The sequence below is a fragment of the Oncorhynchus keta genome, chromosome 35 (genome assembly GCF_023373465.1).
Source record: "Oncorhynchus keta strain PuntledgeMale-10-30-2019 chromosome 35, Oket_V2, whole genome shotgun sequence".
In the NCBI taxonomy this organism is placed as follows: Eukaryota; Metazoa; Chordata; class Actinopteri; order Salmoniformes; family Salmonidae; genus Oncorhynchus; species Oncorhynchus keta.
The window spans coordinates 59,258,515-59,388,391 of record NC_068455.1 but is presented as its reverse complement, the minus strand read 5'-3'; the positions used below and the strand labels follow the sequence as shown (position 1 = coordinate 59,388,391).

The following is a 129,877-nucleotide window of genomic DNA, read 5'->3' as shown; positions in this document are numbered from 1 at the left end:
TAGCCACTCTCAAATTTATAGGCAGGGCTATGGATGCAAGGACTGACCATCCATGAAATCAAAATTATAGTCTTAACCATATTGAGGCTATATAGTGTTTGTTTACGTTTACAAACATTGGAGTGAAGCAAGCCCCCTATTCTGGGTTCTGGTGGGGTACTACATTTGAACTAAGCTCATGAAGTATTTATAAGTTATATTCTTCAAGAATCAATAGGTTTATTTCATTAATTCAGAAGTCCAAAAATGGATGAAGCAACTGCAGATTGCCCCATATTGTATTTTGTTAATGTCTAGTCCTGATATGTCTATTTACAATCTGAATGCATTTATACACTCAAAAGAAACAAAATATCTGCGCAATATACAATTAAATAACAAGAACACTATCACATTTTACAGGACCACTGTAGGAGACAGACAGCTTTGGGAAACTACAAATCACACAGTTAAACAGCTGCCCTACTCACCTTACAATAAAACCTTATTTTTGTGTACATAGGACAAGTTAAAGCACTTTCAAGGGATAGTGTGACACTTTTTTTTGTTTTTACCCAGAGTCCAATGAACTCATGGATACCATTGTTATGTCTCTGCTTGCAGTTTGAAGGAAGTGGAAGGCAGTTTCTGGAGCCAATACTAACTAGTGTTAGCGCAATACCTGGAAGTCTACAGGAACAGCTAGCGTGCTAGTTGTTCCTGAAGACTTCCAGTAGAAAAAAAAGGGATTAATTTCCAAAATGTCACAGTATTCCTTTATTAAGGTGTGGAAAATAAGACACCCTATGCCCATGCATGAATTGCAGCATTATTTCATAAAGTGACAGCAATATCCATGGTTTCATCACAAAGTTAGCCACATTTGGAATGTTAAAGGTCAGTGCTGATGATCACCTTAGATGGGGAAACCACATAAATATCAAAATTGTATATTCGTTTTTTCACCCCTTATCCTTTCAGATATAGATAGAAAAGGTTTAATATGCCGGTGTCCCAACTTCAATCATTCTAACTGTAGACACAAATTGATGTGGATATGTCTGCTTGTTGTCACATTACATTAAGCGAGCTAAAGCTGGTTGACTCATCAGCACTGTGTGAGCTAACGCTAACTCTTCGACATCCACTGTATACATCTCTCTTGGCAACTGTGTGGTCTGGAATGATGTGTTAGCTCAATGTGACGCCCTAACCTGCTTTTAAAGGCTTAATGTGTGACTTTGCTCATGCAGGTATGTCATTTGACAGAAATAGCTCAAACATTACTCACACTTGAAAAATAAAAGTGTTTTTTCCCCCTTCAACATTTAGCTCTAGTCATCCCGATCTCATTTTAAAACACCAGCCATAACAAAGCGAGTGACTAACCAGGTTGTTGGATGGCTCATTTTGCCTGAGTGAGACAGTGTTGCAATGATCAAGAGGGAGTGTGTGGGAGTTCTAGATGACAAAGCTGGCAGTTTCTAAAGATGGTTGTCACACACTGGAGTAATGGAGGCCCTGCAGGTAGTGGTGCCCTGAGGCGATGCACTGGAGCAGCCAACTCTAGGCAGGGTGGGCATTGAAACGCCCTGACAACAATGTGCCAATGTGCATGATGGGGCTTCTCTCAGCAAGGAGAGGGCACACAGACAGGCACAACACACATTTTCAATAGTTATGCCAAAGATTGAGTAGGGGGGTTGAAGGATACTCAATAACACAACATGTCAATTGACTATCCTGTAGAAGCTCCAAACATATCAGTCAAACTCATTCCTATCCAGACCTGGGTAGAATATGTATTCAACATAATCATAGTTGCGCTTGATTTAGCTAATCAGGCACAACAGTACTAACAGAATAGTCATGCAGGACAAGATAAGCTGGTCTGTCCCCTTACTGCATGGGCTAGATCAGTGGTTCATGTCTCCTCTTATAGCTTCAGCCCACTCTCTTATCTTAATAGAGATCACACTGTAGGACTACACCTTGACAGTGTGCTGACCCCCCGGGGTGGCCTCTGCTTATTGGCCCACCACAACTCTCCCTCCATCCATAACGTCATCTGATGCCGGCCTCACTGGGGCCCTTGGAGCCATTTAGGTGCCGCGGTCGCTTGTTTCCTTAAAGAATAAGCGGAAACTGCAAGGTAGGTCACAATGGATAAAGAACCCGTCAACAAATGTAGAAGAGCGACGTGGATGGAATTGTCTAAAGTCGAGCGAGACGCCACTCGACACGACGCGATTAGCCACTCAACTTGGGTGATTTACAAAAATAATTTGCATAACTGCCCACGGATTCTCCAACTCAATTCCCTGTGCATAAACAAATCAAATTGAATATAAATAAGGCCATAAAAAGCAACAACCCGAGCGGTTCCGCGTGTTGTTTCCCTGGGACTTTGCCCTTGTGAGGAAGCACGACACATGTAATTGAATGTAATAAATAACAGTGGAGAGACGTAACTCTACAGTATATCTAGGACATTCGTGGAGGTTGATGTTGGGTTTGGGTGATTGATGCTAATGTTAATCCTAACGGGCGGCTGCTTTATTTGCTTCTTTAATCAAGGACAGTATCATCGAAGCCATTGCACTGACGTATAGGGATCCGAATGAATAGACGTAATGTAATAATCACAACATTGTTCAATAACCAGTGGCTCGCACAAGGGTGGGAACGAGGCGTATGGCTCATCCATGCGTGGGTGACAAACAAGCAGGAAAAAAGATCTGACAAGACATTTCACATTGTTTTTCCACCTCCCCATGAGAGATAATGACAGACCCGTCATCCACCGAGCAGAAAGTTACACTTTTCACATCACCAGGTGACAACCTGGTGGGCTCGCTCGGTGCACTCTGATTGGTTCCCTCTCTCAGGGATTGCTGACAGAAGTCAGGTAGCATAAAGAAGAGAGAACTGAATGAAGTGCAGGACATAGACACAGCCATTGGCCATCAGTGGCCAGGGCACCTGGCTGGTAAAGTAATTAACCCCGCTGAGTGGTTGGCGTGGAAACCGCTGACTCCAAGTGTCCCACCCCCTCCCCGATCCCCCTAGTTCCCTTGGCGATGATGGGGTGTCAATTCCCCCCACATCCAGCTGCCTCCTGCCTCCTCAAATCACACCTATTAGAGCCAGCAGGCCCCGTGGTGACCCGGCTGGGCCACTGCGTCTGTCTGTCCAGGGTAGTGTGTGTGTGTGTGTGTGTGTGTATGTGTGTCCGTCCAGGGTAGGAGGAGAGGGGGGCAGGTAGCTTGGCTGAAGCATTTGGAGCACAGCATCTCACCACCACTCCCTGTGAGAATGTGATTAGATTGCAGTGCTGCCAAAATCACCACACTGGATCTCACACACTCACTGAGAGGCACATATAATAAAGGCACAGCTGTGCACACACACACACACACACACAGTGTTAACAAATACTATTCTAAACAAAACTGCATTACTATTCTAAACAAATTCATACTAACATAAGGGTGGGTTATGGGTCGTGGATGTCTGTCAGAGATGTGGGGCTGAGATGAGTTTTGGCAGGGGCTGCACAGTGGTGACCATGACCTAATTCTACCTGCCGTGGCAGAGAGACCCACTCACAAGGGGCAACAGCAAGCTAAGCCTGGCAGCACCCTGCTCTGTGACAACTACTTAACAACCAAAAATAGCACATACATACATACATACATACATACATACATACATACATACATACATACATACATACATACATACATACATACATACATACATACATACATACATACATACATACATACATACATACATACATACATACATACATACATACATACATACATACATACATACATACATACATACATACATACATACACACAGTTGAAGTCGTAAGTTAGGTTGGAGTCATTAAAACTGTTTTTTCAACCACTCCACAAATTTCTTGTTAACAAACTATAGTTTTGGCAAGTTGGTTAGGACATCTACTTTGTGCATGACACAGGTAATTTTTCCAACAACTGTTTACAGACAGATTATTTCACTGTATCACAATTCCAGTGGGTCAGAAGTTTACATGCATGAAGTTGACTGTGCCTTTAAACAGCTTGGAAAATCACAGAAAATGATGTCATGGCTTTAGAAGCTTCTGATAGGCTAATTGACATCACTTGAGTCAATTGGAGGGGTACCTGTGAACGTATTTCAAGGCCTACTTTCAAATCATGGGAAAATCTAAATAAATCAGCCAAGACCTCAGAAAACAAATTGTAGACCTCCACAAGTATGGGTCATCCTTGGGAGCAATTTCCAAATGCCTGAAGGTACCACACGTTCATCTGTACAAGCAATAGTATGCAAGTATAAACACCATGGGACCACGAAGCCGTCACACCGCTCAGGAAGGAGACGTGTTCTATCTCCAGGAGATGAACATACTTTGGTGCGAAAAGTGCAAATCAATCTGACAACAACAGCAATAGACCCTGTGAAGATGCTGGAGAAAACAGGTACAAAAGTATCTACATTCACAGTAAAAACGAGTCCTATATCGACATAACCTGAAAAGCCGCTCAGCAAGGAAGAAGCCACTGCTCCAAAACCCTCATAAGAAAAGACAGACAACGGTTTGCAATTGCACATGGCGACAAAGATGGTACTTTTTGGAGAAACTGTTTGGCCATAATGACCATCGTTATGTTTGGAGGAAAAAGGGGAAAGCTTGCAAGCCGAAGAACACCATCCCAACCGTGACGCAAGGGGGTGGCAGCATCATGTTGTGGGGCTGCTTTGCTGTAGGAGGGACTGGTGCACTTCACAAAATAGATGACATCATGAGGAAGGAAAATTGTGTGGATACATTGAAGCAACATCTCAAGACATCATTCAGGAAGTTAAAGCTTGGTCGCAAATGGGTCTTCGAAGTGGACAATGACCCCAAGTATACTTCCAAAGTTGTGGCAAAATGGCTTAAGGGCAACAAAGTCAAGGTATTGGAGTGGCGATCACAAAGCTGTGACCTCAACCCTATTGAAAATTGTGGGCAGAACAGAAAAAGTGTGTGCGAGCAAAGAGGCCTACAATACTGACTCAGTTACACCAGCTCCCAAGTAAAACAATTTAAAGGCAATGCTACCAAATACTAGTTGAGTGTATGTAAACTTATGACCCACTGGGAATGTGATGAAAGAAATAAAGCTGAAATAAATAATTCTCTCTACTATTATTCTATAATAATAATAATAATATAATAATATATGCCATTTAGCAGACGCTTTTATCCAAAGCGACTTACAGTCATGTGTGCATACATTCTACGTATGGGTGGTCCCGGGGATCGAACCCACTACCCTGGCGTTACAAGCGCCATGCTCTACCAACTGAGCTACATCTCACATTCTTATATATATGGGGAGAACAAGTATTTGAAACCCTGCCGATTTTGCAGGTTTTCCTACTTACAAAGCATGTAGAGGTCTGTAATTTTTTATCATAGGTACACTACAACTGTGAGAGACGGAATCTAAAACAAAAATCCAGAATATCATATTGTATGATTTTTTAGTAATTAATTTGCATTTTATTGCATGAAAAAAGTATTTGATACATCAGAAAACCAGAACTTAATATTTGGTACAGAAACCTTTGTTTGCGATTACAGTGATCATACGTTTCCTGTAGTTCTTGACCACGCTTGCACACACTGCAGCAGGGATTTTGGCCCACTCCTCCATACAGACCTTCTCCAGATCCTTCAGGTTTCGGGGCTGTCGCTGGACAATACGGACTTTCAGCTCCCTCCAAAGACTTTCTATTGCGTTGAGATCTCGAGACTGGCTAGGCCACTCCAGGACCTTGAAATGCTTCTTACAAAGCCACTCCTTTGCCCGGGCGGTGTGCTTGGGATCATTGTCATGCTGAAAGACCCAGCCACGTTTCATCTTCAATGCCCTCGCTGATGGAAGGAGGTTTTAACTCAAAATCTCACGATACATGGCCCCATTCATTCTTTCCTTTACACGGATCAGTCGTCCTGGTCCCTTTACAGAAAAACAGCCCCAAAGCATGATGTTTCCACCCCCATGCTTCACAGTAGGTATGGTGTTCTTTGGACGCAACTCAGCATTCTTTGTCCTCCAAACACGACGAGTTGAGTTTTTACCAAAAAGTTATATTTTGGTTTCATCTGACCATATGACATTCTCCCAATCTTCTTCTGGATCATCCAAATGCTCTCTAGCAAACTTCAGACAGGCCTGGACATGTACTGGATTAAGCAGGGGGACACGTCTGGCACTGCAGGATTTGAGTCCCTGGCGGCATAGTGTGTTACTGATGGTAGGCTTTGTTACTTTGGTCCCAGCTCTCTGCAGGTCATTCACTACGTCCCCCCGTTTGGTTCTGGGATTTTTGCTCACCGTTCTTGTGATCATTTTGAACCCACGGGGTGAGATCTTGCGTGGAGCCCCAGATCAAGGGAGATTATCAGTGGTCTTGTATGTCTTCCATTTCCAAATAATTGCTCCCACAGTTGATTTCTTCAAACCAAGCTGCTTACCTATTGCAGATTCAGTCTTCCCAGCCTGGTACAGGTCTACAATTTTGTTTCTGGTGTCCTTTGACAGCTCTTTGGTCTTGGCCATAATAGAGTTTGGAGTGTAACTGTTTGAGGTTGTGGACAAGTGTCTTTTATACTGATAACAAGTTCAAACAGGTGCCATTAATACAGGTAACGAGTGGAGGACAGAGGAGCCTCTTAAAGAAGAAGTTACAGGTCTGTGAGAGCCAGAAATCATGCTTGTTTGTAGGTGACCAAATACTTATTTTCCACCATAATTTGCAAATAAATTCATTAAAAATCCTACAATGTGGGAGAACTTGCACAATTGGTGGCTGACTAAATACTTTTGCCCCACTGTGTGTATAATATATATATATATGAATATGAGAGAGAGAGAGAGAGAACGAGAGAGAATGAGAGAGAACGAGAGAAGGAGAACGAGAGAGAGAACGAGAGAGAGAGTCCCAGGTAATCCTGTCATAGATGAGCAAAAGTAACCCTAGATGTCAATCAATCTGTGAGATAAGATTGTCTTTAATAATTATATATTTTTTATATTTTTGTTTTTTATTCTTCTAAATCATGGATAGTTAAGCCTGCTTCTGGAGAGCTATTGGGTGTGCAGACTTTTGCACCAGTCATGCTCTAACACATTTGGTTCAACTGCAGGACATTGATTCACTGATGTGTTAGAGCAGGGCTGGAGCAAAAGCCTCCACACCCAATAGCTCGCCAGGAAATGTTGGCCACCTCTGCTTAAGATATTGGAATGTCACGTCTGATACAAAGGAATTGGATAATAAAGTCAAGCCATATCTAATGAGTCTTAATGCAATTTGTTGTACAGACCTGAAGAGTTAAACAATGAGCATAGCTACTTTCCTTTGCAAATGAGAATAGAAATTCCTCTAAGAGAATATAAAGTATACTGGTAGTGAGACGCGGGAGGATTCTGACTTCCCACAGTGCAAGCGGCAGGCTGTGACAGACCATCAGGGATCGGTGCAGGGGGGGGGGGCAGAAAAGGGAATTGTCAACTTCAATCCATGTCACAACTTGAGCAACCCAGCGAGAGCAGCTGAAATTGCTCACTTCTTCAATGCCCAGGGCTCTCTGAGCGGCAGTCAGTTTTGGTTGACTAGTACAGGGCAGGTCACACATTGTAAACTAGGTTACAGTCTCACTTCTACAAAACGACAACTACCAGCTCCACGCCACTGCTCAGAAAATAACACATTTGTAGTTCTACTGTTTACCCCTTTGAGTAGTTAAATTTCAAATAGACATTAAAGTCAAATTAGGCAAGATACCGGAGGATGAGGAACCCCCTTATCGTGGTGAATTGGCACGCAGGTTAGGCATTTCGCTAAAGCCCAAGGCACCACGTCGTTTCACAATTTCATTAGCAGCAAATCCCATCTGCTTTATAAAGTCATCAGATTCCTCGAAACGCCTCGCCAATATGCCAAATAAGCTGGCTGGCAGCGGGCCTACTCTGTCTGTGTGAGTGTGTGTGAGCGTACTGCGAACACACCACGGCTTCCCGGGATTCTATATTTTTTTTCCTTCCTCCTATTTTGTGTCAAAGAGTAAAAATAGCAAGCAGCCTTCTGCAGAATAAGCACTTCATGGATTCTGGCTTTGATGCCGTTTGCTTGGAGAGGCCAGCTGCCACCTGAATGTGGGAAAAACTGAATCTGAATACCTTAGCAGGGCCTGGACTTTGGCTGTAAGTGTGTGTGTGTCTGTGTGTGTGTGTGTCAGAATTTTGGGGCAAGTACATGAAACCTTGTGTCACAAAATTAGTCAATGTGTTTATTTACAAAAGTGTAGTAAGACTGTGTGTGGTTATGCAGCTGGTAAACAAAGCTTTATAAGAGTAGACAACCATGACAATCAGTTGGTTGTGAAAACAAGGACATTGACATTCCTCAGGCAGCAGTGAGGCCCATATTGATTATACGTCTGTGCTCCTATGCAACAAGTTAGACATGTGACACTGCAAGATATGACATTCAAAAGGATTTGAAAATGTAAAATGAAATATTCCAGTGTATATAAGGCACATGCAGTCACAAGCCAACATCTACTTTTCCATTAGAAACAGAATAAGAAAACGGCTCCATAATTGATTAGTGACTGTAACTATAATCTATATACATAAAGCTACGATAATACAAATACATTAAACTCTCGAACAATGTTCTTCACAGATTTCCATGCAAATCTAATACATTCATCACACTAACTCACAATGGCTCCTGTATGTGGGCAGCAGAAAAAAATAAAACAGCTCTCATTTAACTAGCAACCCTTAGGAATAAACAGGAAGCAAACAGCTGGGATTATCCTACCATGGAGGCAGTTTGCGGGGGACTTTGCCATCTTTGCTATTTTCTTTGCTAAATTACTCCTGTAGGACATTAGACTTGCAAGTGGATTGATTTCAAGATTGTCTGCTCTTTTCAGAGCAACAACACTATCTAGATGCAAAGTACACTTCAGGCACTGACTGTCAATGGGAGGCTGAGAAAGTGTTCTCTCTATCCATTCTATAGACTCACGCAAAGATTGGCTGGGAGCACAAAATGGGGGGGTAGTTGGTCTACATCATCAAACATCACTTTTCAATGATTGTTGCTATGGCAACTGTCACTCTGTCCTGATTGACAGTGCAGGTCCCACCCATCTGTGCCACCCCAGTCTGGAGTCTTGAATATGGAAGCTGGCTTAGAGGCATCTTCTGTGTTAGGGAGTCCTGTAGGCTCCACTGCTTGATCATGGCAGGTCAAATTACCCACCTCAAGGGTGTCATCTATGGTAGCTTGCCTTACAGGCAGCTGTGGGAGGTTACCCAAGTCTGACTCCGCCTCTAAGGGTGGGGCGTCAAGCGCCAGGGCCGCCTCCTCTCCCTCCTCCACTGTGGAGCCCAGCTCCTCGTCCACTTTCACCTCATGCCCCTCCTCCTCCACGGGACTCTGCCCCTCTTCCAGCTCCGCGGCAGCCTGCTCCTCCGACAGCGTCACAATCTCCACTCCCCGCCTGTCACTCAGGCAGATGCAGTTAGCCTCCGCCCCGTCACTGGGCTCGGGCGCGCCCTCCCCGCCGACGCCATCTGCGCCAAAGTCACCGCCAGCTGTGGCCCGTTCCCACGACGATGCTCCCATTCTGTCGTCTAGTCACATTGGGAGAGAGGAGAAGAGTTCATTGTGAGAGGGTAGTTATAATGAAGCTGTAACACCCTCTTAACTCTACCTAGTGGTAAACTGTCCTCCCGGAGAGCTTCTGCGTGTCCAGGCTTTTCCTCCTAATCTGCTATAACACAGCTGGTTCAGCTAATCAAGGTTTTGATAAGCAGCTGAAGCATAGTAGAGTTTTAAATCAGGTGTGTTAGAGCAGGACTGGAACAAAAGTTCCCCAAAGCCCATTGGTAAACTAGGTTGAGCTTTTCCTTCCACATATACAGTACCTTAACAGTATCAGGGCCAGTTTCATAATGCGCCTCAGAGTAAGAGTACTGATCTAGGATCAGTTTAGCATTTCAGATCATAATGAACAAGCGCATATGGACAGAGGGGGCTGATCCTAGATCAGCAGTTCAAAAACACCAACGTGTTCGGTGCTAGGGGACGCAGTCTGCTGATATTTGCATGTTGCAGTAATGCTTGATAGTGGTGACCCAACCAAGTGGGTCCTTAATCCACATGCTATATCCAACCAGCCTGGGTGTATGTGGAGCTGTGTAAATGGATAATGCATGAGCGTAAGCTATGTAAAATCAACCAAGTTACGTGAGTGAATATGCAGTGTGAACGTTACGGACATTGAAAACAACTCCACACCACATTACTCTGAGCACCTGTAAAGAGTGGATTGTTCAATCCTCCATTTCATATTGACAGAGAATTAAGATGTCATTACAGGATTAAATAACTAGCCACCCCTACTACTCTTTGGAGTTGTGGGCTGTGTCAATCGACAAAAGTTATTTCAATAACTTGTGACTCAAGCACTTCCACGGCAAAGGGCCAAAAATAGCGACGCCCCTAAGTTCTGCTTCCTCTCCAAAATATTTCTCCCATTCCGCGGATTACTGACCCATATTTGTGAATGTTCAGTCAAAAAGGTTAAAGACAGACCACAGAGAACACTTGCCCCCACAAAAGAGAGGAAAAGAAAATTAATGCCAGCATCCATATTTATAGGGCCCCCCCCTTCCAAAAACACACCAACTTTTTGAATGTCAGCGGGCGAGAATTGTGCTCACATTTCCAAAATGCCATGGCATTTGAGGAGCATCAGGTACTGAGCCATCAGCACCAATGAGAGGCCAGCGTTGGAGGAGAGGCGGGAAAGGGGACTGGGCGCAAAATGAAGGGTGTGTGGGGAGAGGGGATGGAGCTAATTACAGCGTTTTAGTCGCTGCCCGAGGGTGACGTTTAACGAACGGCGAAGCCCAGTTACACACAATTACACACTCACCTTTAGGTGGCTGCGTTGCTGCGTGCGTGTGGGGCTGAGGTGGGCACGGCATGATGCTGGGCGATAGGAGCTCGGGTCGCTGGCTCTCGCTCAGCATAATGTTGTCTCGTCCCCCTGTTAACCCAACAAACCCACAGGGGAACAAGAGTTACCTTCTGGGGAAGTTTTCCCCCACCCAGTCAGAAAATAAAAAACACCCAACAGACACAGATGCTAAAAACATGAGGGTGGTTTTCAAAAAAGGTGCGTGTGTAAGCAGGTAAGGACTGCGCGTGCTCCTTCACACAGATAAAGTCATATTCATCCAAATGCACACACACACACACACACACACACACACACAAAACTGTGCTCACAGGAAGTGGCTGCAGTTCCCTGTCATCAGTCTTCATTAGTGATGGCTGCACGCCTCCTGGGCTGACGCCATATGCTACTCACAGGGGACCGTGCACCGTATACCAGACATCACACACATACCCACGCAAGCACAAACACCCTCGACACAAACTAGGGTCACTCAAGTGTGAATTACGAACTAAAACATTAAAACATAAACAAAAGCAGAAGAATGCTAAACGTGGATGTCAGCATGTGAAACATGTTGACTGTCAAGCATGAATGGCACAAGCACTTGTGTTATGAACCCAGGGCACTGCTCATCTTTTCTATAGCACACCAGGGGTTGGGGTCAATTCCTCTTCACGTCAATCTATGGCACTGGATGCACACCGTACTTTGATTGTCCTGTGAAGTTCCCCCTTTTACTTTCCTCGAAAGCTGTTTATGAAAAAAAGGACTCTGCAACTTAGTTTCTGTACACCTCATTTCACACATTAGCATATTCGTCTTAAATAAATGCCCGTTGGGATACATGCAATGGCAAGGCTAAGTAATACTTCAAACTTTCATCTAGGCGCTAGCCCTCATACAGGCTGAGAGCCTTGCTCGTTCGGAGTTGAGAGGGCCTTTGGTGACTTGAGTTTCTCAGGCTGCTTTTTAAAGCCAGTATTAAAGTGGTGATTATGTATGCAGAGCAGGGCCTGGGCTGAACGCAGCAGGTTTCAGCCCACGCCGTGCTCAGGAGGAGGTATGGAGGAGTGGGTTTATACCCTCCTGACAGCTGCCCATCCATCCGTCCATTCCTCCTCTCACAGACGTGCGCGCACACACACATTAACTGCACACACACTAAGAGACAGACATCCCAACTCACACGCACATATGCATGCATGAATGCATTCATCCCGAAGCCTATTTCTGCCAAAACATATCCTACATACATGCTAAAACAAAGATAGTAGAGGTACCAAAGGAAGTACTACCTCCACGAATAGAACTACTGCTTCTACCTTTACACTGACACCCAAACGATAACACCCCATACTGTAGGCCTATCTCCCTCATCCAAAACAGACTTCGGACATCTCTCTGGTACCCAGCTTCTCTAGTCCCTACACCAGTCTCGGGGGGGGGGTAACCCATCTCTTATTTTGACAACGAGGCAGGTCTGTCACACCCAATACACCGCCTTTGTGAGATGCCAGCCCGCGCCCTCGCGGATGTTGATCCGCGGAGAGGTGGCAACAACGACAGGGAAGAGTTTGGGAGAGAAAATAGAGAAATCTTTGTTTAAAAATACCTGGGTAATGACATGTCTATCTATCAGGGCATTGCACAATGCATCTTCTTCTCCAGTGTAGTAGGCTACTGTATATGAGAGTCTCACCCCGTTTGATATTGAGTGTGGCTGATGCGCCCAGACAGGCTTTCAGTCTGCGTGTATTCCAGCGCTCATTGAACAGGGTATCGCTCCCAGGGGGGGTTTGGGTTGTCGAGTAAATCACAAGTCTATTTGAGTGAGTCGCTTTTGTTTTTTTACTCTCCCTTTTAACTTGTCGTTCGGGAACAGCAACGCATGGCGTGTCCAATGTTTTGACTCGGGGGCCTGCCCCCAAATCGGCCCCTCTTTTTTTTTTCGCCCCGTCGTGACTGTCCATCTTGACAAGGCCACTCTCTCTCTCAATCTCCATCTCGCCCTCTCCCTCTGCCCTACGCCGATTGTGGTGGACAGAGTCATGAGGCACTTTGGGCCTCGTCTACAAATCCCCTAATAACAGCACATTCCCCTAAATGTGTTTGTAATGTGGGCAATCATTTTCAGTAATGGATGCTTGTCAGTTTTATGGCGGGAGAATGACAGTCTCATGACAGGCAAGCTTCATCGAGCTACATCTCGCCACCTAAATCCCACCAAAGCACTTTAAACACAGCACAACACCCCCCTCTGGTGCACACTGGAGAAACTCTTCTATAATCTCAACGTCTGACTGGCATGTCTGTGCATTGTACATTTGCTGTTCTTTCCATTAGATTGAGGGAAGCTGTTAAACTAGTTCAGACATTTACTAAATCATACGCTTAAAAAGTTAGACTATTTCAGTATTTGAAAGCAGTAGGAATTGCCCATTTCGCAGGACTCTTATGTGACAGCATCAATCTCCCCAAATTACATGTCACTCATTAACCAGTAGTTTTGGAACACATATATTTGTCATGTTTCACTGCATGGACAAGTGGGTAACCTGTACAAGTGTGAGGTGTGAAATGGAAATGCGTTTTTTTTGCATATCCCAACTCCCCCCGAAACAGAGAGTGGGGTCACGGCCAGGGATCAGCCATTATTTACGGCGACCCTGGTTAAGTGCAGTGTGACAGATTTCTCACCTTGTCGGCACGAGGATTAGAATTATATAAATATAAAATGCAACATGTAAAGTGTTGGTCCCATGTTTCATGAGCTGATAAGATCCCAGAAATGTTCCATACGGACAAAAGCTTATTTCTCGCAAATGTGGTGCACAAATTTGTTTAACGCTGTTAGTCAGAATTTCTCCTTTGCCAAGATAATCCAGCCACCAGACAGGTGTTGCATATCAAGAAGCTGATTAAACAGCATGATCATTACACAGGTGCACCTTGTGCTGGGGACAAAAGGCCACTCTAAAAATGTGCAGTTGTGTCACACAACACAATGCCACTGATGTCTCAAGTATTGAGGGATCGGGCAATCGGCATGTTGCCAGAGAATTTTATGTTAATTACCATAAGCTGCCGCCAACACCGTTTAAGAGAATTTGGCAGTACGTCCAAACAGCCTCACAACCAGACCATGCCATCCCAGGACCTCCACATCCGGCTTCTTCACCTGAGGGATCTTCTGAGACCAAACACCCGGACAGCTGATGAAACTGTGGGTTTGCATAACCAAATAGTTTCTGCACAAACTGTCATTAGCACTATCAGGGAAGCGCATCAGCATGCTCGTCGTCCTTACCAGGGTCTTGACCCGACTGCAGTTTAGCGTCGTAACAAACTTCAGTAGGCAAATGCTCACCTTCGATGGCCACTGGCGCGCCGGAGAAGTGTGCTCTTCACGGATGAATTCCGGTTTCAACTGTATCGGGCAGATGGCAGACAGCATGTATGGCGTCGTGTGGTCGAGTGGTTCCATGTCAACATTGAGAACAGCGTTGCCCCATGGTGGCAGTGGGGTTATGGTATGGGCAGGCATAACCTACAGACAATGAACACTATTGCATTTTATCAATGGCAATTTGAGTGCACAGAGATATCGTGCCGAGATCCTGAGGCCCATTGTTATGCCATGTTATGCGATCCGCTGCCATCACCTCATGTCTCAGCATGATAATGCATGGCCCCATGTCACAAGGATCTGTACACAATTCCTGGATGCTGAAAATGTCCCAGTTCTTCCATAGCCTGCATACTCACCAGACAGGTTACCTATTGAGCTAGTTTGGGATGCTCTGGATCGTCGTGTACGACAGCGTGTTAACAGTTCTCGCCAATATCCAGCAACTTCGCATAGCCGTTGATGAGGAGTGGGACAACATTCCACAGGCCACAATCAACAGTCTGATCAACTATGCGAAGGAGATGTGTCGCGCTGCATGAGGCAAATGGTGGTCACACCAGATACTGACTGGTTTCTGATCCACGCACCTGCCTTTTTTTTTTAGGCATCTGTGACCAACAGATGGATATCTGTATTCCCAGTCATGTGAAATCCATAGCTTGGGCCTAATGAACTCATTTCAATTCACTGATTTCCTTGGATTTTACTGAGTTACAGTTCATGTATGAAATTGTTGCATGTTGCTTTTATATTGGTGTTCAGTGTAGCAACCTTTCGGTTACTGGCCCAACGCTCTAACCGCTAGGTAACCTACCTGTAGTTGTACCGACATTCAAATATATACAAAAGACGGACTCACCTTTTATACTGATAAACAGAGCAGTAAGTAGTCTCTCAGGAGAGACTTAACACAAATGTTATGAATCGAGTAACCAAACTGAGTAGGTGGCCATTGTGCAAGTGTGATTTAGCTCTGGGTTCCAACGTTAAGCCGTAAGTGACTACGTACAGCAGGTGAGAAGATCCCAACAGGTGACATGAATGCACAAGGAGTGGCCTTGGGCTAGAATGGAGGTAGCATTAGGGCGATGGATATGAGATGGCAGTTTTTGGGAGGATGCCAAGGTGGCATGACAATGGAAAGCATGGGCTAAGAAGGGCGGTATATACAGAACACATACTCCCTATTCCCAGAGAAACGTGGTAGGTCAGGCCTGTAGGCAGCCGCAGCCAGGGAGGAGATACCCAGTTAATAACACAGCATTTCATTGGACTGTCCACCACCAATTGGTCAGTTCATTGGTAAATTGAAGTGTCAATAACGAAATTCTCAGTAGGTAAAGCTGGGTAACATTTCATCATACAGTCCCATTGGAGCTAGCATTAACCAGATATTTGCAAATAAATGTTGGTGGACAGTGTGTTTGCTAATGGTGTGGTGCTTTGTTCCCTGTAGTGTTATTTAGCTGCAAGATCTAGTATTATCCACCCAACTAAAACCCCACTGTCTAGGATTTACACTCATGTCAATGCGTTTGAACAACGTTACTGTAACTAACCTGGAAGACTCCACAAGCCGGACACCTCTAATGTCTTCAACTTCCTCTCCAGCTCAGCAACTCTATTCCCCAGAATCCTGTGTGGAGAAGGTAAACTGGAGGGTGAGTCACAAGGTCCCTTATGGCCCAGCGGCCAGACTGTAAACTAAGTGTGTCTCCACTGTTTGACTAGTAGGAGTGGAGAACATGGTGTGGCGAGGTTTATGAACTTAATATGGGTAAAGGTCAATGGAGACAAAGCACACCAAGACGTAAATAAAGGATATGAAAGAATAAGAAAGGGAATGTGTGGACTGTGTGTGTGTGTAGGCCTGTGTGTACTGTAGAAATGTGTGTGCCAGTGCATATACCGGTTGGTGTGTCTCTGGTGCTGAATGACCAGGTTCTTCTCATGGATGGTCTCCAGCAGGGCCGTGGCTAGGGACTTTAGGTCAGAGATGGACTGGGGCGTGGCCGGGAGACTGCAGCCCTGCTCCTCAGACAACAACTCCTGCACTGCAGAGACAGACAGAGACAGAGCGAGAATATAATCAGGAAAAGGGGTAAAGAAGGGGGCATAAAGGGGGAAGAGGAGTAAGTCGTTGAGAAGGAAAACATAAAAAATACAGGGAGGGAGAGAAGGGAATAGAGAGAGTACGAGGGGGAGAAGAAAGGGGAGGACATAAGTGAAACAGAGTGAGGAGGGAGATGAAAACAGATAGCAAGACAGACAAAAATAGGAGAGAAACAGTATATAGACAGGAGCGACACACAGGGTAGATGAGGGATAAAGAAAGAAAGAAAAAGCGAGAGAGAGAGTGAGTGAAAGAGTGACAGAGCAATAGAAACAGCAGTCTGTACAATAGGTTACCTCCCTGCTTCCTCTAGCTTGAACTGCTGCCCTACTGTGCTGGCTCTGCCGAGAACTGTCAATCAAGACCTAAGCTTTGCATCTCTGCCAGAACTCTGAATACAAATTAGGGCGAGTCTCAGGTGTTTCAAAAGTTAGGCACTGGAGACTAACATAACTCTAATGAAGAAATAATGTCTACTTCAGACAGAATGGGCATTACAGGTACTTATTTTTTTATCTAGAACTGGAACCCTGGTGGTGTAGAATAAATATGATAGGCTTTTACAAGAGCCGAAAATAGTTTCTACACATCTGGGTGCTACCGTAGCTTGATTTCTTCAAGTAAATAATGTAATGCAACTCACACTGCCACGCTGCAATACAGGTTCTAGAATAGATCCTTCAAATCTCAGGGAAGGTTCAATCATTGCAGTGGGCTTGCACTCACTAGCTAGCTAGTTCACATCTTCTACACTTATGCGTCCCTGGGCTATGCATTACCTAGATTCAATGACAGAGGAGATCACTTAGAAAGTTCCTAACTGCTCTTCTCGGATCAGTTGCTCTGACCAGCATTCTTATCTTACTCACTACGGAGCTGCCAGTCTGAATTGGGACCTGCCATGTGGTAGCTGGACGCATCTGTATGCGATGGTGGTGTACCTTGTCTGGCAGAGAGGACTCCTGTTAGAGCACTGCTGTTGGACTTCCCAGACAATTTAAAGCTCTTCCTCCTCTCCAACGCAGTCTGCAAAAACAAATACACCCACCTTTATCAGCTGTCATCTCTAACCCTCTTTGGGACTGTCAAGAGACACTGGCTAGAATTCAATGTAATTGCAATGCAATGTTGACACAGCGCCTTTGTTTACTGCACGCACACACACACACACCTTATTCTGAAGTATCTAAACGTGAGTCTAACTGATGGTAAAAAAGTTACTCGTTACTGCAATGCGGGTATTGAGCACACTCTCACAGATAGACACCCCTCTACCTTGTATTTCATGATGTTAGACTTCAGCAAGTTCACCTCCTCTTGGACTTGGTTGAACCGCTCATGTAAATACCTGACAGAGGGGGGAAAAAAATAGCTTTAGATTAATCTTTCCGGGCAAAAGAAGAAGAAAAAGCAGCAGCAAACAACAATTCTTCATCTAGAAACACACACAGGACACCCTATGCCTACCTGGAATAGGAAGACATTGAAATAGTGCCAACCTCACAGTGTATGAAAATGTCTCCTTCTATGGTGTACAGGAGTAAAAATAAATTGTGCGTGCATAGCCTAATATACATTGGGGGGTATTTAATTGTGTTGAACATTGTGTGGCATGTCGTTTTTTTACCTACCTTAATTGAATGCACTGACTGTAAGTTACTCTTAATAGGAGCTTCTGCTAAATTACTCAACTGTAAATGTAATACTAGCAGAGAAGAGTCCACCCCTCACCTGTTCTCCATACAGAGGGCATCCACGTCGATGATCCGGGTCTCGTGGCCACCCAGGATATGGTTGAGCTCCAGGTTGAGGCGCTCAGCCTTCTCGCTGAACACGCCACGCTCTGCCTTGACGTCGTCCAGCTCATCAGTCAGTGCCTTAACACTGTTCTCCAGCTCCTCCATCTGAACACACAGAGAGAGACAGTGGGCGAGAGAAACAGCGAGAAAGCGAGCGAGAGAAACAAAGAAAGCGAATAGGACACGGTTGTCTCCTATCTTCCATTTTTTGCACTATTCTGAAAGTGCTGAAGAAGGAGAGGCACTGGGTCGTGTTCATTAGGGCACGATGTACCATAGAAAAAGAGCATTCCCATTGGACAAGATCCCTTCCCACCTGTAGCCCTGCCTTCTCCAGTTGGTGGACCAGGTCTTCTCTCTCATGGGCGGGAAAGTGGCGTGCCCCCACCTCCTCATCCCCCAGCCTCTGTCTAGTGATTGTCATCCTCAGCAGCTGTGGACCAGGGAGAGACGGGTCAAACAGAGGAACAGATTCACTGAGTTAGTATGAGAGATGTAGGTTTGTGTGTGTGTGTGTGTGTGTGTGTGTGTGTGTGTGTGTTTGACGCCCTACCTTGTTATCTCCCTGGGCCTCTGCTAGTCTCTGATTCAGCTCCTTCACCTCCTCGACTAGCTGTTTCCCTCGCTCCCTTGCGTTTCTCAGCAGCTGAGCCAAGTTCACCTGGGGAGAGGTCAGAGAAATATAAGAATGCTTTTATTAATTAATACGAGACATAAATGGCTACTGCTGTACTCAACCCCTCAGACACACAAGGTTGGAGATTGAAAGCGCAGGATCAAATCAAACTGGGAAAGCTTCAGAGAGTGTTGTCCATCATATAAACATTGTGATAAAAGTATAACATGTGTAACAGTTTGAGGGATGTACAGTTGAAGTCAGAAGTTTACATGCACTTAGTTTGGAGTCATTAAAACTCCTTTTTCAACCACTCCACAAATTTCTTGTTAACAAACTATAGTTTTGGCAAGTCAGTTAGGACATCTATTTTGTGCTTGACACAATTGTTTACAGACAGATCATTTCAAATATAATTCACTGTATCACAATTCCAGTGGGTCAGAAGTTGACATACACTAAGTTGACTGTGCCTTTAAACAGCTTGGAAATGTCCGTCTTTAGAAGCTCCTGATAGGCTAATTGACATTATTTGAGTCAATTGGAGGTGTACCTGTGGATGTATTTCAAGGCCTACCTTCAAACTCAGTGCCTCTTTGCTTGACATCATGGGAAAATCAAAAGAAATCAGCCAAGACCTCAGAAAAAAAATTGTAGACCTCCACAAGTCTGGTTCATCCTTGGGAGCAAATTCAAAATGCCTGAAGGTACCACGCTCATCTGTACAAACAATAGTACGCAAGTACACTCAAAAAAATAAAGGGAACACTAAAATAACACATCCTAGATCTGAATGAATGAAATATTCTTATTAAATACTTTTTTCTTTACATAGTTGAATGTGCTGACAACAAAGTCCCACAAAAATGATCAATGGAAATGAAATTTATCAACCCATGGAGGTCTGGATTTGGAGTCACGCTCAAAATTAAAGTGGAAAACCACACTACAGGCTGATCCAACTTTGATGTAATGTCCTTAAAACAAGTCCAAGTGAGGCTCAGTAGTGTGTGTGGCCACATGCCTGTATGACCTCCCTACAATGCCTGGGCATGCTCCTGAAGAGGTGGCGGATGGTCTTCTAAGGGATCTCCTCCCAGACCTGGACTAAAGCATCCGCCAACTCCTGGACAGTCTGTGGTGGATGGAGCGAGACATGATGTCCCAGATGTGCTCAATTGGATTCAGATCTGGGGAACGGGAAGGCCAGTCCATAGCATCAATGCCTTCCTCTTGCAGGAACTGCTGACACACTTCAGCCACATGAGGTCTAGCATTGTCTTGCATTAGGAGGAACCCAGGGCCAACCGCACCAGCATATGGTCTCACAAGGGGTCTGAGGATCTCATCTCAGTGCCTAATGGCAGTCAGGCTACCTCTGGGAAGCACATGGAGGGTTGTGCGGCCCCCCAAAGAAATGCCACCCCACACCATGACTGACCCACTGCCAAATCGGTCATGCTGGAGGATGTTGCAGGCAGCAGAACATTCTCCACGGCGTCTCCAGACTCTGTCACGTGCTCAGTGTGAACCTGCTTTCATCTGTGAAGAGCACAGGGCGCCAGTGGCGAATTTGCCAATCTTGGTGTTCTCTGGCAAATGCCAAATGTCCTGCACGGTGTTGGGCTGTAAGCACAACCCTCACCTGTGGACGTCGGGCCCTCATACCACCCTCATGAAGTCTGTTTCTGACCGTTTGAGCAGACACATGCACATTTGTGGCCTGCTGGAGGTCATTTTGCAGGGCTCCTACGGCTTCCTCCACGTCTCCTGATGTACTGGTCTGTCTCCTGGTAGCGCCTCCATGCTCTGGACACTACGCTGACAGACACAGCAAACCTTCTTGCCACAGCTCACATTGATGTCCCATCCTGGATGAGCTGCACTATCTGAGCCACTTGTGTGGGTTGTAGACTCAGTCTCATGCTACCACTAGAGTGAAAGCACCGCCAGCATTCAAAAGTGACCAAAACATCAGCCAGGAAGCATAGGAACTGAGAAGTGGTCTGTGGTCCCCACCGTAGAACCACTCCTTTATTGGGGGTGTCTTGCTAATTGCCTATAATTTCCACCTGTTGTCTATTCCATTTGCACAACAGCATGTGAAATGTATTGTCAGTGTTGCTTCCTAAGTGGACAGTTTGATTTCACAGAAGTGTGATTGACTTGGAGTTACATTGTGTTGTTTAAGTGTCCCTTTATTTTTTTGAGCAGTGTATAAACACCATGGGACCATGCAGCCGTCATACCGCTCAGGAAGGAGACGCGTTCTGTCTGGTAGAGATGAACGTACTTTGGTGAGAAAAGTGCAAATCAATCCCAGAACAACAGCAAAAGACCTTGAAGATGCTGGAGGAACAGGTACAAAAGTATCTATATCCACAGTAAAACAAGTTCTATATCGACACAACCCGAAAGGCCGCTCAGCAAGGAAGAAGCCACTGCTCCAAAACCGCCATAAAAAAGCCAGACTACAGTTTGCAACTGAACACGGGGACAAAGATCATACATTTTGGAGAAATGTCCTCTGGTCTGATGACACAAAAATGTAACTGTTTGGCCATAATGCCCATCGTTATGTTTGTCGGAAAAAGGGGGAGGATTGCAAGCTGAAGAACACCATCCCAACCGTGAAGCACTGGGGTGGCAGCATCATGTTGTGGGGGTGCTTTGCTGCAGGAGGGCCTGGTGCAAAATAGATGGCATCATGAGGAAGGAAAATTACGTGGATATATTGAAGCAACATCTCAAGACATCAGTCAGGAAGTTAAAGCTTGGTCGCAAATGGGTCTTCCAAATGGACAATGACCACATGCATACTTCCAAAGTTGTGGCAAAATGGCTTAAGGACAACAAAGTCAAGGTATTGGAGTGGCCATCACAAAGCCCTGACCTCAATCCTATAGAACACTTGTGGGCAGAACTGAAAAAGCGTGTTCGAGCGAGGAGGCCTACAAACCTGACTCAGTTACACCAGCTCTGTCAGGAGGAATGGGCCAAAATTCACCCAACCCAAAATGTTTGACCCAAGTTAAACAATTTAAAGACAATGCTACCAAATACTAATTGAATGTAATGAAAATATATAAAAGCTCAAATAAATAACTATTATTATTCTAACATTTCACATTCTTAAAATAAAGTGGTGATCCTAACTGACCTAAGACAATACATTTTTACTTGGATTAAATGTCAGGAATTGTGAAAAACTGAGTTTAAATGTATTTGGCTAAGGTGTATGTAAACTTCCGACTTCAACTGTAGCATGGGCATTAGAGACAGCTTAATTTACCTGGTTGCGTTTTTCAGGTGGTAAAGAAGGATCTCCATCCTGAAAGAAATAGAAAATGTACTGTAAGGTGAATCAGAGCATGAAGTGGTCCCATTGCTTTTCCCTCAAAATACTAAGCTATATTTAAACAAACATTCATGGGTCACTGATTTTCCAGGTCCATAAAACACTTTTTAGAAACCATTAAACAAAGTCAAAGTCGTCATTTGCCCAGATTATCACTAAGGCAAATCATTACAGATAAAGATTTCTGAACATAAATAGACATATAGACAGACTTACAATGAGCTCCCTGTACTTTTTCTTGAGTCCTTGGTGGTGTTCTCGCAGCTGGTTGGCCATCAGCTTATACTGGTCTCTCTCCTGTTGACAGGTGTCCAGCTCTTTGGACAGGATCAGGAGGGCCTCCTTCTTGCTGTCTAGTTTACGCTTACACACCAGGAACTAAGAAACAATATAGGGGAGGGTACGGAATGGGAATTAACACCAGTTCCTACTGTGGATGATCAAGTTGCATGTTCGGATGTCAAAGGAAAAAAACTATTGTTATAAAGTGTAAGGACAGGTTAGTATTTCAGAAAGTGTGGGCTTTGCACCAAGTGTTGAATAGCTTTCATTTCATCTGATTCAAAGCTTTGAAAGGTGAAAATAACATGGTGAAAAACTGTCAAGGCCCTTTCATTAAGTTATTTTAACAGGAAAAATAAAATGAGGAAACTAAACAGTTACAACCATGGTACGACTTCCCAATTAACCTCACTTTTGCATACACAGTATACTGACAATTCAAGACCTTGGGACTATAAAAAGGTTATATCTGCGCAAAGCATTGTTCTGAGATAGTCAGCATTAAAGTTCACATCCCAGAACTGTTTTGTAGCGAATTCTTCTTTCACAACACATCAAAGTCCTAACCTTAAAAAAGGTACCCAAAGTGCAGAGCATCAAAATCCTAAAGACATTTGTAAATCGATTTTCCTCTTTTAAAGGGGTGGGGGGTGCAATCGCAGACAGAACCGTATGGCTCTGAAATGGTTCAGCCAAAACGTTTTATCTGGCCCAGAAAGTTACAATTATTTAAATAAATAAAAACTCCAGACATTTAATGAATAAAGACAACACCCTTTCATCTTTCTAATCACATGATCAAATTAATGTTAATCACACATTTGTTAAAGCAATATTTCCCTAAAATTATAAATACACCTTATCATATGGATAACTAGCAACATTGTTCAAGTTTAGCTCTGGATGAGTAAACTGACATAATATCTGGTCCCTGACATCCAAAGTCAGTAAACTACTTGCTAGTTATCAATAAAATGTAAGTTAGTAATTTTAGTGAAATACCTCGTCCATGGAGCTTTTCGTATTGATATAGAACAAGACAAAAAACAGCAATGCCTCTAAGGGCCTTAAACATGCTCTAAAGCACCTGTATTTATTTGTTTGGGTTTTTACTATAAAGAGCTTCTTCTTAAGAAAAGGTGATAAAAAATAAATTCTAAGTAATTACAAAAGAGGACCAGAAACTATGATATTAAAAATAAAGGACTTGAGACTATACTGTTCTATCTGCAAAATGCATGGTTTTGAGATTGAGTATTTTTCTAAGTCCCAGATCCAAGTATATCACCTTACATACAAGTACAGTGCATTTGGAAAATATTCAGACCCCTTGATTTCTTCCCACTTTGTTACATTACAGCTTTATTCAATCTACACACAATACCCCATAACGACAAAGCAAAACCAAACTTTTTAAAAATGTTCTATAAAATAAAAACATTTACATAAGTATTCACACCCTTGACTCAGTACTTTGTTGAAGCACCTTTGGCAGCAAGATTACAGCCTCGAAACATCTTGGATATGACGCTACAAGCTTGGCACACCTGTATTAGGGGAGTTTCTCCCATTCTTCTCTGCAGAGCCTCTCAAGCTCTGTCAGGTTGGATGGGGAGCGTTGCTGCACAGCTATTTCCAGTTCTCTCCAGAGATGTTTGATCGGGTTCAAGTCCGGCCTCTGGCTGGGCCACTCAAGGACATTCAGACACCTGTCCCGAAGCCACTCCTGCGTTGTCTTGGCCATGTGCTTAGGGTCGTTGTCCTGTAGGAAGGTGAACCTTGGCCCCAGTCTGGGGTCCTGAACACTATGGAGCAGGTTTTCATCAAGGATCTCTCTGTACTTTGCTCCGTTCATCTTTCCCTTGATCCTGATTGGTCTCCCAGTCCCTGAAAAACATCCCCACAGCATGATGCTGCACCGTAGGGATGGTGCCAGGTTTCCTCCAGATGTGATGCTTGGCATTCAGGCCAAAGAGTTCAATCTTGGTTTCATCAGACCAGAGAATCTTGTTTCTCATGGTCTAAGAGTCCTTTAGCAAACTCCAAGCGGGCTGCCATGTGCCTTTTACAGAGGAGTGGTTTTCGTCTGGCCACTCTACCATAAAGGCCTGATTGGTGGAGTGCTGCAGAGATGGTTGTCCTTCTGGAAGGTCCCGGACCTGCTGTGTTCGCTCTGTCTAACTCTGAATGCTCGGCTATGAAAAGCCAACTGACATTGCTAACCAGTTCCATCGCTTTACAACCACAGTGATTGTTATCATTTTTCTAGTCACCGTGCTTCTGCATTGCTTGCAGTTTGAGGTCTTAGGCTTGGTTTCTGTATAGCACTGTCACCACGGCGGATGTTAAAAGGGCTTTATAGGCACTGGAGGAACTCTGGAGCTCTGTCAGAGTGACCATCGGGTTCTTGTTCACCTCCCTGACCAATACCCTTCTCTGATTTCTCAGTTTGGCTAGGCAGACAGTTCTAGGAAGAGTCTTGGTGGATTCAAACTTCTTCCATTTAAGAATGATGGAGGCTACTGTATTCTTTGGGACCTTCAACGCTACATAAATGTTTTGGTACCCTTCCCCCGAGCTGTGCCTCGACATAATCCTGTCTTGGTGCGCCATGAACAATTCTTTTGACCTCATGGCTCGTTTTTTTCCCTGACATGCGCTGTCAACTGTGGGGCCTTATATAGACAGGTGTGTGCCTTTCCAAATCATGTCCAATCAATTGAATTTACCACAGGTGGTCTCCAATCAAGTTGTAGAAACATCAAGGATTATCAATGGAAACAGGATGCACATGAGCTCAATTGTGGCTTATAGCAAACTTAAGTAAAATAAGGTATTTCTGATTTTGTGAAATTTCTAGCAACCCGTTTTCACTGTCGTGTTGGGATATTGTGTGTAAATTAATGGGGGAGAAAAATAATTTTATCATTTTTAGAATAAGTCTGTAACGTAACAAAATGTGAAATAGTCACAGGGTCTGAATACTTTCCAAATGCACTGTGTTTTGCAGATAGAACCTTTTAGCACCAAGTAAAAAAGTGTTTGCGGCCTCCCGAGTGGCGCAGCTGTCGAAGGCAATGCATCGCAGTGCTAGAGACATCACTACAGACCCAGGTTCAATCACAGACTGTTGTAGCCGGCCGCAAACGGGAGACCCATGAGGCGGCACACAATTGGTCCAGCGTCGTCCGGGTTAGGGAAGGGACTCCTTGTGGCGGGCCGGGCGCATGCACGCTGACTGCGGTCACCAATTGGACAGTGTTTCCTCTGAGTTAAGAGAGCAGAGTGTCAAGAAGCAGTGCGGCTTGGCAGGGTTGTGTTTCGGAGGACGCATGTCCCTCGACCTTTGCCTCTCCTGAGTCTGTACGGGACAAGACTAACTACCAATTGGATATAACAAAATTGGGGAGAAAACAGGTGCAAAAAATGTATAATCTGGAGTTTGCGCAGATAGAACTTCCTGATTAAATGTTTTTTTATCGTAAATGTACATCTCACATCTCATATACAGTAACACTTGTCAGCTAACAGTAATAGGTAAATCAACTGTAACTTGACTTACAGTATCACCAGTGTGGCTGCTAGTTCAGCACTGATGGAAGAATACACAGTTGGCTATGCACAATATGCATTGTGTGAAGATAAGAAACACTGGAATATTCATGTGGAACCTTCCCCCCCACATACAGGTTGTCATGATAACAGGCACTCAGTTATGCAAAGGATATAGAAGTGATAACCAGTAGTAGCAAAGTGTAATATCCGCAGTAAGGACACGACACAGCCTTCTCAATGAATGGACTAACTGTGTTCCCTCAGCCATCATACTTGGTGTGGTACAAGGGATGACTGTGTGATTGGTACACTTTTTGTGCAAACATTGAGTGTGTGCTCATTCTGAAGCCCAATAACGGGTAGGAGATTACAGGTTATAGCTGATTATTATTAAAAATCGAGCCATTTACAAATTCTAACCCACGGGATAATGACTGCCCCCTCTCATTGAAGCCACAGAAGTAAAAGTCAGACTGCGGTACTGCAGGCATTGTTTGCAGAAAACATGATCCCCCATTATAGTAAATGGAAAAATCACCATCGTTGTGGTCAATCTGTGTAAAGAATATATATATATATATATATATATATATATATATATATATATATATATATATAAATAATTGTTTTCTAATACACCAGATGTATGTCCTTACACCAAAAGAAAATCCTTTTTGTTTTTGTTTAAATCACACACATAAGAAGTTAAGGATACTTGTGTTGGTAATGGCAGCCTGCAGTACCCTGGTCGGCCTTCAACTCGAGTTAAAGGTGCTGCATGGTCAATCTGTTCTCTGCATTTACAGTGATAAGGCCTCTGCAGAAGTCAGGGCATTCATACTGTTCAGCAGAGCTGTTGTGAAGGACATTTTCAAGGAAGTGAGTTTGTGTTTATACAGGACCTCTCGCCCACAACTACTGTCAACCAATCATGGCAATGCAGAGATATATGGAACCCTCTGCACTGTTATAAAAAATTGGGAGGCGCACGGCTATGCGGTACAGAGCTCAATTTGACCTCTGCATGTCTCTGGAGACTCCGCAATTGCATTACACCCTCCATACGGAACGTCCAACCACATTTTCAGATCAATCATAAATGAGCTCTTAGTCAATAAGAGGGGGCAGCACTGAGCTAGCCTGCAATGTCACTTCCTGGAGTAGTCAGAGAGAATAGGCAAAGCTAGAGCGATAACTGAGCCCAAAATCTGTCTCCTCCAGCAGGTGATGTTTACATTTTTTTTTTATTATCATAAATTCACTCACCAAGCAAGTTTTTGTATGAGGTCAATGAGAGAGTGTCGAAATTGGTTAACACATTTTCTTTATAGCTTATTTGCTACATGTGGTTTATTTGATCGAATGGAAGCATCATAATGATTAGGTTGTTACGAGTGTAGTGATAAGTAGGACACGTGACATCCCAGCAACTTTGAAAAAAAAGTTTTATATCGGAGTCGTGCCTGGTTGTCACTTCATACCACAGCCAAAGTTGTATACCCTGCCCATTTCCATTCTTAAAATGTGATTGACACGAACCGCAACACCGCTAACCTTATGCCGAGCCTTGAATTTAGACCAAAAAGCTAATTGTTGTTTTCATTCATTTTTACGATATAGTCCATTTTTACTTTGTGGCTGTAGTAACTCGTGGAAACCGTTGTCCCTATTGTTCACACGTATCTGCCCTCTAATTGTCTGGAATGGTCCCATCTAATCTTGCTTCCTCCCGACTGCATTCCATTTTTGAAGACGTTTCTTTTCATTAAAGTAGCCACTGGAGTATCTGGTCAATATAATGGATAATCTGTGGAGTAGTTCAAACTTCGACTTCATCTTGTCATTGATGCCATGTCTTGTTTTGAGTGGTTTTAAATTGATTTCATATCAATGCTAATGTGTCAAATTCACTAGCTAGCCTAACCATCAACAATGTATTTGAGATACAAGTGGTCATTGTGCAAATGTATTTATGTTTTCAATAAACATTGTAGACCGAATATAGCTTAAATGTTGTCAACATTCTACACAAACCTCATCATTGTTGTTGCTAAACAACCAACCTGTCTATTCATGGTTTGCATGTTTCATCACAATATTGTTTTTAACGTTAATTTTGGACTGATGGGTGAGTAGGTGAACGGATGATCTCCACATGTGTGGTTCCCACCATGAAGCACTGAGGTGGTGGTGTGATGGTGCTTTGCTGGTGACATTGTCAGTGATTTATTTAGAATTCAAGGCACACTTAACCCGCATGGCTACCACAGCATTCTGTAGCAATACACCATAGTGGGACTCAATTGTTTTACAACAGGATAATGACCAAACACACCTCCAGGCTGTGTAAGGGCTATTTGACCAAGAAGGAGAGTGATGGAGTGCTGCATCAGATGACCTGGCCTCCAAAAATCCCCCTTCCCAAACCCAATTGAGATGGTTTGGAATGAGTCAGACCGCAGTGTGGTGGAAAAGCAGCCAAGAAGTGCTCAGCATATGTGGGAACTCCTTCAAGACTGTTGGAAAAGCATTCCAGGTGAAGCTGGTTGAGAGAATGCCAAGAGTGTACAAAGCTATCAAGGCAAAGGGTGGCTACTACAGTTGAGGTCGGAAGTTTACATACACCTTAGCCAAAAACATTTAAACAGTTAAACAGTTAAACAGTTATTCACAATTCCTGACATTTAATCCTCGTAAAAATTTCCTGTCGTAGGTCATTTAGGATCACCACTTTATTTTAAGAATGTGAAATGTCAGAATAATAGTAGAGAGAAAGATTTATTTCAGCTTATTTTTATTTGATCACATTCCCAGTGGGTCAGAAGTTTACATACACTAAATTAGTATTTGGTAGCGTTGCCTTTAAATTGTTTAACTTGGGTCAAACGTGTCGGGTAGCCTTCCACAAGCTTCCCACAAGAAGTTGGGTGAATTTTGGCCCATTCCTCCTGACAGAGCTGGTGTAACGGAGTCAGGTTTGTAGGCCTCCTTGCTCACACACGCTTTTTCAGTTCTTCCCACAAATTTTCTATAGGATTGAGGTAAGGGCTGTGTGATGGCCACTCCAATACCTTGACTTTGTTGTCCTTAAGCAATTTTACCACAACTTTGGAAGCATGCTTGTGGTCATTGTCCATTTGGAAGACCCATTTGCTACCAAGCATGTCAATTAGCCTATCAGAAGCTTCTAAAGCCATGACATCATTTTCTGGAATTTTCCAAACTGTTTAAAGGCACAGTCAATTTAGTGGATGTAAACTTCTGACCCACTGGAATTATGATACAGTGAATTATAAGTGAAATAATCTGTCTGTAAACAATTGTTGAAAAATTACTTGTGACATGCATAAAGTAGATGTCCTAACCGACTTGCCAAAACTATAGTTTGTTAACAAGAAATTTGTGGAGTGGTTGCAAAACAAGTTTTAATGACTCCAATCTAAGTGTATGTAAATTTCCGACTTCAACTGTACATGATTCCATGTGTTATTTCATAGTTTTGATGTCTTCACTATTTTTCTACATTGTAGAAAATAGTAAAAATAAAGAAAAACCCATGAATGAGGCAATTAGAAATGGCAGACGGGCTCGTCGACCAAATCCTGCACCCGCAAACCTATGTGAACTTTCCTCCACATCTAAATGTGATGAGTTCACAGCATAAGATACCCAGCCTAATGTTTGTTATCAGACAAGCAAGACCTGATGAGAAGTTTGATGATATGTGCCCTAGCCTACCACGCAAAGGCACTATGGATATATTTTCCCTGGTTGACACAGGCAAGCTCAGGAAAGTGACATCACAACTTACGCATTCTACCTGCCTTCTCGATCCTATCCCAACCACCTTCAAAACAGATTTGAAATGCATATTTGAAGAAGTGCAAGCTATTGTTAAAATCATTCACAATTCACAGACACTTTCCCCACTGCACTAAAAACTGCTATGGTGACACTCCTTCTGAAGAAAATTAATCTAGATTCTTCAGCTCTCAGCAATTTTAGGCCAATCTCCAACCCTCCATTCTTTATTTAAAAAAAATCTATTTTAAAATGTATTTTTAATTGTACCCCCTTTTTGTGGTATCCAATTGTTAGTAGTTACTATCTTGACTCATCGCTACAACTCCCGTACGGGCTCGGGAGAGACGAAGGTTGAAAGCCATGCGTCCTCGGAAACACAACCCAACCAAGCCGCACTGCTTCTTAACACAGCACGCATCCAACCCGGAAGCCAGCCGCACCAATGTGTCGGAGGAAACACCATGCACCTGGCGACCTTGGTTAGCGTGCACTGCGCCCGGCCCGCCACAGGAGTCACTGGTGCGTGATGAGACAAGGATATCCCTACCGGCCAAACCCTCCCTAACCCGGACGACGCCAGGCCAATTATGCGTCACCCCACAGACGTCCCGGTCGTGGCCGGCTGCGACAGAACCTGGGCGCAAACCCAGAGTCTCTGGTGGCACAGCTAGCGCTGCGATGCAGTGCCCTAGACCACTGCGCCACCGCCGGGAGGCCCAACCCTCCATTCTTAAGCAAAATTATGGAGAAATTGGTTTTCAAACAGCTTAATTACTTTAAGTGCCTACTAACTCAATTCTTTAAAATGTTTTTTATTCCAATCTGGTTTTCGGGCCCACCACAGCACAGAGACAGCCTTAGTTAAAGTGGTAAATGATCTTGGAGCCAACAGAGTCCAAACAGCTCTCTGTCCTTGTACTCTTGGATTTAAGTGCTGCATTCGACCCTATTGACCATGATGTCCTTCTGAACAGACTGGAGAGGTGTGTTGGCCTCTCCAGTCCAGTTCTAAATTGGTTTAGGACCTTTTTAACCGGTCAAGAGTTTGAGTTATGTTCACCAAGGGTGATGACAGAGAAAATAGATATCACATGTGGCTTTCCACAAGGTTCGATTTTCGCTCCGGTACTGTTCAGCACACACACACACACACACACACACACACACACACACACACACACACACACACACACACACACACACACACACACACACACACACACACACACACACACACCTTGGCAGTGTTATCAAAAAGGTCAGCATTGATTTTCACTGCTACGCAAACGATACACAACTTCACATTTCGGTGTCTGAGTATTTTAGCTCCACAGAAATGATTAGACTGTATTAGTTATTTAAATATCATGGCGCACAACTTTGTCTAGCTAAATCAAGACAAGAGCAAGGTACTTATTGTTGGGGCCAAAGCACAGCAAGAATACTGCCACACATTTTAATTCACGGGCAATAAAGATAAAATCACAGGTAAAAAAACCTAGGTGTTATTTCAGATTCTGAACTCAATTTCAAATCACACATTAGGAATGAGACCAAATTAGCTTTTTTACCGCCCGAGGAACATTTCCAATGTGCGGCCGTTTCTCTCTCAGGCTGATATAGAGAGACTCATCCATGATTGTATTACAAGCAGGCTTGACTACTGTAATGCTCTCGTCTGGTCTACCCAAGAAAGCCATTGGTCAACTGCAAAACAAACAGAATGCTGCAGCAGAGGTGTTGACCAAGACCAGACGGAGAGCACACAATTCATCGGTTTTAAGGTCTCTGCACTGGCTGCTGTCGTGGAAATTTCCTTAATTACCAAATGATGAGAGAGCAAATCACACGAGTCAGAGTTATGCTTAATCTTCACCTTTAATAATAATTAAGCATTTGCAATAGCATTTTGACTTTCAACAGTTCAGTATCTCTAACTGAAAAGTTGAGAGTCCCTGAAACAATGGCAAATGGGATCCTTTATAGCAAAGATCCACCCCCTCCTAGACGACATGACAAAACACAGATCTTAGGAACTTACACAGAGAAAAAACCTTACTTCAGAGAGAATATCCCCTAGTCAGACAGAGTGGGCTATAAATTATCGTTCAGTTTGGTCTCCTAAACAAAGCTCTTATCTCGTCCTTGGTACAAAATGGTACCAAGACATTACCCCCACCCTATGATATATATCAAATTGTCACTTAGATAGAAACAATTCTAAATACAACCAATCAGAGGACAAACTCACAGAGAGGAGAGTGACCCTATAGGTCAACAAAGAGGGAGCATAGAATGATTCCAGACACTGTCACCCTTCTTTCCCCGATGAGAAAAGTAGGGAGTCACTGCCACACCAAAAATATATTTTTACACATGATGACCCCTTGACCTCTCCCCTCTCCTGCGGCCAATGGCCACCACTATAGTACAACAAAATACATTCTTATGAGAAATAACTCATAAGCATATCATGAAAATAACACATCTTATCTATGTTACAACTAATTCTGATAATTCCACAACACTGCCTGTCAGTTTTAGAATTCATTTTAAGATTCTATTGGTTTTTAAAATCAATCTATGATTGTGCACACCAATAAATGTCAGACATGCTTTTAAGTTAGTTAGACTACATGACCAAAAGTATATAGACACCTGCTCGTCGATCATCTCATTCCAAAAACATGGGCATTAATATGGAGTTGGTCCCGCCTTTGCTACTATAACAGCCTCCACTCTTCTGGAAAGGCTTTCCACTAGATGTTGGAAGATTGTTGCGGGGACTTGCTTCCATTCAGCCACAAGAGAATTACTGATGTAGGGTGATTAGACCTGGCACGCAGTCACCGTTCCAATTCATCCCAAAGGTGTTTGATGGGGTTGCGTTCAGGACTCTGTGCAGGCCAGTCAAGATCTTCCACACTGATCTCAACAAACCATTTCTCTATGGACCTCGCTTTGTGCACTGGGGGGCAATGACATGCTAAAACAGGAAAAGGCCTTTGTCAATCTGTTGCCACAAAGTTGGAAGCATAGAATTATCTAGAAAGTCATTGTATGCTGTAGCATTAAGATTTCCCTTCACTGGAACTAAGGGGCCAGCCCAAACCATGAAAAACAGCCCCAGACATTTATTCCTCCTCCACCAAACTTCACAGTTGGCACTACGCATTCGGGCAGGTAGCGTTCTCCTTGCATCCGCCAAACCCAGATTCGACCGTCGGACTGCCAGATGGTGTAACATGATTCATCACTCCAGAGAATGCATTTCCACTGCTCCAGAGTCCAATGGCGGTGAGCTTTACACCACCCCAGCCAACGCTTGGAATTGCGCGTGGTGTTCTTAGGCTTGTGTGTGGCTGCTCGGCCATGGAAACCCACTTCATGAAGCTCCCGACTAACAACTATTGTGCTGTAGGTTCATGCTCTACAACATCCGCAGAGTATGACCCTGCCTCACACAGGAAGCGGCGCAGGTCCTAATCCAGGCACTTGTCATCTCCCGCCTGGATTACTGCAACTCGCTGTTGGCTGGGCTCCCTGCCTGTGCCATTAAACCCCTACAACTCATCCAGAACGCCGCAGCCCGTCTGGTGTTCAACCTTCCCAAGTTCTCTCACGTCACCCCGCTCCTCCGCTCTCTCCACTGGCTTCCAGTTGAAGCTCGCATCCGCTACAAGACCATGGTGCTTGCCTACGGAGCTGTGAGGGGAACGGCACCTCAGTACCTCCAGGCTCTGATCAGGCCCTACACCCAAACAAGGGCACTGCGTTCATCCACCTCTGGCCTGCTCGCCTCCCTACCACTGAGGAAGTACAGTTCCCGCTCAGCCCAGTCAAAACTGTTCGCTGCTCTGGCCCCCCAATGGTGGAACAAACTCCCTCACGACGCCAGGACAGCGGAGTCAATCACCACCTTCCGGAGACACCTGAAACCCCACCTCTTTAAGGAATACCTAGGATAGGATAAGTAATCCTTCTCACCCCCCCCCCTAAAAGATTTAGATGCACAATTGTAAAGTGGCTTTTCCACTGGATGTCATAAGGTGAATGCACCAATTTGTAAGTCGCTCTGGATAAGAGCGTCTGCTAAATGACTTAAATGTAAATGTAAATGTGCTGACATTGCTTCCAGAGGCAAATTGGAACTCGTAGTGAGTGTTACAACCGAGGACAGACAATTTTTATCAATTGGCGGTCCCGTTCTGTGAGTTTGTGTGGCCTACCACTTCACAGCTGAGTCGTTGTTGCTTATAGATGTTTCCACTTGACAATAACAGCACTTACAGTTGACTGGGGCAGCTCTAGCACGGCAGAAATTTGACGAACTGACTTATTTGAAAGGGGGCATCTTATGATGGTGCCACATTGAAAGTCACTGAGCTCTTCAGTAAGGCCATTTTACTGCCAATGTTTGTCTATTGAGATTGCAAGGCTGTGTGCTCGATTTTACACACCTGTTGTGGCTGAAATGTCCAAATCCACTAATTTGAAGGAGTTTCCACATATAGGTTATGTACCCAGTAGGCCCCTCAGGTCCTCTGGCACTAACTAGCCTTTTAGCTATCCCATAGCCTAAGACCAAGAGGCATGGAGAGGCAGCCTTTAGTTACTATGCCCCAAGCCCCTGAGAATAGCCTGCCAGAGGACCCGAGGGGGCCCAAAACTGTGTACATTTTAAATGAGATATTAAAACACACCTTTTTAGCTTTGCTTTTCATTAGGGTGCTTTTAAATAATTCAGTTCTTGTTATTTTTTTGTTTTTTACCCTCTCATCTCTGTTGTGTAGTAAATATTTCAGTTTTTATTTTCATTGTTTATATTTGTTTTTTCTTCTGAAGCACATTGTGTTGCATTCCATGTCTGAAACGTGCTGTATAAATAAAGCTTGATTTGATTTGGAGGATTAGTGTTAAAAAAATACGCTGTGATAGGCAATATGCGCACACACAACCATATAATTATTCAAATTGGCTAGATAATAGTAACAAAATACGTATCTCGAAGTAGACATTTAATTTATCTTTCCATATGGCAACCCAATTCTATATGCTAAGCATCACTAATGGCTCACGCAACCGATTGTCACAGTGTTTTTGCAGCGCACTCACCTCGCTCACCAGGCCTTGCCAGTCACTTTCACTCCTTTTCGAAGAATTCATAATTTCGCAGCCTCTTCCAACACGTAAATTTCACGGTTTTCCTGTATTAGTTGGTAAGCTACTGTCTTCAGCAAGGTGACTTATCTTATTTTGACTCCTCCTCCGCTTCGCTGTATCTATGGCCGTTCTATTAAGCTGGCCCGCACTGAACCAGCCTCTGGCTCATCACGTGACCGGGCGAAGTCGGTGAGGGAGGAGCGCCACTCAAATCGAATAGCATTCTGAGCTGCTTGGTTATGTTGTCAACCAGGCAACATGGTCAAGCGTTCAGAAACATATACATATTTTTTCCATAAAATATATGTTCTCGCTTTTGTTTTGAGCTGTCGCACAGAGCGGGATACCTGCCTGAAGTCTGGGAGACAGGCTCATTCCATATCGAATGCAATCAACTTTCAGCCGATGCAAAACACGCTAACACGGGCGTCCGGGCGAGATTAATCGAATCCCCTCTGTTATTACTCATGTCAGCTGTTGCAGGTAGGCGGGGATGTCCGGGTGGGTCGGCAGAGGATGGAAATAATACATTTCTATTTTATCCTTGGCCTATTGTATTGAGAGAGGTGGTCAGTTTATATAAACAGTGAGCAGAGATGGAACATTTTGTCAAAGAGGATATGAGAAAGTCCTTGTAAGATATTTGATTTACCATAGAATTAAAGACACTACAGGGACTTGCTATGGGGTTGTTCTAGCTGACTAAATTCCACTCAATGTTAAGGACGTTTTTGATGAACTCCCAATGTAGTGGAGCTGAGACCAGGCTTTGTGGAATTCAGCTCTGACGACATCGAGTCGCCCAAGATAATACTTAAAAAAAATATTATGAAACGCTAACCTTGTAACTATGTTTGTCCTTTGTAGTTGCATGCCTTTCTTTGTTTGCTGAAATCCACACTTTTTCAATAAATGTTAATCAAATACAACCACCCATTGTTTCTTTATTGGGATTCCATTATCACATGCCCATTTGCGCTGAGTTTCATTTTACAGCAATGAGCAGTCACCGATTGTGATGAAAGTTTATTGAAAAAGTATGGCTTTCAGCAAACAAAGTGAGGCACGCAACTACAGAGGACAAACATAGGTACACGGTTAGCGTTTCATAATTATTATAAAGTATTGTTCTTAGATGAATCGATGTAGTTGGAACTGAATTCCACAAAGCCTGGTCTCTGCTCCACTCTGTTGTAGAGTTCATCAGAAACTTTCTTCATCGTGGAGTTTAGTCTGAACCAGTATCTGGGCAGAGGAGGAGAAAATTAATTTGACGAGTCTCCTCTCTAGCCCAGTTAGAAACCATTAATTCTCACATTAGACCAATTTGAAAGCGTAATGTCAAAATACATTTGTTACTCACTAAATATGGAGTGTCGCTGAGCAACTATCATAATTTACTGCCATCAGCCCGGTATGTACTTGCCAATTTTTTTAACTTTTTTTTTACAAGCAACCCGAAAAATGGTCTCATCTCAAAAGTGCCTTCAGAAACTTTTTACCCCCCCTTGGCTTTTTCCACAATTTGTTGTGTTACAGCCTGAATTAAAATTGGATGAAATTGAGATTGTGTGTAGATCCGTGACAAGCAATAGCCCATAATGTCAAAGTGGAATTATGTTTTTACAAATTAATACAAAATGAAGAGTTGAAATGTCTGGAGTCAAGAAGTATTCAACCATTTTTTTATGGCAAGTCTATCATGGCAATTTCAATCACAGATTCAATCATAAAGACCAGGTTTTCCAATGGTTCGCAAAGGGCACCTATTGGTAGATAGATCGATTTTTTTTTAAAGCAGACATTGAATATCCCTTTGAGCATGGTGAAGTTATTAATTACTCGTTGGATGGTGTCCAGTCACTACAAAGATACAGGCGTCCTTCCGAACTAGGAAGGAAACCTCTCAGGGATTTCACCATGAGGCCAATTAGGATTTTAAAACAGTTACAGAGATTAATGGCTGTGATAGGAGATAACTGATGATAGATCAACAACGTTGTTGTTACTCCACAATACTAACATACATGACTGAGTGAAAAGAAGGAAGCCTGTGCTGAATACAAATATTCCAAAACATGTATAGTGCAAGAAATGTGGCAACGAAATAAAACAAATTGTCCTGAATACAAAGAGTTATGTTTGGGGTATATCCAACACAATACATCACTGAGTACCACTCTTCATATTTTCAAGCATAGTGGTGGCTGCATCATGTTATGGTTATGGAATTGAGCTAAGTACAGGCAAAACCGTCAAGGAAGACTTGGTTCAATCTGCTTTCCAACAGACACTGGGAGACATTCACATTTCAGCAGGACACTTACTCAAAACACTAGGCCAAATATACACTGGAGTTTCTTCCCAAGACGACATTGAATGTTCCTGTGTAACCAAGTTACAGTTTTGACTTAAACCGGCTTGAAAATCTATGGCAAGACTTGAAAATGGTTAGCAATGAAAATGGCTAGCCTAACAATGATCAACAACTACCTTGACAGAGCATAAAGAATGTTTTAAAGAATAATAAGCAAATATTGTACAATTCTATATAAAATATTGTACACCATTCTGTATACATCTGGCCATTCTTTGGACACTGTGCTAACAAACCTCCAAATGAGCTTCAACACCATACAACACTCCTTCCGTGGCCTCCAACTGCTTTTAAATGCGAGTAAAACTAAGGACATGCTCTTCAACCGATCGCTGCTCACACCCTCCCGCCCGACTAGCGCCACTACTCTGGACGGTTCTGACCTAGAATATGTGGACAACTACAAATACCTAGGTGTCTGGTTAGACTGTAAACTCTCCTTCCACACTCACATTAAGCATCTCCAATCCAAAATTACATCTAGAATCGGCTTCCTATTTCGCAACAAAGCCTCCTTCACTCATGCTGCCAAACATACACTCGTAAAACTGACTATTCTACCGATCCTTGACTTCGGGGATGTCATTTACAAAATAGTCCCAAACACTCAGCAAGGGTAGCCTAGTGGGCGGCAGGGTAGCCTAGTGGTTCGAGCGGAAGATTGCAAGTTCAACCCCCGAGCTGACAAGGTACAATCTGTCTTTCTGCCCCTGAACAGGCAGTTAACCCACTGTTCCTAGGCCGTCATTGAAAATAAGAATTTGTTCTTAACTGACTTGCCTTGTTAAATAAAATAAAAATATTTAAAAAACTGGATGAAGTCTATCACAGTGCCATCTGTTTCGTCACCAAAGCCCCATGTACTACCCACCCCTGCGACCTGTATGCTCTCGTTGACTGGCCCTCACTACATATCCGTCGCCAAACCCACTGGCTCCAGGTCATCTATAAGTCTTTGCTAGGTAAAGCTCCGCTTTATCTCAGCTCACTGGTCACCATAGCAACCCCCACCAACACCCACCATGCGCTCCAGTAGGTATATTGCACTGGTCATCTAGAAAGCCAACACTTACTTTGGCCGCCTTTCCTCCCAGTTCTCTGCTGGAACGAATTTAAAAAATCTCTGAAGGTGGAGTCTTATATCTCCCTCTCTAACTTTAAGCATCAGCTGTTAGAGCAGCTTACCGATCGATCACTGTACCTGTACACAGCCAATCTGCAAATAGCACACCCAACTACCTCATCGCCATATTATTACTTATCCCCTTGCTCTTTTGCATCCCAGTATCTCTACTTGCACATCATCATCTGCACATCTATCACTCCAGTGTTAATGCTAAAAAGTAATTATTTCGCCTCTATGGCCTATTTATTACCTACCTCCCTACACTTCTACATTTGCACACACTGTACAAAGATTTCTCTATTTTAATTTTTTATTGTATTATTGACTATGTTTGTTTGTGTAACTCTGTGTTGTTGTTTTTGTTGCACTGCTTTGCTTTATCTTGGCCAGGTTGCAGTTGTAAATGAGAACTTGTTCTCAACTGGCCTACCTGATTAAATTAAGGTGAAATGTTTTATTTATTTTTTAATCCAGGTGTGCAAAGCTCTTAGAGACTTACCCAGAAAGACTAATCCCTGCCAAAGTTGATTCTAACATGTATTGTCTCAGGGGTTTGAATTAATACTTATCTAATCAAGATATATTACTGTTTGATTTTCCATTAAAAAAAGTATTTTGTGTAAATCCATTTTAATTACACGTTATAACACAACAAAATGTGGAAAAAGTCACGAGGTGTGAATCATTTCTGAAAGCAGTATTGTTTTTGATGAATTCTCTTTGATTTTCACCTGTCGGTGAGGTTAAATGTGGAATGCCTGTCATTAGACAGCCAACACTTCCTGTCCCTTCAAAATACGAGTTCAACCTTCGAACCAATAGCTGCCTATACCGTGCCAAGGTGAGATTGCGCAATTTTACTTCAGATTTTATTAAATAAATAAAAACTACACTTTACAGCTGTGTTCGAATACCCATACTAACATACTATTAGTTTATACTAAAATGCTGTAAACGAACAGTATGCTTTCAGTTGAGTGTACAAGCTCGTCACCAAACTACCGGAAGTTGATGCTGTTGCTATGCAACCTCTTGCATTTACATTTACATTTAAGTCATTTAGCAGACGCTCTTATCCAGAGCGACTTTCTTGCTAGCGAGTTAACGTAACAAATGACTAGTTAGACATTTTACGACTTCGGGTGTGTTCTTAAATACAATGTGGAGTGCGCTCCTAAATTCGGAGCATTGTCGGATTGTCTGTTTGTAAATCCAGAGCGTTTCGCTCTCAAAACGCACACTGGACGCTCGGGACGTTTAGGGTTGCTTTGAACATTCTGACCTTACAACTGCAGTCAAGCACCCAAGCTAACGATGGCTAGCTTGCTAGCTCCTTCCAGACACAAATGAGACCACTGACCATTTTACTCGCCATAATAGTACGGTTAGTATGAGTATTCGAACACAGCATTTGTCTGTAAATAAAATAAACTTCTCAACTGCGTTACTCATTCCAGTCAGCAGATGGCGATGTGCGTCTTTCGGGCGATGCTGCTCATGTGACGTAAATTCTAGTGGACGGGACCAGACGCTTCTTCAACAACAACAGCTATCGTTAGTCAACTACCTCGGTAGGTTGATAGCCAACATAGCCGAAACACTCAAGCGCTTTACTGTCGGTTGTTTTGGTGTATATTAATCGCAGTGTTTTATCTACTTGTTACCCCATTTAATGTCATACTTTGTTGTTAGTCAGCTAAGTGGCAGGTTAAGTTAGCACTAATTTAGCTAGCTTTTATCCCCGACCATGAGCTCACTAAACTATTCTCCCCCTGTTTAAAAAAAAAATAAGTCTGCTGGACGGAGAAAGAGGGTCTGTGGCTGAACATTGTCGTGAAAGAAGAGAAGGGACAGGTTGATGTCACAGTGAAAAAATAAGTAGAGGGCGAGGCTGTTACAGTGAAAGAAGAGGAAGACGCGTTCAGAATTAAAGACGAGGAGGATGTTGCCATGAAAGAGGCTACTGCAGTTCATGGAGTGAAGAAGGAAGAGGAGATTACTGTCACATTGACAGAGGAGACCGGATATCTGATTAACACTAGTAAGTAACTTACCGTCGTAATGGGTTTTTACTTTAGATATTCAGAGTTCGCTAGTAAGTAGCTCGGTTTCCATCTAATTGGCAACAGATTTTCATGCGAGTATAAATAAAATCTTCGCATTTTCCAATCAGAGATGTTTCCATCAAATTCACTTGAGGATAAAAGTCGGCGCGTGATGACGTAGTGTACATAAATACCCTTTTACCATCATGTCAATAGAATAAGACCCTCGGTATTTATTGGATAGTAGCATCAAGCTCATCACCTTGCACTTTCACCAACCTGTGAAGTTCATAACTTATTGCATCAGTAGCCTAATAAATTTTATGCTTTCCGTGCTTATAGACAACTGCCATAACTATGCTTTCCCTATGGATAATATCATGCTGTTGAAGATGATGAATTCCCCTCTTTACCGGTTACCCTATTTTGTTTACAGACTTACGAAGACTGAAAGTTGTATTTATTTTTTAATGTATACATTAACTAAGATACTGTCGACACTCAGGGGGAAACAATCTCACCACTGAGGAAGAGGTGGTGGGAAATGTTCAGGAGGAGGCACAAGGACCTGAGCATGAGGAGGCCGGACACCCTAGACAGGGGGAGAGCTCAGTGTGCCACACATTTGACAATTTCTCCCCAATTTCGGGGTATCCAATTGTTAGTAATTACTATCTTGTGTCATCGCTACAACTCCCGCACGGGCTCGGGAGAGACGAAGGTCGAAAGCAATGCGTCCTCCGAAACACAACCCAACCAAGCCGCACTGCTTCTTAACACAGCGTGCATCCAACCCGGAAGCCAGCCGCACCAATATGTCGGAGGAAACACAGTGCACCTGGCGACCTTGGTTAGCGTGCACTGCGCCCGGCCCGCCACAGGAGTTGCTGGTGCGCAATGAGACAAGAATATCCCTACCGGCCTAACCTGGATGATGCTAGGCCAATTGTGCGTCGCCCCACGGACCTCCCAGTCGCGGCCGGCTGTGACAGAGCCTGGGTGCGAGCCCAGAGTCTCTGGTGGAACAGCTAGCGCTGTGATGCAGTGACCACTGCTCCACCCGGGAGGCCCCTTCACTTTTTATGAAGGAGAGTGGGCTGAGGGAGAAACCCAGACAAATCTATAACTGCAGTGAGTCTGGGTTCCATAGCAACCAGAGCAGGCACAAAGTGCTTGCTCACCGAGGTGCAAAACATGCATACCAGCAGGCTATGGGGACCAAGGAGCACATCACAGTGCTGGCCTGCTTCAACGCAGCTGGGGAGGACGTTCCCCCGTTTATCATCTACCCCAAGTGTTTCCCCGGTGGCCACTATACACTGGGAGCCCCCCAAGCCTTGTATGTGCGGTCAAACAGTGGTTACATTGATGGGAACCTGTTCAGGAAGTGGTTTCGGCACTTCATTAAGCATGCAGTGAAGGATCGCCCTCTCCTTCTCATCTTTGATGGGCACAAGAGCCACATGGACCTCGAGGTGCTCGCGGAGGCACTAAGGGAAGGGGTTATACTTCTTTGTCTTCCACCACACTGCACCCATGTCCTGCAGCTGCTGGACGTGACATACTTTGGCCCTTTAAAGGCTGAATTCTCCAAGGTAGCTGGAGACCTTAGCCATTTTAACCACTCCGACATGGTAAACAAATCATAATTTGCCAGAGTATTCTGCTACCCATACCAGCACTGCAAGGGCATGCGCTATGTGGTTGAATGGTTCAAGAAGTGTGGCCTCTTCCCTTTTGACCCTTCAGCCATTGAAGGGTCCCGTTTAATGCCGTCTCGGTCCCTACCAGGTCCCAGCACTGCCTCTCCTGGAACCAGCAGCACTGTGCCTTCCACCAGCACCGGGGAGGAATACACACGCGGGTGAGAAGGAGAGGGCTGAGCCAGAGGAGAAAGAGCGTCGGGCAGTCTTCAGGGCACAGGAGATGGCTGCCATGGATGAGACCATCGACGCCACCGCCTCTGCTGGACCCCCTGTGGAATCACTCCTGACAGCTGCATCACCACTGCCAGTGCCTCCCAGTGTGCAACACCTGTAGGAGCCGCCGGAGTCCCCAGCTGCAGAAGAAGGCCACGGGTTTGCTCTCCCGGCCACAACATCGCCAGCCCCTCAACTCCACGCTGTTGAATATGCTGTTAATACGAGGTGCTACGCTAGACTTTGGTTTTAGCGTTGGCAAACTGGCTTAGTCTCGTAGTGAGGAGCCTATAAAACGTTGCTAGATTCATAAACATATTTTGGGGAATTTTTAAATGTATTGGAATAAATCACCAAACTATTAAACTAGCTAGCCAGTTATGGTTAACTGTAGCTAGCTACCTGACAGGAGTGCTAGCTACATACGTTAGCTTACAAAGTACATTAATAGCTTTAGGTTGGTTGTTTTTAAGCTCAACTTCAAGATTTTCACCAAGGACGCTGCCTCTCCGATCATCACTTTCCCTTGCTTGGTAAGGGACATTTTAAGGTACACTCGGATGTGACAATGTAAAACGTCATTCAAGGGCTTTAGGGTCGAGGGCTGTCTGCTTTGAGTTTGAAACACCCAGGTGTTGGAACCGGTTCAGGGAATAGAACCAAAAACCGGAAAATACCTTTTGGGAACGAAAGTGATATATACTGTTTTGAAACAAAACCGTTATTTTAAAAGCATGAGATATGGTTAATAACGTTCTTTTACATTACAGGCATTTTTTTTCCAGTCCCACAAAAATGCAACAAAGTACATACGCAAGGCTCTCACTCAAACGTATTAGAGTGCCTGCCTGCCTGCCAGCTGAAAATGCCCGTGTGTGTGCGTGGAGACTACCTGCCCCCCTCCAAAGCTTAGTCTACTGGAGCCTACTGATGTTACAAGAGTGATTCATAAATTAGGGAGAGATTTTAATTAGAGAAGAATGGATTAACTTTTTTCATAACTTTTTACCCCTTTTTCTCCCCAATTTCAAGGTATCCAATTGGTATTTACAGTCTTGTCTCATCGCTGCAACTCCCGTGCGGACTCGGGAGAGGCGAAGGTTAAGAACCGTGCGTCCTCCGAAACATGACCCTGCCAAGCCAGAATACCCATGACACACTGCTTGACACACTGCTCGCTTAAACCGCACCAATGTGTCAGGGGAAACACGGTGCAACTGGCGACTGTGTCAGCGTGCTTGCGCCCGGCCCACCACAAAGAATCGCTAGAGCGCTATTGGACAAGGACATCCTGACCGGTCAAACCCTCCCCTAACTCGGACGACGCTTGGCCAATTGTGGGCCGCCTCATGGGTATTCTGGTCTCGCCGTCTGCAACACAGTCTGGGATTGAACCCGGGTCAGTAGGGACGCCTCTAGCACTGTGATTCATGCTTTAGACCTCTGCACCACCCGGAAGGCAATGGATTACATTTTTCAATGCTAGTTATGGATACTGTAGTTATCACTTTTCACATTGGATTTAAAATGTTTTTATTTCAATTCTGCTGCCGCTCTGCACACACAAGCTTGTTAGCCAGCTAGCTTGCTCTGGTCCATCAAAAGCCAACTCTCTCTTAAGTTCAAAGACATACAGTTCCTCATTGAATCCACTCCTCAAATGGTATAATTTTGTGGACCTAATTCAAATAATGCACATCATAACAACAAGATGCCCTGTGCTTCAAGCCAATGCCCCGTGCTTCAAGCCTCGCTTGTCACCTGCAACATTTCTGTCGCATCTCGCGCCCTACACTTGTCTGTCAAATGCATGTAAATAGCTTGCCCGTTCCATAGCAAGCTGCTCTATCCACACTGATTGGTGAAGTAACTTAATGTCTGTTTAAAAAGGAACTATGATATGACACATTGAGATTTGAAAAATCTATTTTGTTTATTGAACTACAGTAAGTGAAGTGGCTTAACATCCGGTAACATATTTACGTAATGGGTCCATGAGCTGTACTATACAGAAATTCATCATTATTCATGTCATTATCTTCATGGTGATGTATCATGAATAGGTACACAAAGGTAGAAAATGTAATATCCTCTTTTGCGTGTTTAGTTATTACTCTACACAAAAGCTATTATTCTAATGAACTCCGCCCCTCATAGATGTCTATGTTTCACAAGTTTGGACATCAAAGTACAGATAACTAGAGTACAGCACAGAAGAAAGAGTAGGTTTGAGTTCAGTAAAGTAGAATAGAGTAAAGTATTGTATTTTTCATTATAGAAAGTATAGTATAGGACAGTAGAGTAGTGTTTGGTAGAGTATCGTTCAGTACAATACAGTACAGTGTACTGAAATCTACTGTACAGGCATACATAATTGGCATACATTTTAAAGTGAGTCTCAGGGCAATTCAGTAACTGTGGAATTGCCCAATAGCAATAAATCACTTCAGGGGTTTGTTGTGTATATGGGCAATATACCACACCCCCTCAGGCCTCATTGCTTAATAATTGTGCTCTGCTGAGCCTAAAAACATGACATTCCAAGAGAGCAAGATTTAGATTTGAAGCTCTACATCATTCTTATACCCACCCCAAAAATGGAGAGAGAAAAAACGCAGCAAGTTTTATATTTAATGATGAAATGTTGTGAAAACTAGTCTTCGGGTTTTGAGCAATCTAGTTTGGATTAAAACCCATGTGAAGACTGTTTTATCATTTATCACTCCGTTTGTCTTTGGCAGGAGAGGGACCTGACTCTCGCCATGACAGCAGGAAGAGTCCTTCAGGGGAACCAGACCCAGAGACACCCAAACCACTGAGACGACACCACTGTTCTCAGTGTGGAAAGAGTTTTGCCAAATTAGGGAGCCTGAAAAACCATGAGAGAACACACACAGGAGAAAAGCCTCACCACTGCGCCCAGTGTGGAAAAAGTTTTATTTGGTTATGTGACCTGAAAAGGCATGAGAGGACACACACAGGAGAAAAACCTTTCCAATGTCCCCAGTGTGGAAAGAGTTTTAACGATGTAGGGTACTTATTAATACATCAAAGAATACACTCTGGAGAGAAGCGTTACTGCTGCTCCAAATGTGGGACAACTTTTACCTTGTTATGGAGCCTGAAAACGCATGAGAGGGCACACACAGGAGAAAAGCCTTTCCAATGTTCCCAACTGTGGAAAGCGTTTTACCCAGGTAGGGGCCCTAAATAAGCACGAGGACACACACAGGAGAGAAACCCTTCCAATGCTCTCTGTTTGGAAAGAGTTTTACTCAGTTAGGGGACCTGTATAGGCATGACGGGGCACACACAGAAGGGGATAAGACCTACCACTGCTCCCTGTGTGGAAATATATTTAGCCGGTTACGGTATCTGAATAAGCATGAAAGGATACATACACAGGAGGAGAAGATATACCACTGCTCTCATTGTGAAAATACATTTTCCCGGTTAGAGGACCTGAAATCACATGAGAGAATAGAAAGGCTGTGTTCAGACTTATGTTTTTGACTTGAGAATGTGTTTTTGTTTATGCCTTATGAAATCAAATTGTATATTTGAAAGCTTGCTTGAAAATAGGCTTATTTTTGTATTATTGTTTTAGACATGATTATATATAAATTCAGATGTATTAGTTTTGTATTATGATATATTGAATACAAGAATAAACCCCTTAGATGTTCATTTGATGATTTTGATATTTTAAAATATAAATTGTTATTTAAGTAACAACTTGCACAGGGCGTGGCTATTCTAAGCCAGGAGGCTGATCGGAACAGGAGCCTATCTCCTATTTCTGTAGGTTGAGGCAGCTTGATGTACAAGTACACCCCCTGGACAGGACGTTAGTTTATACAATTATTATATAGATTAATGGTATTTTGCATTTATTAATTCTAACCTTGAAAACCTCTTGAATTGAAAATATGATTTGGATATTGCTAAATTAATTTGATTGGATAAATTGTTTGGATGTTGAAAAATGTATTTGATAATGATTTGGATATTTCAAAATCTAAATGGTTAAATCAATGAATAGTGTGCATTTATTGAGTTAATTTGTGTATTAGTCGTCAAGCTAAATGTGTATGAAAATGTGATGTTGTTCTGAGAACATTGATAAGTTGTTGAAATGAATGTTCTCATCAGTATTATTATACCATGTCAGAGAAAATTGTCACTCATTTAAAGTCTGCACTAATCAACACATGCTTCTTTTTGTACGTTTTAGTGTGATATTATTCTTTAAATGGGGCAATTTGCAGTAGAAACAATAACAAAGCCTTCTTCCTGCCCATGTTTCAGTGAAAAGCTTTGGGGTGGGTGTGCAAAAATGTAACCACTCTCAAATTCATAGACCGGGACTGACCGTCTATGATATCTAAATGATCGTTTTAACAATATTTTGAGGCTACATGGTTAAGTTTTAAATATTTTGTGTCAATCAATCAATCAAATGTATTTATAAAGCCTTTTTACATCAGCAGATGTCACAAAGTGCTATACAGAAACCCAGCCTAAAACCCCAAACAGCATGCAATGCAGATGTAGAAGCACGGTGGCTAGGAAAAACTCCCTAGAAAGGCAGGAACCTAGGAAGAAACCTAGAGAGAAACCATGCTCTGAGGAGTGGCCAGTCCTCTTCTGGCTGTGCTGGGATGAGATTATAACAGTGCATGGCCATTTAAGGCCAAATTGTTCTTCAAGATGTTCAAACGTTCATAGATGACCAGCAGGGTCAAATAATAATCACAGTGGTTGGATAGGGTGCAACAGGTCAGTACCTCAGGAGTAAATGTCAGTTGGCTTTTCATAGCCGAGCATTCAGAGGTCGAGACATCATGTGCGGTAGAGAGAAAGTCGAAAACAGCAGGTCTGGGACAAGGTAGCACGTCTGGTGAACAGATCCGGGTTCCCGTGCCGTAAGCAGAACAGTTGAAACTGGAGCAGCAGCATGACCAGGGTTGACTGGGTACAGCCAGGAATCATCAGGCCAGTTAGTCCCAAGGGAGGATCCTAGGGCTCAGGTCCTCCGGGAGAGAGAGAGAATTAGAGGGAGCATACTTAAATTCACACAGGACACCAGATATGACAAGAATTATACCAGATATAACAGACTGACCCTAGCCCCCCGGCACATAGACTATTGCAGCATAGATACTTTAATTGAAATAAGTCAATTAAAAAATTAATTTGGCCCTAATCGATGGATTTCACAACTGGGAATACAGATATGCATCTGTTGGTCACAGATACCTTAAAAAAAGGTTGGGGTGTGGATAGGGCTGTGGTGGTCATGACATTTTGTCTGCTGGTGATTGTCAAGCAAATTACTGTCTCACTAATTTACCATTGATTAACATAAACACGTTTAGCATCTCTTGGCTGCCTGCATAGCATACAAGCCATTGATGCAGAACTTAGGAACATCTACTTTTTAAAAAGTTTAATAAAACCATTTCATAAAACCATTTTTTTATTTTGGAAAGGTCTAAAGAAAACGATATGAAGAAAATGTAGTCTATTTCAGAAGAACAGAATAACATACTCCGAGTTGTCCTTATGTTGGGCCCTGATATGGCTAAGCCATATGGCTGTGGGCTACACTAGTTCATTTAGCAGACAAGATTTGCTTGGAATTCTGTGGCGTTATTATTTTATAGTATGAAGAATACAATTGAACATAGCTGAATAAAATACAAATTATATTCTTTCCAAATGATATTCAAGGAAGTGCGCAAATGTTGCTATTCTGTGTTGAGCAGTTAACAAAGAAACAGGTCCTCCTGTATGCTTATTTTAGAGTTATTCATGCAACTTTTGTTGTGATACAAACGTCAGGCTGTAAGTTTTCGATTTTTAATACATTCGAAGGCTGCATAATGCAACTGAAGATTATTTGAAAAAAGTTTAATGAAAGGCATGAGCTCTGATTTATTTCTTGTGCAGTCTGCACACACTTCATCAGTCTCTCATTCATAATTTATCAAGCACTTGATAATATTCTCACCAGCCCTCGAATTTCCTGGCGGCATACCACTTGTGTGGCCGTAATGTCCCCTAAAAAAATCCATGCCTTTTGCGGCCGTTGTGCCCTTGGGATGAATATAATAATTATAATTCCCTTCTCCCAGCTGCCGTGCTCTGAATCACCTCTCACTAACATGGCTCTCTCAGATACAGTGGGGAGAACAAGTATTTGATATGCTGCCGATTTTGCAGGTTTTCCTACTTACAAAACATGTAGAGGTCTAATTTTGATCATAGGTATACTTCAACTGTGAGAGACAGAATCTAAAACAAAAATCCAGAAAATCACATTGTATGATTTTTAAGTAATTCATTTGCATTTTATTGCATGGCATAAGTATTTGATCACCTACCAACCAGTAAGAATTCTGGCTCTCACAGACCTGTTCGTTTTTCTTTAAGAATCCACCCTGTTCTCCACTCATTACCTGTATTAACTGCACCTGTTTGAACTCGTTACCTGTATAAAAGACACCAGTCCACACACTCAATCAAACAGACTCCAACCTCTCCACAATGGCCAAGACCAGAGAGGTTGTAAGGACATCAGGGATAAAATTGTAGACCTGCACAAGGCTGGGATGAGGTACAGGACAATAGGCAAGCAGCTTGGTGAGAAGGCAGCAACTGTTGGCCCAATTATTAGAAAATGGAAGAAGTTCAAGATGACAGTCAATCACCCTCGGTCTGGGGCTCCATGCAAGATCTCACCTCGTGGGGCATCAATGATCATGAGGAAGGTGAGGGATCAGCCCATAACTACACGGCAGGACCTGGTCAATGATATGAAGAGAGCTGGGACCACAGTCTCAAAGAAAACCATTAGTAACACACTACGCCATCAGATTAAAATCTTGCAGCGCATGCAAGGTCCCCCTGCTCAAGCCAGTGCATGTCCAGGCCTGTCTGAAGTTTGCCAATGACCATCTGGATGATCCAGAGGAGGAATGGGAGAAGGTCATGTGGTCTGATGAGACAAAAATAGAGCTTTTTGGTCTTAACACCACTTGCTGTGTTTGGAGGAAGAAGAAGGATGAATTCCACCACAAGAACACCATCCCAACCGTGAAGCATGGAGGTGGAAACATCATTCTTTGGGGATACTTTTCTGCAAAGGGGACAGGATGACTGCACCGTATTGATGGGAGGATGGATGGGGCCATGTATCGCAAGATCTTGGCCAACAACCTCCTACCCTCAGTAAGAGCATTGAAGATGGGTCGTGGCTGGGTCTTCCAGCATGACAACGACCCGAAACACACAGCCAGGGCAACTAAGGAGTGGCTCCGTAAGAAGCATCTCAAGGTCCTGGAGTGGCCTAGCCAGTCTCCAGACCTGAACCCAATAGAACATCTTTGGAGGGAGCAGAAAGTCTGTATTGCCCAGCGACAGCCCCGAAACCGTAAGGATCTGGAAAAGGTCTGTATGGAGGAGTGGGCCAAAATCCCTGCTGCAGTGTGTGCAAACCTGGTCGAGAACTACAGGAAATGTTTGATCTCTGTAATTGCAAACAAAGGTTAATGTACCAAATATTAAGTTCTGGTTTTCTGATGTATCAAATACTTATGTCATGCAATAAAATGCTAATTAATTACTTAAAAATCATACAATGTGATCTTCTGGATTTTTGTTTTAGATTCTGTCTCTCACAGTTGAAGTATACCTATGATCAAAATTAGACCTCTACATGCTTTGTAAGTTGGAAAACCTGCAAAATCGGCAGTGTTTCAAATACTTGTTCTCCCCACTGTATATATAAATTCCTATTAGCCAATGCCCATTACGTGATCGGGTCCTTCTCATAGGCATCTCAGCTAACACGTAGGCTACAAGTGAAGACAGACATTGGGGACACAACTGTGCTCTTCCCTCTAATCAAATTCTGAGGCGTATATTGAAGATGTTAGAACTGTCCACATTTAGCCCACATTTTGTCAGCCAACAAGATGAGTAGGCCTAACGAACAGCAAAAGCACTAGCCTATGTAAATCTACTATCCCCCATAGGACAAAAGTGTACATATTCTATTAGTCAACTTGTCTATCTGTGTAATAAATATCCCAAACATGCTCTTTGACAGTGGGATGCGATAGATCCCAAATGAATACAACCTCTCGCATACATTTTTTTAAGCAATGAGCCTGATGCAACAGATAAACTATTAGGCTATTCCTTCCCATGATAAGCATAGCAATGCTCTGAAGACCACTGAAGGATATTCAGAGACTTGTCCTGAAGCCACTCCTGCGTTGTCTTGGCTGTATGCTTAGGGTCGTTGTCCTGTTGGAAGGTGAACCTTCTGCCCAGTCGAAGATCCTGAGTGCTCTGGAGCAGGTTTTTATCAAGGATCTCTCTGTACTTTGCTCCGTTCATCTTTGCCTAAATCCTGACTGCACTCGGTCTGGTGTTTTAAGAAATAGTTTTCATTAAATAGTTTTTAATCATGTAAACAGCAACATCTTTAACCATTGGAAGTTTTGATAGCTAAGGATTCCGCGACGCAGTTAGCCTTTTCGGCTGGGGCCGCAGGTTTGTGTCCCGGATTCCTGCAAAAAAACACACAATAGTTAGTGGCTAGACATCAAGCTAACAGAGCAAGGTAACGCTAGCAGTGCTAGAGTCGAAACACCAGTGGTATTTGTGTCTAAGTCTGGGCTCAAATACGCTAGGTGTGAGATGATATCAACACAAGAGGAGGAATGTAAGGTGAAACAGATAAACATACATTTGGAACAGACAAAGAATTTATCATCATCAAGCAGCTTAGGGAAGAGATTCTCTGGCTGCTAGCTCAGCTGCGGAAAAAACAAGATGTGCTTTCTAAGTACTTTGATGCAGCCAGCCCAGGCACACATAATTTCAGTTCTGAATGCCTCCGACTGCCAAGGGGTCGATGATTCGGCTGGTATTGACCTGCTCCAATCCAGATGGTAAGCTCAACTCCGCAGCCAGTGGGAAACTGGACACTGGCAAGGCAAAGGAGGTCGGGTGGGTGGCAGTCTGGTCGGCCTCCATACATCCTGGAAGATCAGATCCAGCTTTTAAACAGCTCTGCCCCTCAGGAGGCGGACACACCGGCCCCAGGAGTCAGCTCTGATCCTGGGAGCACACTAACAGCCAGCAGTCATCCAGAGGCACCCTCCAAAGCTCAGCTGGTTGCTGACCAAAGGAAACAAGGTATTGGGCCATCCTCCATCTACCCAAGGATTCTGACGCCATCCACTGCTACTGATACATGTGCAGTAAGTCAGGCTGGCATAAGTCGAAGCTCACCTCCTCACCCCTGCCCAAGACAGGGCTGTTATGTTCCCCCTCTTTCTTCCCCATCGGATTCCATCACCACCACCATCTTCGTGTGCAGCACAATGGTGAGATATTTTGACCTGTCTGCGGCTTGCGGGACTACCAAGGTCCACTGTCACCCAGGCATCCTTGTCCAAGACATCAACTCCCTCCTCAATCAATCAATCAATCAAATGTATTTATAAAGCCCTTTTTACATCAGCCGATGTCACAAGGTGCTATACAGTAACCCAGCCTAAAACTCCAAACAGCAAGCAATGCAGATGTACAGTAGAAGCACGGTGGCTAGGAAAAACTCCCTAGGAAGAAACTTAGAGAGGAACCTGGCTCTGAGGGGTGGCCAATCCTCTTCTGGCTGTGCCAGGTTAAGATTATAACAGTACATGGCCAAGATGTTCAAAAGTTCATAGATGACCAGCAGGGTCAAATAATACAGCAATTGTTGTAGAGGGTGCAACAGGTCAGCACCTCAGGAGTAAATGTCAGTTGGCTTTTCATAGTAGAGCATTCAGAGTTCGAGACAGCAGGTGCGGTAGAGCGATAGAGTCAAAAACATCTGGTCCGGGACAAGGTAGCACATCTGCTGCTCTGGTTGAAACTGGGAGTCGTCAGGCCAGGTAGTCCTGAGGCGTTGTACCGGAGCCTAGGTCCTCCGGGAGGGGAGGGAGAGAGGGAGAATTTAGAGGGAGCATTCTTAAATTCACACAGGACACCGGCTAAGACAGGAGAAATACTCCAGATATAACAGACCCCCGACACATAAACTACTGCAGCATAAATACTGGAGGCTGAAACAGGAGGGGTCGAGTGACACTGTGGCCCCGTCCGACTATGCCACCAGACAGGGTCAACCAGGCAGGAAATAACCCCACCCACTTTTCCACAGCACATCCTCCACACCACTAGAGGGATATCTTCAAACCACCAACTTACTACCCGGAGACAAGGCTGAGTATAGCCCACAAAGATCTCACCCACGGTCCAAACCCGAGGGGACGCCAAACCCAGACAGAAAGATCACGTCAGTGACCCAACCCACTCAAGTGATGCACTCCTCCTAGGGACGGGATGGAAGAGCACCAGTAAGTAAGCCAGTGACTCAGCCGCCGTAATAGGGTTAGAGGCAGAGAATCACAGTGGAGAGAGGGGAACTGGCCAGGCAGAGACAGCAAGGGCGGTTCGTTGCGCCAGTGCTTTTCCGTTCACCTTCACACCCCTGGGCCAGTCTACTCAATCATAGGAGCTACTGAAGAGATGAGTCTTCAATAAAGACTTCAATGTTGAGACAGAGTATGTGTCTCTCACATGGAGCTCTATAGGAGAAAGCCCATCCTCCAGCTGTTTGCTTAGAAATTCTAAGGACAGTAAGGAGGCCTGTGTCTTGCGACCGTAGCGTACGTGTAGGTATGTATGGCAGGGCCAAATTGGAGAGATAGGTAGGATCAAGTCCATTTAATGCTTTGTAGGTTAGCAGTAAAACCTTGAAATCAGCCCTAGCCTTTACAGGGAGCCAGTGTAGAGAGGCTAGCACTGAAGTAATATGATCAAAGTTTTTGGTTCTAGTCAAGATTCTAGCAGCTGTGTTTAGCACTAACTGAAGTTTATTTAGTACTTTATAGGGTAGCCGGAAAGTAGAGCATTGCAGTAGTCTAATCTAGAAGTGACAAAATCATCGGATTCCATTTTCTGTATAATTTTTGGACAGAAAGTTTCTGATTTTTGCAATTTTACGAAGATGCAAAAAAGCTGTCTTTGAAATAGTCTTGATATGTTTGTCAAAAGAGAGATACGGGTCCAGAGTAACGCCGAGGTACTTCACGAATCCCACGCCGAGGTCCTCTTGCCAATAGTTCTAGCCAACTACTCTAATATCTGCACCATTGTCACTTATGTTGGATTTAACAACATTCACTTTCGGCAATCTGAGGAATTGAAGGACTGCAACATTCTCTTGAACACCCTTGTTTGCACAGGAAAGAGAACAGTCATCTCTGGCCCCCTGCAGTGCTATAGAAGGGGTTAGGAACATTGCATCCACCTCGCTGCCCTAAACGAGTTCCTGAAGAAACTCTGCAAAGACAGGAATATCCCTTTTTGTGACAATTTTGACTTGCTATGGGAGCAGAAAAATAGAAATGGAGGGGAGGTTGTTCCTCAGAGTTCACATCACCAAAGGAATTAACATGGTCCACACACACCTGCACAGTTGTGAAGAGGGCATGACAGCACCTCTTCCCCCTTGGGAGACTGAAAATATTTGCCAGCTGCGCCATTGAAAGCATCTTGACTGGCTTCATCACCGCTTAGTATGGCAACTGAAAGGCACCTGACTGCAAGATGCTACAGAGGGTGGTGAGCATGGCCCAGTACATCACTGGGGCCAAGCACCCTTCCATCCAGGACCTCTATACCAAGCAGTGTCAGAGGAAGGCCCAACATTTTTCAAAGACTCCAGCCACCTAAGCCATAGACTGTTTTCTCTGTTACTGTATGGCAAGCGGTCTGGAACCAACGGGACCCTGTTGGGTGCTAGTCTACACCTGTTGTTTACAAATCATGTGACAAATAACATTTAATTTAATTTAATGTAGGCTGGGGGAGTATCGTATACCAGTTGAGGTGAAATGTTACAATTGTGGTGGTGAATATGTGCCCAAATGACTGAAGTGCCCTGTTAGAGTGAAGGAGGAGGCAAGTGTATGTTTTGTATACGGAGGTGGTGAGAAGAGTGGAAGAAGAGAGTAATGTTGAAGAAGCAATGGTAGTTGGATTAGTGACACCAGTAAATGTTCCTAGCCAACAGTATATTGACATGTTGCATGTTTAAAAGATGGACTTTGTATAATTTATTGCATAGGTTATAAACTGCACAGAGCAAAGAAAGAGGAAATCTGAGAAAATATGCATTGCCACTGAACGTTTTTTGGGACTGTTCCATCCTCACAGTAGGGATGTGAATTGGACTATGACTGAAGGAGTGGGATGGATTTTTTTGTATTTGATGTTTTTCCCACAAAGAAAAACTACATTCTCATTCACAACCCATACAGTAGATGGCGACAATACACCTTCTCGGTTGTCGTCTGTCAATAAGCCTCAAAGAAGAAGAACAACAGCTAGTCAGCAACATCGGTAGCTTGCTAACCAACAACCGAAACGTTAAAGGTCTTTAGACTGTTTTGGTGTATATTATTCACTGTGTTTTAAACACACTGCTGTCGTGTCTTTGTGTTACCCCATTTAATTTAATGTTACGTTGTTTCAAGCAGACCCACAGGCTGGTTAAGATAGCAGTAGCACTAATTTAGGCTAGTCGCTAATGTTAGCTAGCTAGCATCTCCGACCATGAGCTCACCCAGCTACTCTCTCCCTGCTAAGAAAGAGGTCTGCTGGACGAAGAAAGAGGGTATGTGGCTAAATATTGTCGTGAAAGAAGAAAGTGAAGAGGAGAACGTCACAGTAAAAAACGAAATAGAAGGTGAGGATGTTACATTGAAAGAAGAAGAGAAAGACGTTTCAGTGAAAGAAGAGGAGGACGCATTCAGAGGGAGAGAGGATGGTGCCGTTTTTGGAGTGAAGGAGGAAGGGGAGATTACTGTCACATTGAATGAGGAAGATGAGACAGGAGATCTGATTAACACCAGTAAGTACTGCCGTAAATTTGTTTTCACTTTGGATATTCGGAGTTCGCTCATCAATACCTCCAGCGGAAGGCCCTGTGATGAGAGGGACAATACCATACACACACACACACACATCTAAAAAATAAAATTATGGAATTACGAAATATTAGGAAGAGCAATGTCGGATTCCGGAGTGTGTGTATGATGGGATGTATAGACATTATGGATAGAATATTTAGTATATCTGAAGGATAGTATATGTACAGCAATAATTAAATAGGCTCGGCCTCGACTATAATACAGCAGTATATACATATGAAGTGGGCAAAACAGTATATAAAAAAATAAAGGAAAACACACACTGCTGCTCATGCTCCCTGATTTTATTTATAGCAACGTTTCAAACCTTAGGTCTTCATCAGGCATCCATTTCCCAGATGGGGTGGAAGGTCCTACATATATACTGTATATACATATAGGGGGCAGTACTCAGTGATATCACTTACTGAAACAGGAGGTAAAAATATATAACATGTGTACACAATATTAACATTCAATGTATCAAAATATACGATCATACACAAGGAATGTGATAAATATTTACAAATATTTATATATATACAGTACCGGTCAAAAGTTAGAACACCTACTCATTCAAGGGTATATATATTTTATAATTGAGATTCTTCAATGTAGCCACCCTTTGCCTTGATAACAACTTCCCACCTCTGGTCATTCTCTCAACCAGCTTCATGAGTTAGTTACCTGGAATGCATTTCAATTAACAGGTGTGCCTTGTTAAGTTAATTTGTTGAATTTCTTTCCTTCTTAATGTGTTTTAGCCAATCAGTTGTGTTGTGACAAGGTAGGGGTGGTAATACAGAAGATAGCCCTAAATCCATATTATGGCAAGAATAGCTCAAATAAGCAAAGAGAAACAAAAGTCCATCATTACTTTAAGACATGAAGGTCAGTCAATATGGAAAACATTTTAAAACTTTGAAAGTTTCTTCAAGTGCAGTCGCAAAAACCATCAAGCGTTATGATGAAACTGGCTCTCATGAGGACCGCCACAGGAAAGGAAGACCCAGAGTTATCTCTGCTGTAGAAGACAAGTTCATTAGAGTTACCAGCCTCAGAAATTGCAGCCCAAATAAATGCAGTCAAGTAACAGACACATCTGTCTGTTCAGAGACTGAGTGAATCAGGCCTTCATGGTCAAATTGCTGTAAAGAAACCACTACTAAAGGACACCAATAAGGAGAAGAGACTTGCTTGGGCCAAGAAATACGAGCAATTGACATTAGACTGTTGTAAATCTGTCCTTTGGTCTGATGAGTCCAAATTTGTGATTTTTGGTTCCAACCGCCATGTCTTTGTGAGACGCAGAGTAGGTGAACGGATGATCTCTGCATGTGTAGTTCCCACTGTGAAGCATGGAGGAGGAGGTGTGATGGTGTGGGGGTGCTTGGCTGGTGATACTGTCTGTGATTTATTTAGAATTCAAGACACACTTAACCAGCATGGCTACCACAGCAACATGATTCCATATGTGTTATTTCATAGTTTCCATGTCTTCACTATTATTTTACAATGTAGAAAATAGTCAGAAATAAAGAAAAACCCTTGTATGAGTAGGTGTGTCCAAACTTTTGACAGGTACCGGTGTCTTGGATAAGTCGAATTACCTTTGGGCAGGGTACGAACAATGGATCCAATTCAGTAAAGTCTTATTTCTGGTCGAAATGCTGTTGACTTACCGCTGCTCTGATATCCCAAAGTTATTGCCATCTGTATGTGAAAAATACATTAAAAAAAATAAACATTTGGAGCTAATAATGTGAGGGGAGAAAAAATAAAGCATGAACAGGGCGACCGGTACCTGCTCCATCTTGAACAGCTCTGAAATGGACATGACTAAAAGAGAGAGAAGATGTGAATAATTTGGACTTCAGCGAGAATCAACTGCCTAACTACACACACTGCTGGTTGTAACAACATTGTAATAACTTACTCAGAGGTGTCGCAGGTCAGGGCAGTGAGACTGTAGAGGAATTCTGACTGAATTGACATTCTCATTGACTTTAGCCCAGATAGCATAACGTGTCAGGTTCAGCTGATGGCGGCTGCTCTCATCTTGGTGTTGTGCTCTACGTTGGCAGGCCAGGGTCAGTGCCGTGTTGTTGCAGTTGGTCTCAATCTGTGTGGTGTTGATGTCTTGAGTCCATGTCCAGCAGCAGCTTGACCGCAGGGACGTGGCCATTCATTGCAGCCAGCCTCAAGAGGAGAGATACCCAGTGTAAACAAACACACAGAGAGGAACAGACAGGGAGAGGGGGAAACGTGGACTGGGAGGATTATACACCGTTAAGAGTGGGATAAATCCTTGTCACTGACAGGGTTGGTCATGGGTTTCAGGGGTTGATAAACAGTCATACCAGGAGTTGATTTCAGTGCCAGCGTTTAGGAGAATGTTGATGCAGCCCCCTGAGGTGGCTAGGCTGAGACGAGTGTAATCTGAAACGTTACTGTGCTCCTCGTTGGCCCTGTGCAGCAGCAACTGCTTTACCACCTGGAAGGAATGGACCACAGGTTAGTGAATCTATAAAACACCTTTGGGTAATTTCCACTAAGGACATATGTTAAATTATTAGATCAATTTAGCCTTCTACAGTAACTGCTCACATACCTCGAAACAAATCCAATTTTATTTGTCACATACTTCGTAAACAACAGGTGTAGATTAACAGTGAAATTCTTAGCTCCTGGTGATGGGGGGGGGATTGATACAGTTACATATCAAGATATTATTTGACGATATATCGTATATTCTTTTGACAAAATCGCATTATTATTATTTTTGTGCTAGTTGGCTGTAACAGCACCAAAACTCCAGTATTTTTCCTTCATAGCTTGTTCCCCATCGAGAGTTTCGAATAGCATACATATCGTATCGGCACCTACAGTATTTATCACGATTATATCATACCGTGAGGTCCCCGGCCCTAATACTTCCCACGATGGCTTCCATTGTGTCTGTGACGCTCTGTGCGGGGAAGGCCAGTATAAGTTCGTCGGCGACGTGGGTGAGGCCTTTGGCCTTCATGCACTCTTTGGTGAATAGCTCCTTGAGGATCATCTTCTCATTCTGTTGGCTGGGCCTTCTCTATGGCTGAGATCCTCTGGCCCGGCTCGTTCCGCCACTTTCACCGGATGCGTCATTCAGACCCATTCAGCAATATGCTTCAAATTCAAGTACTTCCAGCTTCACGTGCCATAGGGAATTTTCCACTGGTTTTAATCTGTATGGTCTTTAGTAATCGGGTTACCCTGTAGGGGGCGTAGCCTCTGAGTAGCTGCTGAGACAGGACAACAGTAGCTACAAGGTTGTACCATACAATTTTAGTAATCCTTACCTGTAACTAGGTATGGGCATTTGACTGTACTATGCCAGTGGTTCCCAAACTTTTTATAGTCCCGTACCCATTCAAACATTCAATCTCCAGCTGCGTACCCCCTCTAGCACCAGGGTCAACGCACTCTCAAATGTTGTTTATTGCCATCATTTGCCATACACACCCTATACAATACATTTATTAAACATAAGAATGAGTGTGAGGTTTGGTCACAACCCGGCTTTTTCTCCCCAATTTCGTGGTATCCAATTGTTTTAGTAGCTACCAATGTGTCGGAGGAAACACCGTGCACCTGGCAACCTTGGTTAGTGCGCACTGCGCCCGGCCCGCCACAGGAGTCGCTGGTACGCGATGAGACAAGGATATCCCTACCGGCCAAACCCTCCCTAACCCGGACGACGCCAATTGTGCGTCGCCCCACGGACCTCCCGGTCGCGGCCGGTTACGACAGAGCCTGGGCGCGAACCCAGAGTCTCTGATGGCACAGCTGCCGCTGCAGTACAGCACCCTTAACCACTGCGCCACCCGGGAGGCCTCAGGGACCTTGCTTTAACAAAGTTAACCATTTTCACTGTAGTGTCCAAAACATCTTTAACTGCCAGGCATTCCCTTGGCAGCACGAGCCTCTCAGTGGATGCTGCAGTTTACCCAAGTAGTGTCGGGAGCAGCTGCTTGCAAGCCCGTTACCACTCTACTATGTCTCCCTGTCATGGCTTTTGTGCCATCAGTACAGATCCCAACACATTGATGTCACAAAGCTGTCCAGTGCTTTAAAAATATCCTCTCCTGTTGTCCTGGTTTCCAGTGGTTTGCAGAAGAGGATGTCTTCCTTAATTGACGCCCCCATAAACGTAACGGATATATACCAGGAGCTGTGCCAGTCCTGCCACTTCTGTTGACTCATCCAGCTGTAACGCATAGAATTCACTGGCTTGTATGCGAAGCAGTAATTGTTTCAAAACATCTCCTGCCATGTCACTGATGCGTTGTGAAACAGTGTTGTTTGATGAAGGCATTGTCTGTATAGTTTTTCAAAATTTTCCCCCAGTATTGTCCCAGCCATATCCGCGGCAGCAGGAAGAATGAAGTCCTCCACAATAGTATTGGGCTTGCCTGTCCTAGCCACCCAGTAGCTCACCATATAAGACGGTTCTAGTCCCTTCTTATTAATGGTATCTGTTGCTTTTACTACTCAAAAGTTATCTTTATTCTCGCTCAAAAAACTCCCAGGGCTTATTTTTCAAATTGGCATGTTTCGTTTCTTAATGTCTGTGCAAGCAAGAGTGAAGGTTTCCCGCAAGAGAGTAACGGTTAATGTGATTGGATGTTAATTATTTGACTCGGCTACCTGTATTTGACATTGTTGTTATTTTGCTGAACACTAGCTGGTTTAATTTTATTTTTGGCAGTGAAACGAGGTTACTCAGGCGAGAGAAAAAACCTCACCCAAATGTATAGCCCCGTTGGAAAATCTAAATGGGACTGTTTGAAAATAAATGTGAATCACATTTTTTTTTGGCATACCCCCGAGGGCATTATACATGTACCCCAGTTTGGGAATACCTGATCTATGCCAACAGTGCACAGCAATGCCTATTTTATCATAACCCTTACAGATAACTATTCCTAACTGCCCCATATACACTGAGTGTACAAAATATTAGGAACACTTTCCTAATATTTCCCTCAGAACAGCCTCAATTCGTCGGGGCATGGACCAGCTTTCCAAAGGTATGTTGACTCCAATGCTTCCCACACTTGTGTCAAGTTGCCTGGACGTCCTTTGGGTGGTGGACCATTCTTGATGCACACGGGAAACTGTTGAGCATGAACAACCCAGCAGCTTTGCAGTTCTTGACACCATCAACCCGGTGAGCCTGGCACCCACTACCATACCCCGTTCAAAGGCACTTAAATATTTTGTATTTTTTTAAATATACAGTGGGGCAAAAAAGTATTTAGTCAGCCACCAATTGTGTAAGTTCTCCCACTTAAAAAGATGAGGCATGTAATTTTCATCATAGGTACACTTCAACTATGACAGACAAAAGGAGAAAAAAAATCCAGAAAATCACATTGTAGGATTTTTAATGAATTTATTTGCAAATTATGGTGGGAAATAAGTATTTGGTCAATAACAAAAGTTTATCTCAATACTTTGTTATATACCCTTTGTTGGCAATGACAGAGGTCAAAAGTTTTCTGTAAGTCTTCACAAGGTTTTCACACACTGTTGCTGGTATTTTGGCCCATTCCTCCATGCAGATCTCTAGAGCAGTGCTGTTTTGGGGCTGTTGCTGGGCAACACGGACTTTCAACTCTCTCCAAATATTTTTTTTATGGGGTTGAGATCTGGAGACTGGCTAGGCCACTCCAGGACCTTGAAATGCTTCTTACGAAGCAACTCCTTCGTTGCCCCGCGGTGTGTTTGGGATCATTGTCATGCTGAAAGACCCAGCCACGTTTCATCTTCAATGCCCTTGCTGATGGAAGGTTTTCACTCAAAATCTCACAATACATGGCCCAATTCATTATTTCCTTTACACGGATCAGTCGTCCTGGTCCCTTTGCAGAAAAACAGCCCCAAAGCATGATGCTTCCACCCCCATGCTTCACAGTGGGTATGGTGTTCTTTGGATGCAACTCAGCATTCTTTGTCCTCCAAACACGACAAGTTGAGTTTTTACCAAAAAGTTATATTTTGGTTTCATCTGACCATATGACATTCTCCCAATCTTCTCCCAATGCTCTCTAGCAAACTTCAGACGGACCTGGACATGTACTGGCTTAAGCAGGGGGACACGTCTGGCACTGCAGGATTTGAGTCCCTGGCGGCATAGTGTGTTACTGATGGTAGGCTTTGTTACTTTGGTCCCAGCTCTCTGCAGGTCATTCACTAGGTCCCCCCGTTTGGTTCTGGGATTTTTGCTCACCGTTCTTGTGATCATTTTGACCCCACGGGGTAAGATCTTGTGTGGAGCCCCAGATTGAGGGAGATTATCAGTGGTCTTGTATGTCTTCCATTTCATAATAATTGCTCCCACAGTTGATTTCTTCAAACCAAGCTGCTTACCTATTGCAGATTCTGTCTTCCCAGCCTGGTGCATGTCTACAATTTCGTTTCTGGTGTCTTTTGACAGCTCTTTGGTCTTGGCCATAGTGGAGTTTGGAGTATGACTGTTTGAGGTTGTGGACAGGGGTCTTTTATACTGATAACAAGTTCAAACAGGTGCCATTAATACAGGTAACGAGTGGAGGACAGAGGAGCCTCTTAAAGAAGAAGTTACAGGTCTGTGAGAGCCAGAAATCTTGCTTGTTTGTAGGTGACCAAATACTTATTTTCCACCATAATTTGCAAATAAATTCATTAAAAATCCTACAATGTGATTTTCTGGTATTTTTTTCTTCTCATTTGTCTGTCATCGTTGAAGTGTACCTATGATGAAAATTACAGGCCTCTCATCTTTTTAAGTGGGAGAACATGCACAATTGGTGGCTGACTAAATACTTATTTGCCCCACTGTATATATTTTTTATTTTAAATATTTTGTGTTGCCCATTCACCTTCTGAATGGTACACACACAATCCATGTCTCAATTGTCTCTAGGCTTAGAAATCTTTATTAAACAGTCTCCTCCCCTTCATCTACACCTATTGAAGTGGATTTAAGGGATCATAGCTTTCACCTGGTCAGTCTATGTCATGGAAGAGCACGTGTTCTATACACTGTTTTGTACACAGTGTATATTCACTCAATAAAAAAGCAAAAGCCATTTAAGATTAATTTTCTGGAAACCGTAATATCAGCTGGTTATATCTTCAAAAAGGCAGTAACCTCAGCGGTGGTGCTTGCTTGTAGAAGCCTGCAATGGAACAGCCTTGTTTTTGTTAATTTAGCAGACAAGGCACTCTTATTTCCAGAGCATTTATCACAGTCAAGCCACACCTATGTTCAGGGATGCAAACTCGTCATCTTTCTGCTAAATGTGCCATTTTGGTTCCAAAATAGGTGACCTACGGCTTTGGATCACTCCTGTCTGTAAGCGAACGAGTGATGCGCGTTTGGAGCAATAAGCGTTTGGAGCAATACTGGCTGTATCCAAGGCTGAGCCTTTTGCTAGTTACAGCATCAGCGCGCGCTCTGGAAAGACTGCGGAGAGTGGAATGGCAGTTTGACAGTTACAGCAGCGCGTCCCCTGAACGATAACAAAGAGGTCCGTGAGAAAGCCTGACCACGGAGATGGGGGTGAGAAGATGATGAAGCGTAATTCAAGAGCTGTGACCAAAAACAACTGGCATTTGGAAAGTTTGAGGTGAGGGAGAAAGTGTGGTGGAACAAGTATTGTTAGCATTGTTAAGTATCTTGCTAGCTGGATCGAATTCTCCGTTAGCTAGCCAGAGAAATGTTGAGCAACATTAGCCAACTTAACTGATCAAATAATTGAGTTCATGTTGTAAAAAGCAGCTGGCTAATAAAGTCAGACAGCTAACGTTAGCATCAGATGAGCTAACGTTTGTAACCTAACCAATTCACTATAGTATTAACTGGTGTACAATACCTTGCCTTTCCTCAAGTTATAACGCATTAGTTGCTTACTGGAGCCTGGTAATCTGTGTGAAATGTTAACTAGCTAGCGAACTAACTACTATCTATGAACTAATGTTTTCCCTCTACAGTATGTGGTTGATTTTCAGAATGAGAGAATTAGGTGAAAATTAGGCATTGCTTTTTAAACAAGTGGATTCAGGGATCAAGTGTAGCTGGAGCTGGGCTTGGCTTAAGCTGGATGCCACTATAGAGGTGAAAGGAACATCACACACTTCCCCTCTTTTTCACTTTTGGATAAAAAGGGGTATGCCAGGTGTTCTCTCTGCCTTAAAGAGATCAATTATGCCAACAAAGGGTATCATGCTCTGCAGGCACATTGTAGAACAGGTGACCACAGGCAGAAAGTATACAATGTAATAATGTGCTGTGTAATCCAAAGATATTGATGTTGTTGTGTTGAACTTGACAGTAACACTTGTGTGTGAGGGGGGATTATATATTTTTTAAACTCTGTGAATGTTATTTTTGCACATGTAGCCTTGTGCACTTGATCGATGTCTACTATAGTGGCCATTAAAATAGAGAAAAGATAGAATGACTGTTTGTTTCATTCTATTTCTACTTTAAGATGTTTTTTTCCCAAGTGCAATATTTAGATGTTTGTGGTCACAAGCATTCTATTATAAAGGCTGTCATAGCTAACTGCAATATTAGTGTATTGTTTTTTTCTCAAGTAATTTGCAGTAAAGTTTAGGCAACAAATAATATTGGGTTGCTTTCTTTACATGTTTTAGCTGTGAGGTAGGTTCACATTAACCACTTTGTATTTTACACACAGAGACTGATCATGTAGATCATATTCTTTGTTGTTTAATTAGTTAAAACTCGCATTTCCTCCTGGAAGGGATTTTTTGCATGTTTCAGTGCAGAAACAAAAGTGTCACCTTTATGGGCCCTCACCAGTTTGCATCCCTGTATGTCATAGTAAAAAGACATGATGTAAGATAACAGAATAAAATATAACCCAATATTTTTCCAAATTAATAAAGTTGCCAGTGCGAAGTCATACGCATCTGGAACAGTTATTCACCAAGAGTGAGGATTTGAAACTGGGCTCAATTTGGCGAGTATACATTTTTTCAGGGTCACAAACTTAAATAGTTTTTCTTTCCGATAAACAGACATTCCATGTTTTAAATAATTCTGATGGTACTTTGGAATTTTCCAAATGGATTAAGAATTCCACATTGAACACTGCATGGTGATAAATTACAGCAACAACATTCAGTTTGGTGAAAAGGCCTCGGCTTAATGGTTCGGATGAAAAATCTGCTCTTTGTCTTTATCAAACTAATGTTTTTGTATATTTTTAGTGTGGAACCTGTCTTTGTTCGCAAAGTAGCCTCAGTTGAAAAAAGACAGGACGCAATTATTCCAAAACTGCAGCCGGTTGTCGGAACACATATTACCCTATTTCAATCAACCAGTCCATTTTGAATTTGTGATAATACTGATGTCATTTGGCAAGAAATGTAGCTTGTGTATCCCATCAGTTAGAACATTTTTATAGGCATTTATTTCTCTATGTCTAACTGGAGCTTGTGTGCGCTCTTAGCAAATGGCAGCTATACAGGACTCATCCAGAGCTCTTTGACTTCTGGCAGAAAGCCATTGTAAAATATCTGAGGGCAAACATTTACACGGAACAAAAATATAAACGCAACATGTAAAGGGTTGGTGCTGTTTCATGAGCTGAAATAAAAGATCCTCAAAATGTTCCATATGCACAAAAAGCTTATTTCTCTCCAATTTTGTGTTTACATGTGTTTACATCCCTGTTGGTGAACATTTCTCCTTTGCCAAGATAATCCATCCACCTGACAGGTGTGGCATATCAAGAAGCTGATTAAACAGCATGATCATTACACAGTTTCAGCATGTTAATGCATGGCCCCATGTTGCAAGGATCTATACACAATTCCTCAAACTGAAAATGTCCCAGTTCTTCCATGGCCTGCTTACTTACCAGACATGACACAAATTGAGCATGTTTGGGATGCTCTGGATTGATGTGTACAACAGAGTGTTCCATTTCCCAGCCATATCCAGTGACTTCACACAGCCATTGAAGAGGAGTGAGACATTTCACAGGCCACAAACAACAGCCTGATCAACTCTATGCCCAGGAGATGTCACCCTGAATGAGGCAAATGGTGGTCACACCAGATAGTTTCTGATCCAGACCCCTACCTAATTTATTTATTTCAATTGACTGATTTCTCAAACTGTAACTCAGTCAAATCTTTGAAATCAAAATTGTTGCATGTTGCGTTTTATATTGTTGTTCAGCATGCATCTAAAACGACTTGATGTTAGGTCTCTTGACTTCCCTCATACTACACCTACTAGAATTAGGCTAACATTTTTCATTTCACTGAGTTTATATGAATATTTCCAGTTATGGTTCTAATTTTCAATAAGTCACAGTCCATAAAACATACAGATCAACAGACAAGTGTGTCAGGTTCTCTGACCTCTCGTACCAAAGCTATACCAATTGCTTTTTCAAAATATCTTCCCTTTGATTTCCTACAAACATTTCTGCTATTAATACTTTAGTTATTAGTTATGTGTACATATCACATTTTCAAGAGAAAGATCACATTTTAAGTTCTACATTATTATAATTTTAATGGCCACCAAGTTAAAACAATTATGGACATTTTGTGTAAACTAATCTAGTACTTCATTAAACCTAATTGGAAGACAGTTTTATAATGTGAAGGTTATGTTCAAGTCTATTTAACTACCACACTGTCTTTTTACAGGAGTGAAACCAGACTCTCACTCTGACTACGGGATGCATCCTTCAGTGGAACCAGGCCCAAAGACGTCCAAACCAGCAAGACCACACCATTGCTCCCAGTGTGGAAAGAGTTTTACTAAGTTACGAAACCTAAAAGAGCATGAGAGGACACACACAGCAGAAAAGCCTTTCCAATGTTTGCAGTGTACAAAGAGTTTCTGCTGGTTAGGGAAGCTAAAAGTACATGAGAGAATACACACAGGAGAAAAGCCTTACCACTGCTCTCAGTGTGGAACAAGTTTTACCCAATTAGGGACCCTAAAAACACATGAGAAAATACACTCTGGAGTGAAGCCTTACAACTGCTCTCAGTGTGGAACTAGTTTTACCCGGTCAAGGGACCTGAAAGAGCATGAAAGAATACACACAGGAGAGAAGCCTTACCACTGCTCACAATGTGGAAAAACTTTTACCTGGTTAGGTAGCTTGAAAACGCATGAGAGGACACACACAGGTGAGAAGCCTTACCACTGTTCCCACTGTGGAAAGAGCTTTCCCCTATTAGGGAATCTGAACAACCACGAGAGAACGCACACGGGAGAGAAGCCTTACCACTGCTCCCATTGTGGAAAGGGTTTTGGACAATTGGGGCATCTAAAAGTGCATGAAAGAACACACACAGGAGAGATGCCTTACCAGTGCTCCCATTGTGAAAAGGGTTTTGGACAATTGGGGCATCTAAAAGTGCATGAAAGAACACACACAGGGGAGAAGCCTTACCAATGCTCCCATTGTGGAAAGGGTTTTACCCAAGTAGGGAGCCTGAAAACACATGAAAGAACACACACAGGAGAGAAGCCTTACCAATGCTCGCATTGCGGAAAGGGTTTTACCCAGTTAGGGAGCCTGAAATCACATCAGAGGATACATACACGGGAGAAGAAGACCCCAGGAAGGGCAGCAGCTAATTTGAATCCATAATAAAAAATATATATATATAATACTCCCAGTGTGGAAATAGTTTTGGACAATTAGAGCCCCTGAAATCACATGAGCTACTAGAGGCTGTGTTCTGAGTTATGTTTTTGACTGAGAAAGTGTTTTTGTTCATGCCACATGAAACTTAATTGTCTGAAAGATGTTTTTTTTCCATCACAAATTTGATTAAAATGTTAAAATGTGTATTTTATTTTGATTATAAACTTTGATTGATTGGATACATGTATAAACCTTTAGATATTGCTTGATATATGATTTTGGTATTTTAAAATGTAAACTATTCAATATATTAATAAAATGTACATTTCTTGACTAACCTTGAAACCTCTTGAATTTAGTTTTATTTGAGTTAATTTGTGTACTCATAAGAGCTTTGTTGTGTATAGAAAAGTAAATATATTGGAAATGTATATAAAATAGTTTGGTTGATTTATGATTGCGGAGAAAGATCTCGAATTATGTAGAAATGCTTATTAATATATGGAAACCAAGCCAGGAGTTTTTGTATGGAGATCAATCAGTTTTGAATCTGTTTAACAAAAATATTAATGGATTATTTTTTCGCATGTGCATTTGATAAAATATAAGTTTTGTAATGCTAAAGTTGTTAGGAGTGTGCTAATGTAAGTAGGACACGTGACATCCCGGCAACTTTATATCGGAGTTTTGCCTGTTGTTCACACACGTGTCTGCCCTCTCATTGGCTACAATTGTCCCACCTGGTTTTGCCTCCTCCCGACTGCCTTCCATTTTTGAAGACATTTATTTTAATTGTTAAAGAGGCCACTTGACTATCTGGACTATATAATGGATAATCTGCGGTTGAGCTAATTAGGACAGCTGACTGGGGCTTGATATATATATATATGTACTGTGTTTTATACCATGTATTGTATCTTGCCTATGCCACTCTGTCATTAATCATCCATATATTTATATGTATGCGTTCTTATTATATTAGTTTTGTGGGTATTAGGTAGTTGTGTGGAATTGTTAGATTACATGTTATATATTGCTGCACTGTCGGAACTAGAAGCACGAGCATTTCGCTACACTGGCAACAACTTTTGCTAACCATGTATATGTGACCAATAAGATTTGATTTGATATAAACGGGAAAACACCACCTTCAGTTTTCTACAGTTTCATTTGGATTTAATTTACCTGCTATTTTATCATTTTTGTACCTTTTGGGATTTTTGCAATTCATATCACTTGGAACCTGTTATACACTGATTTATATATGTACACTATATTACTGACACGGCATGCTGTTTTGAACCCACCGCGTTTCCATCTTGGTACCCCCCCACTATTGTAAAAAAATATATATTTTGGAAGCTATAGAAAGGCATTTATTAATGTCTACATTTATTTTGCCAAGTTTATTACAGACATCTGAATGCAGACGTTTAAATGTCATTGTGAGCTAAGCAAAAAACATCCATTTTATTTCAAGTATAATTTTTACTTGAATACAAAGAATAGTTAAATACATGTAATTTGTCCTTCCAACATTTAAATGAAATACTGAAGAATTCTGTTCTCCAACTGGTTTGACATTGGGAATGTTCTAAAATAGTTATCATTCCGAGTCATGTTCTCAAAATGTTCAAAGAACGTTAAGAAAAAACTTTCTGTACTTCAGCATAATGTTTCCTACAGGTTTCCTCGTGGTTCTATTTAAAGGCATGTTCTCAGAAGGTTCAGAGAACATTAAGAACCAATGTTCTTCTGTGGGAATTTCTGACAAACAATGATTCATTTAAGACTGACTTTGAGTTTCCCTGTGTGAGAATTTCCACGACAGTATTAAAAATAAACAAATTAAGTAATCAGACCCTTTACTCAGTACTTTGTTGAAGCACCATTGGCAGTGATTATAGCCTCGAGTCTTCTTGGGTATGATACAAGCTTGGCACACCTGTATTTGGGGAGTTTTTCCCATTCTTCTCTGCAGATCTTCTCAAGCTATGTCAGATTGGATGGGAAGCTTTGCTGCACAGCTATTCCCAGGTCTCTCCAGAGATGTTCGATCGGGTTCATGTCCAGGCTCTGGCTGGGCCACTCAAGGACATTCAGAGACTTGTTCCAAAGCCACTCCTGCGTCGTCTTGGCTGTGTGCTTAGGGTCGTTGTCCTGTCGGAAGGTGAACCTTGGCCCCAGTCTGAGGTCCGGAGCACTCTGGAGCAGGTTTTCATCAAGGATCTCTCTGTACTTTGCTCTGTTCATCTTTCCCTCGATCCTGACTAGTCTCCCAGTCCCTGCATACTGCTACCACCACCGAGCTGGTGCTAGGTTTCCTCCAGACGTGACCTTTGGCATTCAGGCCAAAGAGTTCAATCTTGTTTTCATCAGACCAGAGAATCTTGTTTAGGTGTCCTTTAGGTGCCTTTTGGCAAATGACTGGCAGGCTATAATATGTATTTTACTGAGGAGTGGCTTCCTTCTGGCCACTCTACCATAAAGGCCTGATTGGTGGAGTGCTGCATAGATGGTTGTCCTTCAGGTTATCTCATTTCCACAGATGAACTCAGGAGCACTGTCAGAGTGACCATCAGGTTCTTGGTCACCTCCCTGACCAAGGCCCTTCTCCCCCGATTGCTCAGTTTGGCCAGGCGGTAAGATTTAGAAAGAGTCTTGGTGGTTCCAAAGTTCTTCCATTTTTTGGTACCCTTCCCCAGATCTGTGCCTCGACATAATCCTGTCTCGGAGCTCTACGGACAATTACTTCAACCTCATTGGCTTGGTTTTTGCTCTGACATGTACTGTCAACGGTGGGACTTTATATAGACAGGTGTGTGCCTTTTCAAGTCATGTCCAATTAATTGAATTTACCACAGGTGGAATCCAATCAAGTTGTAGAAACATCTCAAGGGTGATCAATAGAAACAGGATGCACCTGAGCTCAATTTCGAGTCTCATAGCAAAGGGTCTGAATGCAAACATTTCTAAAAACCTTTTTTTGCTTTGTCATTATGGTCTATAGTGTGTAGATTGTTGAGGGAAAAAACATTTGATTAATTTTAGAATACTTTTCTTTTTAAGTAAAGGAGTCTGAATACTTCACGAATGCACTGCATAGCACAATTATTTTGTGAGAAAACCGTCAGTAGAGTTCAAAATGCAACGGAAACCCATTTAAATTGTATGTTCTATTCAGTACATGGGAATTTAACCACAAAACGTGTCATTACGCACAGCTTTTTATCTACAACAAGTCAATTTGATGGAAACACAATTTGGTGGGAAAATGCTAATATTGTTTTTATGGGGATTTTAGGATATTTGCATGAAAATCTGTAGCTAAATGGATGGAAAACTTGCTTGCTTTGATTTATATTTTTTGATTTAACCTTTATTTTGTTGTCAGGAAAGTCATACTGAAACTAAGTTCTCTTTTAAAGATGAGCTCTGCATAAACACATACAAAATTACAAAACATATTATGGAAAACAGACACATTTATGAACATCTAATTTCAGAGCGCTCTGGAAGTTGTTCCACATAAAGGACGCAAAAACACTAGAAGCAGCTTTACCCAACTCTGTGGAGACCGAAGGGGCATCTGGTGTTATCCAAGCCTGAGACTGGGTTTGGTCATTTGTAGGTCTAAATTGAATTAATGATGATAGATCAATACCTAGGACATTTCTGCATGAGTGCTTTGTAAATAATCACAAGGAATTGCTGCTCCCTCCAAAAAGGCCCAAGCCACTTTTTGATACAAATCATAATGGCGAGTTCTACAAACATTACAAGTGTAGATGCTGCTGCACGCATATAGATAATATCCCCATGATCTAAAATTGACATAAAAGTTGCCTCGACAATTTCCTTCTTATTAACAAAAGTCAGACATGCTTTGCTTCTGTAAAAAGGCCAGCAAAATATTTCAGGCTGCGAAGCTTGGTAAAAAGCTGTGAAATATTTCAAAGGCCATGAAAATATTTCAATGACCTGCAAAATATTTCAATGGACAGCTAAATAGTTGTAAGACCATCAAAATATTTCAGAGGGTCACCGAAGTTTCTATTTTTGAAATTGGCAGATATTTGGCTTTTACTTTATTTGGCACTTGCTATAGTAATTTATTTATTTAACCTATTTAGCATCTTGAGATGAGAACATGTTTTTATTAAATTGATCTCTTTGTGGCAGAATGTTAAAAGTACTTGCTTTGCGTGATGTATTGAAGTCTCTACCTTCTTGCCCTTTGTGCTGCTGTCTGTGCCCAGTAATGTTTGTACCATGTTGTGCTACTGCCATGTTGTCTTGCTACCGTGTTGTTGTCATGTTGTGTTGCTATCATGCTGTGTTGTCATGTGTTGCTGCCTTGCTATGTTGTTGTCTTTGGTCTCTCTTTATGTAGTGACTGTGCCTTTAAACAGCTTGGAAAATTCCATAAAATTATGTCATGGGTTTAGAAGCTTCTGATAGGCTAATTAACATAATTTGAGTCAATTGGAGGTGTACCTGTGGATGTATTTCAAGGCCTACCTTCAAACTCAGTGCCTCTTTGCTTGACATCATGGGAAAATCAAAATAAATCAGCCAAGACTTCAGAAAAAACATTATAGACCTCCACAAGTCTGGTTCATCCTTGGGAGCAATTTTAAAACGCCTGAAGGTACCATGTTCATCTGTACAAACAATAGTAACCAAGCATAAACACTGTGGGACCACGCAGCCGCCATTCCGCTCAAGAAGGAGACGTGTTCTGTCTCCTAGAGATGTACGTACTTTGGTGCGAAAAGTGCAAATCAATCTCAGAACAACAGCAAAGGACCTTGTGAAGATGCTGGAGGAAACAGGTACAAGGTATCTATAATCATAGTAAAACGAGTCCTATGTCGACGTAACGTGAAAGGCCGCTCAGCAAGGAAGAAGCCACTGCTCCAAAACTGATAAAAAAGCCAGACTGCGGTTTGCAACTGCACATGGGGACAAAGATCGTACTTTTTGGAGAAATGTCCTCTGGTCTGATGAAACAAAAATATACCTGTTTGGCCATAATGACCATTGTTATGTTTGGAGGAAACAGGAAGGCTTGCAAGCCGAAGAACACCATCCCAACCGTGAAGCACGGGGGTGGCAGCATCATGTTGTGTGGGTGCTTTGCTGCAGGAGGGACTGGTGCACTTCAGAAAATAGATGGCATAATGAGGCAGTAACATTATGTGGATGTATTGAAGCAACATCTCAAGACATCAGTCAGGAAGTTAAAGCTTGGTCGCAAATGGGTTTTCCAAGTGGACAATGACTCCAAGCATACTTGCAAAATGGCTAAAGGACAACAAAGTCAAGGTATTGGAAGCCCTGACCTCAATCCCATAGAAAATGTTTGGGCAGAACTGAAAAAGTGTGTGCGAGCAAGGAGGCCTACAAACCTGACTCAGTAACACCAGCTAGAAATGTGCCAAAATCCACCCAACTTATTGTGGGAGGCTTGTGGAAGGCTACCCGACACATTTGACCCAAGTTAAAAAATGTAAAGCAATGCTACAAAATACTAATTGATTGTATGTAAACTTCTGACCCTCTGGGAATGTGATGAAAGAAGTAAAAGCTGAAATAAATCCTTCTCTCTACTATTATTCTGACATTTAACATTCTTAAAATAAAGTGGTGATCCTAACTGCCCTATGTCAGCGAATCTTTACTTGGATTAAATGTCAGGAATTGTGAAAAACTGTTTAAATGTATTTGGCTAAAATGTATGTAAACTTCCGACTTGAACTGTATATCATAAGGATGTGGTAGGTTTACAAAAAGCTTGCTTCTGACTAAGAGCTACAACAGTAAGTAAATAGCCATCTTAGACTTAAAGATATCAGGTCATTTCGTCAAACTTGCGACTGAGGCTCTCCGTGCTCATTAGTTGCTTATTCAACATATTTTCTGCTACTTCACTCAATCCCATTTTAAAAGTCTCCCTTCCTAGCAGTGGTGTAAAGTACTTAAGTAAAAATACTTTGAAGTAGTAAAGTAGTTTGGATTATTTGTACTCTACTATTTATATTTTGGACAACTTTTACTTACCATTACATTCCAAAAGAAAATATGTCATTTTTACTCCCATACAATTTCCCTGACACCAAAAGTACTTGTTACATTTGAATGCTCATGCAGGGAAGCAATATGGACCAATTCATGCACCAATCAACATAATACTTTGTAATCCCCACTGCCTCTGATCTGGCAGACTCACTAAACCCAAATACTGCATTTGTAAATCATGTCTGAGTGTTGGAGTGTGCCCCTGTCTGTCCATGAAAAATAAAATAAAAACAAGAAAAGTGAGCCATCTAATTAAGGAATTTGATGTATGGCTTTTACTTTTTACTTTTACTCAGGTATGACAATTGAGTACTTTTTCCAACACTGTACATTTAAAACCAGATACTTTTAGACTTTTACTCAAGTAGAATTTTGCTGGGTGACTTTTACTTTTACTTGAGTCATTTTCTATTAAGGTACCTTAACTTTTACTTAATAATGACAATTGAGTACTTTTTCTACCACTGCTTCCTCTCTGAGACCAACCAGAAATGTTTCATTGGCCACTGCCACATATTCCCAGTTTGACATAAAACAGCCACATATTGGCTCTCATTTCTGCATCACCACATTTGGCGCAAGGAAAAATAACAGGCTAGGTGCGCTTAAATTATACAGAACAAGAATAAATGCAACTTGCAACAATTCCTAAGATTTTACTGAGTTACAGTTCATATAAGGAAATCAGTCAATTTAAATAAATTGATTAGGCCCTAATCTATGGATTTCATGACTGGGAATACAGATATGCATCTGTTGGTCAGAGATACTTTAAAGAAAAAGGTAGGGGCGCGGATCAGAAAACCAGTCAGTATCTGGTGTGACCATTTGCCTCATGCAGCGCAACACTTCTCCTTCGCATAGAGTTGATGGAGTTGATGAGAAACTCATAGAGTTGATGGGAAACTCTGTTCACAACGTTGCCATCAGCAAACCACTCGCCCACACGACACCATACATGTGGTCTGAGGTTGTGAGGCCAGTTGGGACGTACTGCAAAATTCTCTAAAATGATGTTGGAGGCGGCTTATACTAGAGACATTGACATTCAATTATCTGGCAACAGCTCTGGTTTACATTCCTGCAGTCGGCATGCCTCAAAACTTCGGACATCTGTGGCATTGTGTTGTGTGACAAAAACGGCATATTTTAGAGTGGTTTGTTATTGTCCCCAACACAAATGATCATGTTGTTTCATCAGTTTCTTGATATGCCACACCTGTCAGGTGGACATGCTCACTCACAGGGATATGAATACATTTGTGCACAAAATTGGAGAGAAAGAAGGTTGTGTGTTTCAGGGATCTTTTATTTCAGCTCATTAAACATGGGACCAACACTTTACATGTTGCGTTTACATTTTTGTTCAGTGTAGCTCCTTAGCTGATCGAGCTTTAACAAACATGACAAGTCTGCTGCCTCAGTTTGTATAATGGCAATTTGCATATACTCCAGAATGTTATGAAGAGTGATCAGATGAATTGCAATTAATTCCAAAGTCCCTTTTTGCCTTGCAAATGAACTGAATCCCCAAAAAACATTTCCACTGCATTTCAGCCCTGACACAAAAGGACCAGCTGACATCATGTCAGTGATTCTCTCGTTAACACAGGTGTGAGTGTTGGAGATCACTCTGTCATGCTGATTGAGTTTGAATAACAGACTGGAAGCTTCAAAAGGAGGGTGGTGCTTGGAATCATTGTTCTTCCTCTGTCAACCATGGTTACCTGCAAGGAAACACATGCTGTCATCATTGCTTTGCACAAAAAGGGCTTCACAGGCAAGGATATTGCTGCCAGTAAGATTGCACCTAAATCAACCATTTATCGGATCATCAAGAACTTTTTTTTTTTAAGGACAACACCCTGTCGTTCTCAACTAACATCAAGGCGGTGGCCCGTTCCTGTAGGTTCATGCTCTACAACATCCGCAGAGTACGACCCTGCCTCACACAGGAAGCGGCGCAGGTCCTAATCCAGGCACTTGTCATCTCCCGTCTGGATTACTGCAACTCGCTGTTGGCTGGGCTCCCTGCCTGTGCCATTAAACCCCTACAACTCATCCAGAACGCCGCAGCCCGTCTGGTGTTCAACCTTCCCAAGTTCTCTCACGTCACCCCGCTCCTCCGCTCTCTAATATATAATATAATAATATATGCCATTTAGCAGACACTTTTATCCAAAGCGACTTACAGTCATGTGTGCATACATTCTACGTATGGGTGGTCCCGGGAATCGAACCCACTACCCTGGCGTTACAAGCGCCATGCTCTACCAACTGAGCTACAGAAGGACCACATGTTATTACTTGTTACCGGAAGTTGATGCTTGATGCTCCCAAGTTCTCTCACGTCACCCCGCTCCTCCGCTCTCTCCACTGGCTTCCAGTTGAAGCTCGCATCCGCTACAAGACCATGGTGCTTGCCTACGGAGCTGTGAGGGGAACGGCACCTCAGTACCTCCAGGCTCTGATCAGGCCCTACACCCAAACAAGGGCACTGCGTTCATCCACCTCTGGCCTGCTCGCCTCCCTACCACTGAGGAAGTACAGTTCCCGCTCAGCCCAGTCAAAACTGTTCGCTGCTCTGGCTCCCCAATGGTGGAACACACTCCCTCACGACGCCAGGACAGCGGAGTCAATCACCACCTTCCGGAGACACCTGAAACCCCACCTCTTTAAGGAATACCTAGGATAGGATAAAGTAATCCTTCTCACCCCCCTTAAAAGATTTAGATGCACTATTGTAAAGTGGCTGTTCCACTGGATGTCATAAGGTGAATGCACCAATTTGTAAGTCGCTCTGGATAAGAGCGTCTGCTAAATGACGTAAATGTAAATGTAACTTCAAGGAGAGCGTTTCAATTGTTGTGAAGAAGGCTTCAGGGCGCCCAAGAAAGTCCAGCAAGCGCCAGGACCGTCTCCTACAGTTGATTCAGCTGCAGGATCGGGGCACCACCAGTCTAGAGCTTGCTCAGGAATGGCAGCAGGCAGATGTGAGTGCATCTGCACGCACAGTGAGGCGATGACTTTTGGAGGATGGCCTGGTGTCAAGAAGGGCAGCAAAGAAGCCACTTGTCTCCAGGAAAAACATCAGGGACAGACTGATATTCTGCAAAAGGTACAGGGATTGGACTGTTGAGGACTGGGGTAAAGTCATTTTCTCTGATGAATACCCTTTGATTGTTTGGGGCATCCGGAAAAAAAGCTTGTCCGGAGAAGACAAGGTGAGCGCTACCATCAGTCCTGTGTCATGCCAACCGTAACGCATCCTGAGACCGTTCATGTGTGGAGTTGCTTCTCAACCAAGGGAGTGGGCTCACACACAAAAGAACACATCCATGAATATAGAATCGTACCAACACATCATCCGAGAGCAACTTCTCCCAACCATCCAGGAACAGTTTGGTGACAAACAATGCCTTTTCCAGCCTGATGGAGCACCTTGCCATAAGGCGAAAGTGATAACTAAGTGGCTCGGGAACAAAACATCGATATTTTGGGTCCATGGCCAGGAAACGAGTTTCCTGGCCATGAACTTGTTTCATTCATGTCACCGACCAATACTGTTTCATAACATGTGACAGACCAACACCTCACAAGGCTTCTCCTCTCTAAGCTAAGACCTTGAAACTGAGATATCTTTAGTTTGTTCTCAAAACACGGTCTGGGCGTCCTGCCAAATTGCAGCTACTGATAGTAAGGACTTGTAGTCAGCCACTTGTATGAACACAGTAATCGGTTTATAGAACAGCACATGAATAGAACACAGAAATTAGTTATAAGAATAGCACAAACATTAAAATTTCCCTTATAACCACAAGGAGAATAAGGCAAGGAAACAGCCCATGTCAGCCAGGCCCATCTTTTTAAAGAAACAAATTATTTAAATCTCTAGTTGAGTAAAATAAGTAGTTTTGTTCCTGTCTCAAGATAATCCAGAAAATTGCGGTCGGCAAGAAAACACAAACCTTCGAAGAAGGGGCGGTAGCAAGTTCAAACCCCCGAGCTGACAGGGTACAAATCTGTTGTTCTGCCCCTGAACAGGCAGTTAACCCACTGTTCCTAGGCAGTCATTGAAAATAAGAATTTGTTCCTAACTGACTTGCCTAGTTAAATAAAGGTACAATTGTACATCGTTTTGTTGTGATCACAAGAAAATTAAAATATTTCAGGTAAAGTCAGGCAGACATCTGAATGTTCTATCACAAAGTAAGAACAATTCGTTTCTCTGGCTGATATTGCTTCTATTTAGAAGTAAGAGTAAATGAATAGATGACATTCACTGCTATAAATCTGTCTCCAATATAATCGCATAATTTACACAGACCAACCGTGGAACATGGTCTGTTTTGTTAATTAATGAGCTCAGTTTAGTCCAAAGACTTGTGGTAACCAGATGATCGCAATAATTTAGGTAACATAGTAAACGACGTCACCTCCGGTATGTTCAATTGTGAATTGTCTGGGACTCGTTGTTGTTTCCCTCTTTACTACTCAAATATATTTTACTTATGAAGTCAAAAGACGAAATTAACTGCAATATACTGGTCTCAAATATATTAGCATAACTAAGACACACAGAACAATGGCGAACCCACTGTAAAATGAGAGGCTTTTTTCTTGTATTAAAAACGTGTCCATATCCAATAAGCCTCGCTCTGCCCACTTGGGGCGCTGCTTCCGGAGCGCTCTCTGAAATAAGCGCTGGTATCGTCGTAGTCCACTAGAGTTATCTCATCACACCGTCATTTTTATGTGTTTGCATCATATTTCTTTGCATACTTTCCGTTGAAGCATGCATTGATGCATGCTTCAAAATATGTACAAACGGAGTATACATTCGAGAAGTGCCCTCCATGCTCCGTTATGCATTATGTGATTTGGACTCATACTCCGAACCCCCTGGGCAATTTGCGTGCTCTTGAATTTGTTGATAAAATGTGGAAAATGATTGTTTGGTTGCAGGACACGGGACAAAAATATAAATAGTAAAGTAAAGTACAGATACCCCAAAACACTACTTAAGTAGTACTTACTACCTTACTACCCAGGGTCGTTACAGTATTTTTTATTTAAGTACTTTACACCACTGCTAGGGAGACTTTTAAAACGGGATTGAGTGAAGTAGAAGAAATATGCTAAATAAACAACTAATGCGCATATAGCACCTCAGTCACACATTTGATGAAATTACCTTATATATTTCAGTCTCATGTAGCTATTTACTTACTTGTATAACTCTTACTCAGAAGCACGCTTTTTTTGTAAGTGATGAGGCCTAATTGGCCTCTCCAAATGTAGCTGGAATTTAGCCCGAAAGGATTTCAGAAATATGATTGGTTGATGATAGGCATATGACATTGGCATACATCTCATCTTGCGCTGCGCAGAATATCAGAACTCCACAATGATTGGAAATGTTTTTAACATTTAAATTTAGGCTACTACATCTAATTATATAGAGAATATCTTTCCATAAACGGAACGTGCCTGCAAATAGACAGGTTGGAATGTCTGACTGAGATACGGGACAAATCAATTGTTTTCTAAATTTGTGGTGTTTGCATTTGTTGAGAACATGCGGAACATGGTTGTTTGGTTTCGGGACAAAATGCAGTCTTTTCCCGCACACTCCGGGACATGTGGTCGCATGAGTAGGCGAAACATCGCCACCTGCTGGGGGGACACAGCTTTTCCGCCGAGTTGGGCCTCTCTCTCCTCCTCACCAATTCGATACGGAAGTGACTTCTTCGTAGCCGGTTAAGATAATTTACGTAGCAGGTTAGGAGGCAAAGGTTGAGGCTAGGAAAGGGTTAGGGAAAATCACATCCGGTCGTAGCTGTATGAAGTGGCGTAAAACGTGTCCCTTCTTCAAATACAACAACAAGCTAGTAAGTCACTTCGGTAGGTTGCTAGCCAACATCGACGAACCTTTGATTCTCTATACGTTTTCGCTGTGACGTTACATTTATAGCCACTGTGTTTGTTTTAAACACATTTGTTGTATATCTAGTTACCCTCTTTAATTGCACATATACGTTGCTAGTAAGTTAACTGGATAACATAGCACCAGGCTAGTCGCCCATGCTAACATCCCCGACCATGAGTTCACTAAACTACTCCTCCCCTGATAAAGAAGAGGGGGTCTGCTTGACGGAGAAAGACGGTATTTGGTTGAACATTGTCGTAAAAGATGAGAAACAAGAGGAGGATGTCACAGTAAAAAAAGAAGAGGTTGAGGCTGTTGCAGTGAAACAAGAGGAAGAAACGTTCAGAGTGAAAGAGGAGGATGTTACCGTGAAAGAAGAGGAGGAAGAGAAAGAGGATGCAGTTTTTGGAGTGAAGACGGAGGGAGAGATAACTGTCACATCGGAAGAGACAGGAGATCGGATTAACACCAGTAAGTAGTGAAGGGGGTTAGATTAAGTGCACCGCGTGACATGAACGGGCAAAAGCGGCGAACCGGAATCTGCATAGCTCAGTCATTGTGTCAACAAAGCAGCCTGATGCATATTTCAGAAACATGCATATTTTTTTCTCCATAAAATATATGTTCGAGTTTTCGTTGGGAAGGCAGACGCGTTTAAATGTTTTAAAATAATAATCACCTTTGCATGTGAAAACAGAATTCTACTCATTAGGGCAATTTGGATTTAAACTCCCCATCTTGTAATTCTCATAGCAACCACTTTGTCACTAATTTTCCAACACTTTCCCTGGATACTTCTGGTCTTGCACAACAAAAACATCTGTCTCATCTCAACTTTTTAAGTCACTCCAACATAACGATTTGGAGGTACATTGATCTAATATTTTGTCATTTAGAAAAAGTTATATATTCAGGACCAGTCAAGTTTGTACACACCTACTCATTTAAGGGTTTTGCTTAATTTGTACTATTTTCTACATTGTAGAATAATAGTGAAGACATCCAAACTATGAAATAACACCTATGGAATCATGTAGCAATCAAAAAAGTGTTCAACAAATCCAAATATATTTTATATTTGAGATTCTTCAAAGTAGCCAGCCTTTGCCCTGATGACAGCTTTGCACACTATTGACATTCTCTCAACCAGCTTCATGAGGTAGTCACCTGGAATGCTTTTCAATTAACAGTGTGCCTTGTTAAAAGTTAATTTGTGGAATTTCTTTCCTTCTTAATGCGTTTGAGCCAATCAGTTGTGTTGTGACAAGGTAGGTGTGGTCTTTTTACCCTATTTGGTAAAATACCAAGTCCATATTATGGCAAGAACATCACAAATAAGCAAAGAGAAAGAAAAGCCAACATTACTTTAGGACATGAAGGTCAGTCAATCTGGAAAATTTCAAGAACTTTGACAGTTTCTTCAAGTGCAGTCGCAAAAACCAACAAACGCTATGATGAAACTGGCTCTCATGAGGACGGATACAGGAAAGTAAGACCCCAAGTTACCTTTGCTGCAGAGGATAAGTTAATTAGAGTTACCAGCCTCAGAAATTGCAGCCCAAATAAATGCTTCACAGAGTTAACGTTGAGATGTGTGTTACTTTAACTGTTCAGAGGAGACTGCGAGAATCAAATCAAGGTTTATTTGTCACGTGCGCCGAATACAACAGGTGTAGAACTTACAGTGAAATGCTTACTTACAGGCTCTAACCAACAGTGCAATAAAATAAAAAAGGTATTAGGTGAACAAAAGGTAAGTAAAGAAATAAAAACAACAGTGAAAAATAACAGTAGCGAGGCTGTATACAGGCACTGGTTAGTTGGGCTGATTGTGGTAGTATGTACATACGGTTAAAGTGACAATTCATATGTGATAAACAGAGAAGTAGCAGCAGCGTAAAAGAGGGGTTGGGGGGGGACACAATGCAAATAGTCCGGGTAGTCATTGAATTACCTGTTCAGGAGTCTTATGGCTTGGGGGTGAAAACTGTTGAGAAGCCTTTGTCCTAGACTTGGCACTCCGGTACTGCTTGCCATGCGGTAGTAGAGAGAACAGTCTATGACGGGTGGCTGGGTTCTTTGACAATTGTTAGGGCCTTCCTCTGATGCTGTCTGGTACAGAGGTCCTGGATGGCAGGCAGCTTAGCCCCAGTGATGTACTGGGCCGTACGCACTATCCTCTGTAGTGCCTTGCGGTCGGAGGCCGAGCAGTTGCCGTACCAGGCAGTGATGTAACCAGTCAGGGTGCTCTTGATGTTGAAGCTGTAGAACCTTTTGAGGATCTGAGGACCAATGCCAAATCTTTTTAGTCTCCTGAGGGCGAATAGGTTTTGTCGTGCCCTCTTCACGACTGTCCTGGTGTGTTTGGATCATTCTAGTTTGTTGGTGATGTGGACACCAAGGAATTTGAAGCTCTCAACCTGCTCCACTACAGCACTCTTGATGAGAATGGTTGTGTGCTCAGTCCTCCTTTTCCTGTAGTCCACAATCATCTCCTTTGTCTTGGTTACGTTGAGGGATAGGTTGTTATTCTGGCACCACACGGCCAGGTCTCTGACCTCCTCCCTATAGGCTGTCTCGTCGTTAACGGTGATCAGGCCTACCACTGTTGTGTAATCGGCAAACTTAATGATGGTGTTGGATTCGTGCCTGGCCATGCAGTCGTGGGTGAACAAGGGAGTACAGGGACTGAGCATGCACCCCTGAGGGGCTCCAGTGTTGAGGATCAGTGTGGCAGATGTGTTGCTACCTCACCATCAGGAAGTCCAGGATCCAGTTGCAGAGAGAGGTGTTTAGTCCCAGAAGTCTTAGCTTAGTGATGCGCTTTGATGGTACAATGGTGTTGAACGCTGATCTGTAGGTGTTCCTTTTGTCCAGGTGTGAAAGGGCAGCGTGGAGTACAGTTGAGATTGAATCATCTGTGGATCTGTTGGGGCAGTATGCAAATTGGAGTGGGTCTAGGGTTTCTGGGATGATGGAGTTGATGTGAGCCATGACCAGACTTTCAAAGTACTTCATGGCTACGGACGTGAGTGCTACTGGTCTGTAATCATTTTAGCAGGTTGCCTTCGTGTTCTTGGGCACAGGGACTATGGTGGTCTGCTTTAAACATGTTGGTATTACAGACTCAATCAGGGACATGTTGAAAATGTCAGTGAAGACACCTGCCAGTTGGTCAGCACATGCCCGGAACACACATCCTGGTAATGCATCTGGCCCCGCAGCCTTGTGTATGTTGACCTGTTTAAAGTTCTGACTCACATCGGCTACGGAGAGTGTGATCATAGTCGTCCGGAACAGCTGATGCTCTCATGCATGCCTCAGTGTTGCTTGCCTCAAAGCGAGCGTAGAAGTGATTTAACTCATTTGGGAAGCTCGTGTCACTGGGCAGCTCTTGGCTGTGCTTCCCTTTGTAGTCTGTAATAGTTTGCAAGCCCTGCCACAAGACAAGCATCAAAGCCGGTGTAGTACGATTCAATCTTAGCCCTGTATTGATGCTTTGCCTGTTTGATGGTTCGTCGGAAGCCATAGTGGGATTTCTTAAGCTTCCGGGTTGGAATCCCACACCTTGAAAGTGGCAGCTCTATCCTTTAGCTCAGTGTGATTGTTGCCTGTAATCCATGGCTTCTGGTTGGGGTTATGTACGTACAGTCACTGTGGGGACGACGACCTCGATGCACTTATTGATAAAGCTAGTGACTGATGTGGTGTACTCCTCAATGCCATCGGAAGAATCCCAGACCATGTTCCAGTCTGTGATAGCAAAACAGTCCTGTAGTTTAGCATCTGCTTCATCTGACCACTTTTTTTATAGACCGAGTCACTGGTGCTTCCTGCTTTTATTTTTGGAATCGGGAGGATAGAATTGTGGTCGGATTTACCAAATGGAGGGCGAGGTAGAGCTTTGTACGCGTCTCTGTCTGTGGAGTGCAGGTGATCTATAATTTTTTTCCCTCTGGTTGCACATGTAACATGTTGATAAAAAATTAGGTAGAACTGATTTTAGTTTCCCTGCATTAAAATCTCCGGCCACTAGGAGCGCCGCCTCTGGGTGAGCAGTATCCTGTTTGCTTATTTCCTTATACAGCTGACTGAGAGCGGTCTTAGTGCCAGCATCCCTCTGTGGTGGTAAATAAACAGCCACGAAGAGTATAGATGAAAATTCTCTAGGCAAATAGTGTGGTCTGCATTTTATCACAATATACTCTACTTTAGGTGGGCAAAATCTAGAGACTTCCTTAGATTTCATGCACCTGCTGTTGTTTACAAATATGCACAGACCGCCCCCCCCCTCATCTTACTAGAGTGTGCTGTTCTGTCTTGCCGGTGCAGCGTATATCCTGCTAGCTGAATATCCATGTCATCATTCAGCCACGAATCCGTGAAACATAAGATATTACAGTTTTTGATGTCCCGTTGGTAGGATATTCGTGATCCTATCTCGTTTAATTTATTGTCCAATGTTTGCATGTTGGCGAGTAATAATGGCAGCTTTCCCTCTCGCCTTCTGCGGATCCTTATGAGGCAACCCGCTCTGTGTCCTCTATACCTGCGTCTCTTCCTCTTGCAAATAACTGGGATGTTGGCCATGTCGGGTGTTCGGAGAATGTCCTGCTTGTTGAAGAAAAAAATCTTTGTCTAATCCGAGGTGAGTGTTGTTGCTGCCATTTCTTCCGGGGCCATTTTTTCAAATGGCCTTCATGGTCAAATTGCTGCAAAGAAATCACTACTAAAGGACACCCATTATAAGAAGATACTTACTTGGGCCAAGAAACACAAGCAATGGACATTATACCAGTGGAAATGTGTCCTTTAGTCTGAGTCCAAATTTGTCTTGGTGAGACAAAGAGTAGGTGAATGGATGATCTCTGCATGTGTGGTTACCACTGTGAAGCATGGAGGAGGAGGTGTGTTTTTTTTGCTGGTGACACCGTCTGATTTATTTAGATTTCAAAGCACACTTAACCAGCATGGCTATTACAGCATTCTGCCATGATACGCCATCCCACCTGGTTGGCACCACGGTGTGTATATATAATCTAATGAAGTTGGCTCTATAAAATGAATAGATGCCATTCGGGGAGCCTAAAGATAAATAATCCACTTGGTTAGAGACATTAAAAAAAATAAGTTTATTAAGTATTACATGAATGGGGGGAAAAAATATATTGTGTCAAATCGCCAATTGGCAAGCCATCCCTTATGGGATTAACTGACACATAAACAAGCATTACAATAATTCACCAGGGTAGTTAAGTGATGATGATTCTTCCCATTTTCTCTGCATTGTGCATCGCATAAAGAGTAGGGAGGAAAAAATATCAATACATAGTAGTAAATAAGCTTATCAAAACAATAATTATATCCCTAGAGCAGTAAAATAATATACCGTTGAAGTCACAAGTTTACATGCACTTAGGTTGGAGTCATTAAAACTCGTTTTTCAACCACTCCACAAATTTCTTGTTAACTTCTTTCGGATCCGGTCCCACCTCGAAAACATCCGGTGAAATTGCAGAGTGCCAAATTCAAATTAAATTACTATAAATATTTAACTTTCATAAAATCACAAGTGCAATACATCAAAATAAAGATTAACTTGTTGTTAATCCAGCCGCTGTGTCAGATTTCAAAAACGCTTTACGGCGAAAGCAAACCATGCGATTATCTGAGGACAGCGCCCAGCAGACACAACTTTACATAGTTACCAGCCAAGTAGACTAGTCATGAAAGTCAGAAATAGCAATAAAATTAATCACTTACCTTTTATGATCTTCATATGGTTGCACTCACAAGACTCCCAGTTACACAATAAATGTTCATTTTGTTCGGTAAAGTCCCTCTTTATATAAAAAAAACCCCTCAATTTTGTTCAGTAATCCAATGGCTCAAATGCGGTTACAAGAGGCAGACGGAAATTCCAAATAGTATCCGTAAAGTTCGTAGAAACATGTCAAACGATGTTTATAATCATTCCTCAGGTTGTGTTTAGCTAAATAATCGATAATATTTCAACCGGACAATAGCGTCGTCAATATAAAATCAAAACAAGAAAGGCACGCTCTCGGGATTGCGCACTAAACAGGTTGGAGATTTTCCACTGACCTATCAAAATATAAATACTCTAAATAGGTCAGGAGCCAGACAGGTAGCCTAAGAAGGAACAAACATAGGTTTTTTTAGGCTATATTAGTTCAATTATTTCAAGGCTATAGCTTACAAATAAATAAATTGAGAAGCATTTGCGAGTACGAAACACTAGGCTAGCAGGGACATAAAGCGCTCAGCATTTAAACAACATTTCGTTGTATTAAATAGTCTATAAATTGCACATGTAGGCTGTGACTTACTTAATTAAATACAATTTAAATGAAAAATGCCTTATTAGGCACCATCTACAGTGCCTTTTTTAATTATTATTTTTTTGGGTAGAGTCTGTGGCTTCAAGCTCATGCGATGGTGCCTGGCAAGCAGGCCAGCAGTGGAGAATACCCTCTGAGAGCTTGCAGAGCCACTGGGGATGCTTAACACCCTTCGGGCCACTTTTTCCAGGCTGGGCAGGGATCTTTAGTTGTTTTTTATTCATTTTTCTATTGGTAGGCCAAAAGGATTAGTCAAAACAGAAACCTCCTTGAAAGAGGTAATATATGCCAGAAACAATGATAGCCTATTGTATCGATGAGTTGTTCCCAACATTTTTTATTTTTTTGGTTACTGTACCACCAACTGAATTTTGCTCTGTCCCGAGTACCCTGTTGGGCGGCAGGGTAGCCTAGTGGTTAGAGTGTTGGACTAGTAACCAGAAGGTTGCAAGTTCAAACCGCCGAGCTGACATGGTACAAATCTGTCGTTCTGCCCCTGAACAGGCAGTTAACCCACTGTTCCTAGGCCGTCATTGAAAATAAGAATTTGTTCTTAACTGACTTGCCTGGTTAAATAAAGGTTAAAAAAAAAAAAAAAAAAAAGTACACGATCATGCTTTCGGGGTACCTGTCTTTTCAGATTCCACAATAATTCTGTAATTGTGGACACTACATCACCACACTCCCTCTATTGCTCTTACAGTACTCCTCCTCATTTGTAAGTCACCTTGATTTTTCTCTTGCGTGTTTTATCAGTTTCTTTATGAAAATATTTAGCATACTAGATGACAATAGCTAAAGCAAGGGGCTATAACAGCACACAAGTAGACTACAAATGCTGGGCCGGGCATGCCCTGAGTCGCTACTGTGCTAGAAGGCTGACACTCCTGCCTTTGGGAAACTCGCCCCATGCTCCAGTCAAATTGGGCGTGCTCCACTCCTCTCTTCAGCTTCGCTCACATAAGTTGCTATCAGCAGACAGCGTTCCGACTGAGTTTAGCCAGCCAGCCAACTTTCCTCTGGTAAAATTCAAGATTAACTTTAAGCAAAACATTAGGAAATGTAGCTGGCTACTTTCTTTCTATGATAAACATTACAAATATACTACAGGACCAAAAGTATGTGGACACCTGCTCGTCAAACACCCCATTCCAAAATCATGGACATTAATATGTATTTGGTTCCTCCTTTGTTATAACACTCTTTACTCTTCTGGGAAGGCTTTCCACTAGATGTTGGAACATTGCTGCAGGGACTTTCTTCCATTCAGCCACGAGAGCATTAGTGAGGTCGGGCACTGATGTTGGGCGATTAGGCCTTGCTCACAGTCGGCATTCTAATTTATCCCAAAGGTGTTCGATGGGGTTGAGGTCAGGGTTCTGTGCAGGCCAGTCAAGTTCTTCTACACCGATCTCGACAAACCATTTCTGGATCTCACTTTGTGCACGGGGGCATTGGCATGCTGAATCAGGAAAGGGCCTTCCACAAAGTTGGAAGCACAGAAATGTCTAGAATGTCATTGTATGCGGTAGCGTTAAGATTTCCCTTCACTGGAACTAAGGGTCCTAACCCTAACACTAAAAAACATCCCCAGACCATTATTCCTCCTCCACCAAACTTTACATTTGGCACTATGCATTCGGGCAGGTAGCGTCCTCCTGGTATCCGCCAAACAAAGATTTGTACTTTGGACTGCCAGATGGTGAAGCGTGATTGATCACTCCAAAGAATGCCTTTCCACTGCTCCAGAGTCTAATGGCGGCGAGCTTTACACCACTCCAGCCGACACTTAGTTTTGTGCATGGTGATCTTAGGCTTGTGTGCCTCTGCTCATTTCATGAAGCTCCCGACGAACAGTTCTTGTGCTGACGTTGCTTTCAGAAGCAGTTTGGAATTCGGTAGTGAGTGTTGCAACCTAATACTTTTTTACGTGCTATGCAGTTCGGCACTCGGTGGTGCTGTCTTGAGCTTGTGTAGCCTACCACTTTGCTGTTGTTGCTCCTAGACGTTTCCATTTCACAATAACAGCACTTACAGATGACTGGGGCAGCACTGGCAGGGCAGATATTTGACGAACTGACTTGTTGGAAAGGTAGCATCCTATGACTTTTCCACGCTGAAAGTCACAGCTCTTCAGTAAGGCCATTCTATTGCCAATTTTTGTCTATGGCTATTGCATGGCTGTGTGCCTGATTTTTTTCTTTTTTTTATACACCTGTCGGTAATGGGTGTGGCTGAAATTGCTGAATCCACTAATTTGAAGGGGTGTCCACGTACTTTTGTATGTATAGTGTATAATGGCCATGCATTGTTTTTGCACAAAATACTTTGCTTTTTCATTTTAAGCTCATTTACTAATTTATTGTGGCTGCCAGCCAAATAGCATTGTACTTCTGTTGTAATCTGTTTAAAATTAAGCAATTTTCTGCAGAATGTTGCACTAATGTATTTTCTGAAAAGGAAAACTATAGTTGCACATCCCTGATCACTCTATTGAAGCAAAGAAAACACTGTTGACTTTGAATATAAAAACGACACCTGTCAATAGACCGCTGAAATGGTGAAATGAAGAACCTGCTTAACCTTTTTGGGATAGGGGGCAGCATTTTCACTTTTGGATGAATAGCATGCCCAGAGTGAACTGCCTCCTACTCTGTCCCAGATGCTAATATATGCACATTAGTATTGGATAGAAAACACTGACGTTTCTAAAACTGTTTGAATGATGTCTGTGAGTATAACAGAACTCATATGGCAGGTGAAAACCTGAGAAAAATCCAACCACATCTGAGGCTTGTAGTTTTTCAAAGCTTGGCCTACTGAGTACACATTGAGATATGGATGAGGTTGCACTTCCTAGGGCTTCCATTAGATTTCAACCGTCTTTTGAAAGTCGAATGAGGATTCTACTATAAATTAGGGGCTCGTGAGACCTGTTTGAGTCAGTGGTCTGGCAGAGAGCCTTGGTCTCATGACGTGCGCTCCCGACAGAGTTTCCTCTCGTTCCAGTGCCTCTTATGTTAAAAACATCCTAACGATTGATTCCATACATTGTTTGACATGTTTGTAAAGGACTGGGCAGCTTCGTTAAATAGTACCTGCAAAACACCAGTTTCAACATCAACAGTGAAGAGGCGACTCCAGGATGCTGGCCTTCTAGGCAGAGTTCCTCTGTCCAGTGTCTGTTCTTTTGCCCATCTTAATCTTTTATTGGCCAGTCTGAGATATGGCTTTTTCTTTGCAACTCTGCCTAGAAGGCCAGCATCCCAGAGTCACCTCTTCACTGTTGATGTTGAGACTGGTGTTTTGCGGGTAAGATTTAATGAAGCTGCCAGTTGAGGACTTGTGGGGCATCTGTTTCTCAAACTAGACACTCTAATGTACTTGTCCTCTTGCTCAGTTGTGTACTGGGGCCTCCCACTCTTTCTATGGCTTCCATATGTGTTATTTAATAGTTTTGATGTCTTCACTATAATTCTACACTGTACAGTCGCAGCCAAAGGTTTTGAGAACAACACAAATATTAATTTCCACAGTTTGCTGCTTCAGTGTCTTTATATATTTTTGTCAGATGTTATGGAATACTGAAGTATAATTACAAGCATTTCATAAATGTCAAAGGCCTTTATTGACAATTACATGAAGTTGATGCAAAGAGTCCATATTTGCAGTGTTGACCCTTCTTTTTCAAGACCTCTGCAATCCGCCCTGGCATGCTGTCAATCAACTTCTGTGCCACATCCTGACTGATGGCAGCCCATTCTTGCATAATCAATGCTTGGAGTTTGTCAGAATTTTAGTTTTTTTTGTTTGTTCACCCGCCTCTTGAGGATTGACCACGAGTTCTCAATGAGATTAAGGTATGGGGAGTTTCCTGGCCATGGATACATATCGATGTTTTGTTCCCAGAGCCACTTAGTTATCACTTTTGCCTTATGACAAGGTGCTCCATCATGCTGGAAAAGGCATTGTTTGTCACCAAACTGTTCCTGGATGGTTGGGAGAAGTTGCTCTCAGGATTTGTTGGTACCATTCTTTATTCATGGCTGGGTTCTTAGGCAAAATTGTGAGTGCGCCCACTCCCTTGGCTGAGAAGCAACCCCACACATGAATGGTCTCAGGATGCTTGACTGTTTTCATGACATAGGACTGATGGTAGTGCTCACCTTGTCTTCTCCGGACAAGCTTTTTTTCCGGATGCCCCAAACAATCGGAAAGGGGATTCATCAGAGAAAATGACTTTACCCCAGTTCTCAGCAGTCCAATCCCTGTACCTTTTTCAGAATATCATTCTGTCCCTGATGTTTTTCCTGGAGACAAGTGGCTTCTTTGCTGCCCTTCTTGCCACCAGGCCATCATCCAAAAGTCTTCGCCTCACTGTGTGTGCAGATGCACTCACACCTGCCTGCTGCCATTCCTGAGCAAGCTCTGTGCTGGTGGTGCCCTGATCTCGCAGCTGAATCAACTTTAGGAGATGGTCCTAGCACTTGCTGGACTTTCTTGGGTGCCCTGAAGGCTTCTTCACAACAATTGAACCGCTCTCCTTGAAGTTCTTGATGATCCGATAAATGGTTGATTTAGGTGCAATCTTACTGGCAGCAATATCCTTGCCTGTGAAGCCCTTTTTGTGCAAAGCAATGATGACAGCACGTGTTTCCTTGCAACTAACCATGGATGACAGAGGCAGAACAATGATTCCAAGCACCACCCTCCTTTTGAAGTTTCCAGTCTGTTATTCGAACTCAATCAGCATGGCCGAGTGATCTCCAGTCTTGTCCTCGTTAACACTCACACCTGTGTTAACGAGAGAATCACTGACATGATGTCAGCTGGTCCTTTTGTGGCGGGGCTGAAATGCAGTGGAAATGTATTTTTGGGGATTCAGTTCATTTGCATGGAAAAGAGGAACTTTTCAATTAATTGCAATTAATTTGATCACTCTTCATAACATTCTGTAGTATATGCAAATTTGCAATCATACAATTTGAGGCAGCAGACTTTGAAAATGTAGTTGTGTCATTCTCAACTTTTGGCCACGACTATAGAAAAGCGTAAACATGAAAGATAACCTGAATGGGTTGCTGTGTCAACTTTTGACTGGTACTGTATACATATTTTTTCTTTGCTTAATAGGTAGGGCTCAAAACAGGTGGGGCTCTGCCACTGGGTTGATGGGTAAAATATCCCTTTGAGCATGGTGCAGTTATTAATTACTCTTTGGATGGTGTATGAATACAACCAGCCACTACAAAGATACAGGCGCCCTTCCTTACTCAGTTGCCTGAGAGGAAGGAAACCGCTCAAGGATGGATCAACAGCATTGTAGTTACTCCACAATACTAACATAAATGACAGAATGAAAATAAGGAAGCCTGTACACAATAAAAATATTCCAAAACATGCATCCTGTTTGCAATAAGTCACTTAAGTTAGACTGCAAAAAAATGTGGGGAAGAAATGAACTTTTTGCCCATTTTGTCCAGACTACAAAGCGTTATGTTTGAGGCAAATCCAATACACCACATCACTGAGTACACGTCTTCATATTTACAAGCATGGTGGTGACTGCATCATGTTATGGGTATGCTTTTCATTGGCATGGATAAGGGAGTTTTTTTAGGATAAAAAGAAACAGAATAGAGCTAAGCATACGCAAAATCCTAGAGGAAGACTTGGTTCTGTCTGCTTTCCAACAGACACTGAGTAACAAATTCACCTTTTAAGCAGGACGATTACCTAAAACACAAGGCAAAATAAATATACTGGATTTGGGAAAGGGGGATACCTAGTCAGTTGTACAACTGAATGCCTTCAATTTAAATGCGTCTTCCGCATTTAACCCAACCCCTCTGAATCGGAGAGTTGCGAGGAGCTTCCTTAATTGACATCCACGTCTTCGGCGCCCGGGCAGTGGGTTAACTGCCTTGCTCAGGGGCAGAATGACAGATTTTTACCTTGTCAGTTCGGGGATTCGATTGAACAACCTTTTGGTTACTGGCCTAACGCTCTAACCATGAGTTGCTTACCATGACGACATTCAATCTTCCTGATTGGCCTAATTACAGTATTGACTTAAATCGGCTTGAAAATGGCTTTCTAGCAATGATCATCAACCAATTTCAGAGCTTGAAGAATTTTTTTGAAGAATAAATGGCAAATTTTGTACAATCCATGTGTGCAAAACTCTTAGATACTTACTCAAAGATTCACAGCTGCAATCACTGCCAAAGGCGATTCCAACATGTCTTGAATACATGTTGAATACTTATCTAATCTAGTTATATTAGTGATTTATTTTCCATAAAAAATAAATATTACATTTTTCTTCCACTTCGACATGGAGTAATTTATGAATATTGTTGACAAAAAATGACAATGAAGTCCCTTTTTAATTATTCTCTTTGGCAGGAGAGAGGCCAGACTGTCACTCTGACAGCGAAAAGAGTCCTTCGGGGGAACCAGACCCAGAGACGTCCAAATCAGCAGGAAGACACCACTGCTCCCAGTGTGGAAAGAGTTTTACTCTGCTATGGAACCTGAAAATACACAAGAGAATACACTCCGGAGAGAAGCCATACCACTGCTCCCAATGTGGAATGACTTTTACCTGGTTAGGTAGTCTGAAAACGCACGAGAGGGCACACACAGGAGAAAAACCTTTCCAATGTTCCCACTGTGGAAAGAGTTTTACCCAGTTAGGGGACCTGAATAGGCACGAGAGGACGCATAGAGAAGAGAAGCCCTACCAATGCTCCCAGTGTGGAAAAAGTTTTAGGTGGTTAGTGAGCCTGAAAACACATGAGAGAATACACACAGGAGAAAAGCCTTACCACTGTTCCCACTGTGGAAAGAGTTTTAGGGGGTCAGTGAGCCTGAAACAGCATGAGAGAATACACACAGGAGAGAAGCCTTACCACTGTTCCCACTGTGAAAAGAGTTTTAGGTGGTTAGGTACCTTGAAATTGCATGAGAGGACCCACACAGGAGAAAAGCCATACAAATGCTCCCTGTGTGGAAAGAGTTTTACCAAGTTATGGGGCCTGAGTAGGCATAAGAGGACACATACAAGGGGGGATAGCACCTACCACTGCTCCTTGTGTGGAAAGAGATTTACCCAGTTAGTGGCCTTGAAAGAGCATGAAATAATACATACAAATACACAGGAGGGGAAGACATACCACTGTTCTCATTGTGGAAAGACATTTTCCCAGTCAGAGGCCCTGAAATCACATGAGAGAATAGAGAGGTTGTGTTCTGACTTGTGTTTTTGACTGTGGTATTTTTTTTATTCCACATGAAATAGTCATTACTTAGGTTGTTGTTTTTTCCATCTTGAGACGTGATCATGTCTAAAAATCTGATTTAAATATTTTAATGTGTATTTCGTTTTGATTGATTGGATACAAGTATAAATCCTCCAATGCTGTTCATTATGTTATTTGAATAATAATCAAAATGTGAATGATTATATAAGTAAATAGCCTTGCACGAGCCTCGGCTTCTCTGACCCAGAACGGCTCATAGGAGCAGGAGCCTTTCTCCTATTTCTGTAGTGTGAGGCACCTTGACGCAGTCTATTTAATGATTATATAGATTAATGGAATTTTGTATTTCTTGATTCTAACCTCTTGAATTTGAAATATGATTTGGGTGTTAAGTTAATTTGATTGGAAACACTATTACAGTTGCGGCCAAATATATAGGCACCCTTGCACTTTTCTTGAATAATTCCCTATTTCTTCTAAAGTAAGTTGAAATTGAAAGAATATTTTGGTCTCCACATCTATTGGGATTTTCAACATTACGGAACCAATTTTACTTGTGTAAACATACATTTACAATTTTAAATCAGAAAATAAAGCCATGGCATGGACAAAGTTCTTGGCAGCCCGGAGCTATTACTTGGGTGCACTATATATATTTGACAGCAACTGTGTATGATTTGGATATTGCAAAATGTAAATGACTAAATCGTTGAATTGAGTGTGCATTTCTTGATTCTAACCTTGTAGCCTCTTGAATTTAGTCATTTCATTGAGTTAATTGGTCTACCAGTCATCAAGCTGAAGGAATATAAAAATGTGTTACGTTCTGATAACATTGATACGTTGTTGACATGGGAACATTCATGAGGTAGTGAATGTTTTTCATCAGTATCATTACACCATGTCAGAGTACACAGATGCTGATTGTAAAAATATTTTTTATTTTTTATTAATGCAACACTTTTGTGTCAATAGAAATAACATGTGGAAGGCCTGCTCCATAAGTGGACGTTCATTATAAACTGTAGATTACGACATGTATGTATTGTTACATGTAGAAGCATTAGATTTACAGGCTTATTTTTAATCTGTTTATTTGACTGAATAAGAAATTGCCTCTAAATGCGGATGTGTAGTGTACTTTTTAAAATTCTTACTCATTAAGCCTGAATAATCAATCAACACATGCTGATCTTTGTATGTCTCTCTTATTATTATTATTATTATTATTATATTTAAAAAAATACATCAATAAATTATTTCATAAAAATAAATATTCAACACGCACGCCTTCAACATCTTTCATTCTGATTCAGTCAGCCACCTTGGTAACTTGCTAGCCAACATAGCTGAAACATTGGAGCTCTTTAAATGCTTTCTGTGTATATTAGTCCCTGTGTTTTAAACACACTTCTGTCCTATAGCTAATCTCAGCAAAAAAATAAACGTCCTCTCACTGTCAACTTTGTTTATTTTCAGCAAACTTAACGCGTAAATATTTGTATGAACATAAGATTCAACAACTGAGACATAAACTGAACAAGTTCCACAGATGTGACTAATAGAAATGGAATAATGTGTCCCTGAACAAAGGGAGGGGAGGGGAGGGGAGGGGGGGGGGGTCAAAATCAAACGTAACAGTCAGTATGGCCTGTCGGGTTCACCTTGGGGTTACGATAGGAGCTGTACCAAATGTTTGATGTATTATTATAGTTGATTATGCTTATGTTGTATTAATATAAGGGGGTTATAAGACCCCTCCCTCCTTACATGTATAGGGTCCTAGACTACAGATTAACAATATATATATTCATTATGAAGGTTTAATATTGTTCCACAGTTTTTTTCTAGTCTCTGCCTCCTATAAAGAAACGGTCTGAGAAATGTGACTGAGATATCTCTTGCAGAGTTCTATGAGACTAGTCAGACATTCCACTATAAATCAACTTGGGGAGTGGACATTTACTGCTGAGCTTTTAGATAACACTGAAACTCTTATGTAGCTGTGTAGGCATGGGTTTGGTCTCATGAGTAGAAGGTAATGACATAGGCAGTGACATCACTAAGATATGACTGTAGGCATAATAAAACAACTCGGACCCTTTTCTATTTTGCAGAACCTACTCTGAAACATGCGTGCTATGTTCCTGTTGTCAACTTCTGTCTGCAATTGCATGAATAAATGAATGATTGATTTACTTAAAGATATTATCTGAATGCTAATTTCACCAATGAGACTCTGCTGGGAGTTTACTTCATATTTAGATTTTTTTTTTCTGCTTTGCCACTAAAATCATAAAACACTGAGAACTAAAATATTGTATTATTGTTATGCATAGTATTATCCATTTTAATAATAATAACAGGGGAGGTGGGTAGTTAAAAAATGAACCCCAAAAGGTTCTTCAAAAGGTTATTTGAGGATCCATTAAAAGGGGTTCCCCCAAAGTTTCAATTTGAAGAACCCCTAAAGGATACTCCAGGAACCATTTCTTTTAGTGAACTTCCTGATAACAGAATGCAGTGATGTGTACTGAACCTGTCGTCCGTAATAAAGCATAGTGCACTATGATAAACTGTGTCCAATGGCTGGTGCACGATATCTAAGGAAGTCTTGAGGTTTTGCTTGCCTGAGGTAGAGTTGCCTGTTGTAGAGTATCTCATGATAATCTGTAGACCGCACTATCTACCTATAGAGTTTTCATCTGTATTTTTCGTAGCTGTCTACATACCACCACAGACCGATGCTGGCACGAAGAACACACTCAATGAGCTGTATTCCGCCATAAGCAAGCAGGAAAACACTCATCCAGAGGCGGCACTCCTAGTGGCCGGGGACTTAAATCTGTTTTACCAAATTTCTATCAGCATGTTAAATATACAACCAGTGGGGGAAAATTAAGCAGATGCTCTGGGATTCTACCTATGGCATTGAGGAGTACACCACATCAGTCATTGGCTTCATCAATAAATGCATCGAGTAGGTTTTTTTTTTTTTTTTTTTGTAGTGTTAGATGGTACAAGCAATGTATAAGGGAGTTGTACTCCAGTAGGTGGCGGTAATGCAACATATATTGGAAATAAACCGCCGTTAAACCTAATCGAAGAAGAGGTTCTTCAACAAGAGTTAGTGAGCCACCACCGTAGCTTGCTAGCCAACAGCCGAAAGATTCAAGCTCTTTAGACTTCGGTGTATATTCGCCCCTGTGTTTTGAACACACTTTGGTCGTCAAGCTCGTTTACCATTAACATTTCATATTTACGTTGCTAGTAGTTAGCTAGCTGGATAGCTAAAACAGCCTAGCACTAGGCTAGTCGATGATAATAATGTGCTAACTAGCTAGCTAACATCCAACCATGAGCTCATTAAGCTCCTGCCCTGATAAAGAAGAGGGGGTCTGCTGGACGGAGAAAGAGGGTCTTTGGCTGAACATTGTCGTAAAAGAGGAGGAGGAGGATGAGGCTGTCACAGTAAAAAAAGAGGTAGAGGGTGAGGCTGTTGCAATTAAAGGTGAAGGAGCTCAAGTGAAGGAAGAGTTCAGAGTGAAAGATGAGGACGTCGTCACTGTAAAAGAAGAGGGGGAAGAAAAAGTGGAGGGTGCCGTTTTTGGAGTGAAGGAGGAGATAACTGTAACAGTGAAAGAAGAAGAGACTGGAGACCAGATTAACAACGGTGAGTAACGTTATTATCTTAATTAACAAGAGGGGCATAAATTGTCTTCACGTCAGACTGTTACCATGTATATTCAGTTTGAGAGAAGTCGACCAAAAAAGATATCTACACGCCAGAATGTTGAATATAATGACATTAACACCAAATATGTCTAATTGTTCTATCTGTGTTAACACTTTACCGTTGTCTGTGCTGTTGGTGCATTTTGACGGTGGGAAGTGGAGGTAAAATATCCACAGGAAAGTTTTATTTACCTGACTTTTTGCGGTGTCGGTAGGTTCTGTCACGTGTATTTCCAATCCGTTGATGCATTGCATGTGATGCACAATATGTAAACAATAGCTGAATTGAACCTTGAATGTTGTTGACCAAAGCAAGTTCCCGCACAGTCAGCTGGAAATACCTGTGAAACTTGCCAGCTGATTGTGTGGGACAAAGTTAGGTCTGTGTCTGTGGTTAAGCTCCGCCATTGTTTACATATTGTGCGAGTGTTTGTTGTGTGCGAATTGCATCAGTATTAAAAAATACAAAACAGGAAATACAATCGAAATACAGACCAGCGTAGTGAGACTCGGGTTAACACTTCCCTGTCTATATTTTGTCTAAGATTACATCCGACATAAAGACAAAATCAGTGGACAACAGGTAAATTTAATTTTTAAAAAGTTTATTCAACATTCTGATATGTAACGGGATGGTTCAGAAATGCTGAGTATTAATGACAGGAGCCAATACAAGTCTTCCACTCTTGGATTCTAAAAGAGGCTAGGTCACACTGTTGTTGAATCAATGCATGGTTTTAAAGGGGCCTTTTTGATTATGCAGTTTAATGTCTGAAAGAAAGCCACACTGTAAAATGTGTATACCATTAAAGTTGGCAACCAACAAATGTTAACAATTGATTGTTTTGTGCGAAATTACAACTTAAATATCTCACCCTGAGGGGTAGCCCTTCATAGCTCGCCATCATGTATACAGCTAACAGTAAGTACTGTCATTTTAACAGTAGCGTCCCGTCCTAGGTCATTCCATAGCGACAGCTTGTGAGATATCACCCGATCCCGTTGCTGTACGCAACCTGTTTTGGCAGTAAGTGTCCTGCGTTGGATGGTGTCCATAATCGGTAGACAGTTTATCATTGTTTCCATCGCCAAGTAGTGACCAAGAAAGTATTAAATCCACTTTTTGATGCTACCCCCACCCCTTCCAATCTAATTCAAAGATGGATTCCCCCTTATGGATGTTACATGGATTCCCAATTTAGCATTATGGATGTTACATGAAATGGACAAGCTTTTTTGGGGAGACTGAACATATTAGCAGAAGTCTGTGAGGTTGTAAGTCAAAACATGGATAGCCATTTCGAGGGAAAGGCTTGGCTGAACACAAAAAAGATCATTTTGAAAATATTGTAATTTCTATTATTACTTTAGAGATAGTGGGCCACCAACAAAACGTTGTTAACAGTCGACCAAATGCAACCAATAACATTGACTGACGGATTGTCATCCATTAGAGCAAGATTAGATTTGGAACACTTCATAATTTGTTTTTGAAATCTCCCCAAGTTTATTTTTAATTATGAAATGTTGTGAAGACTGGCCTCAGGTTTTTGAGGGATCTTGTCCGGAAGAAAACTCATAGGAAGACACTTATCATGTGGGTGTTTCATTCAGGTCTCTGTTTAACTGAATACTCTGTCTTTGGCAGGAGAGAGACGAGACTCTCCCTCTGACAGCGAGAAGAGTCCTTCAGGTGAACCAGACCCAAAGACGTCCAAACCAGCAGGACCACACCACTGCTCCCAGTGTGGAAAGAGTTTTACCCAGTTAGGGAGCTTGAAAACGCACGAGAGAATACACACAGGAGAAAAGCCCTACCACTGCTCCCAGTGTGAAAAGAGTTTTAGGTGGTTAGGTAGTCTGAAAAAGCATGAGAAGACACACACACGAGAAAAGCCCTACCAATGCTCCCTGTGTGGTCAGAGTTTTACCCAGTTAGGGGCCCTCAATAAGCATGACAGGACACACACGGGAGGTGATAAGACCTACCACTGCTCCATGTGTGGAAAGGTATTTAACCGCTTAAGGCATCTGAATAAGCATGAAAGAATACATACACAGGAGGAGAAGACATACCACTGCTCTCATTGCGGAAAGACATTTTCCCAGTTAGAGGACCTGGAATCGCATGAGAGAATAGAGAGGCTGTGTTCTGACTTATGTTTTTGACTGGGAATTTGTGTTTTTGTTCATGCCACATGAAATCAAATTGTGTCAATTAAGTTTTACTCAAAAATAGGCCTCGAGACAACTATGTCTAAAATCAGGTTAAATATTATAATGTGTATTTCATTTTGATAATGTCATTTAATTTAATTGGATACAAGTAAGTATAAACCCTCCAATGTTGTTCATTATATTATTTGGATATTACAAATGTAAATTATTATGAGTCACTAACATTACATTTACATTTAAGTCATTTAGCAGACGCTCTTATCCAGAGCGACTTACAAATTGGTGCATTTTACAATAGTGCATCTAAATCTTTTAAGGGGGGGTGAGAAGGATTACTTTATCCTATCCTAGGTATTCCTTAAAGAGGTGGGGTTTCAGGTGTCTCCGGAAGGTGGTGATTGACTCCGCTGTCCTGGCGTCGTGAGGGAGTTTGTTCCACCATTGGGGGGCCAGAGCAGCGACCAGTTTTGACTGGGCTGAGCGGGAACTGTACTTCCTCAGTGGTAGGGAGGCGAGCAGGCCAGAGGTGGATGAACGCAGTGCCCTTGTTTGGGTGTAGGGCCTGATCAGAGCCTGGAGGTACTGAGGTGCCGTTCCCCTCACAGCTCCGTAGGCAAGCACCATGGTCTTGTAGCGGATGCGAGCTTCAACTGGAAGCCAGTGGAGAGAGCGGAGGAGCGGGGTGACGTGAGAGAACTTGGGAAGGTTGAACACCAGACGGGCTGCGGCGTTCTGGATGAGTTGTAGGGGTTTAATGGCACAGGCAGGGAGCCCAGCCAACAGCGAGTTGCAGTAATCCAGACGGGAGATGACAAGTGCCTGGATTAGGACCTGCGCCGCTTCCTGTGTGAGGCAGGGTCGTACTCTGCGGATGTTGTAGAGCATGAACCTACAGGAACGGGCCACCGCCTTGATGTTAGTTAAGAACGACAGGGTGTTGTCCAGGATCACGCCAAGGTTCTTAGCGCTCTGGGAGGAGGACACAATGGAGTTGTCAACCGTGATGGCGAGATCATGGAACGGGCAGTCCTTTCCCGGGAGGAAGAGCAGCTCCGTCTTGCCGAGGTTCAGCTTGAGGTGGTGATCCGTCATCCACACTGATATGTCTGCCAGACATGCAGAGATGCGATTCGCCACCTGGTCATCAGAAGGGGGAAAGGAGAAGATTAATTGTGTCGTCTGCATAGCAATGATAGGAGAGACCATGTGAGGTTATGACAGAGCCAAGTGACTTGGTGTATAGCGAGAATAGGAGAGGGCCTAGAACAGAGCCCTGGGGGACACCAGTGGTGAGAGCGTGGTGAGGAGACAGATTCTCGCCACGCCACCTGGTAGGAGCGACCTGACAGGTAGGACGCAATCCAAGCGTGGGCCGCACCGGAGATGCCCAACTCGGAGAGGGTGGAGAGGAGGATCTGATGGTTCACAGTATCGAAGGCAGCCGATAGGTCTAGAAGGATGAGAGCAGAGGAGAGAGAGTTAGCTTTAGCAGTGCGGAGCGCCTCCGTGATACAGAGAAGAGCAGTCTCAGTTGAATGACTAGTCTTGAAACCTGACTGATTTGGATCAAGAAGGTCATTCTGAGAGAGATAGCGGGAGAGCTGGCCAAGGACGGCACGTTCAAGAGTTTTGGAGAGAAAAGAAAGAAGGGATACTGGTCTGTAGTTGTTGACATCGGAGGGATCGAGTGTAGGTTTTTTCAGAAGGGGTGCAACTCTCGCTCTCTTGAAGACGGAAGGGATGTAGCCAGCGGTCAGGGATGAGTTGATGAGCGAGGTGAGGTAAGGGAGAAGGTCTCCGGAAATGGTCTGGAGAAGAGAGGAGGGGATAGGGTCAAGCGGGCAGGTTGTTGGGTGGCCGGCCGTCACAAGACGCGAGATTTCATCTGGAGAGAGAGGGGAGAAAGAGGTCAGAGCACAGGGTAGGGCAGTGTGAGCAGAACCAGCGGTGTCGTTTGACTTAGCAAACGAGGATCGGATGTCGTCGACCTTCTTTTCAAAATGGTTGACGAAGTCATCTGCAGAGAGGGAGGAGGAGGGGGGGGAGGGGGAGGAGGATTCAGGAGGGAGGACAAGGTGGCAAAGAGCTTCCTAGGGTTAGAGGCAGATGCTTGGAATTTAGAGTGGTAGAAAGTGGCTTTAGCAGCAGAGACAGAGGAGGAAAATGTAGAGAGGAGGGAGTGAAAGGATGCCAGGTCCGCAGGGAGGCGAGTTTTCCTCCATTTCCGCTCGGCTGCCCGGAGCCCTGTTCTGTGAGCTCGCAATGAGTCGTCGAGCCACGGAGCGGGAGGGGAGGACCGAGCCGGCCTGGAGGATAGGGGACATAGAGAGTCAAAGGATGCAGAAAGGGAGGAGAGGAGGGTTGAGGAGGCAGAATCAGGAGATAGGTTGGAGAAGGTTTGAGCAGAGGGAAGAGATGATAGGATGGAAGAGGAGAGAGTAGCGGGGAGAGAGAGCGAAGGTTGGGACGGCGCGATACCATCCGAGTAGGGGCAGTGTGGGAAGTGTTGGATGAGAGGGAAAAGGATACAAGGTAGTGGTCGGAGACTTGGAGGGGAGTTGCAATGAGGTTAGTGGAAGAACAGCATCTAGTAAAGATGCGGTCGAGCGTATTGCCTGCCTTGTGAGTAGGGGGAAGGTGAGAGGGTGAGGTCAAAAGAGGAGAGGAGTGGAAAGAAGGAGGCAGAGAGGAATGAGTCAAAGGTAGACGTGGGGAGGTTAAAGTCGCCCAGAACTGTGAGAGGTGAGCCGTCCTCAGGAAAGGAGCTTATCAAGGCATCAAGCTCATTGATGAACTCTCCGAGGGGACCTGGAGGGCGATAAATGATAAGGATGTTAAGCTTGAAAGGGCTGGTAACTGTGACAGTATGAAATTCAAAGGAGGCGATAGACAGATGGGTAAGGGGAGAAAGAGAGAATGACCACTTGGGAGAGATGAGGATCCCGGTGCCACCACCCCGCTGACCAGAAGCTCTCGGGGTGTGCGAGAACACGTGGGCGGACGAAGAGAGAGCAGTAGGAGTAGCAGTGTTATCTGTGGTGATCCATGTTTCCGTCAGTGCCAAGAAGTCGAGGGACTGGAGGGAGGCATAGGCTGAGATGAACTCTGCCTTGTTGGCCGCAGATCGGCAGTTCCAGAGGCTACCGGAGACCTGGAACTCCACGTGGGTCGTGCGCGCTGGGACCACCAGATTAGGTGGCCGCGGCCACGCGGTGTGGAGCGTTTGTATGGTCTGTGCAGAGAGGAGAGAACAGGGATAGACAGACACATAGTTGACAGGCTACAGAAGAGGCTACGCTAATGCAAGGAGATTGGAATGACAAGTGGACTACACGTCTCGAATGTTCAGAAAGTTAAGCTTACGTAGCAAGAATCTTATTGACTAAAATGATTAAAATGATATAGTACTGCTGAAGTAGGCTAGCTGGCAGTGGCTGCGTTGTTGACACTACACTAATCAAGTCGTTCCGTTGAGTGTAATAGTTTCTACAGTGCTGCTATTCGGGGCTAGCTGGCTAGCTAGCAGTGTTGATTACGTTACGTTGCGTTAAAAGAACGACAATAGCTGGCTAGCTAACCCAGAAAATCGCTCTAGACTACACAATTATCTTTGATACACAGACGGCTATGTAGCTAGCTATGTAGCTAGCTACGATCAAACAAATCAAACCGTTGTGCTGTAATGAAATGAAATGAAAATGTGATACTACCTGTGGAGCGAAGCGGAATGCGACCGGGTTGTTGAGTGCGGAAGTTCTATTCAGTAGACGTTGGCTAGCTGTTGGCTAGCTAGCAGTGTCTCCTACGTTAAGGACGACAAATAGCTGGCTAGCTAACCTCGGTAAATTAAGATAATCACTCTAAGACTACACGCTCTAAACTACACAATTATCTTGGATACGAAGACAGCAAAGACAACTATGTAGCTAGCTAACACTACGCTAATCAAGTCGTTCAGTTGAGTGTAATAGTTTCTACAGTGCTGCTATTCGGTAGACGTTTGCTAGCTGGCTAGCTGCTGGGCAGATAGCAGTGTAGACTACGTTAGGACGACGAAATACGAAGTTGCAATAGAAGTGCTGACTGTTTCACTTTGTTGTCCTCTTTCTTTTCCTTTTTCTTCTGTCCTTCTTTTGTCCTTATTTTGTCTTCCTTTCTTCTGTTAACTAGATATTTTTTGTTGTATTATTATTATTGTTATTATGAGTCACTAAGTAAGTAGCCTTTCACGAGCCTTAGCTTGTCTGAGCCAGAATTAATCTCCTATTTTTGTAGCTTGAGGCAGTCAGGGATCCTATGGGAGGGATCCACTGGGAGGAGAAGAGACACAGTCTGGTACCAGTCACCATGACAGCTGTGAGTTGGGAAGGAGTGAGCACTTTGGGGCAGAGGTCAGGTCAGATGAAGTGAGGAAGAACAGATCTCACTAAGGTTCTGTAGCAACCGAGATGCATTGGCTGTTCAGATGTGTAGGAGGAGACTCGGCATAGGAGAAAGGGTTACATATCGGTGCTTGTGTGAATATATCGTCTGCACAGCTGTTTGACCCTTTGGGATGAATACACTTGGTTTAAGCTTTCATAGTGTCTGTTGAGTTCTTACTCTAATAATTAGAACCTAACAATATAGTGCCTTCAGAAATGATTCACGCCTCTTGAAATTTTCCACATTTTATTGTGTTACAGCCTGAATTAGAAATTGATTGATTACATTTCGATTTTGTGTCACTGGCATGCACACAATACCCCATAATGTCAAAGCGGATTTATGTCTTTAGAATTTTTGAACTTATTTACAAATGAAAAGCTGAAATGTCTCGTCAATAAGTATTCAACCCCTTTGTTATGGCAAGCCTAAATAAGATCAGCTTTTCCATAGACTCTCTCTGTGTAAAATAATGTTTAACATGATTTTTGAATGACTTCCTCACCTCTCTACCCCACACGTAGAATTACAATTATCTGTAAGGTCCCTGACTATTGGTAGATGGGTAAAATAAAAAAAGACATCAGACATTGAATATCCCTTTGAGCATGGTGAAGTTATTAATTACACTTTGGATGGTGTATCAATACACCCAGCCAAGACAAAGATGCATGCGTCCTTCCTAACTCAGTTGCCGGAGAGAAAGGAAACCGCTCAGGGATTGGGCCAATGGTGACTTTAAAACAGTTACAGAGTTTAATGGTTGTGATAGGAGAAAACTGAGGATGGATCAACAATGTTGTAGTTACTCCACAATACTAATATAAATGACAGAGTGAAAAGGAAGAAGACAAATATTCCAAAACATGCATCCTGTTTGTAATCAAGGCACTAAAATAACACTGCAAAACATTTTGCAAATCAATTTACTTTTTGTCCTGAATACAAAGTGTTATCTTTGGGGCAAGTCCAATAAAACACATTAGTGAGTACCACTCTCCATATTTTCAAGCATGGTAGTGGCTGCATCATGTTATGGGAATGATTGTAACTGTTAAAGACTGGGGAGTTTTGTGGATAAAAAATAAATGGAATGGAGCTAAGCACAGAAAAGATCCTATAGAAAAATCTGGTTCAATCTGCTTTTCACCCGACACTGAGAGATGAATTCACCTTTCAGCAAGACAATAACCTAAAACACAGGGCCAAATCTGGAGTTGCTTACCAAGAATGCAGTGCATGTCTCTGAGTGGCTGAGTAACAGTGTTGAATCTGCTTGAACATCTATGGCAAGACCTGAAAATGGTTGTCTAGCAATGATCAACAACCAATTTGACAGAGCTTGAAGAATTGTGAAAAGAATAATGGGCAAATGTTGCACAATTCAAGGTATGGAAAGCTCTTAAAAATGTACCCAGAAAGACACAGCTGTAATCACTGCCAAAGGTTCTTCTACGCAGTATTGGCTCAGGTGTGAATACTTATGTAAGGAGATATTCTGTATTTCTTTTTTAATACATTTGCAAAAAATCCTAAACATGTTTTCACTTTATTATTATGGGGTATTGTGTGTAGATGGGTGAGATTTTCTTTTATTTCAACCATTTTGAATTCAGGCTGTAACACAACCAAATGTGAAATAAATCAAGGGGTATGAATACTTTCTGAGGGCACTGTAGAGGAATAGAATTTAGGATTTCTTGATTCCAACCATGAAATGTCTTGAATGTGATTTGATATATGATTTGGATATAGCTAAATTAATTTGATTGGACACACCTACTCATTCAAGAGTTTTTCTTTATGTGTACTATCTTCTACATTGTATCTCAAATTTGGACTCATCAGACCAAAGGACAGATTTCCACCGGTCTAATATCCATTTGCTCGTGTTTTCTGGCCAACGCATGTCTCTTCTTCTTATTGGCGTCCTTTTGTAGTGGTTTCTTTTGCAGCAATTCGACCATGAAGGCCTGATTTACACAGTCTCCTCTGAACAGTTGATGTTGAGATGTGTCTGTTACTTGAACTCTGCGAAGCATTTATTTGGGCTGCAAATTCTGAGGCTGGTATTTCTAACAAACTATCATCTGCAGCAGAGGTAACTCTGGGTCTTATTTTCCTGTGGTGGTCCACATGTGAGCCAGTTTCCTCATAGCTTGGTGGTTTTTGCGACTGCACATAAAGAAACATTCAAACTTCTTGAAATTTTACGGATTGAATAACCTTCATGTTTTAAAGTAATTATGGACTGTTGTTTCTCTTTGCTTATTTGAGCTGTTCTTGCCATAATACAGACATGGTCTTTTACCAAATAGAGCTATCTTCTGTATACCACTCCTACCATGTCACAACTGATTGGCTCAAACACATTAAGAAGGAAAAAATCCACAAATTAACTTTTAACAAGGCACACCTGTTCATTGAAATGCATTCCAGGTGACTACCTCATGAAGCTGGTTGAGAGAATGCCAAGAGTGTGCAAAGCTGTCATCAAGTCAAAGGGTGGCTACTTTGAAGAATCTAAAATGTGTTTAATACTTTTTTGGTTACTACATGAATCCAAATGTGTTATTTCATAGTTTTGATGTCTTTACTATTATTCTACAATGTGTAAAATAGTCAAAATAAAGAAAACCCCTTGAATGAGTAGGTGTGTCCACACTTTTAAATGGTGTTACATGTAGGAGCATTAGAGACCTAGTTGCATATTTATATATCTGTTTATCTGAATAAGAAATTGCCTTAAATGCAGTAGTTCATGTAAAGTTTGTTTTAAAATTCTTACTAATCAATCAACACATGCTTCTCTTTGTACTTCACCATTTAATATTGAAAAATGAACAAATAAAAACATTTACATTCGATTTACCTTTTAGTCATTTAGCAGACACTCTTTTCCAGAGCGATTTATAGTAGGTCACCCGTGGAAATCGAACCCACAACCCTAAATGTTTTGTAAAAAACGTGCTCCTTACCTACTCCAGTCAGCAGAGGGCATGTGTGTTTATATACAGTTGAAGTCAGAAGTTTAAATACACTTAGGTTAGAGTCATTAAAAGTCGTTTTTCAACCACGCCACAAATGTCTTGTTAACAAACTATAGTTTTGGCAAGTCGGTTAGGACATCTACTTTGTACATGACACAAGTCATTTTTCCAACAATTGTTTACAGACAGTTTATTTCACTTATAATTCACTGTATCACAATTCTAGTGGGTCAGAAGTTGACATGCTGTGGTTTACAGCAGGTCAGCCACCAGGGGGAGACTCGTCGAGGCCTGGGGACAGACGGAGTATACATCCCGAGTTGATGGCTCCATCTGCTGGATGTGCCAGGTCTCGACGGGCTCCAGGGCCAGGCCTAATTGGGGCTGATTGGGGATTGGTGAGAAATCAAGGGCTGATTGCTCACCCAGCTGTACAAGTCCCATAAAGCTGCCAGAAGGGCAGCACATGGGGCAGAGACTGGGGCAGGAAATGACTTCCGTGTAGTTGGGGACGGTACCATAGGTAACAGGAGGGAGTCCAGTTTTTGATCCCCACAGGATACAGCAAGACCCGGAGCCCAGTAGACGGTATCCCGGAGAGGGTCTCATGGGGGATACAGTAAGACCCGGAGCCCAGAAGACTGTATCCCAGAGAGGGTCTCTTGGGGGAGACCTATTATTTTCTATTGGACTATTATTTTAATAAACACCTTTAAACAGCTTAGACAATTCCAGAAAATGTCATCGCTTTCGAAGCTTCTGATAAGCTAATTGACATAATTTGAGTGAATTGGAGGTGTACCCGTGGATGTATTTCAAGGCCTACCTTCAAACTCAGTGCCTCTTTGCTTGACATCATGGGAAAATCAAAAGAAATCAGCCAAGACCTCAATTGTAGACCTCAACAAGTCTGGTTCATCCTTGGGGGCAATTTCCAAAAGCCTGAAGGTACCACCTTCATCTGTACAAACAATAGTACGCAAGTATAAACACCATGGGACCACGCAGCTGTCATACCGCTCACGAGGGAGACGCGTTCTGTCTCCTAGAGATGAACGTACTTTGGTGTGAAAAGTGCAAATCAATCCCAGAACAACAGCAAAGGACCTTGTGAAGATGCTGGAGGAAACAGGTACAAAGGTATCTATATCCACAGTAAAACAAGTCCTATATCAACATAACTTGACAGGCTGCTCAGCATGGAAGAAGCCACTGCTCCAAAACCGCCATAAAAAAAGCCAGACTACGGTTTGCAACTGCACATGGGGACAAAGATCGTACATTTTGGAGAAATGTCCTCTGGTCTGATGAAACAAAATAGAACTGTTTGGACATAATGACCATCGTTATGTTTGGAGGAAAAAGGGGAGGCTTGTAAGCCGAAGAACATCATCCCAAACTTGAAGCACAGGTGTGGCATCATCATGTTGTGGGGATGCTTTGCTGCAGGAGGGACTGGTGCACTTCACAAAATAGATGGCATCATCAGGACGAAAAATTATGTGGATATACAGAAGCAAAATCTCAAGACATCAGTCAGGAAGTTAAAGCTTGGTCGCAAATGGGTCTACCAAATGGACAACGATCCCAAGCATACTTCCAAAGTTGTGGCAAAATGGCTTAAGGACAACAAGGTTCAGGTATTGGAGTGGCCATCACAAAGCCCTGACCTCAATCCTATAGAAAACTTGTGGGCATATCTGAAAAAGCGTGTGTGAGCAAGGAGGCCTACAAACCTGACTCAGCTCTGTCAGGAGGAATGGGCCAAAATTCACCTAACTTATTGTGGAAGGCTACCTGAAACATTTGACCCAAGTTAAACAGTTTAAAGGCAATGCTACCAAATACCAATTGAATGTATGTGAACTTCTGATCCACTGGGAATGTGATGGAAGAAATAAAAGTTTAAATCATTCTCTCTTATTATTCTGAAATTTCACATTCTTAAAATAAAGTGTTGATCCTAACTGCCCTGAGAAAGAACATTTTATTAGGATTAAATGTTAGGAATTATGAAAAACTGAGTTTAAATGTCTTTGGCTAAGGTGTATGTAAACTTCTGACTTCAAATGTTTTTATACTGAACAAAAATATAAACGCAACATCCAAAAATGTTAATGATTTTACTGAGTTACAATTCATATAAGGAAATCAGTCAATTAAAATAAATGGGGCCCTAATCTATGGATTTCACATGACTGGGCAGGGGTGCAGCTATTGTTGGAGGCGGCTTATGGTAGAGAAATTAACATCAATTCTCTGGCAACAGCTCTGGTGGACATTCCTGCAGTCAGCATGTCAATTGCACGCTCCCTCAACTTGAAACAACTTTGGCATTGTTTTGAGTGTGAAAATACTGCACAGTTTAAAGTGGCTGTTTATTATCCACATCACAAGGTGCACCTGTGTAATGATTATTCTGTTTAATCAGCTTCTTGATATGCCACACCTGTCAGATGGATGGATTATCTTGGCAAAGGGGAAATGCTACCCAACAATCAATCAATCAAATGTATTTATGAAGCCCTTTTTACATCAGCCGATGTCACAAAGTGCTCTACAGAAACTCAGCCTAAAACCCCAAACATCAAGCAATGCAGATGTAGAAGCATGGTGGCTAGGAAAAACTCCCTAGAAAGGAACCTTGGAAGAAACCTAGAGAGGAACCAGGTTCTGAGGGGTGGCCAGTCCTCTTCTGGCTGTGCCGGGTGGAGATTATAACAGTACATGGCCAAGATGTTCAAACGTTCATAGATGACCAGCAGGGTCAAATAATAATAATCGCAGACTGTAGAGGGTGCAACAGGTCAGCACCTCAGGAGTAAATGTCAGTTGGCTTTCCATAGCTGATCAGTCAGAGTTAGAGACAGGTAGAGAGAGAGTCGACAACAGCAAGTCCGGGACAAGGTAGCACTTCCGGTGAACAGGTCAGGGTTCCGTAGCCGCAGGCAGAACAGTTCAAACTGGAGCAGCAGCACGACCAGGTGGACTGGGGACAGCAAGGAGTCATCAGGCCAGGTAGTCCTGAGGCATTGTCCTAGGGCTCAGGTCCTCCGAGAGAAGAGAGAAAGAGAGAGTTAGAGGGAGCATACTTAAATTCACACAGGACACCAGATAAATCAGGAGAAATAGTCCAGATATAACAGACTGATCATAGCCCCCGACACAAACTATTGCAGCATAAATACTGAAGGCTGAGACGGGATGGGTCGGGAGACACTGGCCCTGTCCGACAATACCCCCAGACTGGGCCAACCAGGCAGGTTATAACCCCACCCACTTTGCCAAACACTAGAGGGATATCTTCAAACCACCACCTTACTACACTGGGACAAGGCCAAATATAGCCCACGAAGATCTCCCCCACGGCACAAACCCGAGGGGGGCGTCAACCCGGACAGGAAGATCAAGTTAGTGACTCAACCCACTCAAGTGACACACCCCTCCTAAGGATGGCATAGAAGAGCACCAGTAAGCCAGTGTCTCAGCCCCTGTAATAGGGTTAGAGGCAGAGAATCCCAGTGTTCACCTTCACACCCCTGGGCCAGACTAAACTCAATCATATAACTTACTGAAGAGATGAGTCTTCAATAAAGACTTAACAGGGACGTAAACAAATGTGTGCACAACATTTGAGAGAAATAAGTTTTTTGTGCATATGAAACATTTCAGGGGTCTTTTATTTTGGCTCCTGAAACATGGGACCAACAGTTTACATGTTGCATTTATATTTTTGAGTATAATTAACGAGACGCTTCTTCAACAACGACAACCCTTCTAGCCATGACTGGCTACCTTTATAGAGCCCCATCGGGGAGGTGTCATAATACCCTTAAAACCTAGCGGTCAAACAGAGAAATTGTTCCAATCGTTTTTCCACCATTCATTTGTCCCATAAGGGATTTTAGAAACACTTTTTTTGTGTAGGCTTACACTGGCGTGACGCTTTGATTCCCATTTAAATCTCTCGGACAAGGTGACTTTAATCAATATTTTCGGCTCTATTTACATTAAAGTATCATGCAAACTACACATCCCTGCAAACTCCTGCATGTCATCTCTAACAGACACCTTTGCTAACAGGTATTGTGTTAATGTAAAACCTGCACAGACAGTTCAGAATTGTCCATTTAAAGAAATGTAGGCAATTTATTAATTACTACATTTAGTTAGTTCATCCCAAGATTTTTACCTTTGCCTCGATTCGGTGGTCTCGGCCAGATCCTTATGGCATTTGTTGTTATTTATTATAGCCACATTAGCAGCGAATTTCATTTTGATGGGGTAAATACTGCAGAATACTTTTAGAAATCACATTGTCCTAGAAAAATTTACACGGTTATCAAAACTTCCGCCAGGGTTAGCCTACATGAAGCACAGTCCTTATTAAGTGTTTCTAAAATCCCATATGAATGGTGGAAAAACGATTGGAACCATTTTCCTGTTTGTATTATGTTTGTATTATGACTCATACTGAGGTAATCTATTATTTAATGAAATTAAGGAAAAAGAAAACGTTTCCCTCAACTGCGTTACCTAATTCAGTCAGCAGTACCAACTCCAGTCGGCAGAAGGCGATATGCGTCTTTCAGCCGACGCTACCAGTGTGACGTACAATCCAGTTAACCGGACGCTTCTTCAACAACAACAGCAGCTAGTCAGCCACCACGGTAGCTTGCTAGCCAACATAGCCGAAGCATTTGATATCTTTAGATCATTTCGTTCTATATTAGCCACTGTGTTTTAAAAACACTTCTTTCGTCGTAAAGTTAGCTAGTTACCCCCTTTCATTTCATATTTACGTTGCTATAGCTAGCTGGGTAGCTAAAACAGCCTAGTCGCTCAGGCTAACTAACTTGCCAACCTCTCTGAGCATGAGTTTACTAAAATACTCTCCATCTGCTAAAGAAGAGGGGGTCTGCTGGACGGAGAAAGAAGCTCTGGGGCTGGACATTGTCGTAAAAGAGGAGGAGGAAGAGGATGTTCCAGTGAAAAAAGAAAATAAAGAAATTCCTGTGAAAGAAGAGGAAGGAGAGTTCAGAGTGAAAGAGGAGGAGGATGTTACTGCGAACGAGGAGGAGAAAGAGAAGGAACAGGATACCGTTTTTGGAGTGAAGGAGGAGGGGGAGATAACTGTCACATTGAAAGAGGAGGATGAGACGGGAGATCTGATTAACACCGGTAAGTACTATATTAAAAACAGGGGCACAAATTCTGCCTGAAGTTGTTGAACTAATGTGTGGTTTTATAGCAGCATTCCACTGACGTTGTAGGCTACACTTGAATATGTTGTTCTGTACTGTATTGTTAAAGCTACACTGTAAGATGTATATGCGGTCAAATAGTGGGCCACCAACAAAATGCATGAATCAAATGCGGGTGGAACGTTCCAACAGAAATCTGTTCCAAAAACTTCTGAAGTTACAAGGATGCCAATAAACAACTCATACAGAGTAGCATGATAAATTCACCTCGCTAACTTGCTGCCGAATAAGCATCAAATCACCACGTAGCTTATTATTGTTTGTCCATAGGAGCCCAGAGCGAGGACAGACATTTTTCGCAAATAATGGTGGTGAGTGAAAAACGTAATTAAATTCCACTCTCCTTACCCGGTAACTTAGTCTGCCGCTTTACAACTTTGTATGCTTTGTTGGCAACCTTGTTATTTACGAAGTTTTGGGACAGATTCCCGTTGGAACGTTCCACAAATTATACCAACCCATCAAATGCATCCAATGATATTGATTTAGCTAAATACTGTTGTCCACAATATCTATTATTTTAGTGCTCTGCTCAGCCTAAAAACGAACCTAATAAACCAGACTCTAATACCAGGTCTTGGTATACACTATACAGTCTGCAACAGCACTGCAAACAATTTATTAGGCAACCTAAAAACATGACTCTCCATGAGAGCAAGATTACATTTGAAGTTCTACATTATTATTATTATTATGGCCATCAAGTTTTTTAAATTGCTGAAATGTTATGAAAACTGACTTCAGGTGATTGAGGGACCTAGTTCTGGATTAAACTTCATAGGAAGACAGTTTTATCATGTGAGGGTTTCATTCAGGTCTCTGTTTAACTAAATACTCTGTTTTTCTTTGGCAAAAGAGAGACCAGACTCTCACTCTGACAGCGGGGAGAGTCCTTCAGGGGAACCAGATGCAGAGACGTCCAAACCAGCGAGACGACACCACTGTTCCCAGTGTGGAAAGAGTTTTACTCAGTTAAGGGGCCTGAAAATGCATAGGAGAATACACACAGGAGATACACCTTACCACTGTATCCACTGTGGAAAGAGTTTTAGGTGGTTAGGAAGCCTAAAGGACCATAAGAGAATACACACGGGAGAGAAGCCTCACCACTGCTCCGAGTGTGGAAAGCGTTTTACCCGATTACTACACCTTACATCACATCAAAGGACACACACAGGAGAAAAGCCTTTCCCATGTTCCCAGTGTGGAAAGGGTTTTACCCAGTTAGGGAGCCTGAAGGAGCATGAGAGAATACACACAGGAGAAAGCCCTTTTCCATGCTCCCAGTGTGGAAAGAGTTTTACCCGTTTAAGGAGCTTGAAGGGGCATGAGAGGACACACACAGGAGAAAGGCCTTTCCAATGTTCCCAGTGTGGAAAGGGTTTTAACCGGATAGGGAGTCTGAAGGAGCATGAGAGGACACACACAGGAGAAAAGCCTTTCCAATGTTCTCAGTGTGGAAATAGATTTACCCGGTTAGGGAACCTGAAAGGGCATGAAAGAATACATACAAAACCACAGGAGGAGGAGGAGGAGAAGAAATACCATTGCTCTCATTGTGGAAAGAAATTTTTCCGATCAGAGGACCTGAAAACACATGAGAGGATAGAGAGGCTGTGTTCTGACTTAAGTTTTTGACTGAGAATGTGTGTTTTTGTTCATGCCACATGAAATCAAATTGTAAATGCAAAAGCTTGCTAAAAAATAGGCCTACATTTGTTTTTCATTTTTAACCTCGAGGCATACAGGATGGTTCTCAATATGCATACGTTCTCTTGAGTACTTTCTTGTGAGGATGAATGTGGAGAAGGCATAAAACATTTGATTTGAGAAGCAATTGCACCCCCCGCACTGTGTTACATCACGCTGCATCTCCCCATTCACTGAGCCTTCTTCCAGCCAGGACAATGGAAACAATAGAGACGAAACAAGATAGACACAAAGCAAATCTTTTACTTCATAATTATCAGCTAGATATATGTGATTCGTAATCTAACTATCCATCTAGCTAGTAAACAGGCAAAAATGATCTAAAACGAATGTTATGCAAGGTAGATGTCAATTCTTCATGGTTTGCTAGCTAGCCAGTTAGTCCTATTGACTTACACTGAACCTTGCTTTTTCTAGGCAGGACAATGGCAAGAGACGAAACAAGATATACACAAAGCAAATGTTTTACTTCATAACTATGAGCTTGCTATATGTGAATCGTAGTAATATAGCTAACCAGATAGTTTAACAAGCAAAAATGACCTAAAACCAATGTGATCAAGGTAGATGTAAATTCTTTGTGGGTAGCTAGCTAACAATTCTTTGTGGCTATCTGGCTAGCTAACAGTAGTAGCTAGCATGTTATCTCTATTGATTTACTATGGGCTTAGGACCTACGAACACTACAGTGGGTATTGTAGGCAGGTAACCATGGCAAAATTAACACTGCATGTATTTATTAACATAGCAAGATAAAATATTGCAGCCAGGCAACATATGAGATGTGAATAGGCAACATTTCATTCCAAAGTTGGAGTATATTTTCTCCTTCTTCAGCTCAAATAATGGTCTCCATTGAGTTCAAGAAAATTTGAGAAACATCTACGGTGTCTTCAGAAAGTATTCCTTTGACTTTTTCCACATTTTCTTGTTACAAAATGAGATTAAAGTGGATTTAGTTGTCAACAATCGACACAAAATAATCAGTCAAAGTGGAAGAACATGTGTTACTTTTTATTAATGGAAAATAAGACACTAATATAGGTTTGTAGGCCTCCTTGCTCGCACAAGCTTTTTCAGTTCTGCCCACAAGTTTTCTATAGGATTGAGGTCAGGGCTTTGTGAAGGCCACTCCAATACCTTGACTTTGTTGTCCTTAAGCCATTTTGTCTTGAGATGTTGCTTCAATATATCCATATAATTGTTCTACCTCATGATGCCATCTATTTTGTGAAGTGCACCAGTCCCTCCTGCAGCAAAGCACCCCCACAACATGATGCTGCCACCCCCGTGCTTCATGGTTGGGATGGTGAAGGTACCTGAGCCTCAAAACATCACTGCTCTAGAGATCTGCATGGAGGAATGGGCCAATATACCAGCAACAGTGTGTGAAAACCTTGTGAAGACTTACAGAAAACGTTTGACCTCTGTCATTGCCAACAAAGGGAATGTAACAAAGTATTGAGATAAACTTTTGTTATAGACCAAATACTTATTTTCCACCATAATTTGCAAATAAATTCATTAAAAATCCTACAATGTGATTTTTTTTTTTTTTTTCTCTTTTTTTCAGTCATAGTTGAAGTGTACCTATGATGAAAATTACAGGCCTCTCTCATCTTTTTAAGTGGGAGAACTTGCACAATTGCTGGCTGACAATACTTTTTTTGCCCCACTGTATGTACAATGGGTCCCTTCTCTGTCTCTTCCACTCTCTTTCCCCACCCCATTCATTGTGTAACAAGCCGTCATATCGGGTTAGTCCATTAGGGACTTTTCATTGCATTTTGTTAGTTATCGATGTATAATCTATCCTGTGTGTTTATGTAATTCTGTGTGATGTTAGTAAATAAATCATTAAGCCAATTTGTGTATCGCTGAATCATCATTTCGACTAGGGTTTGTGCAGATTTGAAGTCAACAACGTTCAGAATGAGACTGAGGTAATAATAATAATGAATGGATGACTGGTATGATAATGATATATTCTTGAGTTAATTTGGGAAATGGTAACTCATTCAACTTTTTCCGTGGTGCCCCAAGATTGCTAATGAGTTAATTATTACACGATTAAAGAAGTGGCTGGAGAGGTGGCCTGGGAGGCAGCTGGAGCGGTGGCCTGAGAGGTGGGCTGGATAGCAGTGGGCACAGTGGCCTGAGAGGTGGCTAAAGAGGTGACCTGGAAGGCAGCTGGCATGGCCAGTGTGTCAGCTAGACCAGGACGATTAGTGACAAGTGAGGGTGCAAAGTCACATTCCTGAAATATATCAGGGTTGTATGCCCAAATGCCGGTGCACCTGAACCCAGCCTGTATATTAGTGGGTGTTGTGGCACCTGGAAGTGCTGTTTTGTCAATGCCTGGAATGTCATATGGTCATGGTCTTCATCCTCATCCGGGCATCACTGGCAGTGTTAACCATTTTCTTCAATGGCCCGTACACACTCCTGTCCAGGGACTGGAGCTTGTGTGAAAAGTGTAGGGGGAAAGAAAGCAAGACTATGCCAGAGCACCTACAGAAATCAATGGCCCTGATAGACCGGTGTGAGCTGTGGTTGTCAAGGAGAAGGATCACCTTCCTTTCCAGGCTGACCTTGGTATGTTTGGGGAAGTGTTCAAGGAAAATTAGGAAGTTATCCTCCTGCATCCAGCCACATCCATTTCCACTTCCAACACATCCAATTGGTCCATCCTGTACAAAGTGATTCTGGTATCTTTTGCATGGGAAAATAAAAGCTGGGGGGGATTTAGTTTCCTATTGCATTTATAGCACATACCACTGACACTAGTGTTTTCTGCTGAGGTGATTGATCCAACCTGTTTGGTGGCACGTTTCGCGACCATTTCTATCAGATGTTTGTATTGTGGTTAATTCCTGTCTCGTCAACATTCCATATGTCAATGCCATTAAATCTGTATTTATTTACTACCTCACCCAGTTTGCTGAAAAACTCAGCTTCATTTGTTCTGTTGAAACGTGTGGCCCGTGACAGACGAGTAGGGTGCCACTTTAGGTAAGACGAGAATCAGTCTGCTCCCACCATAGAGCTCTCATCCCATGACTGAGGATGCTTGCAACCATATTGTTCAGCGAGTTCGTAGGCACATTTTCTGACCTGAACAATATAATAAAATGTTAATTACTTCTCCCAATTAATACTTGACATTAATCATTTACATTAGTACTCCCTCGCTTGACCTTAATTGCCACCATTGTTAACTGCTAACTTTGCCCTGACTTACTCCTCACTAATTCCTATCAAATGCTTATCTCACGAGGTGACAATCCATAATATAGATCAGCTGCTCTCTCGAGAGATACTCTGACAACGTCTGCTCATCCATGAAGACCCCGTTTCCACGACGGTAGCCAACATGAGGAAGCTCTCGACCCCTTCTCCTGTAGCTTCTTTCTCTCTTTGTAGAGTCACATGACATAAGCCATACAACTTCGCAACCGATCTGATTACCTTCCCCCTACTCTGCTATATAAATTGATGCTCTTTTCAAAGTGTGGAGAGATACTCCCCTGTGTCTGTCTTGTCCATGATCTAGACATGCTGAAAGTAAAAGAAAACCAAATTTGAGCTAAATGTTAAAAAAATTGCATTGCTAACTTGCATAAACTATCTCTCCACAAACTGGTTATAAACCTGATATGAGTTTGGTGAATGGAACTACAATGCAGTTGATGTCATCACAAATACAAATATGGTTAAAATAATGTCTTTCTTACCTCAAAATCAGATATCTGTCAATAGAATCTGCAGAGTTTATTACAGGGACTTGCTTTTTCACATGAGGGTTCAGGACTAAACTGAACATGTGCACAGTGAATCACATGATTCTACCTCACTCCTGATTGGAGGCTTTGCAAGTGCTACAACCATCACCGGTCTCCCCCTGCACAATGAGTAACGATAAGTTGGCTGTATACATGGGAATGCCTCGCACCAATGTTCCCTCTAAAATCATTGTGTGCCCGCAGTAGCCCGAGACTGCCACGCAGCGCAGAAATATCAGCCCACAGAGAGAAGCACAAGATTGAATTTCACTCAAATTTCTAGAGCAGTGGTCACCACTACAGCCCGACATCGATGGGGCAGTGCAAGTTCCTCGGTGTCCACATCACTAAGCAATTATCATGGTCCACACACACCAATACCGTCGTGAAGAGGGCACTACAACGCCTCTTTCCCCTCAGGAGGCTGAAAGATTCGGCATGGGCCCTCAGATCCTAAACATTTTATACAGCTGCACCATTGAGACAATCTTGACTGGCTGCATCACCACTTGGTAAGACCACTACTTGGCATCCGACCAGTAGGCGTTACAGAGGGTAGTACGTACGGCCCAGTACACCACTCGGGCCGAGCTCCATGCCATCCAGGACCTCTATACTAAGCGGTGTCAGAAGAAGGCCGAAAGAATTGTCAGACTCCCAACCACCCAAGTCATAGACTGTTCTCTCTTCTACTGCACGGCAAGCGGTACAGATGCACCAAGTCTGGAACCAACAGCACCCTGAACAGCTTCTACCCCCCAAGCCATAAGACTGATAAATAGTTAGTCCGGGTAGCTATTGGTTAACTATTTAACAACTTGCCTTGACCCTTTTCTGCACTCTTGACTCATCACATACGCTGCTGTTACTGTTTATTATCGATCCTGTTACCTAGCCACTTTATCCCTACCTATATGTATATATCAACCTCAATTACCTCGTACCCCTGCACATTGACTCAGTACTGGTACCCTCGTCGATCGCCAAACATTTATGTAAAAAAAATAATAATAATAAAGCCTTGTGTTCCTATTGTAACGACCCTGTGTTTATAAGCTCGGAAATCGACTGCCGCTTGAGCATGCTTTTGCGGCACAGTCGATAGCGCGCCGGACCTCGGGCTCAAAGGTCGAGGGTTCGAGACCTGCTCCCTGCCATTTCATTACACTGTTTTGTTTGATTTGTCTCAGGCTGTTGACAGTAGGTGCACCCGATTCAGCTGCCATGTGCGCGGGGTAGGCGAATTGTTGCCATTTTGAAAAATGTAAGAGTACAGAGTACAAACTCTGCCTTCCCGGCGGGGCCCAGAGAGTAGATCAAGTGCACTATGGTCATACCGCCGGCCAATTGGTTTGGCTCAGATTATCGTGTCTGCATTAAATTAGCAGGCGTTAAAGAAAGTTACAGCAACATTGATACTGTAAGATTCAAAAAGTATAGAACCATCACTAGAAAGAGACTTACAGTGAATACAGCAAAGAGCTGCTGTTTTTATGAGTTGATGTTTACGTTCTTACTCAGCACTGTCAACACTTTGCATTCAACACTTTTATCAACCATAAAATTCCCGTTCCACCTATTTCCACTCAGCGCTACAAACAAGCTGTGCAGAAGTAATGAATGAGTAGGAAGTATATCTATAGACTTGTGTTGTTATTGTTAGTGCCTTGGGTCTTTTTTAATATTTCACTTTCTCTGTTCACAGGAGAAACAACATGAATTTGTGCTTGAGGCGGTGCAACGAGAATAATGCGGTGCAACGAGAGTTTCCCCATCAGCTGGAAGACGGTGTTCCTTTTTGGTTAGTGTCAGTGGAGGACAGGGAGAGAGTGATGTTGAGAGGCGGACCCTCAGTCTGCTGCTCTTTCCCTCAGCTGAGACTGAGCGCTGAGCTGTAGTCACTGAACAGCATCCTCACTTAGGTGTTCCTTTTGTCCAGGTGGAAAGGACAGTGTGGAGTACAATAGAGATTGTGTCATCTGTGGACCTGTTGGGCAAATTGGGGTGGGTCCAGGGTGTCTTGCGTGATGGTGTTGATGTGAGCCATGACCAGCCTTTCAAAGCATTTCATGTCTTCAGATACGGGGCAATATTCATTTAGACAGGTTACCTTGGTGTTCTTTAGTTGAGGGTCTATGGTGGTCTGCTTGAAACATGTAGATATTACAGACTGGCTCAGAGAGAGAGGTTGAAAATGTCAGTGAAAACACTTGCCAGCTAGTCAGCGCATGCTCCGAGTACGCATCCTGGTAATCCTTCTGGCCCTGCGGCCTTGTGAATGTTAACCTGTTTAAAGGTCTTACTCACATCGACTATGGCGAGTGTGATCAGACAGTCGTCCGGAACAGCTGGTCCTCTCATGCTGGTTTTGCTAGCCTCGAAGCGAGCATAGAAGGCATTTAGCTTGTCTGGTAGGTTCACCTCACTCGACAGCTATCGGCTGGGTTTCCCTTTGTAATCCATGATAGTTTGCAAGCCCTACCACTTCTGACGAGCGTCCGTACCGGTGTAGTAGAATTTGAACTTGGTCCTTTAATGTTGCTTTGCCTTTTGATGGATCGTCGGATTAGTGTCCGCCTCCTTGAAACGCTACCTATAATCCATGGCTTCTGGTTTGGATATGTACGTACGGTCACTGTGGGGACGTTGTCGATTCACTTATTAATGAAGCCGGTGACTGATGTGGTAAACTCGTCAATGCCATTGGATGAATTCCTGAACATATTCCAGTCTGTGCTAGTGTAACAGTCCTGTAGTTTAGCATCTGCTTCAGACCACTTCCGTATTGAGCTCATGATTGAGTATGAACTCTATGAACAATAAAGTCATCACTATCATATCAAACTCATTGCTATCATAAGTAAACTGAAACAAATTAACAATAGCCTCATGAGGATTACATTGAAATGTGAAACAAAATCATACAGTATTTTATATGAACTCCCATGATAGATAGGATTTACCATGTAAGATATTTGATTTCTAAAAATCATATGGATATTAAATCTGTCAGTGAAAATATAGCATAACATGTCCTTTAGACGGATCACTGGCTCTACTTACAAAAAGTTTAAAGTACGACAATAGTTCATTGTAAAAAATCTGACCTTTGAATTGCAGCCTTGTTTCTTGGTAAACATATAGACGCATCAGAATAGACAACATAGTCTCCGAGCATTTTGTATTATTCTGTATGTAAATCTGAGACACTCCATTTAGTGTGATATGTTACGTTTCAAATTATCTGTATTAATTTCACACATATGCTGAGCACTTGTTGGCTGCTTTTCCTTCACTCTGCGGTCTGACTCATCCCAAACCATCTCAATTTGGTTGAGGTCAGGGCACTGTGGAGGCCAGGTCATCTGATGCAGCACTCCATCACTCTCCTTCTTGGTAAAATAGCCCTTACACAGCCTGGAGTTGTGTTGGGTCATTGTCCTGTTGAAAAACAAATGATAGTCCCACTAAGCCCAAACCAGATGGGATGGCGTATTGCTGCAGAATGCGGTGGTAGCCATGCTGGTTAAGTGTGCCTTGAATTCTAAATAAATCACAGACAGTGTCACTAGCAAAGCACCCCCACACCATCACACCTCCTCCTCCATGCTTTAAGGTGGGAAATACACATGCAGAGATCATCCGTTCACCCACAATGTGTCTCACAAAGAAACAACAGTTTGACCCCAAAATCTCCAATTTGGACTCCAGACCAAAGGACAAATTTCCACCGATCTAATGTCTATTGCTCGTGTTTCTTGGCACGAGCAAGTCTCTTCTTCTTAATGGTGTCCTTTAGTGTTTTTTTTGCATTAATTCGACCATGAAGCCCTGATTCACACAGTCTCCTCTGAACAGTTGATGTTGAGATGTGTCTGTTACTTGAACTCTGTAAAGCATTTATTTGGGCTGCAATTTCTGAGGCTGGTAACTCTAATGAACTTATCCTCTGCAGCAGAGGTAACTCTGGGTCTTACTTTCCTGTGGTGGTCCACATGTGAGCCAGTTTCATCATAGCGCTTGATGGTTTTTGCGACTGCACTTGAAGAAACTTTCAAAGTTCTTGACATTTTTTGTATTGACTGACCTTCATGTCTTGAAGTAATGATGGACTGTCGTTTCTCTTTGTTTATTTGATCTGTTCTTGCCATAATATGGACTTAGTCTTTTACTTAATAGCGATATCTTCTGTATATCCCCCTACCTTGTCACAACACAAGGCACACCTGTTAATTGAAATGCATTCCAGGTGACTACCTCATGAAGCTGGTTGAGAGAATTCCAAGAGTTTGCAAAGCTCTCATCAAGGCAAAGGGTGGCTTTTTGAAGAATCTCAAATCTCAAATATATTTTGATTTGTTAAACACTTTGTTGTTTACGACATGATTCAATATGTGCTATTCTACCATCAAGAAAAATGAGTAGGTGTTCCTGCTAGTGTATATGTTACGAATGAGCAATTTGTTGTGGCTAGCACTAGGGGTTAAGGTTAGGAGTTAGGTCAAAGCATTATGGTTATGGGAAGGGTTAGCTAAACGAGTTAAGGTTATGGTTAGGGGAAGGGTTAGCTAACACGCTAAGTAGTTGCAAAGTGGCAAAAATGCTAAAGTTGTCCGTGATGAGATTTGAATACGCAACCTTTGGGTTACTAGACATTTGCGTTACACACTTACCCATCCACCCTGACCAATTGCACTCCTATCATTTGTTTTGCCTTAAATAACCTTACATCTTATGTAACCATACCAGTCGTAAAATATTATACTAATTTGAGTACCATGTGATCTCTAGTCTGAGACCAGTCTGGAAGAGATCAGGGAAGGTCATCATCAGTTCAACACCTGTATCCTCAGCACTGCAGAAGGAGAAAGAAACACTAAGCCTCCTTCAATGGTAAGAGAGGGACAACTTTTAGTACTGGGAAAACATGTCTTACTAGTGCTCATGGAGGTTGTGTATGAAGCGTAGTAACCCCAACATGTTCTCGGGGTCGGGCTTCTTTTTGTTATCAAGTTTCTGGATCAGTTCAGATGCCAGCAGCGAACACAAAACAAAATCTGTAAATTTGCGTACCTCTCAGTATTAAAGCCTTCTACGCACTCTTCCAGGGGATATCCCACTCTATTGTGTTAGTGTTTCCATATACTGTACAGATTTAAATATACACTGGGTGGTTCGGGCCCTGAATGCTGATTGGCTGACAGCTGTGGTATAACAGACCATATACCATGGGTATGACAAATCATTTCTTGTTACTGCTCTAATTACATTAGTAACCAGTTTATAATAGCAATAAGGCATCGCGCCTAAGAACAGCCCTTGGCCGTGGTAAATTGGCCATATAACACACCCCCATGTGCATTATCTCTTAAATATACACTGAGTGTACACATTAGGAGCACCTGCCTAATATTGAGTTGCACCCCCTTTTGCCCCCAGAACTGCCTCAATTCGTAGGGTCATGGATTCGACAAGGTGTCGAAAGCGTTCCACAGGAATACTGGCCCATGTTGCCTCCAATGCTTCCCACAGTAGTGTCAAGTTGGCTGAATAACCTTTAAGTGGTGAACCATTCTTGGAACACACAGGAAACTGTTGAGTGTAAAAAAAACAGCAGCATTGCAGTTCTTGACACACTCAAACTGGTGTGCCTGGCACCTACTACCATACCCCGTTTTAAAGGCCCTTAAATCTTTTATCTTGCCCATTCACCCTCCGAATGGCACACATACACAATCCATGTCTTAATTGTCTCAAGGCTTAAAAATCCTTCTTTAAACTGTCTTGTCCCCTTCATCAACACTGATTGAAGGGGATTGACATCAATAAGGGATCATAGCTTTCACCTGGTCAGTCTCATGGAAAGAGCAGGTGTTCCTAATGTTTTGTACACTCAGTGTACATGTTAAGGTAAATGATAAAAAATGACATCTGTCTCACCTTTGATCTCCACTGATAGAAGGCTCTCTCCATAGCACATTGCTCCAGAGCTTGTATGCTGCAGTTGCTTGACTGGTTCCTCTACTGACGTCAAATTCCATTGTTTCAGAACGCCAAACATCCAGAACTTTCAAAAAGTACTTCACAAACCGTTTGTTTAAAATTAATATTGTTACCTTTTTTTTTTTGCGATAATATGTTCATAAATAGAGTGAAAAAACAGTACTATGGTACCTAGTGAAGGGTTTCCTTCTCCATGACCCCTTGTTTCATATATACTTCCTCTAACACCACTGATGAGTTTGTGGTTTGAACTCAAACAAATGCTTACACACCGAGACACACACACATTATAATAATGTATCAAATATTTAAATAAACCGTGTATTTTACAAAAGGATAAAAAGGATAAAAGGAACATTTTTTATTTTTTTTTATAGTGTTCTGAATATTTATTCATGAACAGAAGAATGTGCTTTAAAGAATTGTGTTACAGATAGGTTTAGTAACCCATAGATTGCAGACAAAATGTCCTAAATGTAGAATAAAGGTTGTTTTCTTGTATGTTAAGCACTACTTTGGTTTTGGGGGATTTAAAAAAAAAAAAAAAAATTTGTTATGAAAGACAGTGAACACATGAACAAAGCAAACTAGCAGTTTATTTACTATCTGTAAACTCAACCACAAAGTAATATCATGAAGGACAACTCTACAGATACAGACACCATGTACAACCAATTTGAAAGAAGAAGAAGATCACATGGGTCAAGTAACGTAAAAATGTAAGGTCAAACACAAGGCATGTGAGTATAGCTAAAAGCTAAATATATATTCTAGAATATAGGCAGATAGCAGACGGGGGGCCTCGAGTGCCAAGACATATGATCTACACACACCGTATAAAGTGCAAAACTAATGAAGCCACTGATGATAAGTGAATACCAGAAAACCAATGGTGGTGATGAGATAAAGGCAAAAGTAAGCCTGGTCAATTTGTCGGCCCACTCTCTCCCAGTACCCAGGCTTTTTCTTGTCACATCTCACGCTAGCAAAAAACCATTTCTGCCGTATGTTCCGCACCTCTAGGATCCGCTGCAGTAGGCGGGGATTGCTCAGCCAGTCTCCATTAAGGTCCTTGTTCGGAATGTCCTCAACCTTCACCAGGCTGATCTCAGCATCTCTCTGAGACTCTAGGAGGACAATGGGAGGTTTTGCAGCAAGTACTTAGAAACACAAGGAATGATCTTGAGCATCATGAACAATCCCCTTCCTCCCCTCCTAGAATCGACATGGCGTTTACCCAAGAATGAACACTCTTATGAGGATGACAAAAACAACGAGAGATTTCACCTCTTTGGCATTCGGTCTCTTCCGGAGTCTCCTCACAGGTCTTAGGAGAGGTCTGGATGTCGTGATCAACCCTGCTGTCCATATCAATCAGGAAGCTCACCAGCATGGTCTCCAGGAGACTGAGGCCCGTGAGGGCAAAGATTACGATGCAGTAAAGAGCTGGAGATGGAGGACAAATGATGTGGAGATGAGGTGAAGACTTCACATTGTACATTTCCTATCCTTAATAACAAAATTGCAGGTTTATTGTGGGCTTGTGTTTAACAGTGTTACATGATACTGTGCGCAGCAGGCTTATGTTATCATAAACTGAAAGAGATGTGTTCCTATAATCACGTAACTGCTTGACATGTTCTTTTTATCAACAAAATGTCAACTGTGGCCCCAGATGACCAGACTTGACCATTTACGGTACAAAATAACATGAAGTGCGAACAGCTTAGCCATGATCAAACAGTTCATTAGAAAACATTAGCCTTGCAAAACAGTTTTAGCTTAGCTAGGATCTATTGGTCACTGTCCACTGTTGTGCTATCACAGACTGGAACATGTTCCGGGATTCCTCCGATGGCATTGAGGAGGACACCACATCAGTCACTGGCTTTATCAATAAGTAAATCAAGGATGTTGTCCCCACAGTGACTGTACTGACATACCCCAACCAGAAGCCATGGATTACAGGCAACATTCGCACTGAGCTAAAGGGTAGAGCTGCCGCTTTCAAGGTGCAGGACTCTAACCCGGAAGCTTATAAGAAATCCTGCTATGCCCTCCGACGAACCATAAAACAGGTAAAGCGTCAATACAGGGCTAAGATTGAATTCTACTACTACGCTCGTCTTATGTGGCAGGGCTTGCAAACTATTATAGACACAAAGGGAAGCACAGCCGCGAGCTGCCCAGTGACATGAGCCTACCAGACAAACTAAATCACTTCTATGCTCGCTTCGAGGCAAGCAATACTGAGGCATGCATGAGAGCATCAGCTGTTCTGGACGACTGTGTGATCACGTAGCCCACGTGAGTAAGACCTTTAAACAGGTCAACATTCACCAGGCCGCAGGGCGAGACGGATTACCAGGACGTATGCTCTGGGCATGTGCTGACCAACTGGCAAGAGTCTTCACTGACATTTTCAACATGTCCCTGATTGAGTCTGTAATACCAACATGTTTCAAGCAGACCACCATAGTCCCTGTGCCCAAGAACTTGAAGGCAACCTGCTTAAATGATTACAGACCCGTAGCACTCACGTCCGTAGCCATGGAGTGCTTTGAAAGGCTGGTAATGGCTCACATCAACACCATTATCCCAGAAACCCTAGACCCACTCCAATTTGCATACCGCCCAAACAGATGACGCAATCTCCATTTCACTCCACACTGCCCTTTACCACCTGGACAAAAGGAACATCTATGTGAGAATGCGTGCTCAGTCCCCTCCTGTACTCCCTGTTCACCCACGACTGCATGGCCTGGCACGACTCCAACACCATCATTAAGTTTGCAGACCACACAACAGTGGTAGGCCTGATCACCGACAACAGCGAGACAGCCTATAGGGAGGAGGTCAGAGACCTGGCCGGGTGGTGCCAGAATAACAACCTATCCCTCAAAGTAACCAAGACTAAGGAGATGATTGGGGATTACAGGAAAAGGAGGACCGAGCACGCCCCCATTCTCATCGACGGGGCTGTAGTGGAGCAAGTTCCTTGGTGTCCACATCTCCAACTAACTAGAACGGTCCAACCACACCAAGACAGTCGTGAAGAGGGCACGACAAAACCTATTCCCCCTCAGGAAACTAAAAAGATTTGGCACTGGTCCTCAGATCCTCAAAAGGTTCTACAGCTGCAACATCAAGATCATCTTGACTGGTTGCATCACTGCCTGGTACACCATTTGTTCAGCCTCCGACCGCATGGCACTACAGAGGGTAGTGCGTACAGCCCAGTACATCACTGGGGCTAAGCTGCCTGCCATCCAGGACCTCTACACCAGGCGGTGTCAGAGGAAGACCCTAAAAATTGTCAAAGACCTCAGCCACCCCAGTCATAGACTGTTCTCTCTACTACCGCATGGCAAGTGGTACCGGAGTGCCAAGTCGAGGACAAAATGGCTTCTCAACAGTTTCTACCCTCAAGCCATAAGACTCCTGAACAGGTAATCAAATGGCTACCCGGACTATTTGCATTGTGTGCAAATTCATGTACATAATACCTCAATTGGCCGGACCAACCAGCGCCCCTGCACATTGGCTAACCGAGCTAGCTGCATTGTGTCCCGCCACCCACCACCCGCCAACCCCTCTTTTACGCTACTGCTACTCTCTGTTTATCATATATGCATAGTCACTTTAACCATATCTACATGTACATACTACCTCGCTACTGTTATAGCCTCGCTACTGTATATAGCCTCGCTACTGTTATTTTTCACTGTCTTCTTACTGTGGTTTTTATTTCTTTACTTACCTATTGTTCACCTAATACCTGTAAGTAATCATTTCCCTGTAACGTCTACACCTGTTCTATTCGGCGCATGTGACAAATAAACTTTGATTTGGAGAGGTAGATGGATTGAGATTTGACATGGTACGATTGGTAGTTAATATTATTACCTATGAGTGGCAGGTCATCTGCTGTGGAAGGCAGGATGTCATTGAGAATCAGCAGTAAGACAGAGATGGACAAGAGTATGGTCACTTTGTAGCCCAGCTTTTCCCCCTTGGCCTCATCAATGAAAAAGGAGGCCAAGTCCAGGATGAGGAAAAACAAGAGTGGTAGTAGGAGGTTGATCACATATAAAAGGGGCCTTCTTCGTATGCTGATCTGTGAGGAAAATAGTAACTTACTGGATTTAACATGTTTTTTGAGAATGATCAAATACCATGAGAGAACACATTCCTGTTCAAGTTCTTGCTCTCTCTGATTTGCATACCTTGTAGACCAGCTTGTCCCAAACAATGTTGTTGTCGTAGATGAGCTTTTCCATGGACAACCTAATGCCCAGGAAGTCCCATTCCCCCAATGTAACCATGACCTTCTCGGAAAATTGGCTCATGATAATGCTGTTGGAGAAGGGCCCCAACTTTATACCTATCAGTAAAAAGATTAAAGAAAATAAATTATACCTCCTGTGTGTGTGTGTGTGTGTGTGTGTGTGTGTGTGTGTGTGTGTGTGTGTGTGTGTGTGTGTGTGTGTGTGTGTGTGTGTGTGTGTGTGTGTGTGTGTGTGTGTGTGTGTGTGTGTGTGTGTGTGTGTGTGTGTGTGTGTGTGTACCTTTTAGCATAAAGGAAATAAAGGTAATGCTGCAGTTCTGGGTGTCAAAGGGGAACTTAAAAAGATTCATCTTGCAGGTGGTGGTCAACCGGCGGCTTTCTGTCACATAGGCCATGCCAGAGTGGGCCACCTCTGTGTAGGGGCTCAATGTGATACTGCCTGTATCAGAAATGCTGAGGGTGCAGACAACAGTGTATATGTAAGTATTCAGCTACAGTTAGAGTTGACTTATTTTAAAGAGACATACTGTCATTAAATAATGATTTCTTTGCTAACATTACATCATGGGTCAACAGATTTAGTTTAAATTCACTTGGCATTAGATATCAGACTGCAGGTCAAGCCCATTGTGTTTTTCATTAAAAGCAAACAAGACATCGCTCTCCCCTAGCTGAGTAAACTCTACTCTGTCCATATGCAGTATACATCTCTGTGGAGTTGAGTTGCGGAGTGTACCACCGGCTACATTGAGTTGCTATCAGTCGATACCGTGGTCCTTTCTTTGTTTGCTGAAATCCATACTTTTTAATATAACTCATCAAATACAAATCATCCTTCTCCTTTCTGTTGCTCTAAGATGGCGACTCAGTGCAAATGCACATGTGCAAATCAATCGAATCTCAGCCTACAATTAAAGTTGAATGAAAAATGATGGATTTCAGCAAACAAAGAAAGGACCACAGTTACACAGGACAAACATCGGTACACAGTAAAGGTTTAACAATTGACATTTGTATAAGTATCGTCTGATAGCGACTCGATGTCATCACAGGACACTCCAGATATGTGTGGACTGAAATTGACTTTACTCAGGTACGCTCTCCTAGACAATGAGACATATTTGCCGTTTTTAAGACGCTTATGAAGAGAGCAGATTCCAGTAGGAAACACATCCCTTCTAATTGCCATGAGTGAAAACAGCCTTTTCATAGAAGTACCTGTAATCTATGGTATATCTTGTCCCTGAAACAGTGTGCTAAACACACACAGAGAAATGGGGTTCTCACACCCAATGCTCATGCCCATTGTCAAGGATGTTTCGGATTTGTTATTAAACCTCTTGTCAAACATGCACTATTATTGACATTCACTAGAGTACTCTACACTTCAATTACTTTTGACATCATGGCATTGTAAGCGTGTGCAAATGACATCAATCATTTCAACATCCCTATGATGAATGATACTCACTCCTCTAAGATCATGACATCTGGTATCCACAGCATGTCTCTGGGAACTGCTACGCTCTCAATCCCACACCAGTCATTGGGTTCCCACGATATCAGTTCATTCTCCCAGCCCTGTAAAAAAAACATCGGAGTGAAGAGGCTCATGGGTGAATAAAACCACAATCTATTTTTGAGTCATTACAGACCAAGGTAAAAGCTAAACCTATGTGTTTGTATTAAAACATGATATAACACTGCAGTGAATGGATGGTGTTATTGGTCAAGAGTGCAATTGAGTCATGAGGAACCAATGACATTCATATCGATGATGAATGGTTCTTGTGTCTGATTAGGCAGGTGGAGTATTCAATATCTAACATGAGGAGAGCAAGAGGTCAAATGAGATGAAGACATTCACAGCCTTTTAGAGATGGATTGACGTTATAATCTATAGTTACTGGGCAATTCCATGGTAAAGGAATTACGCTGAGGCTAGTATTTCTCGCTTTAAAATCTATGCCAAACAAAAACCAATGATCGCAAAGTTAAACAAACCATACAACTCTATGTTAAAAGTAGTCCTTGTGTAATAATCGAATGTGTCATCCAGACAGACACTCAAAGTCGATCACTGTCCATGGTGCTGAAGTTGCAACATGTCTATGCAGCTGCATGACTATCGAATCGATGATAGGCTTTCTATGGTGCCAGGGCTTTGCTTTAGCTAATGGATAAATGTTTATTAGTAGGTCTGTTTGGTCGCAATTGTCTCAGGTTAAGCCTAACATTTGAAGCTATACACGGTGTCACAATGCTGCATATTTAGACCGCTGGCTGTAATGGATTTAGACCGCTGGCTGTAATGGATTTAGACCGCTGGCTGTAATGGATTTAGACCGCTGGCAATAATGGATTTACTTTTTGAGTAACTAAAGTTGGGAATTCAAACATTGCAGATTATTATTATTTTGTATCGAAAATTAATGTGACAATCAGCTACCAATGGATTTGGTAGCTGTCCTGTATAGGCTAACTGAACCTGCATTACATGTGCCGTCCTCGCGCTTTCTCCCAGCTTGGATAAAGAGTTTTTGTTTGTAAAAACC

General features: G+C 42.7%; 5 protein-coding genes and 2 long non-coding RNA genes across 13 annotated transcripts; 5 read left to right on the top strand and 2 right to left on the bottom strand.

Annotated features, from left to right (window-relative positions):
• Positions 1 to 8,327: 8,327 nt before the first annotated feature.
• Positions 8,328 to 35,532, bottom strand: LOC118368760 (coiled-coil domain-containing protein 149-like). Of its 2 annotated transcripts, XM_035753121.2 has the most exons (12): positions 35,087 to 35,526; positions 22,547 to 22,708; positions 22,265 to 22,303; positions 18,910 to 19,017; positions 18,673 to 18,789; positions 18,289 to 18,461; positions 17,833 to 17,905; positions 17,499 to 17,583; positions 16,354 to 16,498; positions 16,004 to 16,080; positions 11,009 to 11,122; positions 8,328 to 9,701 (listed from the first exon to the last, which is right to left on the bottom strand). In XM_035753121.2, exons 1-12 carry the CDS (start codon positions 35,135 to 35,137, stop codon positions 9,154 to 9,156), a joined length of 1,692 nt encoding a protein of 563 aa, XP_035609014.1. In that variant the 5' UTR covers positions 35,138 to 35,526; the 3' UTR covers positions 8,328 to 9,153. The 2 variants fall into 2 exon arrangements, with proteins under 2 accessions (XP_035609014.1, XP_035609015.1); XM_035753122.2 differs by lacking the exon at positions 11,009 to 11,122 and having other exon boundaries at positions 35,087 to 35,532.
• Positions 35,533 to 39,395: 3,863 nt separating this feature from the next.
• On the top strand, positions 39,396 to 46,811 carry LOC118368755 (uncharacterized). Of its 3 annotated transcripts, none has more exons than XR_004822415.2 (4): positions 39,396 to 39,478; positions 40,095 to 40,208; positions 40,430 to 40,678; positions 45,343 to 46,811. It is a non-coding gene; the product is annotated as an uncharacterized LOC118368755 (long non-coding RNA). The 3 variants fall into 3 exon arrangements; XR_004822414.2 differs by lacking the exon at positions 39,396 to 39,478 and adding an exon at positions 39,729 to 40,021; XR_008093216.1 differs by lacking the exons at positions 39,396 to 39,478; positions 40,095 to 40,208 and having other exon boundaries at positions 40,215 to 40,678.
• Positions 46,812 to 55,009: 8,198 nt separating this feature from the next.
• Positions 55,010 to 69,171, top strand: LOC127905952 (zinc finger protein 239-like). 2 transcript variants are annotated; one of them, XM_052497192.1, is made up of 2 exons: positions 55,010 to 55,580; positions 66,355 to 69,171. In XM_052497192.1, the coding sequence occupies exons 1-2, from the start codon at positions 55,283 to 55,285 to the stop codon at positions 67,311 to 67,313; spliced, it is 1,257 nt and encodes a 418-aa protein (XP_052353152.1). In that variant the 5' UTR covers positions 55,010 to 55,282; the 3' UTR covers positions 67,314 to 69,171. The 2 variants fall into 2 exon arrangements, with proteins under 2 accessions (XP_052353152.1, XP_035608981.1); XM_035753088.2 differs by lacking the exon at positions 55,010 to 55,580 and adding an exon at positions 62,635 to 63,290.
• Positions 69,172 to 79,023: 9,852 nt separating this feature from the next.
• Positions 79,024 to 94,243, top strand: LOC118368732 (zinc finger protein 501-like). The gene is made up of 2 exons (XM_035753087.2): positions 79,024 to 79,791; positions 92,091 to 94,243. The coding sequence occupies exons 1-2, from the start codon at positions 79,476 to 79,478 to the stop codon at positions 92,951 to 92,953; spliced, it is 1,179 nt and encodes a 392-aa protein (XP_035608980.1). The 5' UTR covers positions 79,024 to 79,475; the 3' UTR covers positions 92,954 to 94,243.
• Positions 94,244 to 96,047: 1,804 nt separating this feature from the next.
• LOC118368741 (zinc finger protein 135-like) lies at positions 96,048 to 107,072 on the top strand. Of its 3 annotated transcripts, none has more exons than XM_035753102.2 (2): positions 96,048 to 96,620; positions 98,331 to 101,484. In XM_035753102.2, exons 1-2 carry the CDS (start codon positions 96,305 to 96,307, stop codon positions 98,849 to 98,851), a joined length of 837 nt encoding a protein of 278 aa, XP_035608995.1. In that variant the 5' UTR covers positions 96,048 to 96,304; the 3' UTR covers positions 98,852 to 101,484. The 3 variants fall into 3 exon arrangements, with proteins under 3 accessions (XP_035608995.1, XP_052353154.1, XP_052353153.1); XM_052497194.1 differs by lacking the exon at positions 98,331 to 101,484 and adding an exon at positions 106,537 to 107,072 and having other exon boundaries at positions 96,066 to 96,620; XM_052497193.1 differs by lacking the exon at positions 98,331 to 101,484 and adding an exon at positions 106,534 to 107,072 and having other exon boundaries at positions 96,066 to 96,620.
• Positions 107,073 to 108,384: 1,312 nt separating this feature from the next.
• LOC127916027 (uncharacterized) lies at positions 108,385 to 111,221 on the bottom strand. Its single transcript, XR_008093217.1, has 2 exons — positions 110,812 to 111,221; positions 108,385 to 109,326 (listed from the first exon to the last, which is right to left on the bottom strand). It is a non-coding gene; the product is annotated as an uncharacterized LOC127916027 (long non-coding RNA).
• Positions 111,087 to 114,624, top strand: LOC118368735 (zinc finger protein 239-like). The gene is made up of 2 exons (XM_035753090.2): positions 111,087 to 111,456; positions 112,396 to 114,624. The coding sequence occupies exons 1-2, from the start codon at positions 111,150 to 111,152 to the stop codon at positions 113,175 to 113,177; spliced, it is 1,089 nt and encodes a 362-aa protein (XP_035608983.1). The 5' UTR covers positions 111,087 to 111,149; the 3' UTR covers positions 113,178 to 114,624.
• The last annotated feature ends 15,253 nt before the right edge of the window (positions 114,625 to 129,877 follow it).

Excerpts from the sequence above, each read along its gene's own strand:
- LOC118368760 (XM_035753121.2), bottom strand. The coding sequence starts at position 35,137 with ATGAATTCTTCGAAAAGGAGTGAAAGTGACTGGCAAGGCCTGGTGAGC. Across the intron at positions 22,709-35,086 it reads GGCAAGGCCTGGTGAGCGAG|TTCCTGGTGTGTAAGCGTAA; the intron begins GTGAGTGCGCTG and ends ATTGTTTCTTAG. Across the intron at positions 9,702-11,008 it reads AGCAACGCAGCCACCTAAAG|ACGACAGAATGGGAGCATCG; the intron begins GTGAGTGTGTAA and ends CAATGTGACTAG.
- LOC127905952 (XM_052497192.1), top strand. The coding sequence starts at position 55,283 with ATGAGCTCACCCAGCTACTCTCTCCCTGCTAAGAAAGAGGTCTGCTGG. Across the intron at positions 55,581-66,354 it reads AGGAGATCTGATTAACACCA|GAGTGAAACCAGACTCTCAC; the intron begins GTAAGTACTGCC and ends GTCTTTTTACAG.
- LOC118368732 (XM_035753087.2), top strand. The coding sequence starts at position 79,476 with ATGCTAACATCCCCGACCATGAGTTCACTAAACTACTCCTCCCCTGAT. Across the intron at positions 79,792-92,090 it reads AGGAGATCGGATTAACACCA|GAGAGAGGCCAGACTGTCAC; the intron begins GTAAGTAGTGAA and ends TCTCTTTGGCAG.
- LOC118368741 (XM_035753102.2), top strand. The coding sequence starts at position 96,305 with ATGAGCTCATTAAGCTCCTGCCCTGATAAAGAAGAGGGGGTCTGCTGG. Across the intron at positions 96,621-98,330 it reads TGGAGACCAGATTAACAACG|GAGAGAGACGAGACTCTCCC; the intron begins GTGAGTAACGTT and ends TGTCTTTGGCAG.
- LOC118368735 (XM_035753090.2), top strand. The coding sequence starts at position 111,150 with ATGAGTTTACTAAAATACTCTCCATCTGCTAAAGAAGAGGGGGTCTGC. Across the intron at positions 111,457-112,395 it reads GGGAGATCTGATTAACACCG|AGAGACCAGACTCTCACTCT; the intron begins GTAAGTACTATA and ends CTTTGGCAAAAG.